Source organism: Sinohyriopsis cumingii, chromosome 18, assembly GCF_028554795.1.
Source record: "Sinohyriopsis cumingii isolate HCF-2022 chromosome 18, ASM2855479v2, whole genome shotgun sequence".
In the NCBI taxonomy this organism is placed as follows: domain Eukaryota; kingdom Metazoa; phylum Mollusca; class Bivalvia; order Unionida; family Unionidae; genus Sinohyriopsis; species Sinohyriopsis cumingii.
This window is the reverse complement of record NC_142978.1, coordinates 95,300,879-95,445,057: the sequence shown is the minus strand read 5'-3', so window position 1 is coordinate 95,445,057 and position 144,179 is coordinate 95,300,879.

Sequence of the window (144,179 nt, the reverse complement as noted above, 5' to 3'; positions counted from 1 at the left end):
AATTTAATTTAAACAAACTCATCAATGTGAATGTGTTCCTTATATCTCTTAATCAAATTTAGCAACAGCATTTTCATTGTCGTTAATACAATATTCGCTTACCTGGTTTAATATTGTCCCAGTTAATTCGAATATACGAGTCCCTATTTGGATTGTTCTGTTCATGGACTAGTCCTAACATGTGTCCCATTTCGTGTGCAGCAGCAGCCTTAATAATAATAATAATAAAAATAAATGACTACTCTTAAAAGTTATATAAAGAACAACAACAGCAGAAATAATACTATTTGATAATCGAAGTTAACCAAATCTTTTAATGGTCAGTCACATTTCGAAAACATGAGCTTGTTTGCAATCAGTATTTCACTAGAATACATTGTCATTTCAGTAAATATTCAAACACCTTCATATTTCAGACAGCCATATGCATTTACGCACTTATTGCGCACTTCATTTGTTTAAATTTAAATGCCGTGCATTCTCTTCTAATCTCTTTCACCCACTTCTCCTTTATTGTATGTAACTTGTTTTAAGGGACATTATTATGTTTCTGTACCGCATACATTTCAGACTCTATGAAATTGAATAATATATGTAGTTTATGTGAAACAATGTTGGTGTGTCTTTAAAACTGATATTTCAAACACATGCAATATTCTGCAGTGCGACAGTATATAGTGATGTATATAGCACTGGGGAATTATACCTAGACATGTAGCATGATATCCCACCCAGTCATTTAGCCTGTCACCAGGACGACCAGTCCTAACACTAACCTCTTAATCCTGAGCACCAAGCGAGGCAGCCGATAGTACAAATTTCGTAAATTTCCCACTTCCGGGGCGGACGCTCTAACAACTAGGCCACCGGAGCGGTACAATAAACCGTGTAGAGAATGGAATAGTACATGTTGGTTATAAAACAACATGGGTGTTTAGTCTTAACAATTGACGTTTCAAACACTGTACAACACTGTAATTTTATAAATCATTCGTATTTTGCCTTTAAAACTGATATCTAAACCCTTCGATAATTGATTATTAAATTTAGTTTATGTAAATATTCGTATTTTGTTATTAAAACCGACATATCAGACGGTAAAAAATTGATTAATAAGTAACATTTATATAAAATATCGGTATTTTGTTTTCAAAGATGACATTCCAAATCTTCTACAAAATTGACAAATAAATGTAGTTTATGTCAAACATTGGTATTTTGTCTTAAAAACTGACATACCAAACCCTGTAGAGAATGGACTATACAAACATGGATAACGTGACGTAAAAAGTGACATTTCAAACCATATATGGAACTGATTAATAACCATTTTTACATTGAACATTGGATGTATTTTTCTTTAAAACTGTCATTTAAAAAACCACAGTGACTTAACTCTGAAATGAAGGTTATGTAAAACATTTGAAGTTTGTTTTAAAAACTGATATTTCGGACAGTAATGAATTGAATATTTAATGGAATTTATAATAAAATATTCGTATTTTATGTTTTAAACTGAAATGTCATATTGTTCAGCATTGGCCAATACATGTGTCTTACTGTGTCCTTAAAATTGAAATTTCATACTTTGCGTAGAATTGGCTAAAATTGTAGCATATATGGAACATCGTTATTTTGTCCTCAAAATGAAAATTTCATACATTGTGTAGAATTGGCTAATGTAGTTTATATAAAGTGTTGGTATTTAGAATACTATCCTGAGATCCATAATTGAATACCTTCAGGTATACATACAGTATGTACCTACATAATGTGCATACAAAACATACAGTCTGTACAAATATATGTATACTTATGTACAGAAAGAGTATATATATATATATATATATATATATATATATATATATATATATATATATATATATATATATATATATATATATATATATATATATATATATAATCGGAACTGAGGAAAGATACATACTCCACCGCAGGGTGATAAATTCTGAATGTTAGCATTCATCCTTCCCACGAAGCTCCAGCATCCACCTCCACTGTGAGAGAACATGGTAATATAAACATCAAGTACCAGCAAGTAAACGCACATTCAGCTACATAAGATGCGCTGACTCAAGCAATACGATGATAGGTGCTAGGATTATGGAATGATTAGGTCAATAATTTCAGAATTTCACTGAATATATCTAAGTGCAGATTATATCACGGATATTTCATTGATATAGAAGCAATAGGTTATTAAGCAAATTTAGAGAATTATTTAAAAGAAAATGTGTCTGCTGCAGAAGATAATTTTATTTGTGCATGGTTGTCTTTTTCTAGTCTTCTTGGTTTAAACCGCTAGGTGTCAATGTTCTAAGGCGACGTATCCAGTAAGATTCCTTTCCTTTCCCGGTTTGGGGACTCCAGTTTGGGCTGTGAGCAATTGCAATAAGTGTTATATCACTGAATATGTGGCCACAGGAGGAGAAGTGTTCTGCGACTGGACGTCTGCACAGCTTCTTTGTCATCCAAGTAGGTCTATGAAGGTTGATCCTTTTGTGTAGCTTTTCAGTTTCTCCGACAAACGGAAGGCTACAGATCTTACATGTGATGAGATAAATTACATTCTCTGTTTTGCACGTTTTGTTTGGACCATGTATATTTAAGTTGTTTCTTGTCACTGTTCTAGAAAATTTCCTGGTCGCTATCATATTTTGACTGTTTTTGCACGTTTTATCGCCACAGGGGCTATGTTGTCTTTGACGTGTTTTGGTCTCCGGTAGGCGACTCTAGGTTTGTTAATAAGGATAACCTTTAGTGCGTCCGACTATTCCACGATGGGCCAGTGTTTCCCGATGATTTTACCTACATTGGGTTTGTCTGAATGGGAGCTTGGGATAAATGGTATCCTATCAGTCTTTTCCTTCTTTCCAGATTTTAGTAGGTAATCGCGGTTTGTTTGTTTGTTCTTATGTATGGTTTTGATACCTTATTTATTCCTGTCGTAGTATATGTCAACTGGAAACACCTTTCGTTCTTTTCAGATATGATTTGAGAAGAAATAATAAAGTGATCATTGACTGGATTGACACTATTTTCTAATTTTTGTGAATTCGTTCAGAGACATACTGGATATTATTATGATACCGCAGGACAAATAGTACATAAGACCATTCAAGATTATTGGAATTCATTTTGAGCACCCTATCCATTTGGACTTGTGAAATAATGTTTACGATTAGTTGGAGCTTAATTCATTATATTGTAAATTCCAGTTAAAATTTCTTCTCATAACTTAGATAATTAAAGTATTTGTTGATTTTACAAAACTCTTTGGTTTTCTTTCCTTTCTTAATTTATTTAAGATCATTGAGACGTAATAATATAGACAAAGGCAGCTTCCATCTTGCTTGCCTAAAAATGTCTCGGAGCAGCACTTGTGTTTACTGATCAGTTTAAATTTCCTTATGTATGGAATGATTGCCTTAATGTTAGTTTTCAATACCATTGTAAACTTCCGCGGGTTACTTCCTATACGTATTTAGCTAATCCCTCTGTATATTTGTATACGTTTATCGTTCAAAATATAAAAGCAAACATTATTTTGTTTTTTCTACAAAAGCAATATTAACTTTGCCTTCTTCGCCTGCATATTCCTACGATTCATAAGCTTCAGAAGAACATTCAACATATTATCCACTTGCACCGAACAATCAATTTTGACAGTCTTCAGCACGCTAATTTATTATTAACATAGTCTTTATCACGAAAATAGACGCTCGAAATTCTATGTAAAATATGTATTCCTGGACAATTGCAAATGTACATATAGTCTTTCACTATTTGACATATCCAAGATATTTATTTTTTCATTTTTCATTTATCAGAATGAAGAGAAAGCGGACATTTAATAAATCTCAATAAAACGTAACTTGACACATAATGCGTAGAGCTTGATTGCACATTGAGCATGTCTCCATATCATCTATCGCATTGATGGCTCACATATATTGGCTTCAATTTAACTCTCCTATAAATAATAGGGACTTTTCTTGCTTTTTGCACGTTTGTTTTATAAATACAAAATTACGTGTGTGTGCTGTTTGTATCAGATAATATTATCTTCTTCTTTATCTTTAAGACAGTAGCATGCGTTTAGTAGTTTTCAAGTGTATAATTATACTGATGTTATATAAACAATCTTCTTCGGAATACATTTGTTATCAATAATACGGACGCTCAACAAATAATGGCAAGATTAGCAGCAAGAGATCAAAAAGATGATTCATTTAGAATATCGTGGTACAATAGAGCTGTTGTGTACTGTTTACCTTTCTTATTGTTATAAAATGATTTGTAATGGAGAACATTTATGTCTTTGAAGACGTGTGAAAATATATGAACGCCTTATTTTACATAGTTAGTATTATTATTATTATTATTATTATTATTATTGTTCTTATTGTTGCTTTCTTCCACAGCCTTTTGATTGTTATTTCAGGTCGGGATTTGTCCTCTTCCCATGGATTTAGTGCTCAAAGACCTCTCGCAATGTTCTGTTCCGAATACATTGTCCCTTATGTAAATGGTCTGTCTAGAGTGCTTTGACAACAGCTGCTCATTTCATCACTAAGATGGATTTCATTGACGCTCATTGTTCTACGTAGCGCAGTAACACATTGGGATACAGGCAATGAACACTTTGTTAGACCTTTTCATGAAATGCCTTTCCGATACAATGAAAACTAATTTGTGTCGTTACGTATCTAAATCAAATAATTTTATTTAAGAACATCGGTAGTGGAGTCAAATAAAAATATTTTCGACACAAACATTTCTTTCCTTATGCTTTACAATACAAATAACATAATTTGCGATGTATTTACATGCAAAAAGTAAATCTCAGTAAATATAAAAGATCAAAAGAAACATCCTTACTATACTTTGGAATTTGACTTGTAACAAACTTGTCCAATTCGTTCCGGACTGATATAGAAATTAACCGTTTTTCCTCTTGTTCAACTGAATGATTTAAAGGCAGCCGACTTCGTGCAAAACAATGGAAATAACACGAGAATACTTTTGTAATTGTCATATATCTCAAACACGATAGTTTATTAAAAATACAAATGGTATGTATGTATGTATATATGTATTTATGTATTTATGTATGTATGTATGTCTACATGCACGTCAGAGAAATAATCGCTGTATGGTACCCATTGCAGGGAAGGTTATACAAGATTAAATATAATGAATTGCACAAAAAATCTTTACAAATTTAGAAGCTTGAACCTTCCAAATAAACCTAAATATGAATAGCAAGTTAAAAGATGAAAGATAGAAAGAAAAAGATTTTGTATTGCACAATGTTTCTGTATTTACGTAAAGTTGTGTACAACAATAGGAACTTACATGATGTATGTTAGAGTGGTGTTATGGCCCAGACCGTATACAGCATGAACTGTTGGGGTATATGGTACAAAGCGATAGGCTGTCACCGCCTCCCATTCTTTCATATACCGTATTGCCGCCGCTTTCCATGAGTCTGCTGCAGTTGGTTTAATAATAATAATAATAATAATAATAACGCCTGAATTGTTATAAAGAAAGCTTGAATATATTGCAGATATGTAATATGTACCAACACCAGCTGTTATATTTCAACTATTGTTCATTTTATTTCGGAGAATGCACCTGCGGCAAGACAGAGAGAGAGAGAGAGAGAGACGAGGCGGGGGGGGTTGGTTGCTTAACACATGTATCATCAAAATGAACTGCGTATGTCGTTATCCCTCTCCGGTGTGTATAAACCTTGATGCATGAGTAATAAGACGCATCTGATACTAAGCCGGTTAAGACGAAGTCTCAGAACAATGTGTTACGACTAAGCAGGTTTTGTAAGTGTGCAAAATCATTTTAGAAGTGCGATCAGTTCCTTATGGTCGAGGTCATATAAGTAAGAAACCGGTGTGTTGGATACCAGACTCATTGGTCGGAAGGAATTTTTAATTAAATCTCATATATTTCTGTCATGCTCCTGGGCCATAACTTTGAATTATACACGATAACCACCAGTTCTCATGGTTCCTTTTTAATATCTAAGGACATGCCAATATGTTAAAAAAAGCACTTAGTGGATTTTAAACAAGTGCAGGTACCATGACCCGCTCGATCCGGCTTTGCCCTTAGGGACAGTGCCAAATAATTCATTCTTAGCATGGGGATTGAAAGCAAGAAGGGTAGGGATATGTGTTTAGCAAAAATATAATTATGGTATTAATATATATATATATATATATATATATATATATATATATATATATATATATATATATATATATATATATATATATATATATATATATCGCGATTAGACGTTTTATTTCCTATGACAACAACAAATGACTGACATTGACATCACTATCAAAACAAGAAATTGTAACTAAATAAATTAAATGCATGTAATTGTAGAGAATTTTTCCCTTTGATTCGCAAGGTTCTTCAGTATTGAGTATTATTATCTTCAATTGTAGCTGTAGTAGTAGCAATAGTAGTAGTATTGCTCACGGAAGATACCTAGTACATATTTTGGAGCAAAATGTACAAAGAATCCCCGAAGGAGTAGATATATTGGAACAAAGGATTAATACGTTTTGTAACGTCCGCGCATGTAGAAATAATACATGTATAGCATAAAGAGGGATGTGGGCAAATAAACATACAGTTCTTGATATAACGAAATATGCTGACCTAAATCGCCAACATAATGGTTGTTGATCTTGTTGTAATGGGGTTTAACGCCATTTTTCAGCACTAGATAGGTTATACGTGGCGGCTAGTATTAATGGTGGAGGACGAAACCGGGAAAACCCTGTAAAGACCCACCGACCCACGAGAAGCTTCCGTCAAGGTTTCTCGCATACCCACCTTAGCCAAGCCTGAGACTCGACCCCACACAGACACGAGTGAGATTGCAGTGATCCGTAACGGTGAGCGCTTCAGACCACACAGCAACTCGGCTACAACCCCCAACATAATGGAACACAACGTTCACGACTGAATAGAATATGAGCCCATAAAATAACAAACATTACAGAACAATAAAAAAGTAATATACATTCCGAAGAAAAAACGTTGCTGAAAGAATAGAACGTGCGAAAGGTTTGGAGCAGAAAACTGTGGACTTAATGGTGCAGTTGGTCGAGTATGGACATAATAGAACATGCAGTCATTATGGACTGTAGCAAGAATGCTAATAGTATAGGTAGTCAGTATAAAAGAACTTAGCATTAGTTTGTCAACATATATATGTGATCTGAATATATTTTGAAGTCCTTATATCATTTTTATAAAGTCTGACACATTTATTAAAATTTTAATTTGTATCATTTATCTTCTCTTTTCTCAAGAGTAGATCTATTCTAATTTTAGTACGATTTGTTTTCACCGTTATCAATGTTGACATCAGCCTGACAATTGAGGATAACTAACAAAAATGTAGTCCCATCATCGTGTTAAGCTAATTGCTTAGATTTGTCTATCCATATTACCTATGATGCCTTTCGAATTCCCGATAAGGCCCATTGTCTACACGGTATCGCGAAGATGGCTTACCAAGGTTAAGGTAATGTACCACATTTAAGGCCATCAGATACATATCCGTTTATATTCCCATGCTTCAATTATGATCGTATAAACATTCTTATTCGCGACTGTGTTATATAGTTATATTAAAGGATGGTTATTCGACATGAACAGCTTATTTGTACACATGGTTAAACGCCCACATTGGAAACTGAAACAAATATTAGTAATAAACCGCTTGAATTTCATGTCCACCCAGCCATTAATCAAACGTTCGGACCAACCAAGCAATTATGCACGTATGCAATCATACGGAAATATATCTCAAATATCGATGCTTTCTATATTATAACTGGCATATTATATACTTACGTAGATCGTTTGCAAATTGGTATGGGATGATTCCTTTTGTCCACACATGTCCTTCCTGCAATGTAACCGTCCTTTTCTTCCTGATTTCGTTTCCCTCGATCCTTTCGGCATTGTCAGTAAAGTTGGCAAGTGGAGATCCAGTTTCTATCTGCAATCATTAGCAACGATTACAAATGTAAGAAGATATTCTCGCAGACGTACACATTATATATTTCTTAATCAAGGATTTTAGAAGATTCAATACAATTATGCTATAATAACATCTTGCAATGATTGATTTCTAAAAATTCAGATAAACATACATGAGTTGTGTCGGACGGGTCTTGGTTAAAAATGTAATTTAAAACTAATTAATGTCGATATATTCCTAGCATAAACTCGTCCTATTTTGCAAATACAATTCTGAATTAAAACGGTCAAAATATATTATACAATTCTTAATCAAAATTTCAATCATCCAGATATCTACATCATTTGATCATTTTTGTTTCAATTTTAGGCTGCAAGGAAGAAATAGAATTTAGAAACTCACTTTGAGGCACTCAGACAGACTAAACTATTACATGACTTAATATTGCAAGATAAAGACAAAATAATTGACTTGGATTGCAATCTGACCGACTTTTATTATTATTTTTTATTTGCCAGCTGTGACCCCAAATACGTAGTCAAAAAATTTCCGTTCGTTTTATGTTTTTTGACAAAGCCTACTAGCATAAGACTTGAAGAAATCAAACGGTACTTAAAATAGCGCATGAAAGAAAAAGGCCGATGCAGACTCATTTGGTACGATACTTCGACGCAACTACCATATTTCCTTAGTAACTCAAGCTGTCCCGATGATTCAAACAGCTCAGATTATTCATAGACACAACCTGTTAATTAGGTCTCCTTCTATCAAAGTACCAAAAAAAATTAACTTACCGACATCTGGTTCCAAACTACAAACAACGACTTCTAAACGTGTTCCTGACATAACACTGCATAAGACTAATCCAAAACAAATTATCCATGTTTATAAAAAATAACTCTCATCAAACAATTAACACGGAATCAAATTAGAGTCACACTATTTTCACAACCGATGGGCACAGATAAATCAGCGCGACTTCTGTATTGCACTGACACATTGTCTTAACCCAACTAAACCTAACATTCACGGGGTACAACTGTTACCCTCCCATAGTTATCATACCACCGCTTTTGTCTGCTAAGGCGACTGAGCCCGACCTCAAGTATCGGGTTTTTGTCCTCTTCCCAGTAAAATGGCGTTTCTCTCAATCGCAAATATATACCAGCGGAACATGTCTTTTGTGTAATTTCTCAAATTTGAGCAGAGTTTCGCCTCTTTCTTTATAGTCACGTAACTAACATTTACAGGCAATGCACCGAGAGGAATTTTGTCAAAATGGGCACTCTCACTCTCGCCAAGTACAAGTCATAAGGGACTAAACATTATTATCCATTTCAGAGACTTTTCGATGTAATAAATGTTATGGAGTCAGTGTTTTCCTCTAACAGCTAGTGATACTGATGTACCCAGTGCTCTCTAAGTTATCACAACCCCAACCTCCAATAGTCTTTATAATAACCGGACGATAAATTTACAATACTTCCCTGGAGTACTTTCTACATGGCCGTCTCAGCATAAACTGACTGTTACGGTGCAATAATATTGTACATCTGTCCTCTGTTGCCAAATATGTTGCTGTGATTTAGTATATTTGATAATTCTAGCAACAAGCGATCAGTGAATGTTGCCTAATAAAGTTTGATTATCAATGGTCTCTATTGAAGAATATATAAGCCGAAGTAGAAATCTCATTCTTTTTCAAAACAACAATTATGTAATTTTAATAGTTACGTTATCAAGGTTTCATAGTGTGTGTGTGTGTGTGTGTGTGTGTGTGTGTGTGTGTGTGTGTGTGTGTGTGCGTGCCTGTGTGTGTGTGTGTGCGGGAGAAAGCATTATTTCTCTAATAAAATTTGAATGCTAACGATCGCTATTCAGGAATATGCAGACCAATGTATGAAGTTTTCAACTTGCTGAGAACGAAGCAGGTCAGTGAAAACTGTAATTATGGAATTTTAATTGATAGTATATTAAGATTCATGGTTTATTCAAAATTGATTGGGGGGGGGGCAAAACTGTAGTGATGAATTTTTAATGGATTTGATATCATGCTATCGCTTATTCAAAGCAGAATGGGTGTAAGTAAAAACGGTAGTTATAAGATTTTAATAGCTATAATATCAATATATTAGCTTTAAATTACCAGAGCTGGGGAAAAGGTGATCTTTTCTCACGTTTGTGTTTAAAGAATCTTAAAATAAGTAGAGCTGTGGGGGAGGGGGGAAGGTAGATGACCAATGAAATTTCCAAACGGTTCTTGACTGGTTAAGCAAACGTTAAAGCACAAAGTCTTTATCCTGGCATACAGCTGATTTCATCGCCAAATTGTTCTGATTATTTCATTTAATTTGATATTACATTGCTAAGGAAATTTTGATTTGTTTTGCTCTGTTGCGACCTACAAGGTGTAAAGACGAACGCACTTTTCACTGACCAGTTCCTGGCGAACCCAAGCGCCCTACAAACCATATTTTTTCACCGCCATATTAGCATGTCTCACCAGTATACAATTCGCAACCAAATGAAATTGTTTCAAAAGAAATAAAATATATCTACTGTGCACAATAAGTTATGCGAGACCAAACTGAAATTGTTAAGGGCGCTCTGTTATTTTTAAAACGTTTGATGAAGCGTTTTTCTTCTCATTTTGAGATAGAATGGTCCTTACTCAACACAACTAAACCAAATAAAATATAACTATTACATAGCTATTCAAATATATCCCAATCATCTGCCACCAGAAATGTTTCTTTCTTGTAATAAAACAAATTAAACCCTGGCGTGAAAAACGCTCCAAGTCACTTGTTTTTCCCTTATTTACAGTGACTTCTAGGCCAAAATGGTTGTTTACTGGAAATTCCAACACGCATAATCTAAACATCAATTTCCTCTAATCAATTCATGACCACAAATCACAACTACAAATGTATATCACAACCTCACAATTTTTATAACACCAGATACAGAGAAGATGTTTTTCAATTCTATCCTTACGTCAGTCAACTCATGATTTTAAGCCTTGTTTTTCCTATAACTTTACGCCATATTTAAATCATGGCAACAGTAAAAGGCTCTTCATATAATGGAATAATCTCTTCTCACTTATTTCACTGTACAAATTTTCAGCCTCTTTCACAAATACTTTGCATGGAGATATATAATCAATCAACTTGATTAGATTTTAATAGGAACTACTTGGCTCATGCCCATCTATGCAATTCTGACCTAAACGCACAACGAAACTAAACTATGCCATCATGACTTCTCATCAACACAGCACTCTATGACGTTTGCCCCTTGGAACTGACTAATTACTCGAGCTGTGGAATAATTTACAAACACCAGCTTCCCATAATCAAACAAGTAATCACGAACATCTAATAAATCTTTAAAATTGAGTGGTGTATACAAAATGGAACATATACCAAATGAATGTCATTATATTTCGACTCCCAAACTTTCTCAAACAATCATTTTCACTAGGCCCTTCAGCAGGGCCGAAACTCACATACTATTCACCTAGGCCGATGTCCGATGTCGTAAGATATGCAACATACGGAGCAATCGCCAGTCATAATTCATGGTTGTGTCATAATATGCCATCGACAATTACATTTTACTACATAGTATTATTCAATGCATTTTCGATATATTTGAATGCAAAATATTGCATGCTCGTACTTGCATGAAACAATATCGAATGAAGCGTTTTAGATGTTGACATATTCACTGCTGTTTTCCTTTATACGGCTTGAGTTTTGGAGTTCATTCATATTGTATGATATGTATTAGGACACCAAAAGGAATCGGCATATATTCTTCCAACTTAGAAAAGTCTTTCCCATCAAAAGAGAAATATATAGTATGTCACGTATCGTGCAAAACATAGAAGGAAACGTGAAGTAATATTTGAAAGCGTGTAATAACTGTAATTATCTACAGCAAACATTGTTTAAATTGCGGTGTCTGAAATGAATAAAGAAAGGAAATGTCCTGCTCTAAAATAAAGCACACACAGTTTGTATATACCAATACATAACATGTAGATTGTTCTTATATTATTCATCCTTTTAGAGCCATTAATCGACGAATAAATTTTAATCTTATTAGAATTTTGAAATTATGCCTTCAGATAAATGTAAAGATATATGCATCCACACGTACGCACATATAGACGTACGTATAGTCATATGCATATGCAAACACTGATACATGTATATATGCAATACATGGATGTACATTGATTAGCATATATCCCCACATATATTCGCATTCATCAATACACAAACACATACACACCAACATAATGATGCAGACTTAACAAATCTTTATATTTTGCTAGTCAAATGAAGATCGAGGAAGTATTAATAATAATAATAATAATAATAATAATTATAATTATAATGACAGTCCTTGTGATGGTTGTTACTATGAATATAGCAAAAACAACAGGTCTTGTCAATCTTGACATCTTATATCACGAACATGCAGAATACTTCAAATTCTTACCAGTATATTTACGTTTGGAAAAATTGAAAACATTGGCTGAATTCCATACAAAAGCAGAGTTGTTCAGACACGAAACCCAGCTAATGCAAGTGCACCTAGCTACCATCTCGGTACGGTCGGGCATTATAAATATTTTAAAAAAAACAAATTATTGGATAATTAATGTGTAAAGTTACTTCTTCATAAACAAGCCTAGATAAAGATAGGCTGCGTTCCCTTGCATCCACATTTACAAAGCTGATGGACAATCCGAACGAATTTAATTGCCTTTCACGTTGCATGTAAGATCGGATATGCGACAATGCAACTCAACCTATATAACTACCAAGTGTAAGATTTATCTTGATGCTAATAACTACATTCTACGTGAGTCTCCACACTGACTCTAATATATTTAAATTGTTGTAACAATTGAACAAAGAGAACAAATATATTCTCATTCATATCCTAGAATATACGTTTTGGAATTTGAATAATCACAAAATGTCAGTGTTATGAACGTCAAAGAGGATGCTTGGTTTGAAACATATTTTGTAATTTTCTATACCTGTTATTCGTAAATTCATTATTAATTATTCTCATACGTTCCCATAGCTCCGTTTACGAATACCTATCTTTATTAGTATGAATCTTATCGATCTTAGCTGAAGAATTACCTGCCCCTGAATTTCAGATTGAAAGGATAATTTGCCTGATGTGAACAGTGACTTATCTGCAGGCGTTTTTCTCCCTAATAAAAACTCATTTTAAGTTTTAATAGACCCAAATTTTAACATCGTGCCCCTGTACTTTGTGATAAATAGTACGATTGTAGATCCGAACTAACGTTGGGGAAGCTAAATCGAACTCACCCAGAAACTCTTTGCATTGTTGACTGCTTAAACCTAAACTAGCCACCTATATCCAACAACCGAACTCCAAGTTGAAAAATATTTGGATCTGCCAATGGAATGATACCCTTCATCTAACATTATTCAGGAATTAATTATGAACCGCTTGTGAGAAACTGAAGTTATGAATAATTCAATAAACTTTTTCTAAAAGCACATCCGATACACCTGATTTTGTCCATCACACCAAGATATTTAATGCTGCATGCTTACTTACCAGGAATTTCCTCAGTTTCTCAGACACGTGAAACTTTCTAACTTTCTCTCTGCCAGTTTGCTGTGTAACTCTCTTTTCCAATTCATTATATTCTTGCTCTATCTCCATCAGCTTAGCTTCCAAATTGCCCTGATGCCCAGTCTCTCCATACAGCGTTTCTAAGCGGTGCTAAATGGAATACATAAATAAGTGATCTTCGTGTTCAACACTCCAATTGAGTAATATAGATATTAACATTTATTTTCCTAATATGGATATTTATATTTTTACAAGCGATTTATTTTGCTTTTCCTTGCTAGTTATCGTGTTTCTACTACTAGATACATATACTGACTGACAAATAAATAAAATCGTAAAGCCGTCTTTCACTTTTTCTCATTTATTGTATACAAAATGAAAAATACAAATTACAATTTACCAGATAGAATTCAAAATTATTTTCGAAAACACATTTACTCTTCAAATACATAATAAGATGATACAGTAAAATAACTTCTACGGACATATTCGATGTTGATACGTATCGATACAGCTGCTTTTGTATAAACGTATATGTTAGAAAGTGATAAATATATATTATTGGTACAAAGAACAATGATAGTATATAACTTAATTTTGAGAAGACAGAAGCTATTCATTTCACTCATTTTTATCCTAACAGTAGTAATTTGCGTCTAGCTCTCCATGTTTATTCTGTTTAGTCATTATTCACAGCCTCCTTTCCAGGAAGAAGCATATCATATCTTTTTCGATTTCGTAATCGTCTTCATTTCCTAGTATATAGTGCGCATGGTGTTTTAAATTACTGTATTGTATTCTCTGTATCTTTTGTTATAAAGTATTCACTGTGTATTATAATTATGTATGCGTATGTGACATTGGGTACTACACAAGTGTCATTTATGTTTTAGTTTTTTAAATGAAGCCTGGTCATGTTCATTTCATTTAACACCATTGCGAGTCTGTAAGTGAATATGGCAGTACATTTCTATCATTATCAAAAGTAAAATAAAGTTATTATCTTCTTTGACACCCAAACACAAATCAAACCGTTGTAGACACTAACGTACAAACAGCTTAGGTTGCCTCTGGACAAATTTATAGTTGCAATGTGTTTGTGCGCGTGTGTGTCTGTGTGTGTGTGTTATTTGATTTCCTTACTTCCATTTTTTCTAATCGTTCTTTATTCGTTGGAATTGGCATCCCCTTGTTCATCACGACCCCGAAATCGACTTCATAGACCTGAATCACGTCATCATCTTCCAAGTTAACTTGAACTAGAGGTTGCACCAGAGACAGTATCTTTAAATGAAAGAACAGTATATATATATATATATATATATATATATATATATATATATATATATATATATATATATATATATATATATATATATATATGTATATATATATATATATATATATATATATATATATATATATATATATATATATATATATATATAGATACCTGATGGCCACAAGCAAAGTATCAACGAGACGTGTATAACCAACCAAGTTTATTAATGCTATGTAACCTTTGCAAGTTTGTTCTCAGTTTATATTTCCTATTTATCTTTTCGATGTAAGTGTATTATTTGTTCATATTACTTATGAAAGTGATCAAGTTATATATTTTAATCATATTGGTGGAACAAACGTTACGTAAGATACAGCTATCATATTTAATTATATATATTTATAAAAGTTCTCGTCTTGCTTTGGATTTTGTGAACAAATAATTTCAATATGGTATCCATTTGCATATAATTCAGCGTATATCGTTAAAAGTATCAATCTCCTAAACATAAATCTACACGATAACTGACAACTAAACAAAAGATTATTAAATAACCGTTTTCAGAAATAAACTATACAATGTTTTCACTTACTTCCTCCTCTTGCCTCTGACTTATTATCCCAACGTCTGCATCACATAATAGAGGTATTACGTTAACCAAAGTGATAATGACCAGCCTCTTGCCGATGGTACTCACTTCAGCTAGAGAATTGCAAAATATGAAATATATGTTAAAAATATATCTTGACTCTTAATATTAGACGCCGATACGCTTGCATTGACCTTTGCTGTTATTATTCCTGTAACATGCTTTACATTGTTCCAATAGGTGTTCTACACTATGTCATCGGTGACATTATATTCATGCATCCAAAATAGTTAAACCTTTTTCAACATAATTTAATCATTATGAGACCAATAAATGGATGGACATAAAGTCATCTCCTAAAAATAATTACCTTTTTTAACATAAGTTAATACAGTAAATGTCTTGCAAACTAAGAACCGATTAGTACAAAATAATAAAATCTAGACAAGCATTACCTTCTTCATTATAATTGTACCCTATACATCAAATGGATTGTTTTTGTGCCTAATTCCCAGCAACCAGTCACATAATCAAATAAGTTGGCTCCCTACATTTAATTAGAGTCGAACCTTCCAGGTTCATGCACAAAACATTTATTAAAAACATCAGGTATAAAGGCAATATCCACATTTTCATTTTTGACTAAATTTATAGCTATTTATATGATCTGTTTTGATTCATTATTTGGTATTGGTAAAATAGTATTGTATCATTCTAAACCTTTGAACACTTTCTCAATCGTCAGAATCTTAAACATTGTATACTTACCCATTTTTGTCTGTGCAACTACAAGCTATGAAGATCTATATTCTTCGCGGAGTGACAAGATAAACCTATGCGTTGGACCTTTCGGAAACTCTCACAGAATCCTGCTCAGCGCGCTCGTATTTAAATACCAATATAATAGGTCAATTAAATGTTGTGTAACACTTTTTCATGGTACATACACCTGCTTAGCTAAAGGGCTGGCTATTTTGTCAATTTGCCTCAACTTTTTAATGAGAAATCAATATCCTATGTATGTATGCCATCATTATTCAGAGATGAGGAAATGAAATACAAAGAGACTACAAATATGATACAGCGGACCAACATAATCTTGCCGTTTTAGTAATTATTGTGCCCTTTTCAACTCTACAAGTAGGTACACGGGTCTGCTTGATGTGCGGATGAGATAACTCATCCACACCGGACACGCAAGAGGAATAAAGGCAGCACGAAATGTTGACAAATTCTGCTAAAATATTTAATTACCACGTTAATGTAATCGAACTATTATTAAATGTAAATAGAAAAAGCTAGAGATTAAAATACAAAAGGGAGATATAAAATAAAAGGAAATGAAGATTTATAATCGTCATAGTAGAAAACAAAATACGAATATATCGTTTGTTTGAATACCGTGTCCTTTCTGTGATCATATTGTTTTCTTTATTCATTTGCATTTTGAGAGGTTGTTCTTAGCTTATGTGTTACAGTTATTGTTGTTTTAGAGACGGAAGAGTAATTGTCATTCTCTTTCTGGTATTACATTTCACGTTAGTCAGTTTCTCATGAAACGTTTCTAAGAAATGATTTTGTTTGAATTATTTAATAACAATCTGACATTGAAAAATCACGCCTCTTTGTGTCACTGTTTAACTTTTTATATACCAATTAATACGATATTACCTGGTTTTGTATGCTGATTATATTGAGATGGGGGTCTTTTTTTAACCCAACAGAGAGGCATGTTATTCGACGCTAATTTCACCGAATGTTTGATAGAAGTTGTGTTTCTCTGTAAATTATAACAGGCTATTAACTGTTTAAATTGTATCCTGTCTATAGTTTAAACAAACCATAATAATGAAAATCAAAGGAAAATAAACTATATAATATTTAGTAGTGAATATAATAGGTAAGAATGCTGAATGTCTATTGTGTGAGTTAGCAATGATCTTTTCTAATGAATTCTTCAACTCAGGTTCAATTCAAAAAGTCTGTCACTCCAGTATCAAGTTAAATTTTATAATACAAAAGAAGAAACAAAGAAAGAAGAAAGTAAAAAAATAGTAGGAATTATGTATGTTGAAAGGAACCAAAATACAGCGCTACAATCTAGACTCGTCCCTTCAGTTGCATCTATCCCCGTCCCTCTTACCTCTCTGCCATTATCCCTTTCTTTCCCAGTTCATTGGAGGTCAATGTGTTTGTGTGTGTGTGTGTGTGTGTGTGTGTGTGTGTGGAATGTTTTCCGCTGGAGTTTGTCACTGGTTATGTTATATGTATTTTAATTTGTATTGTCGGACTGACTTTTAATAGATGGCTGGAGTTGGGCCTACATATCTAATATCATGCAGAGTAAACATGTTTACTAAGTCGGAGTTCTAGAGACGGCCATGATTTTGACCTTAACGGTTTCTAGCAACGAATCCCGTTTTTGGCACGATTGAAAATTATATTAAAATTACGAATAGTTGTAATATATATATACAAATATAATTTGTCTTGTGTGTACATTTTTCTTGTACAAGGCAAGAGCATCTTTAATCAATTACTATATTTACCATTATTCTCTTAGCAAGGAGATAAGTTAAATTTGGCGTAATGCCATTTACCAAGAGCGCTTTTACGTTCACTAGTAGTTATTCTTTACTTAAATACATCATATTTTCACCATTACGCATCGATTGCCCTTACAAGTCACTTGGCCCCTATTGATGCTTAGACGTGTGGGGATTTCAAGTTTATTTATACATATTGTGACTAGTAAGTATTGGAATTCATGTAGGTAATCATTGTTTTGTGGCATAAGTAAAAATATTTATATTTGGTAAAATTTATCCACAGTTAGATTTCAAATGGAAATCGTAAGATTAAATCTCTCTCTCTCTCTCTTTCTCTCTCATGTTGTGTTTGTAGTATTCTACTAGTTTCAATTTAACAATCTTTTATGCATGATTCTAGGCTTTCAGTAAAGACAAGAAGCAACGTATCAATTTGAAAAGATGATTGTGAATTGTCGAAATCAATACAGAACTGTATTTGTAGCGTACGAAGTGGGCAGGGATGTGAAAAGTTGATTCTCTCTCTCTCTCTCTCTGCCAAGTCAAAGTTCCATAAAGTCAATCTTACCTAAGTTAAAAATGCAAAATATTTGCGTTTGTAAATGATATAAATACAATATATGTTCAGTGTGTACGCTATTTCTTTGATAAATATATTTGTTTTATACATTTTACATTAAGGGACATTAAGGAATGACCGCAAGCATCGTGGTAGATAATGATACAACATACAGTTTCATTCATATGTAAAACAAATTATGAAAGATCGAAAGGTTACTAGAGAAGTGTTTCTATATACAGATTGAAAGTTGAATCAAAGTTTTAATTCTTTCGAATATCAAGCGATTAACGAGAATCCCCGGAAATAGAGCACTCTCTAGGGTCCAAATTTCTTCCATAATTTCGATACACGTACCTGTTTATTCAATGAAAGTACAGAGTAAATATTTGTGTCATGGCGTACTTTTGCGCTTGATTTATTGTTGTTCTGGTTTAGTGATGTTTATCATGCACCATTTGACTGAAATATGTTATTAAGGTTGGCGGTGTTAATGGTCTTTTCATAGGTAAACATTGTTACGTCAACATGAACACATATTTACCCGTTTATTATTTCCCTCACAGCTATCAGGTAATCATCTACCATTTTTAGAGAATCTGCTTATTCGCATGAGACCATAATCTCTTTATATTGTTTATATAGGATTTCAGATCTTGTCGGTGTTTTCCTATCCTTTTATTTCACAATCAACTGTCCTTAAGAGTTGATTGTGAAATAAAGGGATAGTTAACTGTTTCAACAAGTCATAGGTTCAGATGTAATAAGAGGTTACCTACATTTGCAGACATTTGCGAAACTGAATAAGCATCAGCAAGTAAGGGCAATTTACAAATAAAACCTGTCACTATCCGTCCGTAAACAATACCGTATTTGAAAGTGCAAATTGCACATGGGTTGAATTTCATAGAGCCCACATAAATATAACAAAAGAAGGATATGTCAGTAAATAAGATATTTCTGCAGCTGGATATTATTGTTGAAATCTGATATACTTTCCACAATGCAGCAGGCCTTACATCTCTTAAGAGTGTCAAATGTTTCATAGATCCTTCGTTGATATTATCATTTTCTTTCGTGTGCTGATACTACGGATATTTAAATTTTATACAAGTTTCATTATCGTTTTCATAATTTAATAAAAGTCAGAAGTCGCAAATACAGTTTTTGTCAAAGTCTCTTTGATTTAAGAGCATAACAATGGTCATTGCTTAAATGTTGCGTCATTTCGATTGATCCATAACGTATAATTACGTTATTCAATTATTCAAGTTAAGCGATGTTTTCTTTTGAAAGTGGAATACCTGAAGAAAGAAACACAGTCTGTCAATTGAGTCCAAATATATTTTTTCCTGGCCTTCTGCGTCACATGCTTCGAAAAACACCTCATATATAACTAATAACCATTGTGAAGTACTCTCTATTACGTCATAATAATCTTATTAACATCACAACAAATTGGAGACTTGCCATCACCATAGAACGGAAGGATTAGTATGAGGATATTGGAAAATGTACGATTTCTTGATATTTTATTTTCATTGTAAGTTTAAAGAAAAACACTGCAAATTAAACGTGCAGGCATTTTTTTGATAGTTGACACATTTTGTCGAATATTTTTCAACGAATGTGTTTCATTGTGTTATCTTATTCTTTATATATGTGATGTATATTTATTCGCTAAAATCGTACCTATTTGGGAAGCATCATTACGACTGAGTGAGAATATCTTTCAAATAGTCAAGTTATACTTGTATTACTCCTGTCAGAATCTCAGGAGGATGTCCTGATGACATTGCTACTACTCTTTCTGCATGCAGCTTCATTTCTACCTGCTTAACTCAATATGCCCACACAAACTTCTTTGCAAATATGCAGTTATTTCCCATGAACCAAGCGAGAATTTTGCGAAGGTAAAAGAACACGAGTAGTTCAATTATGTATTTGCTCTTAACACACCAAGGCGGGTGTTATCTTTCGATGGATACGCAATATTCACATATGAGCCGACTGGCGATGGGAAAAAAATTGGAACGTTCTCGGCTATTTTCGTGAGACCATGATGTTGTGAAAAGGCGCAAAACCATGCTTTATGATGTCGTTGGTAAGTAAACAAATTTGGTTTAATGTAAAAGGTATATTTGTCAAATGAAATAATAAGTAAATGCGATAGATGTTCGAGCATAATTTGCTTTATTGTTCAAATAATATAGCTAGCTCTTATACATAATATTGAGGAAAACAGCAGGTATCTTGTACAATACTATACTTCAAAGTCATCATGTTTCTGCAATGTTTATAGGTTACTATAACCGGTTAATGGGCCCAGGGTGTCAGGGTGCAAATTAGTCACACGTCATCTAGTCTATGTAAAAGATCTACTCTCTGCTCAATTAAAGTAGCTCAAGAGAAAGCTTGTCGGACACGTCCATTGGGTCGTTGCGTCTTGCCAGAATATGCCACATCCGATTGTGCTGCCCATGATTTATAGCCTATCACGTGATGAAGAACGACCTTAAAAATAACAACAATAATTTCAATGGTTAACACTTGTTGCATGTAAAACTTGCGGCTGAAGGGAGTTACAAATCTGCCCAACTCTATTTTAAAGTGTTTTATTATGATGTCGTACATAGGCGTTCTTGCAACAGCTTTAAGCTGCACCTAATCGATGTAAAGTATATATGCAGATACCATGGGCAGTCGGTAATGTTACTTTGGCTCAATCTTCATTTATTTTAAACTCGTCTGCAGTCAAAGTCAAAGTCATCGTATTTTAAAATGTCTCATTCGTTTACAGTTCGAGATCACTGTAATATCAAACAATATGAAACAATGCCAACATCACAAAGGGTTACGATCATTACTTAGGCTTATGGTCATTGGTCATTTAAAATTAATTGAGTCCTACATTAAATTGTAACCTCCAAATCAACAATAGGAATAGTCTGAGGGCTCATGAATGCATCCACATTTAAATAAAGAGTAAAAACTTCGAATTATGTGTATTTATGGGTATATCACTATCGATCTATCTATATATCAACCTATCTATCTATCTATCTATCTATCTATCTATTTTTATATATATATATATATATATATATATATATATATATATATATATATATATATATATATATATATATATATATATATATATATGACTATCTATCTATCTACCTATCTATCTAACTATCCGTTGCGGATCACTGCCATATCACCTCTGTCTGCGTGGGTTCGAGTCTGAAGGTATGTGAGAAAGCTTGCCAGTAGTGGGTCAGTGGTCCTCTTCTTAGTTTGCCCAGGTTCTTCCTCCAACATTAATACTGACCGTCATGTATAGCCTATCGTGTGCTGAAAGCTGGTACCCTACAACAACAACAACAACAACATATATGTGAGTTCTCACTCCTCTCGCAAAGAAATAAGTACTCTTGTTGTCGATTGTGGGATTTATGACAGTTGGTATGAGGTACAATAAAAAAACAGACTCGAAGAGTATTACTTTCTCGAAATATATTAACGTATTCACTCCCTTTGTCTTTCACTTGCGTGAAAGACAAATCTCCGCACTGCTCGAGGTGTTGTATGACTCTCTCTCTAGTCTTTTATTAGTATCGCGGAGAGGTGGTTTTCATACACGTGACGCACGGGAATCATGCACCGCGAACGATCGCTCACTCGTTCGCTCACTCACAACAACCACGCACATTAGCACATACTCCCTCCCTACAAGTAAATGTCTCCCGACATTTAGCAAGAGTGTGCTTAAAAAACTACAATAACTACAACTACCATTTCGAACCATCCTTCAAGTCTGGAAAGAGTAACAAAAAAACTATCATACATACGAAATGATTAAAAATACGGAGCTTTAATTAATAATTTAAAATTATAATTGAATCGTCGTCGTCAAATGCCTTGCGGTATTTAATTTACACGAAAGGGACTCTACTGTGTTGTTTCAGCTATCCACTGCCACAAGCAGGCCTGAAATCTATAGATCTCAGTAATTCACACGTAGTAAACCGTTTGCGAACACACCCAACACACCCACTGGCCTAACCGGTCGGGTGGTTTTCGGTCTCTGGTTGAACGCCTCAGCGGTTGCTGCCCTGTGTCGTCCTGTTGTGACCCCTGTGGCGCCGGTGGGCTTAGGATCAACCTCACAGACTGGCGGTTTGGGTCTCCCTCTAATGTAGTCGGGCTTTGAACTGACCTTTCGGCAGATATCTCTGGGGAACTGAACTGAGTACACTGAGTTCAAAATCAGATACAAACGGCATCCTAATGGGGCACTCATTGTGTCCCAGATAACTCAAAAAAGAGCCGTCTGCAATAGTTACCCTGAGACCCAGTGATTCCAGAGAGTGAAGCACCGGCTTATCACCTAGCGACAAATAAAAACTATTTGATACGGTAGTCACCCTGGATCCACTGTCAATAAGGGTAGTAACTGGAACATTGTTTAGATAAACAATACTAGTGTTGGAAGAACCAACCAAGCGCTGAAATAGCGTATTCTGGCCTTTAGGTTTGTCACCAGCCCCCGTATGGCCATCTACAGAGGCGGTCACTCTTTTAAATTCTGCTCTTCCCCACCATAAAAACACCCTCGGTTACCGTTAACTCTGTAACCGTTCCCCCGACTTCCTCGGTAATGGTGGCCCCTATTGCCATAGTGGCGTCGGCTGTCATCGCTGTAGTTTTGGGCTTGTCTGTTACTGTCATCACTCTTGAAGAGTTCATTCCTCAGTGAAGACCAACACTTCTGTCTGAGGAGGCCATCCTTATCCTCTTCTCTCATGTGGCCCGCTTCGATCGCAGTTTGGAGAAGGGTCTCCAGCCTGCAACCAAAGGAAGTCACATATTCCCCTTCAAGTCTGGAAAGAGTAAAAAAAGCTATCATACATACGAAATGATTAAAAATATGGAGCTTTAATTAATAATTTAAAATTATAATTGAATCGTCGTCGTCAAATGCCTTGCGGTATTTAATTTACACGAAAGGGACTCTACTGCGTTGTTTCAGCTATCCACTGCTACAAGCAGGCCTGAAATCTATAGATCAGTAATTCACACGTAGTAAACCGTTTGCGAACACACCCACTGGCCTATCTATCTGTATGTGTATATATATATATATATATATATATATATATATATATATATATATATATATATATATATATATATATATATATATATATATATATATATATATATATATATATATATATATATATATATATATATATATATATATATATATATATATATATATATACTATCTACCTATCTATCTATGTATATATACTATCTATCTATATATCCATCTATATATATATATATCGGTTGTCCAAAAATCATTTCCATCCTTGTAACAATGATGATGCATAGTTGGGTTTAACAATATATTTATATGCATCTTTTAGGTATAGGTATACAGAGGAATAATAAAAGAGTAAATGCTTGAAAAGGATCGTATGTCAGCACTGAAGTATATATTCATGATTGACAGATTCCATGTGCAAAATTATGGTTGTAGAGGAAACTTTTATGTCACATGTATAGCTATAAAATGTCCAAACAATCAATACCTGTACTGTCAAGCACTGTTGCATAATGTCCACGGATATAAAAATGCATGAATCATAATGGTTTATAAGTAATGCCTAGTATATTTACAACTTTAAGAAACGTGCAGTTGAAATGTAATATAAAAACGAAGATCATGAAAGCTTGTTGGCACATGCGTCCTAAATATATTTATCCAAAGTATATGTATTTATTATTTAGTTTTCTACAAACCACTTCCATCTTTTGTTTTCAATACCCTTGCAGTGTATATATCTGTCACTATAAATGCAGATGCATGATTGACAGCTTCTATGTCTAGTAGTGGTTCTCGACAAAAATGTATGCACTGCATGTATGCAATTCCACACACGTTTAACCAGCATCAGCCCAAACAAACAATACATGGACTGTCAAACAATGATCATGGATATTTGGAATCATGAATATGTTTATAGGCATGTTCCAAGTATGTGTACCTATAATGATGATTAAAGATTATAATCTTGAAAGAAGTAATCAAACAGAAGTACGTATTAATGATCAGAAATATCCGAGGATATAAAAACTCACGAATCACAATATTGAATCAGTAATACATAAATCATTTACAGCTCTAAAAGACCTCCTGTTGTAATGTAACATACAAACGACGACAGGTAATGGTTTGTCGGCACCTGGATGGTAAAAGCATTTATCCAAAATATATATTTACTACGTAGGTGCCCAGAATGTATTCCCATGTTTAGTGTATTCTGATGTTAATATCTAAGTTTGACCTTTCTGAAACCCTCTTCAAAATACTACTGAGTATGCTGGAATATAAATATGCTCCGTCAATACCAATTAAACGTTGTGCAACAGGTTTTCGTTTAACAGACACCTGCTTAGCTCAAGGGCAGGTTCATTTGTTAATTAGATTCACCCTTTTAATTAGACAAGAAATATCCCTTAGTTGTGCATCGGCATTATCCAGAGATGAGGAAAACAAATACAAACAGACTGACAATACGTTACAGCTACCCAATATAAACTTGGAGTTTGTTCTTTCATTAATATAATTACTGTGCCGTTTTCAACTCAAAAAAAGGCATATGGGTGTGCGTGATATGCGCAAGTAGCTGTGAATGAAAAAAGAAAGAATATAAGAAAGAAAAGAGGAGTTATCTATGAACGGCATAAACCTAATATCATTGACATAATAGAAAATAGACAAAAAGCTTTTTGTATATAGCGTGCTCATTTTGCAATTATATGTTTCCTTTCTAGCTTGTTTCTGGTATTCTTGCGTACTGCTGTTGATGTTACTTTATTTGCTGATTGTATTTGTGTTGCGTTTTAGACGGAATCGTGGAAGTCACATTTATTAGACAGAATTATACTGTAGTCTGTCTTCTGGTCTTTAAGATATCACTTTTCATGTGAAGGATCCCTTGAATAGAATATTATTATTAAATAATCTTATGTGAAAATCTGAAACTGAAATATTACCCCTCTTTGTGTCTCACTTTAAAGTCATTTTATACCAAGTCATACACATTTTTCGGCTTGTTTACGATGATCAAATTGTAGCAGGATTTCTCCCTTTCCGACCGTCAGAAAGACGATGAATTCCAACATTAGTGTGACCATGTTTCACAGACTCTCTTTCATTGTACATGAGAATACTATGTTGACTATTTTTTAATCTCGTACTGTTTATAGTTTAAGCGAACGAGCATATGTCAAAATAATAAATGTTCCATACGTTTAACGACAACACAGTACTAATTTGTATATATAATAGGTGAATATGCTAAAATATCTATAGTTAGAGTGTGCAGTGATCTTTCAAATACCCCACCGGAAATTTTAAAAACGCGCATTAATTCGATGGGGCTATCAGTAAATTTTGATAGTAGTAAGTAAATTCGTATCAATTAAAAGACGAACGAACCAAAGCAGAAAGAAAGATTGATACTAGGAGTGATGAAATAATGAAAGGAAACAACTAAAGCACTGGAACGATTGGTCGCAATTTCAAGGCTAATGAGAATTTGGATTCGTCTCGTCGAGCTGCATCTATGCTCCTACCTCTTACTTCTCTGCTTGGTTTGGCTGCTGCCCCGGTCCAGTATAGGGTAACCCTCGTCTCTAACCGCTCTTACAGGCTTGCTAATTGTCCATGCTCACTGAAGTGCAAATCACTTTTCTCTTACCTCTCTGTGAGAATAGGTTTTTGTCTCGGTTCATTGGAGGGCAACCCACATTTCTCTTACCGCTCTGCCAAGCTAGGTTTTTGACCCGTCTCAATGAACGTTAAACCCCTTTTTTGGACGCCGTCGCCGGCTCAACGGCAGATATAGGCGGCCCTTTGGCACCATAAGTTAAAACGCAGCTAAATATGCAATACCATGATATATCGGACAACACATTTTAAACAAAATGACCTATGATGCACATTCTTTATTATATTTTATATTAGTATAGTTTGTTCTCATTTGTATTAGTGTTGTTATTAAGATTCTCGCAGTTGTTGCTTGCTGGACCGCATAGCACCTGACATATATAAAATAAAAAGAATTTGTCTTTATCTTTATCGATGAAACCTTTGACGCTAAGCATACGTAGAAGCAAACTTATTATTAAGTAGTGTTAGATAAATACCCCATAAAAATATTAAAGTGAAACTTTATATTTGTTTTGCTGACACTGTCCACATTCGTATGCTTTGACGTCACTTCACGGTGTTTTCCAGTCGAGAGAAAAGGTCACGGTTGGGGCAGATCATCTGAGTCGGAAATAGGTCATGGATGGGGTAAATTACGTAAGTGTCAAAAGATCCTAGGGTTGAAAAGTAATCTATTCAATCAATTCATAGGCGCTTCGTCTAGTCCAGCGTACTATTCGAACACCTGCTTCAGATGTCTGACTATATATTGGTTTGAAAAATGTTCGTCCTATCGCGGCGATTGGTGATATAAAATGACATTAGATTTAACAGACCAAATATATGTTTCAAGATTAGCCATCGATTTATTCGATACATAATAATCCTATTTGATGTAAACCTAGGAAGGCACGCTCGTGATATATAAAATACAATGAATTGAAAGTGATGATGCTAAATTTGATTGTTAATTTAATATAAGAAATTAATATTCCTACTCTCTCACTAATAATAATAATAACAATTATAAAATTAATAATAATAATAATAATAATAATAATAATAATCTGGGATAATGTAACAGAAATGAAATATATGTAGCATTAAAGTGCGAAACAATAAATGCGTTTAAAACCTGACGTAAGCCTTCGCCAGAACATGTGGCGAATTTATTTGTGATGTGGAAGTTTTTAGATGCATTGTTCATGTATAACATATACGTGTCATTCATTATGTTTATAACATTGATTATATTTTGAACAAGTCAGATATGTTTCTTCCACGTTGCACTGTTGAAATCATGCCCTGAGACTAAGTTTATTCTGATCGTGAATTATATAGCTTTTGAAAAATGGAATTTTTTACCCCACATAAAAGAAAATATTATTTTCCAGTATGCAGGCGATGGAGCAATAGCATTGGTACTTTGCATGTTCAATAAAAACATAGGAAGTCTGCCATGAAGACTCCTCTAAAGATGGTATACCCTGTAATAATTTATTTTTACTAATTGAATAATATATTCTTACAAACATATGGTGTTAATATTACATATATGTATTGTGTACATATCACCATTTCCTTAAAATGACTATTTGCATGCATATTGCCTCTAAATTGACATAAACATAAAGTTTCCTTGTTTCCCTCTAAGTTTTTTAAAACTCTACTGCTCCTTTGAACCGTTTATCGCATGTAGCTTGAAATGCAAGAAACACCGGATCAAAAATCATTTAAAGATCATGTTTATTTCAGCACGAAAGTCTAAAGCGCGTTCATGAGTTTTCTCGTAAGTGAAGGTTTGCAATGAGCGAAAGTATGCTTGGACTATATTCCCTTTGCAACTAAAGTCACGTGACCGAGAATACATTGCCTAAAAGAATATTTTTAATGAGATTGTATACCTTTCTTCGTTGGAATGACCGCATAAAACAAATAGGATTTATTCCTTATGTGTGTGTGTGTGTGTGTGTGTATATATATATATATATATATATATATATATATATATATATATATATATATATATATATATATATATATATATACACACAATTCCTTACAAATAAATCTGGATAGACTTTATTTATAATTTTGCACTAAGTAAGACATCCAGATAATGAAGGAATGGAAGTACATTGTGTGGAACAACATATGAATGACCCGGAATTATACAGAAATTGTATGATGTCATCTGCTGTACTTTCTGCAAGAAGCCTAAGTGATTTCTTAACTAACAGAAATGTTTTAGTAGCTTGTTACACTGTATGGCTAACTAACGAAAAACAACACATGAATGACATACTCAAAATTATACCGTTGGGTTACCACACATATAAACTGACTGCACAGCTTTGTTTACATCGCTATATAATTACTCAGATTATTTAATGTAGCATCTCTACTAAGTCTCAAATTTGATAATCGTGTACCTAATATATTATGTTGAGGATGATGCCATAGAAAATTTATATATGTATGAGTATGTAATTTATATGTGTCTTAATGATTATAAGTACGAGTTTGGGATTTATGAAATTGTACATCTTGTCCTTGTCACTCTCGTATCTGTTCCAATTCTCTATGTTATTAATCTCCGAAAGGAGGAAATAAAGATGGAATGAATGAACAAGTACCTATTGCCTGTTATACGCATCATCCGAACCTGACGTATAGTAGAATATGTCATCCTTGATAACATTATGAGAAGTGAGTTATAATTTAAATCAGGAACAAACAGAACGTCAAACACATATGAACTAATGCAAAGTCGGCGAAGCTGTGTTTCGTCCATGGGACTGCCGTAGAAATCCAGCGTCTAGGACTCGTCAATACTTTGGCTGAGTTTGATATGTATGACTACGCCAAACTGATCGTATATCTACATGTTGAAGTGATTTAGTAAACTAATGGCCTCATATCACACAGATAATCATACAATGACCTGGTTTTAAGACATACATATACGCTATGAAAGCTATTTTAATCTTGCAATTATTCATTGCAGTTTAAAAAAACACAGGAAATAACTTCAGTATGAATAGGTGATATCCAGATGAATCGTACTTATTCTTTCTTCCCGATCCAACTCTTCATGACTTTCTTTGTTACGTACAAATATTTGTTTGAGGTGCATGATGAAGCCATTCAGAGCATGCGTTTAAAGGTAACTGCTATAACAGCATGTACACATACACTATGATCGCTCTCAGTTGCCGACTCACACAGCAAATAACGCCCGAAGGGCGTTATGTAAGCTATGTGAGTCGGCAACTGACAGTTTATACCACGATAAACTAAGAAAAAACAGCATTAAACTCTTATAATTGAAATTTCAATTATTCGTTATGTTATTTTGTTTGCATCATTCAAAAACAGAAATCTTAATTCAGCGTATTGATACATGTTTGGGGTTTTCTGTTACGTAGCTATTCATAGCACTTTGGATTTTCCTGCTTTATCGTAATAAGGTCATCATAATATCAGTTTTTCAAGCAATGAAAACCAAATTTATTTAATTATTTTGTTTAAAATTCTTAGAATGTTCTTTTCCTTTAATGCTTACTTTGTGTCTGCCTTCATTGGCAGTGTTTATTTTATGCTGTACACGTGACTATTTATAGAAGTTGGTATTCTTAAAAAAAAGTAGTTCTCCTTACAGTTCATACAGAAATACACGCAATTCATTTTGATCATGTGGTAACATTCTGACCAATGGAAATGTTAATATCCTTTACCAGCTACTGGCATTGCAATTATAGGCATAATATTAACACTGAACATGACAAATTCTTTGTCTATATATGGGTTGACGTTATCATGAGTGTCACTGGCATATATCCATTAAGTAGTATATGCGGACTATAACACAAACAACTATACAACCGACTAAAACAAATTTTAGGCAAGAAAGCATATCTTTTCTAGGCATATGAGCGGCCCTGAAAAGGGCCTTTGTCTTCTTCTTCCATTTTCTCCAGTTGTTCCACAGTTTCCTTACTTTCTCAATATTTCCTTTCTTCTCTGTTTTCTCTTTCTCTGGCATCCTGTCAGGATGGCCCATCGATCTAAATTTCTCCTGCACCTTTATCCAGTTGTTATTCATTCTTTCCAACTCCTTTTTTCATTTTATTTCTTTGTCTTTTGTGGGTTTTTTTTCTTTTCTCTCCTTTGCCCATGTATCTTTTATCTTTGTCACCTCTACTTAAAACACCGCTCTTATCATTTATTCTGCATTCTTTAGCTGGCCTATTCCCCACTTCACAAAAGACCACTCGGTCCAATACATCGTGTCTTCTAGAAAGCACCTGGCTTTGATTACATTATCCAGTGCTTCCTTCAAGCTATCCACTCTCACATATTTTGGTCTAATTAAACTTATTAATTTCGTCACTTCTTCACGTATTATACCTTCTACCTAATCTCTCGCTGATTTCAAATTGGCCACGAACTCTAGACTACCTGGATTCCTCCATTCATGTTCTAGCCTTTCCACCACATAGGAGGCATCCACCATCCAGTACCAACTGTCCTTCAATTTGCTAAACAATTCGATTGTCATCTTCCTTTATTCAATATTGAATGGCGCGAAAGACTGAATGACTAAGGTCGTTTATCGCCCTTTCCGGCATGTACTAAAAGTTTATTTCCCATTTGGGAATGATTGATTTCTTAGAGGGAAAAGGAATGGTGCCACTTCCCTCAACGCATTAATGCACTTAAAATGTGCTATTCGATTGGTCAGGTTTCGAGACATTTATATCACACGGGACTAGTGGTGAGTGGGAATGGTCCACACGCACTCACCAAGATGGTACATGTCGGGAGGCGGCAAAGGATGATCGGGCTTAGTGGAAGGAATGCACCCTGTATCCGGTATCAATTTATGTCCCCAAATTCCGAATAGTAAATGGCGTCGTTTGCAGTATTTATAATTTTGGAAAATCATTTGTGCTTTTTGTAGAGAAGATAAATATAAAGAAAGCAAGATGACTCTCCTAATCTATTTTAGGGGAAAATATATTTAATCGAATGATATTTGGTGTTTCTATTCTAAAAATTAAATGTTTCCGTTTTGTGCGGGGTGTCTGATGACTGGGTTTTTAGTCACCTTTAGATCAGTATTTTAAGGATATAATTCCTAATTATATAATTTGGTGCCACTTTGTGTGGCTGGTCCTGATGGATTTGGGTTTTAGCCACCTTAGATATCTAGTTTTGGGTTGTTACTCTAATTATCTACTTAGTTTATGGTCAATTGGTTGCCGCATTCTACAGCGGGCCCTGATGGATGGGATGTAAGCCACCTTATAATTTTTAATTGTGTTGGCCAGTCCTAATTAGCATTTTTTTTATATGTCGATTCATCATGCTTTAAATAATGGTAGAAGATAGATGTTAGTATATATGATGTTTCCCTAATTCCCCATTACTTGTTACATTGCCTGACTGACTATACATTTGGGCAGCTCATGGAGCCGAAGTGGGTGATAGGTGCAAGTGTAGTATCAGCCCGCTCACTGGTGGTACTCGTTCCATCTCGGGCTGTAAACCGTATGATACTACCACCCCTACTTTCCCACCCAGCCGCACTAAGAGGGGTGTCCGCTAGTGTACAGTCTGATGATATATGGGTGTTTATTAATTTGTCCTATTTCAAAAATTATACCTTAGTAAATATTGCTGATGTAATCTCCCTAGATGTCCGGTCGGTCTGGGTATGGATTTGGTTGGCTTATAGTTTATGGACTTGACGATTTCATTTAGGAAAATCAACATAGCATCAATTGTTTGATTGGGGTGTGGGTTAGTTCGTTAAAGAAGTTCGGGGTAGGTATATGACGAATTCATTGTTCTTAGTGTATTGACCAATTCTTTCCTTTGTTCGTCATATACCGTACATTTATGGAAAACATGCCGGAAATCTTCATCATCAACGCAATTGGGTTACTTTGATCCAAATCCACGATTAGCCAGAACATATTTCCCCATACTGATTGCAAGTAAGTTTTTCCTGTGTTGATTCGGTAAATGATCCATTGATGATGCTTGATATCAGTTTTCGGTGCTTTGGTATTGCGACTAATTGTTTTTTAATCGAGTACTTCCTACGTCCTTTAAGGGTGTATCCAACTGAGTTTGCCATTTAGAGACAACTTTTATGGTTATCATGCTGCATACTTCTAGGACGCTGTAATCGATGTGGGTTTGTTCAATTTCGCTGCGTGCGTTCTTTGCTGTTTGATCGGTCTTCTCGTTTCCTGGGATGTTTATATGTGATTGAATCCACATGAAATCTACAATTTGGCCTTGTTTTTCCATGTTGTTAATTAGCAAGTAGATTTCTTTGAGGAGATTTTCACGCACCATTTGAGTTGCTTTTTTCCAGTGTTTTATGTACACTAAGTGAGTCGCTTACTATTAATATTTTCTGAAGTTCCTGTTGGTATATCTTCACCGTTCGAATATAGCTCAGAATTCTGCCATGAATACTGAGTATGTGTCGGGAGTCGGCATCCTATTTCGTTGTTCAATTCCGGTATGGTGAGTGCTTCAGCAGTTCTGTCTGGGTTATTTGATGTGGACCCGTCTGTATATATTTTGAAAAAGTCTTTGTAGGAGTTATCTAATATAGTGAGGATCTTTGATCTTATTTCCAAGGGATGTTCTTCTTTTGATCCGACGGTTGTTGCTAGGGTGTAGATAGTTGGTTTTTTCCTTGACTGTGGGGTAGGGTCTGGATATCGTATTGATTCTGCACGAAGGCAGTTGAGTTGTAGTTCATTACATAATGTGTGGATTATTTTCCCAGATGGGCGGAATGGGACGAGTCTCTTTCTTGGGTGGTTGGATTTTGTATTGAAATTCTGGCTGCATATCTTAATATCAATTCTTCGCTCCTTAGTGTTAAAACGTTTTCGCCTGTTAGGATTTGTAATTCTTCTTTAGAGGTATTTCGGAGTGTGCCTCTGCATATACGTAAAGCTTTTGCTTGGATTATGTCAAGGCGTTTGAGTAGTTATGGTCTAGCAGATGCATAAATATGGCCTCCATAATCCATTTTGGATCTAATTAAGGACCTGTAGAGTGTCACCCAATGTATTTCGGTCTGCACCCCATTGTGAGCCTTTGATTTTTTTCTTCAGAATATCAATGTCTCCGCTACATTTCCGCATTAATTCGGTGATGTGATGGTTCCATGTGAGATTTTGATCGCAATACATGCCTAAGAATTGTGCCACTCTTTCAAATTTGATTAGTTCGCCTTGAATATATAGGATTGTTGGCTCTATATAGTATCTTTTATGGGGGGGGGAGACTATTATTCCTTTTGATAGTTTGAACCCCAGTGTGTCGATCCATTTGCCGATGTTAGTTAGGCTGACTTGCAGTTCTCTTAGTAGTTGGCTGCGTGGGTTGTCAGCTTTGCAGAAGCCGCTGTCGTCAGCACATTACAATAGGTCTATTTTGCTGAAATCGACAGAGCGTTCTAGATCGTTTATTATGATGTTAAATAGGGTCGGTCTCAAGACATTTAGTTGTGGGTTGCCGTTCTCTAGCACATATTCTTCTGAATATTGCGCTCATATTCTGTGCCTGATGTGTATGTCTTTTAAAAAAGGTTTAATCCATTTATGCACGTTGCCATTGATTCCATAATGGTTCAATTCGGCACTACGACCATCAGTACATAGTAGATTGATGACTTTCTCAAGGTCTAAGAAAATGGCTATGAGGTGTCTATCGCATTTTCTGTTAGCATTGAAAGCTAGTTTGATGTGATATTCGAGCCCTATTAGTTGATCTAGGGTAGATCGTTGTTTGCGGAACCACTTTGGTTTTGTGAGAGAAGATTTTTACTTTCAAGGTGATGTTTGATTCTGTTGTTTGTCATCGTCTCCATCACCTTGCATTTGGTATCAGTAAATGTGATCGGTCTGTATGAGAATATTTATGTGATGTCTTTGCCAGCTTTAGGGATCGGATGAATATAGCCTGTTTCCACTTATGGGGAATTTGTCCTGTCTGTCATAATTGGTTTACCATGTCTAGTATGATTTCTTCCATATTAGGTGGTATTTTCTTCCATTGGGTCGGTGGTTGTCTTATGTTTATGTGCTGTTTTCCATTCGTCTAGGCTGAATAGTTCGTTTAATGGAGAAGTCCTTTGATGTAAGTCAGTAAAAAAGTATGGATATTTATACTCTACTATTGTTCTGTGTACTTGGAAAGTAGCTGTATGATTGTCATTTTTTGCTCGTTCCTGCAAAGTGTATTGCTAATTGTACTGCTTTATCCTTATCAGTTGTTGCACACTTGATGTTTGGAATACTTATACTATTTGCGCCTCGCATTGCTTTAAGTTTATTCTAAACTTCTTTTGAATTGCATTGGTTAATTTCAAGGGTGCAGCAATATTTTCGCCAAGATTTTTGCCTTTGCTCTTTAAATGATATTCTTTGCTTGTTTTACTTTTTATTTTATAATTTGTGTAATTTCTTGAGGGCTTTTTTTATCCCCTTGATTATATTTTTGCAGTCGTCGTTCCACCACGGGATTGGTTGTTTAACATTAGCGGTGTTTTAGGTTCCAGTAGTGGGGATACTTTCAGTGGCCTCCATTGATAGTTTTGATAGGTATTCCGTTATATTTGTTGATGTCATCGTCCCGTAGGTTGGCTATAGTCACTCAGGTGAGCAAGGAATTTAATGTGTGCCAGTTGGCTTTGTTTAGTCTCCATTTGGAGACTTTGGAGGAAGTAGCAACAAAACTGGTAAAAATGTATGGTAATAATAATGGGGAAAAGGTCGCTCCCTAACGTGGTATCTATATCTACTTCCCAGTTAGATATAGATGCTAACCTGGGTGTACAAATTATTAGGTCAATTGCAGATAAGGATCCATCATCTGGTGAAATTCTGATTCTAGTACCATCATTAAGTATAACGAACGCTTTGACTTTATATTTGTCAGGCACGGACGTGAATGAAAACTTCCCTTACACTCACTTCACATATCATCTACTATCCACACACGGGAATGAGAAAAAACAAACCCTTACTATCCACAAAATCAAAATATAATATCCACACACGGGAAGGAGAAAAAACAAACACCTTCTATATTATCCACAAAACCTAAATATACTATCCACACACATGAAGGAGAATATAACACACCCTTACTATCCACTAACCACAAATATACTATCAACACAAAGGTGAGAAGCAAAAACAAACCTAAAATATACTATCAGAAACCACAATATCTACCATCCACACACGGGAAGGATACAAAAAAAATCAAGCCATTGCTATACTATTCACAAAACCAAAATATACTATCCACACACGGGAAGGAGACAAAATAAACCCAAATATACCATCCACACGGAAGGGAAGGGAAAACACACACACTCTACTATCCACACAAACTTACGCGAACCCTTACAAACCTCAGATATATACTATCTACACAAGCATATGCTCACTTATGCAAACACACACTCTACTATCCACAGAAACGTATGCGCACTTATGCCACCACACACTACACTATTCACACATACGTAAGTGAGCTCATGTAAACACTCACACACACACACGCACACACAATAACATCAGTAAAAGAGTTAGTGTTTAAAATCGCACTAAGCCACATTCACACATATTGGCAACTTTAATAGTGTCTCTTTTCTAACGCTTACGTTAGCCATGAAAAGGGCTGTTTTTTAAACTCAAGATGCACCTGGCTAATGGTGACATCTCCCAGGCCTGGCACTACAGATACAACGACGACTCCAATCGTTCTGACAATTCACCGTTGTGGTAGGGAGCGCAGAGGAGGGTTGATTAGCTTCCCTCTCCCAGTCTTCACTCTCACGGATAGTGAAGACTTCCCTCTGTCTTCTCCTATTCCACACTCTTTGATGTTGTGGCCTCCTTATATCGTGAGCACGCACCGTACTTGTACTGGCTGTGGTGCTGGTATAGGATGAGGTGCTTGTAGTGGATGTGGTGTTTGTTTCTGCGGAGGCGTCCTCGCTTCAGACTTCACCTCACACACATCATCATGTGAGGTAGGATAAGTTTTACTTGTCCTCCTCTTTTTATTTTTTCTCTCCTCCTCCTCCTTCTCTATCCTGGCCTCTTAGGCTATGGCCTCAATAGCCAGCTCATCCAGGAGTCGTCTGGCATATTCCAGGTGCATCTGGAGTTCCATCAGTTTTGCGAGTCTGCTGCTCATTCTTCACAGTTGATGAATCAACAATGATAGCAAGACTGACGAGAGTTCCTTTTATATCATTACCCCAAGAAACATGGATCGTGCGGACTTAAAAGAAACACTCACTCACTTTATACTTACAAACACTAATTACGATAAAAAAACACACTGACTATTTGACAAGCTACGGAAATGAAGTGCTGCTAGACAAACTTCTGTTTAACTTTCTAACATACCATTGGCAATTGAATTAATATCTCTTTTCTAGAGTATTTGGTAGCCCTGGAAAGGGCTGTTATTTTGTTGATAGGGAGTTATGGCAATCTTTTATTGTCTAAGATTGCGTCCCCGTCTGGCGGCATGCTTTCCCACCGGATAGGGTCTGCTTCTTCGGAAACAGAACGAGAACTCTTTTGTGTCTACACGGCTGGCGACAAAACCTTTTTCGGGTTCCTGCTGCTGCTATTTCTGCCGCTGCTGCTGCTCTCTCTCTCTGCTTCTGAAGTATGTACTTCTCCGCCCATTCTTCTTTCTTTTTCTTCATTTCCTCTCTGAAGCGCTCTTCTATCAGGTCTTTGGTCACTTACAAAATTATGACAATCTCTATCTCTGCAGGTGTGCGTATCAGGCTTTACCTGACACGATGTAAATTCACGTAAGCTTTGTTCAGTTTGGCTAGTCTTGAGTACATCTTCATTGGAGGACGAGTCAACAATGGATGGTCAGACTGGAGACTAACACGATTCATACGGTTCATTAAGTCGATGATATCGTCTTCCAAAGCTAGCAATCCATACGAATCAAAATACTCCACACAACCTTCTTTAGGAAAGTAGACGGCTACCCAGTGGGTTCCTGGGAGATGACTGTCGTCCATTTGATGACATAAGATTGATGGTCTTGAGGTTTGCGATGAGGCAGATCATTTTTACCACACACGACAGGATTCTAAGAAGCAGTGTAAGAACTGTTGTTCATAAGGTAATAAAGTTCTCAGGAATGCATTTTTGTGTTGTGTTTTCTTTTTCTTCACAGGTAATGATAAGTCATCAACTCAATCCTGACATTTTGGTTTGAAAATGTCTGCCAAGTAACCGTTTCTTCTTTTGGAATAGATACTCTGAATCAAGAGAGCTTCGATGTGATGGACCTATAGAGTCATCAATGGAGGAGAGGAATGATCACGCAAGTCTTTATAACACTGATGCAACACGGCTTCTTCCGAGATGGGACTCTAATCTTCGTCCAGATGCTCGTCCAATGTTTCTTCTTGACTCAGCATCTGACATTTATAGTGTTGAATTTGACTGGGATGATCGTTTTGACATCCATAGCAATCTTTCTTTATAAATTCCGTAATTTTTTCTGCCAAATGTTTGGCAAAACAAGAGACCAAATGTTGTTCTTGTTCTGGCCATCTGGACTTCATGACATTGTCCTTTTCATCTTTGTCTTGCGTTTTTGCTTCCACGGTATCCTCCGATTCAAACGATTCGCCAGTTTTCAAAGAGGGATAACAGTCTTCCATAGCTTCTCATAGTCTAAAATGACTTCTCTCAAACTGTTGATTTATATGGTATATCTAATTCACTTTCAATTACAAAGCAACTGCTATTCAGATCGATGTAATCTTCGGGCTGTTTTTTATTTCAAACTCTATTGGAGCTGACCCTGAGTCCTTGACAGAGAAGATGGGATACAATTCGACCCATTGGGATTCTTGCATTGTCATCATAGTTGGCGGCATGGCAAACAGATCTAGTTCCGACTTCGTACAGGCTCAAGACTCTCGGTGCATTATTTTCGTGTCTGTGATTTAGTAATCAGAAACTTCTAAGTCTCGAGCGGTTCTTGTTTTCTTATTCTTTCTAGTTTATGAGTGTGAGGTCTTCTGAATGTTTTATTTTTCGTCGTCTCTTTCTTCCTTGTCCTTGCTGTGGCGTCAGGGTAGCGGGATTTTCTTACTCAGTAGCGATCAGGGCAATTATAGGAGTTTCTCGTAGGCCCAAAATGTCTTTGGCTGTTTGAAGCAAGACATTTTTGCTTGCTCTCAAGAAAGCTTCTTTGGGGTTTGTTTGTCGATGAAGACATTTTGGAGAAATTCTTTACCGTGCCTTAGTGCGGCATCTTTCAAGGCTTGCAATCCTCGTATCACCATCGATTTCAACACTTGAGCCACCGAACGAAAAGCCGATTTTCATATATCACATAAACCGTGTCCTAGTTGTCGAGCAACTCCTCGACACACTGATTACATGACTTACAATTCGTTAGAGAATCGTTTTCGAAAATGGAGTTTCACCGTGATTTGTCCTTTGGAGAATGGAATATTTTGTATGAGATATCCTTTTATAGTACCGTTGACAGTGTCGAAATACGACTTACTCGCGAGTAAATATTGAAAATGTACAAATCACGGTGAACGTGATAGATATTTCCACCAGTTTGATAATTGGCCGTGGTCGAATCCATCTAGAAGGGAATGACACAGCAACGGTACCTCGTACTCCACCTCATCGAAGTATACAAAGATTAAATTAAGTATTTCTTTCAGTTCTACCGGGAATCTAAAAGCCCTGTAAAAATCCCTATTACTGTTGATCTTTGGGCTTAGATTGTGTGCTGCCATATGTGAATGTCCACCCAAAATTTCAAACAAACTATCATTAAACCTGAGGGACAACGTGTAGGTATCTTGAAATGTTATCAGTAGTCGACGAGCCACATTATGATGCTCAATATAAACCCTACTTTTGGCTCTTTTCAGGACTTCGCCAAATGCTGACTCGAACCTCTTAGCAATTGCGTCCACCAAATGTTCATCAATTAAATAATTGCCTAACGAAATTTACAACCTGTAGATGCTGAATAATGGGTTGCTTGCTGACTTTGTGTCACCTGGCAACCCGATTTTATTCTTTTCTTCTTGCAATTGGGCGTTCAGGATTTCGACCAGGAAAGTGTTTGCTTTTCAGTGATGTTTTTGATTTGTTATGGGTACATCATTTCCACCAAAGCCACTTCCCAATGGGCTTCGTGATCTAACTGGATGGCCTGAAATAATGTGGCCATGTAACTGTTATTAGTAAACACCTCCATGGAACTGTCGCTTTGTAAGGTTGAGTAAAATTGGTTGCTGTTGTTCATAATGCCAGAATTATGCTGCCCGGGGGGTCAGTGGAAGTCAGAGGAGTGTCTCCGCCCAAAATGTTGTTGCTATTGGAGTCGTGTCTGACGTTGGACGCAAGATTCCCGTTGTTTCCGTTCGTTTAGTATTTCATGGAAGCATTGGGAAGAATTTAACCGATGCAACTGCTCAATAAAATGGTCCAAAATTGTTTGTCTCTTTGTTGCAAACTTAAATTGGCAATGGCCGCATCGATGACACAATATGACACAAAGATTTGGCAGAAAAAGACGAGTTGTGGTTTAGGCACACGTTCTCTACACCACACCCACAAGGGTTGATTTGGTAGATCTTGCAGAGAAGAACTCGGTGAAGGAGTGGTCACTGCTGTGGTAGCGGTAGCTGAGGCTGTGTGAAAGGGCATGATGGTAACTTCTTTTTATAGTCGATGAGTTGCGAAGCGTTGATCCAAGAAACAAAATTTACGAGTTCTTCGTTCAAGAATGCTTTCGATGTTGTACACTTCGTTTTCGTTTTTGGTCACAAATTGTAACTCAGGCAAGTAAAACGTTCCCTTTAACACTTTCCCGTTCATGTCTTCCAATTTATGGACGACAGGATGACGGACGACCACGCATTCATCCAGTGACAAGAAACAATTCGGTGGTCTAGTTCGGTAAGTAACCTTTGTCGAAAGTGCCTTTGCTTTGCCAATGCGCACCCAATCTCCTGCTTCCAACACTCCACTGTTCTTGTGGACATTCACCGTCGGTGTCGTACCAAACAGGTGCACAAAACCGTCACTTCGTTGTCGGGAGGCATTTTTTGGGAGGCTTCGATGGTAAGATTGGTTGTTCGCTTGAACCAAGTGTGGTAAGACGTCGATGTACTTGAGAGTGTGTTGATGCGTAACATATTTCCACATGCATTATTTCAAGGTGGGATGAAAACTTTCAACGCCGATTCCTTTGGTTTCGGGATTCTCGTTGGTGAAAGAATGAATGTCACGTTTCTTTAATTCTTTTTGGAAAGCTTTGACCACAAATTCGGTGCCTTTGTCAATTTGCCATCGAAGAGGGTGACGACCACTTTGTTTCAACACCAGTTGGAGGGCTTGCACTAACTCACCGCTCGATTTGGAATCCAATGGCACGACCCATGCAAATTTGGAAAAGACGTCGATGACGCAAAACAAATATTTTAGCTACGATTGTAGGTGGCCAAATGAGAGACATCGGCTATATCGGGTTGCCATTGATGATCGATGCCCTCCACCTGAGGGCGACGTCTGTCAAATTTTCGTCGAATGGGTTTATGTAAAGTGTACGTAGCTTGTTCTTGTAACCATCGTTGCACTTGAGCTAAAAGAAGATTTTTCAGACGGGTTTCGTCAGCACGATACAATTTATGAACTCCTCCGTATCACGCAGGATGGGATGGAACGTAGTAAATGCTGCCTAACAGCTTTTCCAGTGGTGTTAATAAGTCATCCACTCTTCGCTGATGCTACTCTTTTTATCGTGTGGTATTCTTTCGGTTTGTAAATCTTTGCGTGTCCGGCGGGCGATAGGTGTCGAGGAGGAGAAGTTTGTCTGAACAGGTGTAATTGTTTCTTGTTTAAATTGTGTCTTCACCTTCCTTTTCTCTTCTGCTGAAGAAGGCGTGGTCGTCATCTTTTAAATCCATCCAATTCTGGATTTAGTTGGTGTTTTAAACCTGCGCACATTCTCTGCTGGTGTTGTTAACTTGCGTACTTTTTCAAGCGGAATTTGAAACTCTTCTTCTTCTTCTTTTTCCGTCTTGGACAATGGGGGTAGTGGTGGTGGTGGTGGACTTTTCATAAGGGTCTTGAAATAGTTCAGAGTGGGCAGAGCTAATTCGTCTAAAGCTTTCTGGTGGAAGAGTTGTAGTCCTTGCAAGAGTTGACCGTACTTTTTCGAATTTTCTGTTTCGAAATAATCGTTGCTATCAATCAACATCTACAATTTGTGTTGTAACTGAGACATCTCGGTTAAATGAGGACTGGGAGGCAAATGCGGAGTCCGTTGTTCTTGCCAACGATGGTATTCCATCCACCGTTTGTAAGTCACTAGAGCCAGTTTTCGTCCTTCCATCGGATTTCAACGGTCACGTTTGAAGTATTTGTCTCCAGAGGTCCCTTTTATCTTCTTGGTCCCTTTTTATCTTGCTCACACAAGTCCTCCCAGCATTGTTCCCAATACTCCTTTCAGCAAGTGTTCTAACAACAGGGCCAAAATTCTACCGCATTGTATCAGTATCTTCTTCTTTTGACGAATGGGTTTTTTCTTTTGAACCATTTGGCGAGGAACATGACGATATTTGGCTAAGCATTTGTTCTAGTGTTTAGACAAAGGTATCATGCCTTTCAAGACGTTCAAACAACATTCGCACACGGTACCATTACATCTTTGGAGGCGGTTTGAATGAGTTTTTCTCGCATGGGTGGAGAGGCTTTGGACAGGACGGACAACGTATCTCCATGTTTGACTAAACCAGGAGGCAGTCCTCTCCTTTTCTTCTCTTTCAGTTTAGAAGAGAGATGGCTTCTGGTGGGTGACATCTTTTGGTGTTCAGGAGCACAAAAACACTGATTCCCATTCTATTACTCAGGCCTTTTCTATACTGGAACGCGTCGCCACTGATTGTCTTTACGTCGTATCAACTTAATGACAGGCATCACGCGTCGTGGAGGGGTTCGCAACGGACTAAATTGGACTGTTCTTGCTTGGACAAATCCAATTAAACTCTGTATCATGCCCGATTTCTCTTGGACTTAGATTTCAGGAGCAGGTACTTTGTGAGCAGCTGCCACTGCAGCTAAAGAGGAAGGTGTCACCACTGAAGGAGAAGTTCTTGGAGACGTGGGTTCCCATAGTTTCATCAACTGAAGAAGAACGGGTGTCAAATTGGGTCTGGCACGCATCCCCAATAACCGAGAAGCGGCAGAACCTGAGGCTACTGCAGACCTGGTCACCATCGCTGCAGGTCGTGGTTTACGGATGTAAGAATGCTTCCTGGTCAAAGTACCTCTCTTTGGGTAGAAGCTGTTTTCTAAGGGCTTTTCTTTTCTGTGGGCATTTCTTTTTCTGGGGCTGTGACTGGTCTTGAAGACATTTCTCTTTTTCTTCTTTGGGCTTCGTTTGGCATTTTTGGGAGTAGTTTTTCTTCTTGGGGAGGGCTTTGGGGCATTAGGATCCCATTTTAAGAGGGAACGAATGATGACACCTCCTAGACAACCGCTCCCTCCAGGTTTCAAAATGATTTGCCTTTTGGTTTGATTGTCGATGCGGGGATCAACCAGTAGCGTCAAGTCACAAAAGCGTTTGGTTTGATGAGGAATGGGAATGATGCCTTGCAGTAAATGACATGCTGTCAGCGTAAACCATCGTAAGACTTCATTGGGACTGAATTCTTAGAGACGAGCACTTATTTGTGGCTTTTTGTCGCGACTGATGCCGTACAAGGCACGACTCAATTTGACGGGAAGATGAGACTCAATGGACGCCATGTTGACGCTGTGTGAGACAGACCCAATGTGTCAGGGCATCCGTCTTAACACCAGTGGTGAAACAAATGGGTGGGAAATCGCAAATAATCGAGGGTGGTGGGTTTTAAATCGAAGAGTAGATTGGCATGTAGGGGTTTGTGTGGCGTCGTGGTACGCATGATTCAGCCAAGGCGTTCCTAACTTTTAGTCTAAGACTTGTACTTGCGATTAATCTCTAGGGCTTTTAAACAAGATCACGTAATGAGCATTGAGACTGGTGGTGCGATGGGATTTACTTTGTTGAAACAAATTTTGAGTAACGTAAATAACACTGGCATTACGATGATGCCCTTTGCGCGTAAACCACATTTTAATTTCTTCTTCGTCTTCTCCTAACATGTCGTCCAAAATGACTAGATGGGTTTGACTGTGGTCAGACACGATTCCGTCGTCCTCGTTTGGAATGCCTTCCACAAACACGATGGAATCGCCTTGGCTTTCTCGCAAGAGTCTGTGCGCCGATTGATACTCTTTGTAACACCAAACGATTCGTTGAGGTGGACGATCGATCAAATGATGTTTATGTTCGATCAAATGTTTGACAAATTCAGTTTTGCCTGAACCGCTAGTTGCAGCAATTAACATATTAAAGGGATGGCGAAGATACAAAGCTTCCCAACTGGCAAGATCTAAGTGTTAGGCAATGATTTCGAAAGTGGAGGAAGAGGGAACAGAGAGAGCAGAGGTATACATAGTGCAGTTAATGTCACTTTTGATACTAAAACAGAAAAGACAAGAGTTTTTATACTTTTTCAGGACACGTTTATTGCAAGTTAAAATGGAACAACACGAAAGACAAAAATACATAAAAGCTAAATAGTTAAATACAGCAATAAAAAAAACACATCAAAACGATCAAAGTGGAATATAAACAAGTCACTGTACAACACGTTTTTGGTAACCAAGGTGTCATAGGGACAGTGCGTAATGTTCTTAAAGTTTCTACATTGGGTAATGTCACACAAGTGTCCTCCCGGAATGATCTTTCGGGGATATCTGTGAAAGTCCTGTCCTGGATGGAATGGTTGTCCTTGGTGACGGGTTCGTCTTCTAGCACTGTCACTAACACAGGTTGAAAAGTTACTTTTTTCCATGGACGTTTGAATTGAGGATCACAACTCTTGGGCATAATTGGCCACTTCTTTGGTCCAAACCTCAAAACCCTAATTGTTCCAGTCACATACACCACAGGACGACCCAAATTCAATGTATATAGCTCCTGCAATACGTGTTGGTGATCATCCACCGTCTGATAAAGGTTGTGGCATGGTAGTCCGTTTGTATACTTCTTTTTGTCGGAGGCAATACATGTACTTTCTGCACAGAGATGATCATATGATCGGAGATGATTGTGTGACGGATATAAGTGATTTAGTCACTATCTTGCACGCCACACTACGTTCAGAAGTTTCTTCTTGAACTAAATTAATTTCTGGACATAAAAGTTCTACAATCACCCATTGAGATTTTGCTCTGGCAAGTCCCTGCCAAACTTCCTTGTAGATCTTCTCTGGCAGTTTGTTTGGTAATCATTGGATATTTTTTTAATGGGGTTGAAATACTTGTTTAGGTGTTTCCAACGTTTGAATTATAGCAAAGCTGGATTCTTAAACAACATGGTATGTCACTTCAATGACTCGGTCCCACTAAAGTTAGGCAGTGGCAAGTCGGATACCAACGAGCATGTTCAAAGTAAGCCGAAACGCTCTGACCCCACTGGTGTAGTGACACACCACAACTGAACAACTTGACTTTATCCCCTTCGCCCAAGTAGAAAAATCCGGCTCTGGGTACTTCTTTGGCTAATTTTTCGGGGTTAAATCCTCCCAAATATTTAGGGCATCTTCCTTGGAAGGTTTGGAATCGACTTTCAAATTTGCAAACGCACAGGGAACGAATATTCGTCTTTCATAGATTCATTTCGATGAGGGTACGGTAAAAATCAGCAGGAGTTTGCTCAGTTTTGGATGACATCCGTAGGGTGGTAGCTGAATGGTGTCACGGGAAGGTTGACATCCACAATGAAAACCAGTAAAGAGTTCACGATAACGAGTGGCATCTCTTTCGCATCCGTTAGGTTTGACACACAGCATCACTTTCCATCGTAGGCATGGTAGTAGTTCTTAGGTTCCGTCATTTTTGAAAACTCTGTAGCATGGATTAACTGCGCACAGACGCTAGCGCACCTATAGAGCAAATGTGACATCACAGGCCGCTCTCTTCGGATTGGAAGACAGGCTCCGCCCTGTGACTGAATTTTGTAACGCATGTTTGGATTGGTGAAAAAAAAACTAAATCCGTTTCGATCCGTTCTTCCACCTAAATAACCCCGTTCAATTCATTCCTTCAACTGTTCTCGTCAGAAAATATGGACAAATGTTGAATCGACGACTCTAGTATCCTCGATGCTGTTCCGTACGGACTTACTCAAATATGTGAAATCATCATCCACAATTATCCGGATCACGGATACGTGTGTTTGTAAAAGAAGAATTTACGTGGAGAGACAAGGCTGTTTGAAACGAGTATCTATGTAAGGACCAGAAGTCAGGAGAAGTATGAGGAAGAGAAGAAGACCTATGCCTCGCCCTCTATGTTAACGGAATGATGTTAACAAGCAAAACAAAGGCCCTTTTCAGGGCCACTCATATGCCTCTAACAGATTTGATTTCTTGCCTAATTTATTTAGTAGGATGTATAGTAGTTTGTGTTATATATGTTGTATGTTGTATGTGTTATCTCTGTCTCTGTCCCGCCAGTCCCGTTCCCGCCAAGCGTTCTAGATAGTTTTTGTCCCGCTGTTTGGTCGATTGAGTTCAGCTCCTTGCTACAGTCTTGCTAAAAGTCCGTACCGTGACGTTACCTACCCTGTTACATTCCAATTCTCCCCAGACAGTCCCAATACTTTTTCGTCCCTATATAGTCTCATGTTAAAATTATCCATGTTAAATTCCCATTGTCCCTATATCGTCCCACGACCTTTTTAACAGGGTTTTTCATTGTCCCTATATCGTCCCCATATAATACTTATTTATAATTCTGATCTGTAAATAAATTAGTCTCTTTTTATGGGCACCGCATATTGTTTTGTATATCTTTCATTATTTGTATATACCTGAGTTGTTTTTATTTTTGCTTTACCAGAAATTACTCTTTGTAGTTTAGTTATGTTTTATTCTTTAATTATTTTATTATTTATCATTCAAGGGAACGAAATAAAGATAACGATGGCGACGACAGATGACATCGAGTGAAAGCCAAGTAAATATTGTATTTCTGCTATAACGGAAATATAACCTAACAGTGTCGAAGTCATTTGTACAGAATGTGCATTTAGAGCAGATGACTCAAAAGCAAAATGAAGAAAGGAACTTCTAAATCGGTCCAGATGAACTATTGCTGGTAGCAATTACTCTCATTGTGTAAATGTTCTGTGTCACTGCAACACTGTATCTTCTTGTTCTATTGTAAGGTATTTCCTTCATTAAATATTACTGCCTTCTTAAAAAGAAAAGATGCTGGAAAAATAACGTGTTACAATACGTCTTATCTGTCTTTGCATTTTCTGCAACACTCGTAAAAAGGCATGAATAAGATTGTATTGCATGCAATGGGTTGTTGTTGTAGGGCTTAACGCCATTTTTCAGCACGCGATTGGCTATACATGGCGGCCAGTATTAATGGTGGAGGAAGAACCCGGGAAAACCCCGAAAAGAACCACCGACCCACGAGAAGCTACTGGCAGGCTTTCTCACATACCCACATGAGCCGAATCCGAGACTCGAACACACGCAGACAGAGGTGAGATGGCAGTGATCCGTAACGGAGAGCGCTTTAGACCACTCGGCCACTTGCATGCAATGGGGATATGAGTCATTGTCATATAATATGCAAGACGAAGGCACTCGTTTCAACAGCGGTAGAGCGTAACGTTAATTTGATAATTCAAATTTTTGTTAATGATTAAATATCCAAAAGGTCCGGATAGATAGCTGTCACGCTTACAAGTTTCAATCAGTACACATTGCCCTATAAGTCCCTGATCAAAAAATCAATCTCTATGACAGAAGGTCAAGATCATTTAAAGAAATTAAAGGTTTTCTTATATGCTCATTTTCTTTCCTGTACATTAATAAGTACCAAAACTGTGCATGGATTTTAGACTGAGTGTTTATATAATTACCTCGGCACTAGATGATATATTTCTTTCGATGTACCATTCAAAAGAAATTATCCAAATGAAACGAAGCCAGAAGCGTTAAAATATTTAGAATAATGTTAATTATTGTATTCTTGCCATAATTATATTCTTTCAACATTACAAAAGCATATTTCTGTGGGAGGAAACTTAACGTTTATATGAAGTCTTATTGGGTAAAATACAGAAAATGGGAGGGGGTAGGGTCAAAATTTTCAAAAGGCAATTAGTGTACTTGAGGATATATGATTTGATGAAAAACTGGCGAAATCTTTAGCATTGGAGAGATTTCCGGAAATGAAGAGGTTCAATTGACGTAGACTGTGTAATGTGTTTGTTTAGCCTTCGATTTCTTCTTTACCAGCCTAATTCTAATCAGTGTGGGTTGACTTAAGATTGCATGTCTAATTGTTGTATAATGAAATTCATTATAATATAGTAGTCTCAACATATTGATGCAAACTTTAGCATACAGTTTTTTATCAGTGAGATCTTGAATATTTTAAAACTTTCAGCAATATGGGTAATTCTTTAGAGGAGCGGTGACTTCTGAATGACGTCTCCAATAGACCACTCTTACTTCACAGCATCATTTTCAGTATGCCGCTAATTGGCTTCTTTTCCGTTATTGGTGCGGTCCATCACAGTTTCAGTCATAGAAAGGACTCCCTATTGCCGAAATATTAAATCTCTTTATATATGTATGTTATGCCATTATTTGTGATATTGTGCATTGTAAAAAATCAAATAGAATTTTGATAAAATTTAATGGAATTTTTATTCGGGTTTATGTACTTTCCTAAACTATTGTTTGTATAGAATCATTTTTGTAAACCCATGATGTTTCATTGAGCCTTTCTTTAATCATTGATCTTTGCCAATGATCATTATTGTTATTGTTTGTTATATGTGTCTTTCTATAATGTTTCGTATGTTATCCATGTGTTATTGTTTTGACGGCGTTGCTAAGGATCAAATCGTTATTTAAGTTGTCTTTATTCATATGGCCATCTAAAAAATGAAAATAAAATAGTCTGCTAGGGCACAGGACTCCTCGCAAAGGAAAATATATTTTCCCTTGCCGAGTTCTTTTTATTTCTTGATTTTATATAGAGATTATGAAAGAAACATATAAATCAGTGCAAAAAGTAAAATATGAATTGGCTGAGTGTATACTGGGTGTGTGGTTTACCATCTCGGAGATGTTAGTAATGTTTTATATGTTCCCCCAGTGTTATTATATTAGTAATGTTCTTATTTATTGACAGGCCCTTTGACAAGATCAGATGTGACCCGTACTACTTCGCATAAGAAACGTAGCGTTGGTATCATACCATCAAGCGCTCCTTACTCAGTTCGGTCAATACCCTGTCCGTAATGTGTTTGCGTTGGTATACCTGTCATCGTTAGAGATATAAAAATTCTAGGAGATAGTACTGTTAATAATTAGTATTTTTTATTGTTACCTTAATTTTAAAATGGTCAGCTTCCTTATTTCGAAAAGAATATACTTGGATTAGGAAAGAAGAAAGGGACAAAAAAAGAACATCCACTCTCAATCAAAACGAAAATATGTTCTGTATATAGTAAAATCTTCTATTCCAAAAATGAATAGGTACCTTCTTACCATGATCTTCTCTTCTGTTACGGAACTGTGTATACTGATGTAACAGTATGAACCGAGTTTTGGTCAGATTACCGTGAAGACACTAATAATTATAACATAAACAATATGTTTATTTATATGTGATTAATGATAGAATATCCTACACCAAACAAGTGCACATACATTACATTTATTTTTACATAACTGATATAACAAAGTATGATATTGTTCCTTACTGGAATGAATCGTAACATGTAACTTCAAACAAATAATTGCCACGAATATATTTCTAGAACTTGAACAATATAATTAATTGATAGATCACTCACACAGATGATCATTGGATAAATCAGAAATTAAACATCAAAATAATCTGTGTTAGATCACTCGGATAATGTTATGATTTTCATTGATCCAATGATAATACTGATAATTAAACAAATAATGATGAATGATTTTGCGCAAGCAGTGAACATGTTTTGTCCTCAAATAGTTGCAATGTTTTCTACCAAATAATGATGGTGATTTTCACACCCTTAATGAGAAAGTTTGTTTTCACACAATGAGTGGTAATGAGTTTCACTCAAATATTTGCAATGAGTTTCGAAAGATGGGGACGATGGTCAATGAGCCAACACGAATTTTCCGCACAACCCGGAATGCCTTAGGATCATTATACCCCATTTGTTCTCTGCAAAGCGTTGATCCTTCAGCACGAGATAACTACTATCTTCCTCCGAGCCAAAGTCAGCAGCAAACCGCGTATCTACCAACCCACAGACTACAAAAATTCTTGATATAAACTAGCATCACGGTTATGACTACACCTCCACATAGGACATATACAGCAGGCACAGAGCGCATCTGCAACATACATCACAGCTCACACATCATTACAGCTCTACGGCTGTCACTGAAAGAAATTATACTGCTGGAGAAATAGCGTTGTCAAGTTCACCGCTCGTCGACACTGACTCTATTGCAATGCACGGCCCGTTAACTGAAGGTCTGTCCGTCTTCTCATTGTAAACACTTTGCTGGTACAGCATTGAGATGACAACGCTCACACGACAAATCTGCTTGCTTTCGACTCAGTTCTTTTTTTTTACAAGCACATTTGTTTTGAATTACAGCTGCAATGTCAATGGACAAGACAATGTTATCCCTTAGCTTTGATGGAATTTGATCGCTTACCGGTACGAAGTTTTTTAAAAATATTCTCCATGACTCTATTCTGTTTTTGTTTCTTTCATTTTTATTTTTATTTAAATAAAATGTATTGATGACACTAATCCTAGGGCTTTACACGTCACGATTATTTTTTTCCTAAGATTTATAACTTTTACTTTTGGGTCTCAGTTGTGCTCTTTATATGTTATTACAAAGATACCAGAAACCTCATATACAACAACAAATGTCGTAAATAAAAAACAAAAATAATTTCAGCTGGATATTTTTGAAATAGGACAACAACTATAAGCTCAACATGTATTTATTTTTACTCATTTTTGCAACACATTCATACGATTTCATTAGGACATATTGGGAATGATAGTTCTCGTACCTCAAATCTCTTTCAAAATAGATTATACAGCACATGAAAACTGCTTACATCGCACCTTACTCGAATTTCTAAGTTAAATCTTTGTCGAAACGGCAGAACAAATAACTAATTTATGAATACAATATGATTCAACAACACCAGATTGCTCAATTTTATTTTCCTCTTCCCGTTAAATTAGTTGATTTATATCGAATTCAAATATGCTTGTATTTGATCATATTCGAAATTTACGTTCTAGTTTCACATGTAATTTCGCCCAACGGGATCGATCATATAAAATGGACTCAAAACCTCCCTGGCGCTTAAACGAGACAGGAGCCGCAGTGGATCAGCTGAGACCAGTACGGGTTCGAATCCTAACATACGATCAGTCTGGGGCTGCCACCGTAGTATGTCATTTTGGCAAGTTGCTGTACTTAAATCGCCTAGGCCTTAAATATGGTGCTTGTGTTGATGTTCTTTAAAGCATGTAACAGTCTTATGTGACATATGTTACACAGGTAGATAGCAAACTTTGGTTTGTTTAATACAGCCAGTAATTAACAGATTTGGCACTTTCAAGACACCACTTCTTGAAGACATACACAGATTTGTATAATTGTTCATGGGAAGTTATCAGGAGCGTATTCGGCTGAGATTGATAAAACTAAATCGTGTCAATGTACGGAGCAATTTGACTAATTGCTGTAGTATCTGAGTATAAATGTAGAAAGCTAAAAGGTCGATGAAGACATTGATCGATTAAATCCGGTGCTGATTGGGTTTCTTCTTATCCTCATTCGATCTCGCTTATACATATAAAGATAAAGTTTAACAATTGTAATACATACGATTATAAAGACCTCTAAACCACCATAGAAACAAGGAGATACAATTCCCTTTCTCTCTTACATTCAGGATAATCGTGTGACTAGGCCACAGGAGTGATTTCACATCAACTGGTCCAGAGCCCACATCAGGATACCTTGGAATTACCACGCCTAGCAATACGCAGGACCGCATATATCAAAAGGGCCCTAGAACCCCCATTTTACCATTCAGGATTCAAAACATCCATTTTTTGGATAAAAAGTGGTGAAGAACCCCCATTTTTCTCAATAAGCTCTCAAAAAACCATTGTTTCTGCATAAGAAAAAATGGTTCAGAAACCCCATCTACTACATAAAATTCACGTTCAAGAGAATATCGTCAAGAACCCCAATGTTTTATACTACTAGTATATAAATATGATTTTATGATATAATAGGAAGATATACATGATTCAGGCAATATGAAAGAGAGATGTTAATACGCTAATCAATTAATGACATATTAATGCTCGTGGCAGAAGCGCGATATTAGTACATATTCCAAAATTGAAATCAATAGCTAAAATTTCGAAAACTCATGTTTGCTGATTAAAACTAAATTGTGTATGTGTGTGTGATTTGAATTTTTAACTTGTTTCACAAAACTTCAGTCATATCGCTAAGATATCTGCATTGTCGCAGTTTATAGTGATGTCTAGCATTTGATCATCATGCCGCAGACATGTAGCATGATGTCCAAACCAGTCACATTTTTCCTGACACCAGACCGACCAGTCCTAACATTAAGCTCTTAATGCTGAGCGCCTAGCGATGCAGATGTTAGTACCATTTTAATAAATCTTTGGTATGACTCGACCAAGGTTCGGACCCGAGACCTCCCACATTAGAGGCGGATGTTTTTACCACTAGGTCACCGTAGATGTCTAACTTAATTAGCTGTAATTAATAAAGTAGATACATCGAACTGCAAAAACTCAGCGTTGCATGTCTTTAATATATGTTACGCTCAAATCAAATAAAGTATTATTAACGCTCGCTGTAAGTCAGAATATCCGGATAACAAATTATAAGTAGTTCCTGATACACAGAAATGACTTAGATTCTGAATCAATTTCCTACGCAGCTCAGCACAGTATTTGCAAATAAACATGTGATGGTATCAATTTTTTCTATCAAGACCACAAGCACATAGTGGACTATCTCACAAATAATTAGAATATAAATCATTATGTGAGTCACTACAATTATTTCTAATTCGCATATGCGGAATCGATAATTCCTGTTTCCAGGGAAAACGTAGGTAGTTTGGTATTCTTTTACTTCCGAAGGTTGAATAGTTAACTTTTTCTTTATAATGAATCTGGAAGTGAGTTCCAAAAATGGGTTTCTCGTTGTGGTCATTATATCTGCAACTTGTGATTCGAAATTTGGTTGACCATTAGTTGTCTTTGAATACCATAGGAATATGCATCATTTATTTTAATATCTAAATTCATGTATAAAGGATGAACTGGTAATTATTTACCTTAATGTATAAGGTTCCAATTTTAATGGATTGTCACTCATACAGTGTCATCCTTAAAAGAAAATGTTAAGACAAACTAGACAAGTTACTGTTTCAGTCTCGCCATCCCATGTTTTTCCATCTGCAATTCTTCGTTTGTCATTTTTTGACATATATATATATATATATATATATATATATATATATATATATATATATATATATATATATATATATATATATATATATATATATATATGGATATGTGTGTGTGTGTGTGCACGCGAATAAGTTATGTAACTATTTTTGTAACAACTGGTAATACTAAGTTTTTGCACAATGCATTTAATTCACGCTGATGTTATATGTTCTTCTCGCTAAATCTTACAATATAATCCTAACATGTTATCATTTTGGTATTACCATGGTGCTCTACATTATCAAAAAAATGTTGTGTAACCTTGCTAGTTTCGGTCGATATCGATAGTGTAATGAACCAACCATTAAGCAACTGTCTTTGATATGTAGACCAACCTTATCTTGGAACGTCCTGACTCAGTACTTACATAACGATTACAATCCTTAGTTTATGGAGATAACCAAGATGTGTATTAAAATAGGCACAGGTTTGATCCTTAAGGCAAATATTATATTACTCTATCGGAAGCAAATCAAATACGCTAATTATCAATAAAATGTACATGCGAAGAATCAATTGGCTGTACATAAAAGAGAACAAGAAGAGATATATTCTTTTAAAAAATCATTGATATCATTCGTGTTCTATACCATTAATAATACTAGATTGATAGAACACAACATTCTCTTCTTTCAGCTGGATTTCTTTATACCTGGTGCAAGCATCATACATACCTACTTCCCGTGAACCTAAATTATCGTTCCCCACAGAAAACTGTATATTATCTGAATGCTTATGAATGTGGCCGGAGGGGCCATATGCATCTTAGATAAACTATGATTTTTTTGTACGTAATGACAACACAAGATAATTGGTAGGTACTTCGCAATTAAAACTAGCTGATGTAATTACTGATGTCTTAATACATTAATCAATGCTGACCGTGCAGACGAAAATTCTGATATGAATCGTTCAAATCAAAAGAAAGTTCGTAAATACTTTGCTTTCAATATTGTGTAAACAGACAATGGAGATAAAGACGAGTACACTTGCAAAAGAATTTGTACATTTCAAGTAATTGTCTGTTTCGATAGGAGCTACTAAACAATTTCTCCTAGAGTATAAATAAAATCTTATGACAACTTGAGCTGAGTTCTTGATGTTTCACTTTCATGTATTTGCATGGTCTTTTCGGATCTATAATTTGATCCATGGATCCAGGTGTGCCTCTTTGATTTTTAGCTATTCAGCCCACAATGCCAAAATGAAGCATGTACTTAACTATAGATTGATTTGCTCTTACAAGTATAGAAAATAATTTTTTAACGGAACCACTGTAAATGTTCGTCACCATCTTGATTGCAACATTCGATGTCTTGGTCAGACATTAAATCAAATTAAACGGTGTAGATGTGAAATTCAGAGAAAATCTTGAAGCATATTGGAGAGGACAATTGGGTAAGATTGTAAAGAATAGGTGAATTAGACGAGGAAATATAGTATAAACGCGGTGCCCATTAGCACTATATATGTAGAATATTATTATTTATAGAAGAACACACAACATAATTCGAAGTTACTCTTTATTTATGTACTGATTATTAAGAACAAGATTTCATAAAGCTGCAATAAAGTAAATTCATCTAATCTACATAACGCATTTAAAGGAAATCAAATATCTGATGAAGGATTAAAGAGGTTTCAACTCATGTCCGTTTACCGAATCTTCATTTCTCGACCCGTCTAAATCCCTAGAATGTATTAATTTATTTTATAGCTTCGGTCCGACGACTGCATTGAGTGAAAATACTCTGCAGGAAGTTTCGGCTTTAAATGTAATTGTTTGATTGACCGAAAACGAGGAAACGTCGGGATATTTGGAAGATGAAGAGAACAGGTTCATTCCCTCCGGTTCTACATTTTCGTAACAGCCGTCAAAGGTTACTCCTCCTTGAGAAACTCCGACATAATAAAACCCTATCAGGTCATTCGGTTTAACTGCTATCCGACTTCCTGGTGGAATGATAATACGTCTAAGTCTGTCGTCTCGAGCTTGGGCCACTATGTTCTGCCCAACCAACGTGAAACTGGAAAAATGAGAAACAATGTTACTTTAGTAAAATACTACTACTACTTATACTACTATAATGGCTACTACTACTAATATGCATGCTACTGAAATGGCTACTAGTTCTACGTATTTTAATAGAATGCTACTAGTACTGCATATTCTACTAGAATATCTACTACTACTATTTATAATGCTATAATGGCTACTACTAATAATATGCATGCTACTGAAATGGCTACTAGTTCTACGTATTCTACTAGAATGCTACTAGTACTGCATATTCTACAAGAATATCTACTACTACTATTTATACTACTAGGATGGTTAATACTACTTATACTTTTAGTTAGTTGTAGTTGTAGTTGTTGTAGGGTTTAACGCCATTTTTCAGCACACGATAGGCTATACATGGCGGCCAGTATTAATGGTGGAGGAAGAACCCGGGAAATCCCCGGAAAGAACCACCGACCCTCGAGAAGCTACTGGCAAGCTTCCTCACATACCCACATTGGCCGAATCCGTGACTCGAACCCATGCAGACAGAGGTGAAATGCAGTGATCCGTAACGGTGAGCGCTTTAGACCACTCGGCCACTCGGGGCCCCTTTACTTTTAGAATGACTACTTATACGTGTACTGTTAGAATGACTACCACTGTTATTTATGCTGCTAGTATGGCTGTTACTACTATTTATACCACTAGATAGGTTACTACTACTTATACTATTAGAATGGCAACTACTACTACTTATACTACTAGAATTGCTACTACTACGTATGCTATTATAATGACAACTACTATTTATGCTACTAGAAAAACTACTACTACTACTTATATTACCAGAATGGTTACTACTACTCCTAATATTGGAATTGTTACTGCTACTTAGTCCATAATGGCTATTGCTGCTACTCATGCTACTAGGGTGGCTACTAGTACTTACACTACTATAATGTTCTCTACTAATACTACAAATACTACTTCTACTAGTTCATATGCTACTAAATTGGCTACTAATGCTACCGATGCTATTATAATGGCGCCTACTACAACTTATACTACCAGAATGAATGCTATTAAGTATGCTTCTTGAATGTTTACTACTACTAATAAGGCTACCTATGCTACTAGAATGGCTAATACTAATACTGCCACTTTTCCTGTTCTATTACTGTCGATATTATTATCAATAGTTTTCCCATCTTACGATAACAGAAAGAAAATGAAGATGCAGTAAGGGAAGACGACCTTTTATTTTAATTGCCATTAGCATTATTAATTTCCCATTAGTAGTTCCGTCTGTTTTATCAAAGAAGCTGCTACTGTTACTGTCACGGAACAATAAAACACTAACATCGGCAATTGCTATTACATTTATGGCTACTACTATTACTGCAGTACAATCTTAAAAATGGCGAATACTATTTTTTCAAAGAAATATGTGCACTCATTTAGTTCATCCGTAGTGAGAAGCAATTTGAGACAGTATATCCGGATACGACATTCTATATAAAATATCTGATTAAAAGCAATCACCCAAGTGGACATATATATATATACATATATATACACACACTAAGGTTGACATTGTCCGGGGTGGGAGTGGGAGACAAGCGCCCCAATCCTCCAAAATGCCCCATACGGCCTGCGTCTCTTACTGCCTCTGTCAACTAAAATCCAGCTCCTGGCCTTCACGAGTGGCTTAGATTTGAAGCCCGGCAGACCATGTTTTCTACTAACAGGAGAAGGGGTGAAGGCGGCCCACTGGCGCCTTAAAACCAGTTGCTTCGGGTAGATGGGACTCGTAAACCTTGGATGGTAGCTCATCTAGGAGAAGGAAAACTACGATTCCAAACCTCTGCTGCCTTGTGGCTATACCCACTCATGGGAAAGGCTAAGGGAGTAAACCCCGACAGAAAATCCGGAGATGGAGTCCCTAAGGCGGTATGACATTGACTTCAACGTCATTCAGGCAACTCCTGCGACGCCGTTGGTGCCAAGCTGTATCGGCATTCGTCGTTCCCTTGGGCACACCAGCTGCGTGGAGAGGGGGGATCTGCTGCATGGGCAACAGCTGATTCTCCATACCACCCTGCCCAGGCTTCATAGCTCCACTGAAGAGGACACTCCAGCGTCGTCGTACGGCGTCGGCACAACACGAGAAGTAGCAGTTTACCGGTTCTAAGTCAAAGCTCGATTGGCGTAGAGCTTGGCGCCAGGGGTTACTTCTGACGGTGGGAGAGATCATCAGGTCTCACTGGACAGCTACCGCCCGCCTCAAGCTGGGCAGCCCCCAGTCAATAAGGTGCTGCCCGCCATGGCCTGCCTGCTTCACTGGGTGCGTGGAGCTTAGAGAACCATCTCGACAAGTGGGCCACAAAATTCTGCACCAGGAAAGACTAAAAGAAGAAATCAAAAGACTCCAACTCTTCGTTTTGCAACCTGGAACATCAGGACCATGTGTCCTGGATTGACCACTGACCTACAGCAGATCGACGATGCACGGAAGACTGCCGTCATTGACAGAGAACTCTCCCGACTGAACATCGACATTGCCTGCCTCCAGGAGACCCGACTGGCTGACAGCGGCACCATCAGGGAAGCCAATTACACATTCTTTTGGCAGGGGAAGCCCTTGGATGAACCTAGGCAGCATTGTGTAGGCTTTGCCGTCAAGAACACGCTAATCGCCTTCATTGAACCTGCATCATCAGGTACTGAGAGAATCCTTGCCCTCCGGCTGTCAACATCCTTAGGCCCGGTCAACATCTTCAGTGTGTACGCTCCAACCCTCTACTCCACCTACGAGGAGAAAGACAAGTTTTATGAGGCTCTGAATCAGGCAATATCCAGTATCCCCAACAATGAAAGCCTTTACTTACTAGGAGACTTCAATGCTAGAGTGGGAGCTGACCATGAGGCCTGGTCCACCTGTCTCGGCTTTTACGGAAGGGGCAAGATCAACGAGAATGGTCAGCGACTGCTGGAGATGTGCTGCTCCCACAGCCTATGTGTGACAAACACTTTCTTCAAATGCAAGGAGATCCACCAGGTGTCGTGGAGACACCCACGTTCACGCCACTGGCACCAGCTTGACCTCGTCATCACCAGGCGTGCAGAACTGGCCAGTGTCCTTCTTACCCGCAGCTACCACAGTGCCGATTGTAACACGGACCATTCCCTCGTGGCCAGCAAGGTGCGAATATTACCCAAGAAGTTGCACCACGCCAAGAAGAAGGGTCACCCACGTATCAACACCTGCTGTGCAAGCAACCCAGAGAAAACACAGCAGTTCATCAGCAAACTGAAGGAAGCCCTCACCAAAGTGACACCTGATGACACCATTGATTCCAAGTGGTCCCATATCCGTGACTCTGTGTACAATTCAGCCATCACAGCTTACGGGAAGAGGGAGCGAAAGAATGTCGACTGGTATGAGGCAAACTGGGAGGAGATGGAGCCCGTGACTGAGGCAAAGAGGAAAGCCCTCCTGGCATACAAGGCTGCACCTAGCCCCAGAACACTACAAGCCTCAGGATTGCAAGGAATAACGCCCAGAAGACCGCCCGCCGCTGTGCCAACACCTACTGGCTGAACCTTTGCAACAGTATGCAGACAGCTGCTGACACCGGGGATACAAGAGGAATGTATGAGGGTATCAAACAAGCGACAGGCCCCCCCAGCTACAGGACCGCCCCCCTCAAGTCCAAGACGGGCGAAGTCATCACAGACCAGGGGAAACAACTGCAGCGATGGGTTGAGCACTATCTCGAGCTATATGCAACCCAAAACAATGTCACTGGAACTGCCCTGGACGCCATTCCAGACCTGCCTGTCATGGAGGAGCTAGACACACAGCCCACCCTGGAAGAGCTCGGAAAAGCCATCGATTGCCTTGCCTGTGGGAAGGCTCCCGGAAGCGACGGCATTCCGCCTGAAGTCCTCAAGAGCGGAAAACCAGCACTGCTCCAGCCCCTACACACACTCCTCTGCCTTTGCTGGGATCAGGGATACATCCCACAGGACATGCGTGACGCCAACATCGTCACTTTGTACAAAAACAAAGGAGACCGTAGCGACTGCAACAACTATCGGGGCATCTCCCTCCTCAGCATCGTCGGAAAGGCCTTCGCCCGTGTTGCCTTGGCACGCTTGCAGATCCTAGCCTCCCGCGTCTACCCAGAATCCCAGTGTGGATTTCGAGCCGGCAGGTCAACTGTAGACATGATCTTCTCACTACGTCAGCTGCAGAAGAAGTGTCGCGAGCAGCGGATGCCCCTCTACGTTGCCATCATAGACCTGACGAAGGCGTTTGACATGGTTAGTCGGAGTGGACTCTTCAGACTTCTGCAGAAGATCGGCTGCCCCCCACGTCTGCTTGCTGTCATTATGTCGTTCCACGAGAACATGCACAGCACAGTGTGCTTCAATGGCGCAACATCTGAAGCATTCCCAGTCGTTAGCGGAGTCAAACAAGGCTGTGTCCTTGCACCGACGCTCTTTGCCATCTTCTTCTCCATGCTTCTCCAGTACGCATTCAAGGACACCAGCGAGGGAGTGTACATCCATACCAGGGCTGACGGCAAGCTGTTCAACATCGCCCGTCTCCGTGCTAAGACTAAAGTCATAGAGGTACTCATCCGTGAATTGCTCTTTGCCGACGATGCAGCCTTGGCATCAAACACGGAAGATGGACTTCAGCAGCTGGTATGCTGCCTCTCCCATGCATGTAAGGAATTTGGACTGACCATCAGTTTGAAGAAAACAAATGTCATGGCACAGGACACAGACTCCACTCCCTCTGCCTCCATCGATGGGTACAATTTGGAAGTTGTCGAGAACTTCACATACCTCGGGTCTAACATCTCCAGCTCACTCTCCATTGATTCTGAGGTGGGCGGCAGCTGCAACGTCAATGGACAAGACAATGTTATCCCTTAGCTTTGATGGAATTTGATCGCTTACCGGTACGAAGTTTTTTAAAAATATTCTCCATGACTCTATTCTGTTTTTGTTTCTTTCATTTTTATTTTTATTTAAATAAAATGTATTGATGACACTAATCCTAGGGCTTTACACGTCACGCTTATTTTTTTCCTAAGATTTATAACTTTTACTTTTGGGTCTCAGTTGTGCTCTTTATATGTTATTACAAAGATACCAGAAACCTCATATACAACAACAAATGCCGTAAATAAAAAACAAAAATAATTTCAGCTGGATATTTTTGAAATAGGACAACAACTATAAGCTCAACATGTATTTATTTTTACTCATTTTTGCAACACATTCATACGATTTGATTAGGACATATTGGGAATGATAGTTCTCGTACCTCAAATCTCTTTCAAAATAGATTGTACAGCACATGAAAACTGCTTACATCGCACCTTAGTAGAATTTCTAAGTTAAATCTTTGTCGAAACGGCAGAACAAATAACTAATTTATGAATACAATATGATTCAACAACACCAGATTGCTCAATTTTATTTTCCTCTTCCCGTTAAATTAGTTGATTTATATCGAATTCAAATATGCTTGTATTTGATCATATTCGAAATTTACGTTCTAGTTTCACATGTAATTTCGCCCAACGGGATCGATCATATAAAATGGACTCAAAACCTCCCTGGCGCTTAAACGAGACAGGAGCCGCAGTGGATCAGCTTAGACCAGTACGGGTTCGAATCCTAACATACGATCAGTCTGGGGCTGCCACCGTAGTATGTCATTTTGGCAAGTTGCTGTACTTAAATCGCCTAGGCCTTAAATATGGTGCTTGTGTTGATGTTCTTTAAAACATGTAACAGTCTTATGTGACATACGTTACACAGGTAGATAGCAAACTTTGGTTTGTTTAATACAGCCAGTAATTAACAGATTTGGCACTTTCAAGACACCACTTCTTGAAGACATAAGCAGATTTGTATAATTGTTCATGGGAAGTTATCAGGAGCGTATTCGGCTGAGATTGGTAAAACTAAATCGTGTCAATGTACGGAGCAATTTGACTAATTGCTGTAGTATCTGAGTATAAATGTAAAAAGCTAAAAGGTCGATGAAGACATTGATCGATTAAATCCGGTGCTGATTGGGTTTCTTCTTATCCTCATTCGATCTCGCTTATACATATAAAGATAAAGTTTAACAATTGTAATACATACGATTATAAAGACCTCTAAACCACCATAGAAACAAGGAGATACAATTCCCTTTCTCTCTTACATTCAGGATAATCGTGTGACTAGGCCACAGGAGCGGTTTCACATCAACTGGTCCAGAGCCCACATCAGGATACCTTGGAATTACCACGCCTAGCAATACGCAGGACCGCATATATCAAAAGGGCCCTAGAACCCCCATTTTACCATACAGGATTCAAAACATCCATTTTTTGGATAAAAAGTGGTGAAGAATCCCCATTTTTCTCAATAAGCTCTCAAAAACCCATTGTTTCTGCATAAGAAAAAATGGTTCAGAAACCCCATTTACTACATAAAATTCACGTTCAAGAAAATATCGTCAAGAACCCCAATGTTTTATACTACTAGTATATAAATATGATTTTATGATATAATAGGAAGATATACATGATTCAGGCAATATGAAAGAGAGATGTTAATACGCTAATCAATTAATGACATATTAATGCTCGTGGCAGAAGCGCGATATTAGTACATATTCCAAAATTGAAATCAATAGCTAAAATTTCGAAAACTCATGTTTGCTGATTAAAACTAAATTGTGTATGTGTGTGTGATTTGAATTTTTAACTTGTTTCACAAAACTTCAGTCATATCGCTAAGATATCTGCATTGTCGCAGTTTATAGTGATGTCTAGCATTTGATCATCATGCCGCAGACATGTAGCATGATGTCCAAACCAGTCACATTTTTCCTGACACCAGACCGACCAGTCCTAACATTAAGCTCTTAATGCTGAGCGCCTAGCGATGCAGATGTTAATACCATTTTAATAAATCTTTGGTATGACTCAACCAAGGTTCGGACCCGAGACCTCCCACATTAGAGGCGGATGTTTTTACCACTAGGTCACCGTAGATGTCTAACTTAATTAGCTGTAATTAATAAAGTAGATACATCGAACTGCGAAAACTCAGCGTTGCATGTCTTTAATATATGTTACGCTCAAATCAAATAAAGTATTATTAACGCTCGCTGTAAGTCAGAATATCCGGATAACAAATTATAAGTAGTTCCTGATACATAGAAATGACTTAGATTCTGAATCAATTTCCTACGCAGCTCAGCACAGTATTTGCAAATAAACATGTGATGGTATCAACTTTTTCTATCAAGACCACAAGCACATAGTGGACTATCTCACAAATAATTAGAATATGAATCATTATGTGAGTCACTACAATTATTTCTAATTCGCATATGCGGAATCGATAATTCCTGTTTCCAGGGAAAACGTAGGTAGTTGGGTATTCTTTTACTTCCGAAGGTTGAATAGTTAACTTTTTCTTTATAATGAATCTGGAAGTGAGTTCCAAAAATGGGTTTCTCGTTGTGGTCATTATATCTGCAACTTGTGGTTCGAAATTTGGTTGACCATTAGTTGTCTTTGAATACCATAGGAATATGCATCATTTATTTTAATATCTAAATTCATGTATAAAGGATGAACTGGTAATTATTTGCCTTAATGTATAAGGTTCCAATTTTAATGGATTGTCACCCATACAGTGTCATCCTTAAAGGAAAATGTTAAGACAAACTAGAGAAGTTACTGTTTCAGTCTCGCCATCCCATGTTTTTCCATCTGCAATTCATCGTTTGTCATTTTTTGATATATATACATACATATATATATATATATATATATATATATATATATATATATATATATATATATATATATATATATATATATATATATATATATATATATATATATATGTGTGTGTGTGTGTGTGTGTGCACGCGAATAAGTTATGTAACTATTTTTGTAACAACTGGTAATACTAAGTTTTTGCACAATGCATTTAATTCACGCTGATGTTATATGTTCTTCTCGCTAAATCTTACAATATAATCCTAACATGATATCATTTTGGTATTACCATGGTGCTCTACATTATCAAAAAAATGTTGTGTAACCTTGCTAGTTTCGGTCGATATCTATAGTGTAATGAAACAACCATTAAGCAACTGTCTTTGATATGTAGACCAACCTTATCTTGGAACGTCCTGACTCAGTACTTACATAACGATTACAATCGTTAGTTTATGGACATAAACAAGATGTGTATTAAAATAGGCACAGGTTTGATCCTTAAGGCAAATATTATATTACTCTATCGGAAGCAAATCAAATACGCTAATATCAATAAAATGTACATGCGAAGAATCAATTGGCTGTACATAAAAGAGAACAAGAAGAAATATATTCTTTTAAAAAATCATTGATATCATTCGTGTTCTATACCATTAATAATACTAGATTGATAGAACACAACATTCTCTTCTTTCAGCTGGATTTCTTTATACCTGGTGCAAGCATCATACATACCTACTTCCCGTGAACCTAAATTATCGTTCCCCACAGAAAACTGTATATTATCTGAATGCTTATGAATGTGGCCGGAGGGGCCATATGCATCTTAGATAAACTATGATTTTTTTGTACGTAATGACAACACAAGATAATTGGTAGGTACTTCGCAATTAAAAGTAGCTGATGTAATTACTGATGTCTTAATACATTAATCAATGCTGACCGTGCAGACGAAAATTCTGATATGAATCGTTCAAATCAAAAGAAAGTTCGTAAATACTTTGCTTTCAATATTGTGTAAACAGACAATGGAGATAAAGACGAGTACACTTGCAAAAGAATTTGTACATTTCAAGTAATTGTCTGTTTCGATAGGAGCTACTAAACAATTTCTCCTAGAGTATAAATAAAATCTTATGACAACTTGAGCTGAGTTCTTGATGTTTCACTTTCATGTATTTGCATGGTCTTTTCGGATCTATAATTTGATCCATGGATCCAGGTGTGCCTCTTTGATTTTTAGCTATTCAGCCCACAATGCCAAAATGAAGCATGTACTTAACTATAGACTGATTTGCTCTTACAAGTATAGAAAATAATTTTTTAACGGAACCACTGTAAATGTTCGTCACCATCTTGATTGCAACATTCGATGTCTTGGTCAGACATTAAATCAAATTAAACGGTGTAGATGTGAAATTCAGAGAAAATCTTGAAGCATATTGGAGAGGACAATTGGATAAGATTGTAAAGAATAGGTGAATTAGACGAGGAAATATAGTATAAACGCGGTGCCCATTAGCACTATATATGTGGAATATTATTATTTATAGAAGAACACATAACATAATTCGAAGTTACTCTTTATTTATGTACTGATTATTAAGAACAAGATTTCATAAAGCTGCAATAAAGTAAATTCATCTAATCTACATAACGCATTTAAAGGAAATCAAATATCTGATGAAGGATTAAAGAGGTTTCAACTCATGTCCGTTTACCGAATCTTCATTTCTCGACCCGTCTAAATCCCTAGAATGTATTAATTTATTTTATAGCTTCGGTCCGACGACTGCATTGAGTGAAAATACTCTGCAGGAAGTTTCGGCTTTAAATGTAATTGTTTGATTGACCGAAAACGAGGAAACGTCGGGATATTTGGAGGATGAAGAGAACAGGTTCATTCCCTCCGGTTCTACATTTTCGTAACAGCCGTCAAAGGTTACTCCTCCTTGAGAAACTCCGACATAATAAAACCCTATCAGGTCATTCGGTTTAACTGCTATCCGACTTCCTGGTGGAATGATAATACGTCTAAGTCTGTCGTCTCGAGCTTGGGCCACTATGTTCTGCCCAACCAACGTGAAACTGGAAAAATGAGAAACAATGTTACTTTAGTAAAATACTACTACTACTTATACTACTATAATGGCTACTACTACTAATATGCATGCTACTGAAATGGCTACTAGTTCTACGTATTTTAATAGAATGCTACTAGTACTGCATATTCTACTAGAATATCTACTACTACTACTTATAATGCTATAATGGCTACTACTAATAATATGCATGCTACTGAAATGGCTACTAGTTCTACGTATTCTACTAGAATGCTACTAGTACTGCATATTCTACTAGAATATCTACTACTACTATTTATACTACTAGGATGGTTAATACTACTTATACTTTTAGTTAGTTGTAGTTGTAGTTGTTGTAGGGTTTAACGCCATTTCTCAGCACACGATAGGCTATACATGGCGGCCAGTATTAATGGTGGAGGAAGAACCCGGGAAATCCCCGGAAAGAACCACCGAAGCTACTGGCAAGCTTTCTCACATACCCACATTGGCCGAATCCGTGACTCGAACCCATGCAGACAGAGGTGAAAAGGCAGTGATCCGTAACGGTGAGCGCTTTAGACCACTCGGCCACTCGGGGCCCCTATACTTTTAGAATTACTACTACGTGCACTGTTAGAATGACTACCACTGTTATTTATGCTGCTAGTATGGCTGTTACTACTATTTATACCACTAGATTGGTTACTACTACTTATACTATTAGAATGGCAACTACTACTACTTATACTACTAGAATTGCTACTACTACGTATGCTATTATAATGACAACTACTATTTATGCTACTAGAAAGACTACTACTACTACTTATATTACCAGAATGGTTACTACTACTCCTAATATTAGAATTGTTACTGCTACTTAGTCCATAATGGCTATTGCTGCTACTCATGCTACTAGGGTGGCTACTAGTACTTACACTGCTATAATGTTCTCTACTAATACTACAAATACTACTTCTACTAGTTCATATGCTACTAAATTGGCTACTAATGCTACCGATGCTATTATAATGGCGAATACTACAACTTATACTACCAGAATGAATGCTATTAAGTATGCTTCTTGAATGTCTACTACTACTAATAAGGCTACCAATGCTACTAGAATGGCTAATACTAATACTGCCACTTTTCCTGTTCTATTACTGTCGATATTATTATCAATAGTTTTCCCATCTTACGATAACAGAAAGAAAATGAAGATGCAGTAAGGAAAGACGACCTTTTATTTTAATTGCCATTAGCATTATTAATTTCCCATTAGTAGTTCCGTCTGTTTTATCAAAGAAGCTGCTACTGTTACTGTCACGGAACAATAAAACACTAACATCGGCAATTGCTATTACATTTATGGCTACTACTATTACTGCAGTACAATCTTAAAAATGGCGAATACTATTTTTTCAAAGAAATATGTGCACTCATTTAGTTCATCCGTAGTGAGAAGCAATTTGAGACAGTATATCCGGATACGACATTCTATATAAAATATCTGATTAAAAGCAATCACCCAAGTGGACATATATATATATATATATATATATATATATATATATATATATATATATATATATATATATATATATATATATATATATATATACACACACACACATATATATATATATATATATATGTATCTTGAAAAGAATGTTTTTCAGGGGTTGGAATTGTGTGTGCACTTTTGTTGTTTTTGTTGGGGACGGGTACGTAAAAGTGCGTCAAGGTAGCTCTCAGCGTTGAAAACAGGATGAAATTAAAAAGGAGGTATGTAATAAATAAAGAAACGAAGCGATGAGATGAATGATAACGTCATAAATTACATTCAAGTCATAAAGGACACATAAAAGCATGTTAGAATATATTTGCATTACTTGTCTATTGAAAGCAAGCATTTTCAATCCAAACTGAAGCCGTTTTAAAGAAAATGAAAAAGTAAATAACAATCGACTATATAAATGTAACGATATACGCTAGCTGGTGCAAATGTTGTAGATGTAAGTTCATAGCAAAAGTTATCCTTTGTTAATCACACCTAGGTATTGCTCAAAAACCTCTGGGATAATATTGGTTGGAGTCATCTACACCAGTGAATTTCTCCACACCTGAACGTTGTAGTAAATACACATTCATGTGGTTTCCTGACTCGATATATTAATCAGTGCTACGTTTTAAATGAAAAACTCGGGTGGTATCAGGTTTCTTGATCAAGACGACATAAGGCTTATTCATTTAGCAAAGTGTAATAATAATGAATATTTTTTACCTCATTTCCTTCCTTCTCCAAACCTGGAGGGCAATTTTCCCATTCACATGACTGTAAAATTCCCATTCGTAAATTTCCCCAGATTTTGTGATTCTGTGGTAAGCGTTGTCGCCAATGTAAACATGATTCTGAGACATCACGCTGCCTCGTTTTCTTGTGCTTACGTTGTTCACCTTGGTAGGGACGAGTTTTATATCTGCCAGAATAATTCTATATTTTATAGTATATTATACTGTGTTTAATTTAAAGCGAAATTACCATATTGGTTAAGTCACTCAAAAAATACATTGTATGAACACCCATTAAAGCACTCGTCGGTTATTATTGTAAAATTTTCATCACTTTTTAATTTAAAATGCTAGAATAATTTTCTTTCTTTGTAAATATTATGACAAGCTATTGCCCAATCGGAATAATTTCAGTAATACGATTAATTGCAAATACAAATGCTCCTTTAAGGCAAACTTTAATACGAAACACACTTCATATTGCTATTACAACATATATCAAAATCCTCAATTACAGCGCGCGATATACCTACCTCGACAAACGGGAGTTTGGCCTGTCAGCAACCTCGATGGAAGACAAGCACGTTTAAGATTCCCTTCTACTAGTGTATATCCGTCATCGCATCTGTACTCAAAAAACTCACCGACGGTTATTTTATCATCTTTTTTCACTTTTGTGGCATGGGCTACAGCGCCAGGATCTAAACAAACTGCACCTGAACAGAAATAGCATAAATTAAATAGTAAACCACCGTCCGTAATGTAGTAATTTTAATTTTAAATTCGATGAGAGCTACTCTCACAGTTCTATTGAAACAGAAATATGTTAATAATGACATCAGAGAAATGCGAGTTACTTTTTGCCATGACATGGAAAGGAATTTGCTATGGCACATTTTCACATTATATGTATGTTATGTATATTAAATTTAATTATTTGTCTGCTATTTTTAATTTTTTATTTCATTACATGTTATTGTAATGTAACATTGTTTGCTGAACTTGACCTTGTCCAAAATTGAGTTCCTTATTGCTTGACCTAATTTTTTTATTTTTTGTTTTTGTGGTTTTGTTTTGCGTATATAAAAAACTATCAACAGCTTCATTATTCTCTATGTGTATGAGCTTATTAACATAATTGTTATTCAGGTAAACAATAAGTAAGTGATAAATATGTTGATCAGGGTTAGAGTTTTAGAGGTTCCTATGTTATTTGTGTAAGATATTGAGTTATAAATAAACAAGGCTAATTAGATTATTTCAGAAGGTTAGTTTTCACTAAGCAACGGTTGATTTTTGAAAATGCTAACTGGTCTCCTTACGTGAAGCAGAGAATCATATTATCTTGTGACTGTGATGATTTTATCAGTCGTGCTTCAACATCTAGCATTTTAAGCTGTTTTATGGTGTGACCAGTTCCGTCTGAAATTTTTTTCATTCAGATTATTGTACTTGGTAGTCTATAACAGACACGTCATCGCCTTCAATTTAGGATCCTTTTGGGACTTGAACTGACTTTCATTCAGGACTTTTTATTACTAGGACTTGTGTCGTTAATTCTTGAATTATTTTCGTATTTATTTCGCAATACCGTAAGATCTATTTTCTCAAGTTTCACTTTGTATTCTAGGCAAATAAATTACTTGTTGAATTTTACAAAGCTTGCTGTCTTTACTATTTTCTGTCACCTATTTTAACACCATAGACTCGTAACATTGTTCATCCACAAACTTGTCAACCAGAAACAAAAATGGGTTTGTAAAGCTAGCAAAAACTGCTGAGACCTCATATCTAGAAGTATACCAATCAGCCTGAAAAATGAACACACTCATCTTAGTGTTTTATCTATGCATGCAGAAATAATAAGAGAAGTGGGGCTATAAATGTATTATGTACATTTAATTGTGTGCGTAACATTTGTTCATGATTAGAAGCTGTTATTAGAAATATCACATAACTAACATTTGTCCATGATTATAAGTTTAAAATAGAATGGATTCCCCCATACTAGCCAAAAACAGGAATACTTTTATAGCGCACCATTTCCTATTTTTACACATGTTCACTAAACCTAGATGTAAATCATTCCAACAGATATATTCATTGCAGTTTCTAAAGTGCTCATGGACTTTTGAATTAATACATTGCTTCAGAGTTTTGCAAACTTATTCAAAGACATTCTTAATTCCATCATTGTCGTACATCATGACATGCAAGACTATTGGAATTCATTCCGAGCAATGTTTAATTTTGGAATTGTGATAAGACAGTTAAGACTATTTGGGATTTAATTAACAATACTGTAAGAGTCTCTTGACTTAGCATGTGATCAGAACTATTCACGATGAATGTATTAAAATTTCTCACGATAGATCAATCAGCTCCATTAAGAACACGAACACCTCCATTTCAGCAATAATTGCATCAAAAACAAAGTCAGTTGCAAAGCCAACGTTGAAAGCTAGTTTTTATTTATTATCCATACTTCTTAGAGGACGCAAAATAAGTCGTTTCTTGACAATGAGAGAGCTTACATACAAGTCTGTCAGTTAGACAATTCGGCTGACTGAGCAAATTATGGATGCATGAAAATCTCTTTACGTTGATCGAAAAGTCTAAACAGACTGTATATCTCAACTATAGACGCTGTAACCCAACACATGCAAGTAAAAGAACAATATGAAAACTAAACAGATGTTTGAAATAATAATAATAATAATAATAATAATAATAATAATAATAACAGCATTCTAACTGAAATAGGTCATCTGTATTAAAGCGCACAAACATTAATGCGTAAGTAATTCGTTTTTCTGATATGGTAACTGATAAATATTGTTTAAAACTCCTTTTAATTAAGGAATTCGTATCCCGAAATATTCAAGTACTTGTTAAACTTGAGCAATTGTTGTTATGCATTGAAAATATAACCAGGCCATTAATTAGATATCTGGATGATATAAATCTAAAATCGTTAAATCTTGACAAAGTGCAGACAATCGGGTGCAAGATCTTTTGGATAGTATCCGTTGATCTCGGTCATAATGGTACTCATCAGAGAGCAAGATAATTTAACATTCTGTTATTTAAATTGAACTGGGTTCAGAAAGTCAGTATCTAGAATAGAAACATTGTATCCAATCAGATAAAACTATCATCTATCAATAAATACAAATCTCGCTAATAATCGAACGCATACTAGACCTTGATGATATAGGGTTACATTCTAAGTTCGATCACAACTTATCGAATATCATTACAAAAAGGCTTCAAAGGGGAACAAACGCAGAACAGCAGCTTTAGAAACAGTGCACTACCGTGCGTGCATTTAGTACTTAATCAGTTTCATTATGAGAGAGATTTATGCTTATTAATCAGGTGAACTTGCATCTGACTGGTTTAGTCACGTACCGCTAGACTGGTGGTATTTCTGACTTTATAGATAGGCTAATATCAAGAAGATAACAAGTATTTTTCGCAAAAGCAAGTCCTGTGCGTATTAAAAATGCGATATTATGTATGACTGCTTGAGATTTTACCTCTCCAAAACAAGATTTTTGCAGGATTTATATAAAGCTTTGTAAAGATACTTATAACAAGATCTCGGACGAACATCATTTTCCACATGTATTAAAGACATTACCTTGCCTCTGTTTGAACGGTTGCCAATACTCTAGCAGCTATATTTAAGCTCATATTTTGAATAAATATTTTGAACAGTTATATACCACCAAGAAGTTGAGCAACATTGGTTATGAAGTAGCTCAATGATTATTTCTGACGCAATTTTGTATTGGATGCCTGATGTACTCAAAGTTTCAATCAGATTCTATCTTAACTTGATCAATAATCTTCCATAATCATTGGTATTTTAAATGGGTCCTACAATAAGATCAATCTGCTTATATTTATGAGATGATATTCCATCTGATTTGCGAAGAACATTGCCTATTCTGATGCAAACCTTGGTAAATAGATTTGTCATAAAAATCTAGAAGGATGTCGTTTATGCGCATTATGATCATTATTCATCGATTATCCCCGGAAATTCTTTTTATCAGTCTAGAGTAAAGTGTTGCCTGTGTATACAAAATGAAATGGTCAGCTGGAAACTATTTCAACACGATGAGTGATGTCTGGTCTATGTGGGTTTCTATTTGCTTATAGGTGTGGAAACGTTTTGTCGAAATGTAGAAACGTGTGTTACCTTTGAACACCCGCTTAAATGGTACATAAATATAATTAGATTATCTATAGATAGTCAGTATAAGGTGTGTACAATTACTATATATATATAATAATGTATGTAATGTCTCACAAACCTGGTTAGTGCTGAGTATTGTTACATGTTTAGGATCGAATAAACAGTAACACAGAAAGAGTGAAAACCACAAGCTTTTAAAAATTTAACAAATAATTTTTTCCCTGAAACAAAGCTGTAATGCACTTTCAACTTTTCATCAAATACAAGAGCGTATACATAAAATGAAGACTAAGAAGAAAAATGTGGTGTCTACTTACAGGCAGCCGTTGGAGTACTTGAATTACATGCCTTCTGGCCTGCTTAAAAAGAGCAAAAAGCCCGAAGTTAATTTTGTACTGCAATACTCATGAAGACATAAATGATGTGTGACGTTTGCGATACATTTGTAAACGATAATTCTTGAGACACTAAGTAATTAGCCTGCATGTTGGTGATAAATACCACAATATAAAGTTGAAATACAGTGTTACCATTTATATTTGGATAACAAATTACATTTGTTTATTGATATAAACAAATTAAAAAAGTTTTCGGTCTCATCCAAAATTGCGATGAAGCTCGAATCAGAAAACGTGATTAAAACAATATCATAAAAGTTAAAATTTAAATTAAAATTGCTGAGTGTGCAATCGTTTAAATTTAATTCGTATAGTTATGTATGAAGACATTTTTCTGAGGTTACGAAAGTGAAAATTGTGACCTGTAACGTCTGAATCTGTGCATAGCCCAGTGGATTTAGGACATCTTTCCCAAGCGAAACTTGGATATTTAAATCGCATATCAGGGAACTTTGCTATCAGGTTCTCGCAACCGTTTTCCTGGTCTGCACAAACCGTCCGTTCTGAAACAGTTATGTAACACTGAAAATTATATTGCACACATGTTAACATATTGTTCTAACGCATTAGAGTAAGAAAAACGTTTTGATCCAAATTTGTAGGACATAAAACATTGAGCATTCGTGTTTCATCGCCATTATGGCGACATCACTTCTGGAACTACTTTTATACCATTGAGCAAATATATCTGCCCTTTTCGATAGTATTGTTACAAAGTATGGTCTTACACTAAACAAAAGAAAAAAGCAAAGGAAAACATTTGTACAACGTAGAAAATAAATGAAGTCTCTAGGCAATACACGAAAAATTAAGTGGGACCTGCAATATTGCAAACTAAATCCCAAAATAACCCTAAACGTTCTTGACAAATCGAAAAGAATAGTGTTCTTAATGAATTCAATGTCTTGAATGTGTTGATATACCAATATCATTGATTATGCTCAATTGCCAACAATATATGTTTCGCTAATGTTCCAACAGTTGCGATTATGCTGCTGTGCCAACAGTCTTGACATATCTTTGAATGAATTAAAAATAATCCTAGAATGGCAATTTAGTCCAGACCGTCATATGAGCACAATCAACTTCCAATAAATAATTTATATAAATGATTCCTGTCAATTTAAATTTAAGAACAACATTAAATTCGTATGCAGACTGATATTAGTACAAATATTATACTAGGAATTTGGAATGAATTATTTGTTCTGTTGTTTCTCTTTCTTTACATTCCGACAATTATATTATGATTAAATGTCGCAATATATGTTGCGGGTCTTATGTAGCAACACAGCCTACCTGATTCAATTAAGTGAGAAATCAATCAAAACTGTAAATAGTTTCATTATATAGTGATTATAAATCAGGCCAATGACTTATCTATAGTTCTATTTCAAGTAGAATCTACAGCTATACAGCAGAAGTTAGAAACAAAATAAATACATCCCATTAGACTTCGAGTAGCTTTCTGCAGGAATCATGGAAACTGTCAGGGAATGTCGACGTAATCTAACATGGCTGGGAAGTGTATAACCAACTGATTGTTCTCACCAAAAAATATGATAAAAAATATGATAAACTTATTAATTGACCTAGATGGATCTAATTTGTTTAATTTGATACTGATAAAATCTCATGAAAGAATATTGTTTTAAATTTGAGATTTAATTCTTAATGTGAGATGAGTAAGAGTCTACGGCCTCTAGCAAAGTCTCTAGTTTGTATATAAGATCAAGAACACTTCGGGAGAGAATTCTTGTCATGGTTTGTTTAATTTGCAGCGTCATTATTTGGAAACTTACAGTGTCAACATTTCTTAAAAAATAATAGAATGATGTTGCTACAGAGCATATAATCCGGCGCTAGAGCTGTAATAGGTTTTCTTGCATATATAATATGCTTAAACTTACACAATGAAAGTATATACGAACTAGTATCTACCTGGCCTGAGCGCTTTCGACTCTATAAGGAGTCTTTTTCAAAGGCAAATAGAAAGCATAGACAAGATAAACAAATAAAACAGAACAACGGTTATGTTTGCGAAACATTACATGGCAGTTTATACAGGAATTCAACCTCTTAATTCTATTATGTTTCAACTAGTCCACTTCAGCATGTTGCTGATACTGGAAAATATTTGTAATGGTCAATGTGTGTGTGTGTGTGTGTGTGTGTGTGTGTGTGTGTGTGTCTGTGTGTGTGTGTCTGTGTGTGTGACCGTAGTTTCCACAAGTATAATAAGATCAATATGCAAAGAAGGACAAAGTACTAAATATCCATACTTACTATCAAACTGTCGTTTACACACAAATGGATATTTATAAGTGTTCTTCACATCATTCCATGTGTTATCAAAATATTGCAAAACTGCATGATCTTCATTCGTCCAGTTATCGGGCTGACCTGTACGTAATGAATTTATAATAATAATAATAATAATAATAATAATAATCAGCTGAAGAAGCAGCAGCAGCAGAAGCGTAATCGGCATCATGAACTGTAAATAACAGCTTAATATATTACATCAGTGAATCAGGCCTAATATTGTAATTTTGACACAAGAAAGCATTCCATGTATTACATCACAATGTTGCAGAATATATAATGTGCAAGGTGTGTATAAAATTTACATGAATGGGATGTGTTATTGGCATACTATGTAAATCACATCATGTGCGAGTACGATAAAATGAGGAACCTAGTACATGATTTTAATAGAAATAAGAATATTAGATTCGATATGTATCATATTTGTAATGATACTACTACTGATAACAGTGTTGATAATATCAACATAATATACGTGTGCAAATATTTCCGTCTTGATTCATACTAGCTTCATCAGCTGAGTCTGTGTGTCCTTAGGCAGCGGATATATTACTATTTTTCTTCCCTGTAATTCATATGATGCTTCTGGACTATTCCAGTCATAAAATGTCATTTAGTGTGTGCCAAGGAGGCACAGATCTTCCGCCAAATTGTTTTGGCCAGATTTTACAGGTTAATTGTTTTAGTTAGTCTATCCGCTTATCCAACATTCCAAAGAGAACATACCCTACATGTTATAAAATGGATCCTATTTTAATTCCATGTAATAAGTTTGATATAAATATTCAAGATTTGTACCTAACTGTGCTGGAAAATATTCTAGTATGTTCACTCTCATACGTTTGTTATAACCTGACTTTCGTACGCTTTTTCAGTGTCTCGATGTACGGGATCTTTTGAATACAAAATATATACAATACGAACAGATAATGTTGTTTATCAGTTGTTTAGAGTATATAACTGTATATAGTCTATTGTAGATAATGTTTCTTTCTGTGTTCAGAAATGTAGTATATATATGTTGGACATTTCAAGATGTAAGCTTAATGGAGAGTTTGGCAGTAACAACTAGTTTATAAAAGATTTTCTTTCTTTGTTGAAATCTCTTGTGCATGTTATCCACAACACGTACCCATATGCATGAAGTGCACCCAACGGTAACGAAATGTTGATAATCGAAATTTTCCATAGATATAATGGCATACGAAAGTGATACATTTGTGTTCATGATTGACTTATTAATCTCTTGAGTCATTTCTTTCCACTGAACTCAGAAGTGTTAATTTGCAGAAGCAGCATTGGTTGTTTCACCGGGAAGAATGTAGGTCACTTCAGAATTCCTGCTTCGTAACCTTCGTTGACGACATGAGTGGAAAGATGAAATATTGAGTGCAATAAGGAGGATGTAATTGCACTTATATTCGAAATTACAGTACAATTTCGAAATCTGTAATCAAGATTGAGAAACTATGACATGGCTCGTGTAATTCGGATCTGCAGAACTAAAAAAATACATTTTCAGGAAAATCAGGATGTAAACCTGTAAGTATATTGTTTGTCATTCTTATTTCCGGCTAAAGAAGACACGTTTATGCCTTGTCACTTGCATGTTATTTGTATGGACACTGTCTGGCGTCTACTGTAGAGCTAGCCTACATCCAAAACATTGTATCAAACAGTTAACGAGGAATGTGTCAAAGCAGCTGGTATGTGGCAGTCCACGAAACATCTGTTTTAGTTCATTCAGAAACAAATTTCATCAACCAAACCGTAAAGCACCAAATTCGCGAGTGTATATGATTTGTTTACAAATCAAAAGTGCTGCCGTCTGAGTCCATTGTTTGTTTACAATAGAAAGTAGTTCCTTTCTGGACATGAATGCAATATGAATGTGTGCAATATCGTAAAATACTGAATGATACTGAAAATGTAAACTTGTCGGAGAAAAACAAATGAGCATATAATTCTATATATTATTAAATTAACACGGCAAGGATAAAATAAATAAAGGTTGTACTTCATGTGCATCATAGATGGCGCAACATCGTGACACCATATTTATGATTGTTTCCCTTTATCAAGGTAAAAACAATCGCATCGCAAAGAAATGACATTCCTTTCATACAATATAGGATTTTAACCTGCATATAATTGATCAAAGCGCAATATTTAAGTTTTCATTATTCTTGTAGTATTTATGTGGTTTTATTTGTGTTTCGTTTCCCTTTATTAACTGTTCGACTTTGAGAAACACTCATGTATCCAAAATGCACATTCACGTGATATATATATATATATATATATATATATATATATATATATATATATATATATATAGAGAGAGAGAGAGAGAGAGAGAGAGAGAGAGAGAGAGAGAGAGAGAGAGAGATAGATAGATAGATAGAAAATAGATAGATATATCTTGCCCGTGACATATTGCATCCAAGTTTGTTATAACCTCTCGTCTGTATTTCTCAAGAGAGATAACATGGCAATATTAATAATAAAAATGTTAAAGAGTTTATATTAAGTCCTATGAATGATTTGAAATAATAGTGTGTCCGACATGTGCAACTTATTCCAGAGAACGGCCGCCCAGCGACTTTTAATGTACTCTAATGATGTAAATATAACCAGATAAAACCAGATCCCAATCTGAATTTGGGAGAGAGTTGTAGGTCGCCAAAGCTTGTATTTGATCTTGTTTAGAAGAGTACTACATTGTTTTATTGCTTTCTTGAATACAAAATATTTTGAAACAAAGGCAATCTATTACGTTGGTATTGACTTATTAAAATCTTGCCTGCAATATATTTACACATGATATATGTTAGTGATTATTTAAGGTACGGTGAATTATGTGAAAGACAGACATGGGAACCGATAAGAGAAACATAATATTGCAAGAAAGATCTGTTAACCAGGTGTCCAGTTGTTCCACGAGACAAGCGTTCCATCGTTCCATTTCCAGACGCCCTCCTTCGCAGCATCAGTTGTTCCTAACCAGATACTCTTTCCCCAAGGTCTATATGAATGGATTGACAATAGCATGAACTTGATTAATCAAATCAGTTATTCAGTTAGTCATACGAAAATGATCGAAATGGTCATTTCATACACTATATATATATATATATATATATATATATATATATATATATATATATATATATATATATATATATACATATATATATATATATATATATATATATATATATATATATATATATATATATATATATATATATATATAAATTCGGAAGCGTCGGGATATTATAACTTGTACTCAAAGAACTATGAGCTTGAACTAATTTTTTACAAAATTTAAATAGTTGGAAAAATCTGCTTTGTGTGGTATTAAATCCAACAGCTCTTATAGCTATTATAACAATATTTAATGAATTTATCTTCAATTGATAGTGTTGCTATCAAACATAATGCCTACTTCAGTGATAACGTACAAGAAAATAAAAGTTCTAATTTGTTGATTTCAAACATTTGTAATATTAGTATGTATTGCTTTACCAACGATATTGATTTAAATATTGCAAATAATGATGATAGCATTACAATAGGTAGCATCTACTATGAGAGTAAGGTGGTTAATGCAGGGCAATATGAAAGATGAATAAATTATGAATGTAATGTTGGTTAACAGGCAACGGTATATTTAACGAAAATGATGATCTCGTAAAGTGTGCGACATCAATGTACAATGATTCAACAAAACTACAATCGTCGTGGAGGACAACGTAAATTTATTTCAAGTTTTATTTGAAGAACCATCTATTGGATTTGAAAATTGGACATGCATGTGAAACTATTCATCAGTTTGAAAGAATTGATGAAATTTATTAACTTGTTGAAAATATTTCTTTCTGTTTAATAGTGCTTCCAATTTATCTAGTTCGTATCTTGTACAAGTAATTAAATATACATAACTTGTTTTCCGCTTGTTTCTCTACTGCTTAAAATCATTGACAAAGGATAGAAGTATAGTTATCTATTGTATGATTTTGAACGTCTAGTCGATTATACAAATATTCCATCAAACTTAGAATTTAAAAAATCCTTTAAAAATAAGAGACAATGAATTTAAATAATGGTGACCCCAATAATTTAAATACATAATGCACAAGCAGGGAATTAAAATATATACCAGAGAAAGATTTTAGCTTAATCAGATGGATGTCCATTATGAGACAGACATTGTTGACATTCACACATATCAAATAGTTAACGCGGATACACACATTAAGAAAAATATACTTTGCTGACGAAAAGTCTTAGGATGAAATCTTGGGAATTACCATCAAGGTAAAACATGGAAAATATATCAATTTAATCTGTCAGATGCACGTATATGGTGAAAATGTTTACAAAGAACCCTACCTTCTAGAATCTGATAGATTTTCACCCAAATGTAAGCCGAAAAAGCGCCGATGTCATAGCAAGTAACGATGAAAACTTATCAAACGGACACCTCTTGTATCTTGAGGATTCACTGTTCTCAGTTTTCTCAAAGCGTTAAATTCACATGTAATACGAATTTCAATTAAGCTAAAATAAATTCTGGATTTATTTCTAACGATATTACAAATGCAAAGGAAAACATGATACACGATATAAGCAAATGTAAACAAAAATGCAAGAATTTAAAATGTGTACAAAATCAAGGACATTACAATGGTATTACAGAGGAGCAAGTGAAAATATGAGAGTGAGAGTGGTAAACGTACAATTCTTAAATTTGAACGTGGAAAGTTATAAACAGAATATTGATGCATTTGCATAAGAAAAGCCAGTTTCACCTTAATCTTTTATGGCAAAATGAACTTACCAGCAAGGCGCCTTATCGTTGTCCTCTAACTTCATTTAATACTTTGGTTGTACTACACACAGACTTTGCATTTGAAACAGCTATCTACACATCCTCCCAAATTCTTTAAAAGTACCCATCGTATGAAATATGCATATTTTCTCTTGTATAGTGCAGTAAAAATTGCTGTACTCATTTAAATCATTTACTTTCACACACACACACACGCATATATATATATATATATATATATATATATATATATATATATATATATATATATATATATATATATATATATATATATATATATATATATATTGTGTATGATATTCAGTTTCATGCTTTATCTTATTGGTCTTTAACTTCCAGATGTATTTGACACTTCTACGTATTCCAGATTCGACTGAAAAAGTTTTCATTCAATCAAATATTTCTTTGCATATGTTTCAGTTTATGCCATAGCCATTCATATATTTAGTCCTTTTTTCCACGGCTACAATACACAGCTTTTATACTGGTACATGTACGTTATGCAACATGTTTTAGGTGTGCATTTCTAGTTTATGTCATTTTGTTATTTGTACTCCAATCTCACTGGTCTAGCACTTCTTAAATTTATGTTCTAAAATACTCCAGTCACACTGTTACAGTAATCTGTTTTAAAAATTCCAGACGTTAAATTAACTGAAATTTGAACTTTTATATCTTGCTCACACAAGTAAATTAATGTAAATAGATAGACCCTACAAGCCATGTTTGGTTGCAAACAGCACACTGTGCTTCTTGAGGTGTGGATTACACGCCTAAAAAACGAAAACCATAGTCCCAAATAAGGCATAGTGTTACGGTTTGTTTATGATAATACCGACTGCTCTATAACCTCATATGTTCCGTCCCGGATTTTATCAATAAAATTAATCAATGTGTTCCACACTGCTGAGATATTGTCATGAAAATGTTTGAAAACGTTACAACTTGTTAGATCAATTTCCTTTAACTTGTTGTTCAAGTCAGTAAATAATAAAAATTAATTTCTTCATCGCGTTGAAATTGACACGTAAGGTATGGTTTTCGTGTTTTATAATGAAACCATTGCATAGCCTTGGCTTATATGCTGAATGTGTCTGTATAGAGATATGGCAAACCATGTATGCGGAGATTCGTTGGGGATATTTCTATATCTTCCTCAAGGTTGACAAAAATAACACCTAATTTTCTAGCATGCAATAAAATGCTCAGAACACGCACTAATTTGAGGAGATGTGTCTCGCTGTCAGCACCACTCCGAGAATGTGTTCTTTCTCGCCCTAAGTAAATCATCCCTAAAATAGTGAAACAAACTTTGTATAATTTGGGAGGATATGTGGAATTATTAAGTTTGTGTAGACATCGCATTTTAGAGATAACAGATAGTAATAGTAGTAGCATCAATAATAGCAAGAATTATGACAGTTTTAACACTACCATCTTACGAGAGTGCGCCTATATATTCGTTCTCTTCTTTTGTTTTCGCTGTCGATACAGATGCCTTCAAAGAATAGCAATATGCCTCCGCCTCCTCGAATGTTTTTCCAAGGTCAAAGAATTGATAGTAATGTTCCTGGAAAATTGTCCATCCATCACCCTTTTCTCTTGGCACTAAAATAGTCGTAGTAGTAATGCTAGTAACAGTGGCAGCAACAGCAGTTTGAGTGACTGAAGTTGTAATAGCATCATTAGCATTGGTAGATATAGTAATAGCAGTAGTCAGAATAGTAAAGTTATATTTAGTTTATTTGTGAGTAGTATTATTGGCTGATTCAGTCCAGTAGTGTCAGTAGTAGTACTAATAGTAGTAATAGCAGTAGTCAGCAGTAGTTTTCGTTGTTATAGTCAACATATATAAAACTTCTGTTGGATCTAGATTTCTTGATATGATCAATTTAATATTTATTCTAAATCACCAAATTAACAATTTTGTAAGACAGAACAAATGTCAGAGAAATGTAACTTTATCCCACGTTTGCTTTATAACATCGGCAAACGGTATATATATATATATATATATATATATATATATATATATATATATATATATATATATATATATATATATGCATGTACGTACGTACGTATGTATGTATGTATGTATGCGAGAGAAGTGGAGCCCATAACATATGGGACTTGTGAAAAGGACAAAGTTTCTTCAGCTTATGAAAAGAGGGGTCTACTTAGCGTGTAGAAAGAACTGAATAAAGAAAAAAGAGGATTTTTGTGCCACTCTACTTGGAATGAAACGTGCAATTCAGTCGTATTAATCAAACTATTTTACATAAAGATATAAATACCAATACTAAATCTGTGACGAATTGTGTTACGCAATAAAAAATTAGATTTGCGATTTGTAGGTCGGTAGTTCACTTTCCCATCATATGTCAAATATATATATATATATATATATATATATATATATATATATATATATATATATATATAGAGAGAGAGAGAGAGAGAGAGAGAGAGAGAGAGAGAGAGAGAGAGAGAGAGAGAGAGAGAGAGAGAGAGAGGAGAGAGAGAGAATAGTGAGAGAGATAGGTAGAATTTAATGTATTGAATTATATATTTACCTCCACATACAAAGGATACTTTTGGAATCCAGCTTCCTTCAGAAGTACAAGTTATCGTAATTTGGTCATTGCCGTTTGTGCACGTATAGTTGACTGTATCACCAACCTTGTAAGAAGACTGTTTAGGAATAAAATCACCATCTCTAAGTTGATTGGGCGGCCGGCAAGTTACCGATGAAGCTTAACAAAACAATAATAATAATAATAATAATAATAATAATAATAATGATAATATGGAGAAGAAGAAGATGATGATGATGATGAAGAAGAAGAAAAAGAAGAAGTGTTATGAAAACCGCCGATAGAAGATATCAGGTTCTGTAACTGCAATTATGGTATCGGCACTTTGTACTTATAGAGGGTATTTCAAAGACACCAATACGTATGTATTATTAAGTAATATAATCAATGAATGACGGTTAGAGGAAACACACAAAAATAAAACGCAAGATGAAAAAATAGAAGAAAAACAGATGAAATACATTATACAATAATTCAGTGTAAAGTATATATTTTAACATTAGAGTAAACTGCAAGACAATTTTATGCTCAGAGATAATTCAAATAAAGCAAAATGAAAAAGAAGCTTGGTACCATTATCTACGTTGTATCGTTAGTTAAGATTGTGTATATGACCATGACTTCAATCTGAGATCGATGTCAAAACGCATTGGGTAGTATCTCATTATACGTGTAGTTCAAAATCATTTGTATTCCAAAGGTGGTAAATTATTTTAATTATGTAGGAAGAAATAACATTGTTTGCAGATTTCATAGCCCTCGATTGCTCAAGTCTATATTCAGTTAATTTTCGAGATTTATAATAAACCAGATGGACAGTTTGTCCGCAGTGTCACTTATAAAACCTGACCCAGAACGACAGGAACGAGTGTCTTGCATTTTCCACATGTCTTAGCGCACTTCCAGGCATCGCCTTTTGAGTATCTGGTACAGAAATCAGATTCAAGGGAAAGCAGCTCTGCGCAATCCGTCCATTCATCTATGCATCTCTCTTTGAAAAGATCATTAAAAGTCTTTAATGTATAATTGTCATTGGCTTGAATCTGAGCAATTATGCCTCGCTTAATTAGAAAATAGGATTTGAAAACAACATGTATGCATTAATATATATATATATATATATATATATATATATATATATATATATATATATATATATATATATATATATATTATTTAACCACGTCCATGCATGTATGCATCCATCCATCCAGAGATATAACCACACATACATACATACATGCATGCATACATACATACATACATACATAAATACATACATACATACGACCTATTTAAATTCATACATGATTTATAGATATCCCTTCAAATGTAATTTGGATAGTATAGACTTTAAACGTAGATATATGCAAGAGATACACTTTACGATACTGGCATCTATCTTGTTATCCTATAATATGTTCGCTTGACAGGACACAGATGATTTCTAATAAAATTGAAATGACTTTCTTCAACTTTTCTTTAATAATGGTCTATACAATTGTTTTAGTTATATTATTACGTCTAAAATATAACATTACACGAGTTGTCAATGCTAACCAACTGATGATAAACGCTATTATATAAGCGTATTCCAATATGATCGCAAACTTCTTTTCTGCTTAGTTAGCTGTGTGTAGATACATAAAGGAATAACGCGCGATCTAGACATGAAATATAACATAACACTTGGGTAATACTACATTAAAGATTCATATATATATATATATATATATATATATATATATATATATATATATATATATATATATATATATATATATATATATATACTCTCACCAAGAAAGCTAACATCACAATAGTCTCTGAAGCATTGATCAACAGTCGTGTAGCACCAGGGTCTTGTACCCGTTCCGGGATTTCTGCAGTAATTCTCTTCAAGATTGCCAGGGATATCACTAAATATCAAGAATGTAAACGATTTAGAGTAAGACCTCCAATGAGATTAAAGTGTGACCTCCAGTGAGATGAAAGTTTTAATTTATCTTATTTAACATCAAATGTACAAGTAGGTTGTCGTGCCGCAGCTTTTCAGAATATCTGTCTTGAATCCAGGATATTTGTAGCAATCAGGTAGTTCAATTAATAGTCAATTTACCCTTTATTATGCTGTTCAATCTAATGTAGATGTAGTCCAAATGGTATTTGCCACATATTCACGTTTTATTTATTTAAAAAAGCTCACAATCAGTTCTGGCGTACGTTTTGCCATGACTCTCTGGATGCTATTCTAATACCAAAAGAAGGTATGGCATTTGGTTTATGCTCGTATAATGCTTAGTATTTGGGTTGAAAAACAGCCGAAAAAGCTGGGTTCAGAGGGTTTGATCTTAATTTGATTTCATACTGTGCGGAAAGCATTTCACTACGACTTGATTTAGTGGTTCGTTAACTTCAGCGAGGAGGCTTTCACACGGGAGTGTCTCAACTGCTCTCAGAGCGAGTCCTATACGTTAATGATGAATCGGATCAAGCATTTTCAAATATGACTTTCTAGGTGAACCATAAACAACGCAACCATAGTCCAGTTTGGAGCGAATAAACGTTCTATATAGACTGAGGATGACTTTTCTATCAGCACCCCAGTCAGTGTGCGCTACTACTTTAAAAAGATCTACAGATTTTAAACATTTAGTTTTCAAGTTCTTTAGGTGTAGAATAAAAGTCAATTTTATGTCGAAAATAATACCTAAAAACATTGTTTCCTCAACAACTGGAATGGGTGTTCCGTCCAGCTTGAGTTTAGGTTCATCGTGATGTCTTCATAACTGACAGAAATGCATACATACCGTGCTTGATTTCGAGAATTTGAATCCTTTAGTACTAGCCCGATTTTGAATCTTGTTTATATTTAGCTGTAGTTATCTTTCAGTTATATGCATATGCTTTGATCGATAACATATTAGAAAATCATCAACGTAAAGGTCTGATATGTGTTTCATGAATATATTCAACGTGTTAGAAACATATAAAGTGTATTTGCATATCTTACTGTTGCATGGCTCTTAGAGGTTGTGAAATAAAGTTCTTACTGATTGAATTGCACATAAATGTATAACTCACCTAATTTGCATTGGATGATGCGGACACTTGCCGACAACATCAGCCCATGGGATACAAACATCAAAGTTACGCGTGACGCTCACTTTTCCACTGTATGCCCCCTCTCGTCCTTCATTCACATAGTTCAGCATATTGTCTGTGTAGGGTAAAACGTGTGGCATATAGAAGTCTTTCAAAAAGACGTAACCAGTGATTTTCAGCAGAACCTAGACAATCGAAATCACAATCTCGCTCCTTAAAACTCTGATTTCATACCTTTGAAAATCGCCTTTTGTTTCATTAACTTGAAACTTATGTCGAAACGCGAAGCCAGATTCTGTAATCATTTGAACTTTGCTATTATAGTTGATCTTTATCCATGATCAATATCAAATAAGTGACAAACTACCAGCAAACTACCTGCAACACACATGTTTTAATTACAAAACCTATAAGCTGTGTGCACGTTCAAGTTGAATGTCTCAAACAGATATTGGGAGATCTTGTGTAGCGGAAGTTGTTCAGAGAGGAGCTGTTTTAAACTCACCAAGAATACGAACTTATTAATTTCTCAAACTTAGTTAACCGCTCATTTATGTTTATTTTGACAATTCAAATGATGTATGTGTAATGTTTAAATTTGAAAACAGATAGGTATAGTTTGCAATATTTTGTTACATTGATTTTACTTACTACTAGTATTATCTATTGATGACTGATTTTACTAACTATTCTAGCATCTTCTATTGTACTTAAAATAGTCATATGATACTGATGTTACATGCTATTTACAGGTTCTAATGTTTCATTGAAGCCTGTCTGATGACACTGATGTTACATACTACTTACACAGGTTCTAATGTTTCATTGAAGCCTGTAACATGACACTGATGTTACATACTACTTACAGGTTCTATTTCGTCTATTGTTTCATTGAAACCTGTCCGATGACACTGATGATACTTAATCCATATATCATCAACTCGTCCACTGATTTTACTTAGTAATTACATACTCAAATATTGAACTGAAACATGATTTTTGACATCTACTTTACGTACAATTAACATCGCTCTGTTAGAGTGTCCGCCGCGGATGCGGGAGGTCATAGGTTCGATCCCCGGCCGAGTCATAGCAAAGACGTATACAAATGGTACTAACACCTGCCTCGCTTGGCTCTCAGCATTAAGAGGCTAGTGTCAGGAATGGTCGGCCTGGTGTCAGGATAATGTGACTGGGTGGGACATCATGCTACATGTCTACGGCATGATGCCCAGTGCTAGACATCACTATAATTTGCCAAACTGCAGACATCGTAGCTATATGACTGAAAAATTGCTAAAGCTACATTAAAAATCCAAATCACACGCACACGTACTATTTACAACATCTACATCAACATATTACACCCTTCCTATTACACTTACAACATCTACATCAACATGTTACACCCTTCCTATTATACTTAAAACATCTACATCAACATATTACACCCTTCCTATTACACTTACAACATCTACATCAACACATTACACCCTTCCTATTACACTTACAACATTTACATCAACATATTACACCCTTCCTATTACACTTACAACATCTACATCAACGTATTACACCCTTCCTATTACACTTACAACATCTGCATCAACACATTACACCCTTCCTATTACACGTACATCATCTACATCAACATATTACACCCTTCCTATTCAACTTACAACATCTACATCAACATATTAAACCCTTCCTTTTACACTTACAACATCTATATCAACACATTACACCCTTCCTATTACACTTACAACATCTACATCAACATAATACACACTTCATATTACACTTACAACATCTACAGCAACATATCAAACCCTTCCTATTACACTTACAAAATCTACATCAACATATTACACTCTTCCTATTGCACTTACATCATCTACTCTTCCACTGATCATACTGACTACTTTCGACATTTCCTGCAACACTCAAATGTGTCGTACTACACTGATTGTACGTATTACTTACAACATCTGCTGTTGAGACAATGAAGTTACATACTGCTTACAACAGCTCCTGTTGCACTGAACACTGTCTAATGACGATGATGTTGCTACTTAAAACATCCATGATTGCACTGATTTTATTCACTACTGATATGTGCTTACAAAACTGTCTTATTACACTGATTTTACTTTCTACTTACATCATCTACTGTTTGTTCCAATTACATTACTTACTACTTACATCATCTTCTGTTTGTTCCAATTACATTACTTACTACTTACGTCATCTACTATTTGTTGCAATTACATTACTTACTACAAACATCATCTACAGTTTGTTACAATTACATTACTTACTACTTACATCATTTACTGGTTGTTGCAATTACATTACATACTACTTACATCATCTACTGTTTGTTGCAATTACATTACTTACTACATACATCATCTACAGTTTGTTGCAATTACATTACATACTACTTACATCATCTACTGTTTGTTGCAATTACATTACATACTACTTACATCATCTACTATTTGTTGCAATTACATTACTTACTACATACATCATCTACAGTTTGTTGCAATTACATTACATACTACTTACATCATCTACTATTTGTTGCAATTACATTACTTACTACATACATCATCTACAGTTTGTTGCAATTACATTACATACTACTTACATCATCTACTGTTTGTTGCAATTACATTACTTACTACTTACATCATCTTCTGTTTGTTCCAATTACATTACTTACTACTTACACCATCTACTATTTGTTGCAATTACATTACTTACTACATACATCATCTACAGTTTGTTACAATTACATTACTTACTACTTACATCATTTACTGGTTGTTGCAATTACATTACATACTACTTACATCATCTACTGTTTGTTGCAATTACATTACTTACTACTTACGTCATCTACTGTTTTTTGCAATTACAGTACTTACTACTTACATCATCTACTGTTTGTTGCAGTTACATGACTTACTATTTATATCATCTACTGTTTTTTGCAATTACATTACTTACTAATTACGTCATCTACTGTTTTCTTTGCAATTACATGACTTACTATTTATATCATCTACTGTTTTTTGCAATTACATTACTTACTATTTGTATCATCTACTGTTTGTTGCAATTACATTACTTACTATTTATATCATTTACTGTTTGTTGCAATTACATTACTTAGTATTTATATCATCTACTGTTTGTTGCAATTACATTACTTACTACTTGCATCATCTACTGCTGCAATTAAGCCTCTCTGTCAAGAAAGAGTTTACTTACTACTTATAACATCTACTGTCGCATTAAAACCTGTCGCCGCATTGACAAAATCGGTAAATAACGTCAAGAAAAGATAGTTATATTCTGTGATGATAGTTTCTCGGTAGCCGTTGCCACATATTCTGAAATGGGAAAGAGCATTATCGTGACATAATCTTTAATGACGCAGATACTAGGAACATTATTTCTGATTGGAGATTGTGCTTCTGATTTCTAGTTTTGTTAACTGACGGAATTGTGTCATCAGCAGGTCTATAATATGTATATATAAACCATTTCGTATACTTTAAAAACTCCATTACCATCAATTTTAATTTGTCTTTCTGGAAAGCACAATACACAAAACCAAAATAGTAGTTTCTTAGATAAAAAATTGTTTAACAAGGTCGACACGTTGTCGATGAAATCGCAAATAAGTTCCGCAAACACAAGAAAGATAGAAGAGGGTAACCGTTGACACATCAATAAACCTTATATAGGTGATTTGCGCAAACATTAGTATGAAGTTCCAGATATAGAGAATTATACATTCCCCAAGAATAGGCTTTGCTATGATGTAGCCAAGAAATCAAATAAATTTAAAGATGAATGGTTCTAAACTACGATTATTAACGATATGATACGCCTTATATGGATTTAGGTTTTAGATATATATTGGATAATCTAAACTAAAAATATATCAATGAATTATTTTAGGTTTCTAAACGAATGGTGTTATTGAATGACCACTTTCAGAATAACACCTAAGAGTAAAACTGCAAAAACTGCTATGTTAATTTAAATAGGGTCAAACTTAAAGTATACAAACTCAAGAACGCTCCCAGCCATAAAGTTTGTAAAGTCAATTTGATCCACATCCCCATCTTTAGCTACATATCAATGCAAAGGACGAAGTAAAAAGGATAGAAGAAACATCGGAATTTCCAATTCTAAAAGAAGACTTGAAATCATACTTAAATCCTCTATGACCGGGCAATGAATGTCGTATCTCCAGCAAATCTTCACATGACCCGCCCGATATAGTTTTGATATCCAAGTTATCGAAATTAAGACGCAGCTTGGTTCCCTCGGGGCTCTATAAAATATAAATTCAACACAATATCATATATCAGTAACGTGATATTATTTTCTATATTTTAACCAGTTTCATTCTTTCTGCTTTATTATTATTGCATAATAGTGTTATCATTAAATATAGTATCTCGTATCTAAAATACTCAGAACCATATTGCTGCCGATAGTTTTTACATAATGTTGCCAATGATCGAAAAGATTGCTTCCAGAGACAAAGTTATGTAATAACAATTGTGATATTCACATTCTTAGGGAACTGTTCAGTGCGTTGACAGTATTTGTTCTATGGTCTCCAATGCGGATAAATAGGTGAAACGTTTGGTACAGTATGATTCATCGCTTTTATTTTAATTTCGTGACAAGAATATGACATCGTAATAGGTAGAATTGCTGCTTGAATGGACAGACACATGCTTGTAAACTTTGGGCATATTTTATATAAAATTCCAGGCATCCGCTACACGAAATTAAATCAATATGCTCCGTAAAGTTAATGTCTGGATACTTAAAGAAACTTTGTTTTTATTGTCCACGCTGGATAGAATTTTAGTACTTAATCATCACGAGCGATTTGGTTGGAGATTTCAGTATTACAGTATAAAACAGGCAGGATCTTAGGGAGAGAGAGACAAAACAAGAAAAAGAAGACCTGATCAATATGTACTTGTATATTGTACTGTCCATATTGGAAAGAATTTGCGTATTTATTACAAGAAAACATGCCTTCTTCAAGCTGAACTAGTCATGCTACATTCGCAATGTTTTTCACTTCCAAGTGATATATTATAATGCTGTTATGGTACTAACCTGTGCCACTGACGGACAAGATAATTTGTAAAGTAATAATTTATAAAGTGTACAAATATTATCCGATCAACTAAATCAATCTAAAGAATTCCTGCATCATTCATCTCATGCATACTTATAAAGCAACATATTTAACTGCATCATTTATTATTGTGAGTATATATAAATCCATATCTACATAAAGACATATATGCACAGAACGTACCATAAACATCCAAGTACATCTCTTTGAATTGTCATAATTTCTTGGATAGTTTGGCGACTGTACAATACGTGAATTGCCAGCGGACATCTTGTAAATTCCTCCACATCCTGAAAAAAGTTATTGATTTTTTTAATTCTAATTTTGATATATTTATGATGTCTTAGTGTGTTATAAAGAAGGCTTCTATAATGTGCTAAAAGATCTTCTGCTAAGCAAATTTCATTCTGATTTGAAACCTTTACGACAGACAGACTGGTAGACACAGCAATAGCACATGGGATATACATGGTAGTCGTTTGTGCAGTTGTAATACACAATCCTCAGCCAGGGCAATGTATGCCGTAAACGAACAAATCTGAGAAATTTCTGAGAACACAACTTTCAAGAACGGTTAATTTATACCTTATTTTCTCTTTTACGAAATCCTTTCATATCACTGTGTTCGATACGAATTTGGAAGCGTCAGTCATCGTGTCAATAATCTATTGGATGTACTGATCATCCTTAATAGCTATGAATATTGGCTGTATTAAAAAAAACATTGTGCAATTCCAACAAAAGATATTGAACACATTAATCGAATTTGTGTCTGTTCAATCAATAACTTAATAGTTTCGACGCTGTTGACAATTAACATCTCATGAAAAATTAATTCCACGATGGTGCAACATATTTTTTAATATTTGAATTATAAATTATATGATCTAAACAATTCATCAAAGTAGAACTAACATATACCAAAGGTAGGTGAATGCACTTTCACTTTTAATACATGCTAACAGTGAAGCGCTTTTACAAACGAATCCAGACAAGTAATGCTGCCCTGCAGAGATCTGAAGAATAATGGAAGGTATTACCTGAATTTTTGTTCATTCTAATTCTTGCTTTTCTACTTAGAACGTAAACTAAAGAGGAAAACGAGTAATGGGGATGCAAAGATAATGATAAGATGAAGGAGTTACAAGAAACAGAATGATATCACTTGGAGAAAGAAAAAGAAAGGTATACAGTACATGACTAGAATATATCGAATAAGTCAATTACGTGTAGGAGATGGAAAAGGAACAAAAGACAAACGTTCAAGACGAAATCAGTAACCAGATGATACATTTCAGATGAAGGATTGTGCTACTAGGTATGCTAACACAGCTGAAGTAGTGGAACGAATAAGTCAAATTATCTGCAAAACGAGGAATGCAAAAGTGTAGTATCAGTTGCTAAACAGAAGAAGAAGGGAACGTTGTGGATCGGATGCATGGATTTATAGGCTGCGTATAAGGAATCACAAGTATGCAAGAAGGTGTCTCGCATTACCGTAATCTACTGGATAATAGAAACAAAAGAAGATGATCCACAAGCTTGGCGACCTTCTTTCAATATAAGGGGTCGAGTTCACTATGCTAGTGATCTTGGAATTCGCTGTATTGTAAAAATTGTAACTTTCTCTGTAAAAACGCATTCCTGCAAAAGAAAAAAGAAAACACAATTTTAGCTTCTTCTTTCAATTACAAAATATGACGTTGTGGTATATTTTAGGCACTTAAAATAGAATCGGTCCGCCCTTTTCTTATGATTTTAAAGTAATAAAGCCAATTCCAAAATGCTGCAGCTTGTTAGGAAATAATACACAATTTTCGAAATGAAACGGAATACTATAATTATCCCGTGTAGTAGATAAACATAACCTAGCAATGTTATTAAATTTGTGTGCTCTAATAGCTGACAAAGTGTTTGAAAAACACTAACAAGGTAGCTCGTGTTGCTGTATAGTTTTGGCCGATATAACTTCCATTAAAAACAATCGTTAGCTGTATTATTATTCAAGTCTCTTCTTGTATGTATGTATCTTTATAGGAATGTCTAATTGCCTATATTCACCTTTTATCTCTTGACATGAACCACTGCTTCCTACATACAATGTGAACGGTACTGACTTTGGAAGTTCGATTGGCCTGGTAGGAAAACCGTCGTTTCGGCAACAGAATTCCAACTTTGTTCCATTTACGTACATTCCATCCGGAAGGTCACCAAAAGTAGTCGTATTTCCATGTGCTTCGTGATCATCAAATTGAACTGATCCCGCTTCAAAATCTGGTTCAAAAGAAACATTGAAAATTTACATTTTATGCAGTGGTTGCTTTGGCAATGGTCCATTTGTAAATCTCCCTGGTTAGTTTACACCAAGCTGCCCAGACTCTTGACTTACTGTTTTCACGCCAATGCTCCTGGATATTGTGTGATAAAAACTGAAATCACCCAGAAAATAATAAGTGCTCTCATCTGAATGTGGATAAAGATTGTGGTGGTGTCCTAACATGTATGTACTATTAGCCAGAGCTGTTTCCTAACCTTGTTCAAAACATTATATAGGTAAATTGGGTATATGAACCAAATTGTGCTCATGACAACGACAGTGCCATTGGCAGTCAACAAAATTATATAATGTTAATTTCGAATCATTTGTCTTTCATATATTATTTTGCCTGCATGCATCAATGTAATGTCTCTAACCTTCAATTTATAACTAAAGTCTTTAAAAAAGGAATGCAATTATTTTACAAATAACTCATTTTGAATTTATTTTCCAGACTTTCAAATTCATGACCCTTATAAGCACTGCATCCATAATTTGGAAAGCAGGATTAACAATGAAATGTATAATGTTGATTGAATCGCGTTGACATTGCTGAACTATACTTTTAGTAATACAATGGATCATTACTTATGGATTACTGATCTTTGTCTTGGTTGAGTACATTCTCCTTAGCATCTGATTTAACATGTACATACTAAACCGAGCATTAGATTGATACCTTGTGGACACCTCCCTCCTTTTCGTAGGATACAGTAGTTCCCCGGACTCCATTTAGCTAGGTTTGATTGACTGTCTTTGTATGTTGTGTCCTTGACACAAAATTCCTCCTTAACAAAGACAAGATCTGTATATTCTCCTGCAGCATGAAAATTACTCGTCACGGTACTGACGAAGCCCTTGTGATCTTTATAGCGCTTTACTGACCCAGTCGTAAATCCTTTTGGACATCCTTGGATCGGCTTCAGGAAAGCAAACGAATCCTTGGGCCAGGATAAATCTTGACCTGAAAGTGTATGTTAATTCTAAGTGTCTTTCACATTTATCAATGAATTACTGAAGCACAAACATAATAATGTTCAGGGAAAACTTATTCATAAAAAACTATGTAGTAAATCATTCTTCACTTTCAGTATAAACGTTGAGACAGGAAGCAAGATAAAAGTTTGCTGCCCTCGGAATTATTTGCTATTTTAATATCAGCACATCATAATGCAAAATAAATTTAAATGAAAAGGATATTCTAATTGGTTTTGAAACTTCATAGACCAAAAGCAATTATAATTAAATACAAGTCATGTTTACTAAACCTTATCATATGTGACTAAATGCTAACCTCAAAGGAGGTTATTGTTTTCGGCTGAGCAGAAGTCACGCTAATACCAAACTTATATAGGTCATAAAAAGGCAAACAAAATGCTTTGAAATCGTTTTCATTATTACCGGTACTTGCTGGAAATAAATAACAAGACTAAACAAGCGAGACAAAACATGTGCTTAGTGTATTGTGTAGAATTTAATTACACTCTCGTCACGTTGATGCGAAATAGCTAATTTCTTTGCAAAACCAATCAAACTCATTAGATAGTAGCATTTTAGGATATTTCTTTGTTTCAAGATTTTACTGAAGAGGAAATATTCATATCTGTAGACAAGTATGACTCCGCTGAATCTTTTCGTGTAGATTTTAGTTTAGGAAATAACTAACTTTTACATTATCTATCAAAATTGTTTCCACACAAATTGCTGATGAGTATCTTACTTTTAGATTCCAGAGTCTGGCAACCATCTGCAGGATTCAACGCAAACGGACAGCGGCACTGACATTTTCCGTCTACGTAACTCAGGTACCCACCATTATGGCATTTTAATGTGAAATTCTTGCAAATGGTTTCTGAGCAAAAACAATGTAAAAGACGAAAACTTTAAGCAGGTGGACAATATAAAATGTTTTGCTGAAAAGAAAAGTTCTACTTTTCTATCAATGGAGAGACATGAAGAAAGTTCCTTGTTTGCTTTCTAAGATACTAGCTTGTGTCCATAAATTACGAGTGCGGAAAATGTGTCATTGTTATTATGCTAATCATGAATAATTTTGTGATGAAGTAGGTGTGAATCCTGTAAAAGACTATATAACTAATGACATATAGCATTAACCCGACGACGTACGTTTTAATGCATTATGATACAAGAAAAGTTAACTTTGGCGTTCCAATAATACAGCTCAGAATCAAATGCATATGCTATAAAGAAACTACCGAACAAAATACATAGAATACTAGAAGCCTCCACTATGCTAGTTCTTGCTCCCAAATGTGATTAAAATAAAAGTTTATACTTTGAGTGCACATATACACTCGACTAACTTTAGCAAAGGACGAGAAGTTGATTAATGGTTTGCCATCGAATCTTAAGGTCTCTACTATTAAGGTCTCTAATATACTCCATCAAGGACAGAAAGGGGTATTTTCAATGTATTTCATCAAATAGAGTCTAGAAATTGTTTTACAAATATGTCAGACCGTGAATTAAGTTACATGTATCGCTATTTTTCCACTAAATAATTTCTTTAGAAATATTCATATTTTTACTTAAAACATTTATGTGTATTTCTGTAAAGAAACACATACTATACAAATGAAATTTACTAAAACTGATAGCGTATATGAGAAGCACGGGATTATTGGATCGGTATTACATACCATCGTTATATACCACTTACCGTTGAGCTTCAAAGCCAACTGAACTTCATAGGCTGCATAGAAGAAGTCAGTGTCATATTTTTCGCTAACCATGTACTCCAATCTGTTGTCAAGTAATGTCATGACTGGTAGTCCATTAGAATTAAAGTCCTTAGGAGAGACAAATGCAAGCGTTATAAATGTAGTGGAACTTGTGTGTTATTCTGTCATCAAAAGGATCATAAACTAACGTTTGAATTTACACAATGTCTCAGAGTAAACAGCAAGATACCTTTTGGAAAAGCTAGAGTTTATAGCTGCAATTGGCTTCAGTCGAGAACAATCTTGAGAGATGACCCTAGCATGTCACGCGACATATTTCGCTTATATTCGTTTCATAGTTTTGATAAAAATATAATTACGAATTCGCTCAAGTAAATATAAGCTTCTATTTGTAATATGTTTCTACTGTACCAAGAAAAAAGCATAAATTATAAACAAAAAAGGTAAATAATCTGTACAAACTTATTTGGTTTTGTTTTCAACTCAGTAAGCAAGCCGCTGACAAGCTCAGATGCAACTACTACGTTTGTCGTTATATACTTGAAGGTATCTAAACGTTTAGTTCATCATAGCAACGTGTCTCTACCGGCACACATATGTTTTGTTCTATAAAGACTTTTAGATATAAAGCATATGTATCTAACTGACATGGTGATGGTAAGATATGGATACTGTACACAATTGTATTGTAAAAACGCATTCATCCTTAACATACACTCTTAGTATATGTAATTTGAATAATGTCATGGCTTACCCAAAGTCCATAATGCATAATTGAATTATAGTCATAGCCAAAGGAGAACGTGTCTTTTCCCGATGATTTTGCAAACTGGCTTCTATAATCTGAAAAAAGATAGATAGATAGACAGATAGATAGATAGATAGATATGCAGATTACTAAAGAAATTTTAATTTCAAATAAAGTTAAAATGCTTCAAATTTTAATAATTTAATTTAAACATACTCATCAATGTGAATGTGTTCCTTATATCTCTTAATCAAATTTAGCAACAGCATTTTCATTGTCGTTAATACAATATTCGCTTACCTGGATTAATATTGTCCCAGTTAATTCGAATATACGAGTCCCTATTTGGATTGTTCTGTTCATGGACTAGTCCTAACATGTGTCCCATTTCGTGTGCAGCAGCAGCCTTAATAATAATAATAATAAAAATAAATGACTACTCTTAAAAGTTATATAAAGAACAACAACAGTAGAAATAATACTATTTGATAATCGAAGTTAACCAAATCTTTTAATGGTCAGTCACATTTCGAAAACATGAGCTTGTTTGCAATCAGTATTTCACTAGAGTACATTGTCATTTCAGTAAATATTCAAACACCTTCATATTTCAGACAGCCATATGCATTTACGCACTTATTGCGCACTTCATTTGTTTAAATTTAAATGCCGTGTATTCTCTTCTAATCTCTTTCACCCACTTCTCCTGTATTGTATGTAACTTGTTTTAAGGGACATTTTTATGTTTCTGTACCGCATACATTTCAGACTCTATGAAATTGAATAATATATGTAGTTTATGTGAAACAATGTTGGTGTGTCTTTAAAACTGATATTTCAAACACATGCAATATTCTGCAGTGCGACAGTATATAGTGATGTATATAGCACTGGGGAATTATACCTAGACATGTAGCATGATATCCCACCCAGTCATTTAGCCTGTCACCAGGACGACCAGTCCTAACACTAACCTCTTAATGCTGAGCACCAAGCCAGGCAGCCGATACACTGTACAACACTGTAATTTTATAAATCATTCGTATTTTGCCTTTAAAACTGATATCTAAACCCTTCGATAATTGATTATTAAATTTAGTTTATGTAAATATTCGTATTTTGTTATTAAAACCGACATATCAGACGGTAAAAAATTGATTAATAAGTAACATTTATATAAAATATCGGTATTTTGTTTTCAAAGATGACATTCCAAATCTTCTACAAAATTGACAAATAAATGTAGTTTATGTCAAACATTGGTATTTTGCCTTAAAAACTGACATACCAAACCCTGTAGAGAATGGACTATACAAACATGGATAATGTGACGTTAAAAGTGACATTTCAAACCATATATGGAACTGATTAATGACCATTTTTACATTGAACATTGGATGTATTTTTCTTTAAAACTGTCATTTAACAAACTACAGTAACTTAACTCTGAAATGAAGGTTATGTAAAACATTTGAAGCTTGTTTTAAAAACTGATATTTCGGACAGTAATGAATTGAATATTTAATGGAATTTATAATAAAATATTCGTATTTTATGTTTTAAACTGAAATGTCATATTGTTCGGCATTGGCCAATACATGTGTCTTACTGTGTCCTTAAAATTGAAATTTCATACTTTGCGTAGAATTGGCTAAAATTGTAGTATATATGGAACATCGTTATTTTGTCCTCAAAATGAAAATTTCATACATTGTGTAGAATTGGCTAATGTAGTTTATATAAAGTGTTGGTATTTAGAATACTATCCTGAGATCCATAATTTAATACCTTCAGGTATACATACAGTATGTACCTACATAATGTGCATACAAAACATACAGTCTGTACAAATATATGTATACTTATGTACAGAAAGAGTATATATATATATATATATATATATATATATATATATATATATATATATATATATATATATATATATATATATATATATATATATATATATAATCGGAACTGAGGAAAGATACATACTCCACCGCAGGGTGATAAATTCTGAATGTTAGCATTCATCCTTCCCACGAAGCTCCAGCATCCACCTCCACTGTGAGAGAACATGATAATATAAACATCAAGTACTAGCAAGTAAACGCACATTCAGCTACATAAGATGCGCTGACTCAAGCAATACGATGATAGGTGCTAGGATTATGGAATGATTAGGTCAATAATTTCAGAATTTCACTGAATATATCTAAGTGCAGATTATATCACAGATATTTCATTGATATAGAAGCAATAGGTTATTAAGCAAATTTAGAGAATTATTTAAAAGAAAATGTGTCTGCTGCAGAAGATAATTTTATTTGTGCATGGTTGTCTTTTTCTAGTCTTCTTGGTTTAAACCGCTAGGTGTCAATGTTCTAAGGCGACGTATCCAGTAAGATTCCTTTCCTTTCCCGGTTTGGGGACTCCAGTTTGGGTTGTGAGCAATTGCAATAAGTGTTATATCACTGAATATGTGGCCATAGGAGGAGAAGTGTTCTAAGACTGGACGTCTGCACAGCTTCTTTGTCATCCAAGTAGGTCTATGAAGGTTGATCCTTTTGTGTAGCTTTTCAGTTTCTCCGACAAACGGAAGGCTACAGATCTTACATGTGATGAGATAAATTACATTCTTTGTTTTGCACGTTTTGTTTGGACCATGTATATTTAAGTTGTTTCTTGTCACTGTTCTAGAAACTTTCCTGGTCGCTATCATATTTTGACTGTTTTTGCACGTTTTATCGCCACAGGGGCTATGTTGTCTTTGACGTGTTTTGGTCTCCGGTAGGCGACTCTAGGTTTGTTAATAAGGATAACCATTAGTGCGTCCGACTATTCCACGATGGGTCAGTGTTTCCCGATGATTTTACCTACATTGGGTTTGTCTGAATGGGAGCTTGGGATAAATGGTATCCTATCAGTCTTTTCCTTCTTTCCAGATTTTAGTAGGTAATCGCGGTTTGTTTGTTTGTTCTTATGTATGGTTTTGATACCTTATTTATTCCTGTCGTAGTATATGTCAACTGGAAACACCTTTCGTTCTTTTCAGATATGATTTGAGAAGAAATAATAAAGTGATCATTGACTGGATTGACACTATTTTCTGATTTTTGTGAATTCGTTCAGAGACATACTGGATATTATTATGATACCGCAGGACAAATAGTACATAAGACCATTCAAGATTATTGGAATTCATTTTGAGCACCCTATCCATTTGGACTTGTGAAATAATGTTTACGATTAGTTGGAGCTTAATTCATTATATTGTAAATTCCAGTTAAAATTTCTTCTCATAACTTAGATAATTAAAGTATTTGTTGATTTTACAAAACTCTTTGGTTTTCTTTCCTTTCTTAATTTATTTAAGATCATTGAGACGTAATAATATAGACAAAGGCAGCTTCCATCTTGCTTGCCTAAAAATGTCTCGGAGCAGCACTTGTGTTTACTGATCAGTTTAAATTTCCTTATGTATGGAATGATTGCCTTAATGTTAGTTTTCAATACCATTGTAAACTTCCGCGGGTTACTTCCTATACGTATTTAGCTAATCCCTCTGTATATTTGTATACGTTTATCGTTCAAAATATAAAAGCAAACATTATTTTGTTTTTTCTACAAAAGCAATATTAACTTTGCCTTCTTCGCCTGCATATTCCTACGATTCATAAGCTTCAGAAGAACATTCAGCATATTATCCACTTGCACCGAACAATCAGTTTTGACAGTCTTCAGCACGCTAATTTATTATTAACATAGTCTTTATCACGAAAATAGACGCTCGAAATTCTATGTAAAATATGTATTCCTGGACAATTGCAAATGTACATATAGTCTTTCACTATTTGACATATCCAAGATATTTATTTTTTCATTTTTCATTTATCAGAATGAAGAGAAAGCGGACATTTAATAAATCTCAATAAAACGTAACTTGACACATAATGCGTAGAGCTTGATTGCACATTGAGCATGTCTCCATATCATCTATCGCATTGATGGCTCACATATATTGGCTTCAATTTAACTCTCCTATAAATAATAGGGACTTTTCTTGCTTTTTGCACGTTTGTTTTATAAATACAAAATTACGTGTGTGTGCTGTTTGTATCAGATAATATTATCTTCTTCTTTATCTTTAAGACAGTAGCATGCGTTTAGTAGTTTTCATGTGTATAATTATACTGATGTTATATAAACAATCTTCTTCGGAATACATTTGTTATCAATAATACGGACGCTCAACAAATAATGGCAAGATTAGCAGCAAGAGATCAAAAAGATGATTCATTTAGAATATCGTGGTACAATAGAGCTGTTGTGTACTGTTTACCTTTCTTATTGTTATAAAATGATTTGTAATGGAGAACATTTATGTCTTTGAAGACGTGTGAAAATATATAAACGCCTTATTTTACATAGTTAGTATTATTATTATTATTATTATTATTGTTCTTATTGTTGCTTTCTTCCACAGCCTTTTGATTGTTATTTCAGGTCGGGATTTGTCCTCTTCCCATGGATTTAGTGTTCAAAGACCTCTCGCAATGTTCTGTTCCGAATACATTGTCCCTTATGTAAATGGTCTGTCTAGAGTGCTTTGACAACAGCTGCTCATTTCATCACTAAGATGGATTTCATTGACGCTCATTGTCCTACGTAGCGCAGTAACACATTGGGATACAGGCAATGAACACTTTGTTAGACCTTTTCATGAAATGCCTTTCCGATACAATGAAAACTAATTTGTGTCGTTACGTATCTAAATCAAATAATTTTATTTAAGAACATCGGTAGTGGAGTCAAATAAAAATATTTTCGACACAAACATTTCTTTCCTTATGCTTTACAATACAAATAACATAATTTGCGATGTATTTACATGCAAAAAGTAAATCTCAGTAAATATAAAAGATCAAGAGAAACATCCTTACTATACTTTGGAATTTGACTTGTAACAAACTTGTCCAATTCGTTCCGGACTGATATAGAAATTAACCGTTTTTCCTCTTGTTCAACTGAATGATTTAAAGGCAGCCGATTTCGTGCAAAACAATGGAAATAACACGAGAATACTTTTGTAATTGTCATATATCTCAAACACGATAGTTTATTAAAAATACAAATGGTATGTATGTATGTATATATGTATTTATGTATTTATGTATGTATGTATGTCTACATGCACGTCAGAGAAATAATCGCTGTATGGTACCCATTGCAGGGAAGGTTATACAAGATTAAATATAATGAATTGCACAAAAAATCTTTACAAATTTAGAAGCTTGAACCTTCCAAATAAACCTAAATATGAATAGCAAGTTAAAAGATGAAAGATAGAAAGAAAAAGATTTTGTATTGCACAATGTTTATGTATTTACGTATAGTTGTGTACAACAATAAGAACTTACATGATGTATGTTAGAGTGGTGTTATGGCCCAGACCGAATACAGCATGAACTGTTGGGGTATATGGTACAAAGCGATAGGCTGTCACCGCCTCCCATTCTTTCATATACCGTATTGCCGCCGCTTTCCATGAGTCTGCTGCAGTTGGTTTAATAATAATAATAATAATAATAACGCCTGAATTGTTATAAAGAAAGCTTGAATATATTGCAGATATGTAATATGTACCAACACCAGCTGTTATATTTCAACTATTGTTCATTTTATTTCGGAGAATGCACCTGCGGCAAGACAGACAGACAGAGAGAGAGAGAGAGAGAGAGAGACGAGGCGGGGGTGGGTGGGTTGGTTGCTTAACACATGTATCATCAAAATGAACTGCGTATGTCGTTATCCCTCTCTGGTGTGTATAAACCTTGATGCATGAGTAATAAGACGCATCTGATACTAAGCCGGTTAAGACGAAGTCTCAGAACAATGTGTTACGACTAAGCAGGTTTTGTAAGTGTGCAAAATCATTTTAGAAGTGCGATCAGTTCCTTATGGTCGAGGTCATATAAGTAAGAAACCGGTGTGTTGGATACCAGACTCATTGGTCGGAAGGAATTTTTAATTAAATCTCATATATTTCTGTCATGCTCCTGGGCCATAACTTTGAATTATACACGACAACGACCAGTTCTCATGGTTCCTTTTTAATATCTAAGGACATGCCAATATGTTAAAAAAAAGCACTTAGTGGATTTTAAACAAGTGCAGGTACCATGAGCCGCTCGATCCGGCTTTGCCCTTAGGGACAGTGCCAAATAATTCATTCTTAGCATGGGGATTGAAAGCAAGAAGGGTAGGGATATGTGTTTAGCAAAAATATAATTATGGTATTAATATATATATATATATATATATATATATATATATATATATATATATATATATATATATATATATATCGCGATTAGACGTTTTATTTCCTATGACAACAACAAATGACTGACATTGACATCACTATCAAAACAAGAAATTGTAACTAAATAAATTAAATGCATGTAATTGTAGAGAATTTTTCCCTTTGATTCGCAAGGTTCTTCAGTATTGAGTATTATTATCTTCAGTTGTAGCTGTAGTAGTAGCAATAGTAGTAGTATTGCTCACGGAAGATACCTAGTACATATTTTGGAGCAAAATGTACAAAGAATCCCCGAAGGAGTAGATATACTGGAACAAAGGATGAATACGTTTTTGTAACGTCCGCACATGTAGAAATAATACATGTATAGCATAAAGAGGGATGTGGGCAAATAAACATACAGTTCTTGATATAACGAAATATGCTGACCTAAACCGCCAATATAATGGTTGTTGATCTTGTTGTAATGGGGTTTAACGCCATTTTTCAGCACTAGATAGGTTATACATGGCGGCTAGTATTAATGGTGGAGGACGAAACCGGGAAAACCCTGTAAAGACCCACCGACCCACGAGAAGCTTCCGCCAAGGTTTCTCACATACCCACCTTAGCCAAGCCTGAGACTCGACCCCACACAGACACGAGTGAGATTACAGTGATCCGTAACGGTGAGCGCTTCAGACCACACAGCAACTCGGCTACAACCCCCAACATAATGGAACACAACGTTCACGACTGAATAGAATATGAGCCCATAAAATAACAAACATTGCGGAACAATAAAAAAGTAATACACATTCCGGAAAAAAACGTTGCTGAAAGAATAGAACGTGCGAAAGGTTTGGAGCAGAAAACTGTGGACTTAATGGTGCAGTTGGTCGAGTATGGACATAATAGAACATGCAGTCATTATGGACTGTAGCAAGAATGCTAATAGTATAGGTAGTCAGTATAAATGAACTTGGCATGAGTTTGTCAACATATATATATGTGATCTGAATATATTTTGAAGTCCTTATATCATTTTTATAAAGTCTGACACATTTGTTAAAATTTTAATTTGTATTGTTTATCTTCTCTTTTCTCAAGAGTAGATCTATTCTAATTTTAGTACGATTTGTTTTCACCGTTATCAATGTTGACATCAACCTGACAATTGAGGATAACTAACAAAAATGTAGTCCCATCATCGTGTTAAGCTAATTGCTTAGATTTGTCTATGTTACCTATGATGCCTTTCGAATTCCCAATGAGGCCCATTGTCTACACGGTATCGCGCAGATGGATTACCAAGGTTAAGGTAATGTACCACATTTAAGGCCATCAGACACATATCCGTTTATATTCCCATGCTTCAATTATGATCGTATAAACATTCTTATTCGCGACTGTGTTATTTAGTTATATTAAAGGATGGTTATTCGACATGAACAGCTTATTTATACACATGGTTAAACGCCCACATTGGAAACTGAAACAACTAATAGTGATAAACCGCTTGAATTTCATGTCCACCCAGCCATTAATCAAACGTTCGGAACAACCAAGCAATTATGCACAATCATACGGAAATATACGTCAAATATCGATGCTTTCTATATTATAACTGGCATATTATATACTTACGTAGATCGTTTGCAAATTGGTATGGGATGATTCCTTTTGTCCACACATGTCCTTCCTGCAATGTAACCGTCCTTTTCTTCCTGATTTCGTTTCCCTCGATCCTTTCGGCATTGTCAGTAAAGTTGGCAAGTGGAGATACAGTTTCTATCTGCAATCATTAGCAACGATTACAAATGTAAGAAGATATTCTCGCAGACGTACACATTATATACTTCTTAATCAAGGATTTTAGAAGATTCAATACAATTAAGCTATAATAACATCTTACAATGATTGATTTCTAAAAATTCAGATAAACATACATGAGTTGTGTCGGACGGGTCTTGATTAAAAATGTAATTTAAAACTAATTAATGTCGATATATTCCTAGCATAAACTCGTCATATTTTGCAAATACAATTCTGAATTAAAACGGTCAAGATATATTATACAATTCTTAATCAAAATTTCAATCATCCAGATATCTACATCATTTGATCATTTTTATTTCAATTTTAGGCTGCAAGGAAGAAATGGAATTTAGAACCTCACTTTGAGGCACTCAGAGAGACTAAACTATTACATGACTTAATATTGCAAGATGAAGACAAAATAATTGACTTGGATTGCAATCCGACCGACTCTTATTATTATTTTTTATTTGCCAGCTGTGACACCAAATACCTAGTCAAAAACTACTAGCATAAGACTTGGAGAAATCAAACGGTACTTAAAATAGCGCATGAAAGAAAAAGGCCGATGCAGACTCATTTGGTACGATACTTCGACGCAACTACCATATTTCCTTAGTAACTCAAGCTGTCCCGATGATTCAAACAGCTCAGATTATTCATAGACACAATCTGTTAATTAGGTCTCCTTCTATCAAAGTACCAAAAAAAATTAACTTACGGACATCTGGTTCCAAACTACAAACAACGACTTCTAAACATGTTCCTGACATAACACTGCATATGACTAATCCAAAACAAATTATCCATGTTTATAAAAAATAACTCTCATCAAACAATTAACACGGAATCAAATTAGAGTCACACTATTTTCACAACCGATAGGCACAGATAAATCAGCGCGAATTCTGAATTTCACTGACACATTGTCTTAACCCAACTAAACCTAACATTCACGGGGTACAACTGTTACCCTCAAAGTTATCATACCACCGCTTTTGTCTGCTAAGGCGACTGAGCACGACCTCAAGTATCGGGTTTTTGTCCTCTTCCCAGTAAAATGGCGTTTCTCTCAATCGCAAATATATATCAGCGAAACATGTCTTTTGTATAATTTCTCAAATTTGAGCAGAGTTTCGCCTCTTTCTTTATAGTCACGTAACTAACATTTACAGGCAATGCACCGAGAGGAATTTTGTCAAAATGGGCACTCTCACTCCCGCCAAGTACAAGTCATAAGGGACTAAACATTATTATCCATTTCAGAGACTTTTCGATGTAATAAATGTTATGGCATCAGTGTTCTCCTCTAACAGCTAGTGATACTGATGTACCCAGTGCTCTCTAAGTTATCACAACCCCACCCTTCAATAGTCTTTATAATAACCGGATGATAAATTTACAATACTTCCCTGGAGTACTTTCTACATGGCCGTCTCAGCATAAACTGACTGTTACGGTGTAATAATATTGTACATCTGTCCTCTGTTGCCAAATATGTTGCTGTGATTTAGTACATTTGATAATTCTAGTAACAAGAGATCAGTGAATGTTGGCAAATAAAGTTTGATTATCAATGGTCTCTATTGAAGAATATATAAGCCGAAGTAGAAATCTCATTCTTTTTCAAAACAATAATTATGTAAATTTAATAGTTACGTTATCAAGGTTTCATAGTGTGTGCGTGTCTGTGTGTCTGTGTGTGTGTGTGTGTGTGTGTGTGTGTGTGTGTGTGTGCGTGCCTGTGTGTGTGTGCGGGAGAAAGCAGTATTTCTTTAATAAAATTTGATTGCTAATGATCGCTCGCTATTCAGGAATATGCAGACCAATGTATGAAGTTTTCAACTTGCTGAGAACGAAGCAGGTCAGTGAAAACTGTAATTATGGAATTTTAATTGATAGTATATTAAGATTCATGGTTTATTCAAAATTGTTTGGGGGGGGGGGCAAAACTGTAGTGATATATTTTTAATGGATTTGATATCATGCTATCGCTTATTCAAAGCAGAATGGGTGTGAGTAAAAACGGTTGTTATAAGATTTTAATAGCTACAATATAAATATATTAGCTTTAAATTACCAGAGCTGGGGAAAAGGTAATCTTTTCTCACGTTTGTGTTTAAAGAATCTTAAAATAAGTAGAGCTGTGGGGAGGGGGGAAGATATATGACCAATGAAATTTACAAACGGTTCTTGACTGGTTAAGCAAACGCTAAAGCACGAATTCTTTATCCTGGCATACAGTTGATTTCATCGCCAAATTGTTCTGATTATTTCATTCACTTTGATATTACATCGCTAAGGAAGTTTTTATTTGTTTTGCTCTGCTGCGACCTACAAGGTGTAAAGACGAACGCACTTTTTACTGACCACATCCTGGCGAACCCAAGCGCCCTACAAACCATATTTTTTCACCGCCATACTAACATGTCTCACCAGTATACAATTTGCAACAAAATGAAATTTGTTCAAAAGAAATTAAATATATCTACTGTGCACAATAAGTTATGCGAGACCAAACTGAAATTGTTAAGGGCGCTCTGTTATTTTTAAAACGTTTGATGAAGCGTTTTTCTTCTCATTTTGAGATAGAATGGTCCTTACTCAACCAAACTAAACCAAATAAAATATAACTATTACATAGCTATTCAAATATATCCCAATCATCTGCCACCAGAAATGTTTCTTTCTTGTAATAAAATAAATTAAACCCTGGCGTGAATAACGCTCCAAGTCACTTGTTTTTCCCTTATTTACAGTGACATCTCGGCCAAAATGGTTGTTTACTGGAAATTTCAATGCGCATAATCTAAACATCAATTTCTTCTAATCAATTCATGACCACAAATCACAACTACAAATTTACATCACAACTTCACAGTTTTCATAACACCAGATACAGAGAAGATGTTTTTCAATTCTATCGTTAGGTCAGTCAACTCATGATTTTAAGCCTTGTTTTTCCTATAACTTTAAGCCCTATTTAAATCATGGCAACAGTAAAAGGCGTCTTCATATAATGGAATAATCTCTTCTCACTTATTCCACTGTACAAAGTTTCAGCCTCTTTCACAAATACTTTGCATGGAGATATATAATCAATCAACATGATTATATTTTAATAGGAACTACTTGGCTCATGCCCATCTATGCAGTTCTGACTTAAACGCACAACGAAACTAAACTATGCTATCATAACGTCTCATCAAAACTGTACTCTATGACGTTTGCCCCTGGGAACTGACTAATTACTCGCGCTGTGGAATAATTCCCAAACACCAGCTTCCCATAATCAAACAAGTAATCACGAAAATATAATAAATCATTAAAATTCAGTGGTGCATACAAAATGGAACATACACCAAATGTATGTCATTACGTACAAAAATAAATTATATTTCGACTCCCTAAATTTCTCAAACAATCATTTTCACTAGGCCCTTCAGCAGGGCCGAAACTCACCTACTATTCACCTAGGCCGATTTCGTAAGATAGGCAACATACGGAGCAGTCGCCAGTCTTAATTCATGGTTGTGTCATAATATGCCATCGACAATTACATTTTACTACATAGTATTATTCAATGCATTTTCGATATATTTGAATGCAAAATATTGCATGTTCGTACTTGCATGAAACAATATCGAATGAAGCGTTTTAGATGTTGACATATTCACTGCTGTTTTCCTTTATACGGCTTGAGTTTTGGAGTTCATTCATATTGTATTATATGTATTAGGACACCAAAAGGAATCGGCATATATTCTTCCAACTTAGAAAAGCCTTTCTCCATCAAAAAAGAAATATATAGTATGTCACGTATCGTGCAAAACATAAAGGAAAAGTGAAGTAATATTTGAAAGCGTGTAATAACTGTAATTATCTACAGCAAACATTGTTTAAATTGCGGTGTCTGAAATGAATAAAGAAAGGAAATGCCCTGCCCTAAAATATGGCACACACAGTTTGTATATACCAATATATAAAATGTAGATTGTCCTTATATTATTCAACCTTTTAGAGCCATTAATCGACGAATAAATTTTGATCTTATTAAAATTGTGAAATAATGTCTTCATATAAATGTAAAGATATATGCATCCACACGTACGCACATATAGATGTACGTATAGTTATATGCATATGCAAACATTGATACATGTATATATGCAATACATGGATGTACATTGATGAGCATATATCCCCACATATATTCGCATTCACCCATACACAAACACATACACACCTACATAATGATGCAGACTTAACAAATCTTTATATTTTGCTAGTCTAATGATGATCGAGGGAGTATTAATAATAATAGTAATTATAATTATAATGACAATCCTTGTGATGGTTGTTACTATGAATATAGCAAAAACAACAGGTCTTGTCAATCTTGACATCTTATGTCACGAATATGCGGAATACTTCAAATTGTTACCAGTATATTTACGTTTGGAAAAATTGAATACATTGGTTGAACTCCATACAAAAGCAGAGTTGTTCAGACACGAAACCAAGCTGATACGAGTGCACCTAGGTACCATCTCGGTACCGTCGGGCATTATAAATAATTTTGGAAAACAAATTATTCGATAATTAATGTTTAAAGTTACTTCTTCATAAACAAGCCTAGATAAAGATAGGTTGCGTTCCCTTGCATCCACATTTACAACGCTGATGGACAATCCTAACGAATTTCATTGCCATTGACGTTGTATGTGAGATCGGATATGCGACAATAGAATTCAACCTATATAACTGCCAACTGTAAGATTTTTCTTGATGTTAATAACTGCATTCTACGTGAGTCTCCACACCGACTCTAATATATTCAAATTGTTGTAAAAATTGAATAAGGAGAACAAATATATTCTCTTTCATATCCTAGAATATACGTTTTGGAATTTGAATAATCACAAAATCTCAGTGTTATGAACGTCAAAGAGGATGTTTAGTTTGAAACATATTTTGTAATTTTCTATACCTGTAAGTCGCATATTCACTATTCATTATTCTGATACGTTTCCATAGCACCGTTTACGAATACCTATCTTTATTAGCATGAATCCTATCGATGTTAGCTCAAGAATTATCTGACCCTGAATTTCCGATTGAAAGGATAATTTGCCTGTTGTGAACAGTGACTTATCTGCAGGTGCTTTTCTCCCTAACAAAAACTAATTGTAAGTTTTATTAGACCCAAATTTTAACATCGTGCCCCTGTACTTTGTGATAAATAGTACGATTGTAGATCCGAAATAACCTTGGAGAAGCTAAATCAAACTCGCCCAGAAACTCTTTGCATTGTTGACTGCTTAAACCTAAACTATCCGACTATATCTAACAACCGAACTCCAAGTTGAAGAATATTTGGACCTGCCAATGGAATGATACTCATGATCTGAAATTATTCAGGAATTAATTATGAACCGCTTCTGAGAAACTGAAGTTATCGATAATTCAATACACGTTTTCTAAAAGCACATCCGATACACCTGATATTGTCCATCACACCAAAAAATTTAATGCTGCATGCCTACTTACCAGGAATTTCCTCAGTTTCTCAGACACGTGATACTTTGTCCCTTTCTCTCTGCCAGTTTGCTGTGTAACTCTCTTTTCCAATTCATTATATTCTTTCTCTATCTCCATCAGGTTAGCTTCCATGTTGCCCTGATGTTCAATCTTTCCATATAGCGTTTCTAAGCGTTGCTAAATTGAATACATAAATAAGTCAGCTTTGTGTTCAACACTCGAATTCAGTAATATAGATATTAAAATTTATTTTCCTGATATGAATATTTATATTTTTACAAGCGATTTATTTTGATTTTCCTTGCTATTAATCGTGTTTCTACTAATAGATACATCGACAGACTGACAAATAGATAAACCTGTAAAACCGTCCTTCACTTTTTCTCATTTATTGTATACAAAATTAAAAATTAAAAATTATAATTTTCCAGATAGAATTCAAAATCATTTTCGATAGCCTATTTACTATTCAAATACATAATAAGATGATAAAGACAAATTAGTTCTACGGACAAATTCGATGTTGGTATGTATGGATATAATTGAATTTGTATAAATTTATATCAGAAAGTGATACATATATACTATTGGTACAAAGAACAATGATAATATATATAATTAAATTTTGAGAAGACAGAAACTATTCATTTCACTCATTTTTATCCTAACAGTAGTAATTTGCGTCTAGCTCTACGTTTGTATTCTGCTAAGTCATTATTCACAGCCTCCTTTCCAGGACGAAGAATATCATATCTTATTCGATTTCGTAATCGCCTTCATTTCCTAATATACAGTGCGCATATTGTTTTAAATTACTGTATTGTATTCTCTGTTTCTTTTGTAATAAAGTATGCACTGTGTATTATAATTATGTATGTGTATGTGACATTGGGTATTAGACACGTGTCATTTCTGTTTGAGTTTTCTAAATGAGGCCTGGCCATTTTCATTTCTTTTAACTGCTGGTCTGTAAGTCAATATGGCAGTACGTTTCCATCATTAACAAAAGTAAAATAAAGTTATTATCTTCTTTGACACCAAAACACAAATCAAACCGTTGTAGACACATGCGTATAAAAGGTTGCCTCTGAACAAATTTATAGTTGCAATGTGTGTGTGTGTAATATTTGATTTCCTTACTTCCATTTTGTCTAATCGTTCTTTATTCGTTGGAAGTGGCATCCCCTTGTTCATCACGACCCCGAGGTCAACTTCGTTGACCTGAATGACGTCATCATCTTCCAAGTTAACTTGAACTAGAGGTTGCAGCAGAGACTGAATCTTTAAATGAAAGAACAATATATATTGTCAAAGAGACGTGTATAAGCAACCAAGTTTGTTAATGCTATGTAACCTTTGAAAGTTTGTTCTCAGTTTATATTACCTATATATCTTTTCGATGTAAGTATATTATTCGTTCATATTACTTTTGAAACTGATCAAGTTATATAGTTTAATCTTATTGGTGGAACAAACGTTACGTAAGATACGGCTATCACATTTATATATGTTTATTTATACGTGTTTTCATCTTGCTCTGCATTCAATGATGTATCCATTTGCATAAAATTCAGCGTATATCATTAAAAGTGTCAATCTCCTAAACATATATCTACACGATTACTGACAACTAAACAATAGATTATTAAAAGATCGTTTTGAGAAATAAACAATACAATGTGTTCACTTACTTCCTCGTCTTGCCTCTGACTTATTCTCCCAAATTCTGCACCACATAATGGATATATTACATTCATCAATATGATACAGACCAGCCTCTTGCCGATGGTACTCACTTCAACTAGAGATTTGAAAAATATGAAATATCAGTTAAAAATATATCTTGACTCTTAAATATTAGACTCAGACACGTTTACATTGATCTTTGCTGTTATTATTCCTGTAACATGCTTTGCATTGTTCCAATAGGTGTTCTACACCATGGCTTTGGTGAAATTACATTGATACATACAAAATATTTAAACCTTTTTCAACATAATTTAATCATTATGAGACCAATAAAGGGATGGACATAGAAAAATAACTCTTTCTTCAGAGACATACCAATAAGCACAGACAACTGCCAAAAATTCATCTCCTAAAAATAATTACCTTTTTAACATAAGTTAACACAGAAAATCTCTTGCAAACTAAGAACCGATTAGTACAAAACTAAAATCTAGACAAGCATTACCAACTTCATTTTACTTTTACCCTATACAGCAGATGAATTGTTTTGTGCCTGATTCCCAGCAACGAGTCACACAATCAAATAATTTGGCTCCCTACCTTTAATTAGAGTCGAACCTTGCAGGCTCATGCACAACACTTTTATTAAACACATCAGGTATAAAGCTAATATCCACATATTCATTTTTGACTTGATTTATAGCTATTTATATGATATGTTTTGATTTATTTTCTGGTATTGGTAAAATAGTATTGTATCATTCTAATCCTTTGAACACTTTCTCAATCGTCGGAATCTTAAACATTTTATACTTACCCATTTTTGTCTGTGAAACTACAAGCTATGAAGATCTATATTCTTCGCGGAGTGAAAAGATGAACCAATGCGTTGGACCTTTCCGAAACTCTTAAAGAATCCTGCTCAGCGCGCTCGTATTTTAATACCAATAAAATAGGTCAATACCAATTAAATGTTGTGTAACAATTTTTCATGGTACATACACCTGCTTAGCTGAAGGGCTGGCTATTTTGTCAATTTGCTTCAAATTTTTAATGAGAAATTAATATCCTATGCATGTATGCCATCATTATTCAGAGATGAGGAAATGAAATACAAATAGACTACAAATATGATACAGCTGACCAACATAACCTTGCCGTTTTAATAGGTATTGTGCCCTTTTCAACTCAGCAGGTAGGTATTCGGGTCTGCGGGATGTGCGGATGACATAATTAATCCGCACCGGACACGCAAGAGGAATAAAGGCAGCAAGAAATGTTGAAAAAGTCTGCTAAAATATTTAATTGCCACGTTAATGTAATCGAACTATTATTAAATGTAAATGGTAACAGCAGGAAAGCTAGAGATGATTAAAATACAAAAGGAAGATATAAAATAAAAGGAAATGAAGATTTATAATCGTCATAGTAGAAAACAAATTACGAATATATCGTTTGTATTAATATGGTGTCCTTTCTGTGATCATATTGTTTTCTTTATTCATTTGCATTTTGAGCGGTTGGCATTAGCTTATGTGTTACAGTTATTCTTCTTTTAGAGACGGAATAGTAATTATAATTATTTTTCCTAGTATTACGTTTCAATTTACGAAAGCTTCTAATGGAACTTTTCTAAGAAATGAATTTGTTTGAATAATTTAATAACAATCTGACATTGAAAAATCACGCCTCTTTGTGTCACCGTTTAACTTTTCATATAGCAATTAATACGATATTACCTTGTTTTGTATGCTGACCATATTGTGATGGGGGTCTCTTTTTTTAACCAACAGAGAGGCGTGTAATTTGACCGGATGTTTGACCTAAGGTGTGTTTCTATGTAAATTAAAACAGTCTATTAGCTGTTTTAAATTTTATTCTGTCTATAATTTAAGCCAACCATGAGAATGAAAATCAAAGGAAAATAAACAAAATAATATTTAGTCGTCAATAAAATATGTCAGCATGCTAAAAGGTCTATTGTATGAGTTAGCAATGATCTTTTCTAATTGATTAATGAATTCTTCAACTCAGGTTCAATTCAATAAGTCTGTCACTCCAGTATCAAGTTAAATTTTAAAAACCAAGAAAAGAAACAAAGAAAGAAGAAAGTAAAAATGAAATGTAGGAAGGATGCATGTAGAAAGGACAGGAACCAAAATACAGCGATGCAACGGCAGATCTCATTTTGTAAGCAATCTAGACTCGTCCCATCAGCTGCATCTATCCAAATATATATATATATATATATATATATATATATATATATATATATATATATATATATATATATATATATATATATATATATATGATTAGAAGATTATGGAAATGAAGTTTCGATCCTCATACTGGTTCTCAAATTGTAATAGGTTTTTATTTTAAGGGGACTATATTGCAATTACTCACTGCGATCTTAACATCCAAAGACTTATCGTTTTTATTATTGTGTTCAATTTTAATGAGGAAACTTTTTGTATTTATATTATTCACTGGAATTACAAAATACTTAATATTCTCCGACTAAATTCCAATCTTGGGAATATTGTAAATTTGTTTAGAGACATTTTGGAATATATGATTTTGATACAGAAAGACTCTTGGAGCATTGGCAAAGTCGAGGGTACTGACACATAAGCACTTTCAATCGTGGGATTCATTCGGAACATAATTGGAACTCATACGGAACATACAACATTCAGACTTGCGATATAAATTTTATGACTATTTAGAGTTAATTTACAATACTGCAAGTTATTTTTAAATATTCAATTTGTATTCTATGGACATAAATTATTTGTTGAATTTTACAAAACTTATCGGATTTCTTTCTTTCTGTTTATGTTAGTTGAAGACCATGGAGTCGTAACTATATATATATATATATATATATATATATATATATATATATATATATATATATATATATATATATATATATATATCCTCAATAAGATCACGGTCGACAAAATAATCCATCGACATGTGTCTTGTGTGTACAGTTTTCTTGTACAAGGCAAGAGCATCTTTAATCAATTATTATATTTACAATTATTCTCTTAGCAATGAGAGAAGTTAAATTTGGCTTAATGTAATTTACCAAGAGCGCTTTAACATTCACAAGTAGTTATTCTTTACTTAAATACATCATAGTTTAACCATAGCGCATCGATTGCCCTTACAGGTCACTTGGCTCCTATTGATGCTTTGACGTGTGGGGATTTTAAGTTTATTTATCCATATTGTGACTAGTAAATATTGGAATTCCTGTAGGTAATCATGGTTTTGTGGCATAAGTAAAAATAGTTATATTTGGTAAAAATTTATCCACATTTAGATTTCAAATGGAAATCGGTAGATTAAATTTCTCTCTCTCTCTCTCCCTCTCCCTCTCTCTCTCTCTCTCTCTCTCTCTCTCTTGTTGTGTTTGTAGTATTCTACTTGTTTCATTTTAACAATCTTTTATGCATGATTCTATGTTTTCAGTAAAGAAAGGAAGCAACGTATCAATTTCAAAAAATGATTGTGAATAATCACAATCAATAAAGAACTGCATTTGTAGCGGACGGGCAGGGATGTGAAAAGTTGATTCTCTCTCTCTCTCTCTCTCTCTCTGCCAATTCAAAGTTTAATAAAGTCAATCTTACTTAAGTTAAAAATGCAAATATTTGCATTTGTAAATGATATAAATACGATATATGTTCAGTGTGTACGCTATTTCCTTGATAAATATATTTGTTTTATGCATTTTACATTAAGGGACATTAAGGAATGATGGCAAGCATCGTGTTAGATCAATGATACAATATACAGTTTCATTCATATTTAAAATAAATTATGAAATATCCAAAGGTTACCAAAGAAGTGTTTCTATATACATATTGAAAGCTGAATCAAAGTTTTAATTCTTTCGAATATCAAGCGATTAACGAGTATCCCCGGAAATACAGCACTCTCTAGGGTCCAAATTTCTTCCATAATTTCGATATAGGTACCTTTTGATTGAATGAAAGTACAGAGTAAATATCTGTGTCATGGCGTACTTTTGCGCTTGATTTATTGTTGTTCTGGTTTAGGGATGTTTATCATGCACAATTTGACTGAAATATATTATTAAGGTTGGCTGTCTTAATGGTCTTTTCATATATAAACATTGTTACATCAAATGAACACATATTTAACCGTTTATTATTTCCCTCACACCTATTAGCTAATCATCTAACATTTTTAGAGAATCGGCTTCTTCGCACAAGACAAAAATCTCGTTATATTGTTATTACAGGATTTCAGATCTTGTCAGAGTTTTCCTATCCCTTTATTTCACAATCAACTGTCCTTAACAGCTGATGTTGAAATAAAGAGATAGTTAACTTTTTCAACAAGTCATAGGTTCAAATGTAATACGAGGTTACTTACATTTGCAGACATTTCCGAAAGCGAATAATCATCAGCAAGTAAGGGCCATTTATAAATAAAACCTGCAACTATCTGTCCGTAAACAAAAACGTGTTTGAAAGTGCAAATTGCATACAGGTTGAATGTCATAGAATCCATTTAAATATAACAAAAGAAGAATATGTCAGTAGATAAGATATTTCTGCAGCTGGATATTATTATTGAAATCTGATATACTTTCCACAATGCAGCAGGCCTTACATCTCTTAAAAGTGTCAAATGTTTCATAATTCCTTCGTTGATATTATCATTTTCTTTCGTGTGCTGATACTACGGATATTTAAATTTTATACAAGTTTCATTATTGTTTTCATAATTCAATAAATGTCAGACGTCGCAAATACATTATTGTTCAAAGTCTCTTTGATTTAAGAGCATAACAAGGGTCATTGCTTGAATGTTGTTCATTTTGATTGATCCATAACGTAATAATTAAGTTATTCAATTATTCAAGTTAGGCGATGTTTTCTTTTCCAAGTGGAATACCTGAAGAAAGAAACACAATCTGTCAATTGTGGCCAAATTTATTTTTTCAGGCCTTCTCCGTCACGTGCTTTGAAAAACACCTCAGATATAACTAATAAACATTTTGAAGTGCTCTCAATCCCACAGGTGATATTACGCAATAATAATCTTATTAAGATCACGAGAACTTGGAGACTTGCCATATCCACAGAACGGAAGGATTAGTATGATATTGGATGATTTCTTGATCTTTTATTTTCATTGTAAAGTTAAAGAAAAACATTGCAAATTAAACGTGCAGGCATTTTGGTGATAGTTGACAAATTTTGTAGAATATTTTTCAACGAATGTCTCTAATTGTGTTATCTTATTCTTTATATATGTGATGTATATTTGTTCGCTAAAATCGTACCTATTTGTGAAGCATCATTACGACTGAGTGAGAATATCTTTCAAATAGTCAAGTTATACTTGTATTACTCCTGTCAGAATCTCAGGAGGATGTCCTGATGACATTGCTACTACTCTTTCTGCATGCAGCTTCTTCTGTGACTGTGATATATTTCTACCACGCTTAGCTAAATATGCCCACACAAACGTCTTTGCAAATATGTAGTTATCTCCCATGGACCAAGAGAGATTTTTTTTGCGAAGGTCAAAGAACATGAGTAGTTCAATTTCGTCTATGCTCTTAACACAGCAGAGCGAGTGTTATCGTTCGATGGATACGCAATATTCACAGATGAGTCTATTGGCGATGGGGCAATATTTCGAACGTTCTCGGCTATTTTCGCGAGACCTTGATAGGTAAACAAATTTAGTTTAATGTAAAATGTATATTTCTAAACTGACATAGTATGTAAATACGAAAGATGTTCGAATATACTTATTGTTCAAATAATATAGCTAGCTCTTATAAATATCACTGAGGAAAACAGCAGGTATCTTGTACAATACTATACTCCAACGACATCATGTTTCTGCAATGTTTATAGGTTGCTATAACTGGTTCATGGGGCCCCGGGTGTCAGGGTGCAGATTAGTCACACGGCATCTAATCTCTGTGAAAGATCTACTCTCGGCTCAGTTAAAGTGGTTCATGAGAAAGCTTGTCAGACGCATCCATTGGGTCGTTGCGTCTTGCCAGAATATGCCATATCCCAATTTGCTGCCAGTGATGTATAGCCTATCATGTGCAGAGCAACGACCTTAAATATAGCAACAACAGTTTCAATGGTTAAAACTTGTTGCATGTAAAACTTGCCGCTTTAGTGTGTTCCAAGTCTGCCCAACTCTATTTTAAAGTTTTTTTTTTTATTATGATGTCGTATATAGGCGTTCTTTCAACAGCTTTAAACTGCACATAATCGATGTAGAGTGTAGATATCACGGGCAGCCAGTAATGTTACTTTGGCTCAATCTCCATTTATGTTAAACTCTTCTGCAAAAGTTACAGTTTTTTAGCATGTCTCATTCGTTCACAGCTCGAGATCATTGTAATATCCCAAATATGAAACAATGCCAGCATCACAAAGGGTTACGATCATTACTTAGACTTATGGTCATTGGTCATTTAAAATTAATTGAGTTCTGCTTTAAACTCTAACCTCCAGATGAAAACTAGGAATAGCCTGAGAGCACATGAATGCATGCACATTTATATATAAAAAAATAAAAACTTTGAATTAATTGTATTTATGGGTATATCACTATCTATCGAGATACCTCTCTATGTATCTAACTATATATATATATATATATATATATATATATATATATATATATATATATATATATATATATATATATATATATATATATATATAAATAGATAGATAGATAGATAGATATACATATATATCTATCTATCTATCCATCTATCTATCTATCTATCTATCTATTTATCTAACTAATTAGCTATCTAGCTATCTATCAATCTATCTCTCTCTCTCTATCTATCTATCCGTTACGGATCACTGCCATATCACCTCTGTCTGCATGGGTTCGAGTCTGTAGGTATGTGAGAAAGATTGCCAGTAAAATTGCAACAGCAACAACAACAACAACAACATATATCTATCTATCCATCTATATATAGATCGATATACCTTTCTATCTATCTATCTTTCTGTCTATCTATATATCTAGACCGATATACCTCGCTATCTATCCATATATATATCGGTTGTCCAAAAATCATTTCCATCCTTGTATCAATGATGATGCATAGCTGGGTTTAACAATATATTTATATACATCTTTTAGGTATAGGTATACAGAAGAATAATAAAAGAGAAAATGCTTGAAAAGGATCGTATGTCAGCACTGAAGTATATATTCATGATTACAGATTCCATGTGCAGTTCTGGTTGTAGAGGAAACTTTTCTGTCACATGTATAGCTATAAAATGTCCAAACAATCAATACATGTACTGTCAAGCACTGTTGAATATTGTCCACGGATATAAAAATGCATGAATCATAATGGTTTATAAGTAATGCCTAGATTATTTACAACTTTAAGAAACGTGCAGTTGAAATGTAATATAAAAATGAAGATTCGGATGGCTTGTTAGCACCTGGGTCCTAAATATATTTATCCAAAATATATATATTTATTATTTAGTTTTCTACAAACCATTGCCATCTTTTGATTTCAATAATCTTGCAGTATATATATCTATCACTATAAAGGTACATGCATGATTGACAGCTTCTATGTCTAGTACTGGTTCTCTACAAAAATGTCTGCACTGCAAGTATGCAATTCCACACACGTATAACCAGCAACAGCCCAAATAAACAATAAATGGACTGTCAAACAATGATCATGGATATTTGAACTCATAAATATGTTATAGGCATGTTCCAGGTATGTGTACATATAATGATGATTACAGATTATAATCTTGAAAGAAGCAATAAAACAGAAGTACGTATTAATGATCAGTAATATCCGAGGATATAAAAACTCATGAATCACAATATTGAATCAGTAATACATGGGTCATTTACAGCTGTAAAAGACCTCCTGTTGCAATGTATCATCAAACGAGGACTGGTAATAGTTTGCCGGCACCTGGATGCTAAAAGCATTTATCCAAAAGATATTTAGGTGCCCAGAATGTATTCCCATGTTTAGTGTATTCTTGATGTTAATATCTAAATTGGACCTTTCTGAAACCCTCTTCAAAATACTACTGAGTACACTGGAATATAAATACCAATATGCTCATTCAATACCAATTAAACGTTTTGCAACAGGTTTTCGTTTATCAGACACCTGCTTAGCTCAAGGACAGGTTCATTTGTCAATTAGATTCACCCTTTTAATTAGACAAGAAATATCCCTTAGTTGTGCATCAGCATTATCCAGAGATGAGGAAAACAAATACAAACAGACTGAAAATACGTTACAGCTACCCAATATAAACTTGCAGTTCGTTATTTCAATAAAATAATTACTTTGTCATTTTCAACTCAAGAAAGGTATAAGGGTGTGCGTGATGTGCGCAAGCTAGCTGTGAATGAAGGAAGAAAGAATATAAGCGAGAAAGGAGTTATCTATGAACGGCATAAACCTAATAGCATTGACATAATAGAAAATAGAGAAATAGCTTGTTGTATATAGCGTGCCCATTTTGCGATTATGTTTCCTTTCTACGTTGTATCTGGTATTGTTGCATACTGCTTCTGATGTTACATTATTTGCTGATTGTATTGTTGTTGTGTTTTAGACGGAATCGTAGCTGTCAAATTTATTAGAATTATCCTGTAGTCTGTCTTCAGGTCTTTCTGATATCACTTTCCATGTAAAGGATACTTTGAATAGAATATTATTATTAAATAATCATGTTTGACAATCTGAAATTGAAATATTATCCCTCTTTGTGTCTCCTTTTAACGTAATTGTATACCAATTCATACAACGTTTATAAAGCTTTTCAGTTTGTTTACGATGATCAAATTGTAGCAGTTCTCCCTTTCAGGACACACTGTACTAATTCAACTCCAATAGTAAACAAATGGAAACACCATCATATTCAAAATTCAATAACTTAAAATTTCTGGATGCTGATGATGAGACCTATAATTCTCCATGCACATCTAACCTTGGTGCAAGCTTATGTGTAGAGAACACCATATGACCCGCGGCATTTTGTTTACATACATGTGCATGAAACACGTTATTGATTCTGCACCAAATGAATCAGGTGCTACTTTCATTATTGAGTGCTCTTGAGTCAAGCCTGTAAGAATGCTAAAATTGCATCAGTAGAAATTTGTCTATATTTTTTTTAAATTACATATAGGGTAAGCTCTCAAAAGATATTTTTACTAAAATTTTAATTTTCATTATTAACCAATTATGGACCACCAAACCCGTAAATACTCTATTATTTCTTTACCCATTTCTAGACTGGTTCACAGTTCTTCCGTATAATTAGTACCGTGTGTCCATCAGGCCGTCAGAAGGACGGTGAATTCTAGCACTAGTGTGACTGTGTGGCACATACTCTCTTTCATTGTACATGAGAATACTCTATTAACTATTTTTTAATTTCGTACCGTTTATAGTTTAAGAGGACGTATAGATGTCAAAATAATAAATGTACCATACGTGAAACTACAACACAATATTAATTTGTATATATAATATGTGAATATGCTAATATATATATATATATATATATAGTTCGAGTGTGCAGTGATCTTTCAAATACCCCACGGAAATGTTCAAGACACGCATTAATTTGATGGGGCTATCAGTAAATTTTGATAGTAGCAAGTAAATTCGTATCAATTAAAGACGAACGAAACAAAGTAGAAAGTAAGATCGAAACTAGGAAGGAGTGATGAAACAATGAAAGGAAACAATTAAAGCACTGGAACGATTGGTCGCAATTTCAAGGCTAATGACAATATGGATTCGTCTCGTCGAGCTGCATCCATGCTCCTCCCTCTTACTTCTCTGCCAGGCTTGGCTGCTGCTCTGGTCCAGTATAGGGTAACCCTCGTCTCTTACCGCTCTTAAAGGCTTGCTTATTGTCCCGACTCACTAAAGTGCAAACCACTTTTCTCTTAACTCTCTGTGAGAGTAGGTTTTTGTCCCGGTTCATTGGAGGCCAACCCGCATTTCTCTTACCGCTCTGCGAAGCTTGGTTTTTGTCACGTCTCAATGGACGGCAAACCGCTTTCTCGACACAGTCGCCGGTCCAACGACAGACTTAGGCGTCCCTTTGGCATCATAAGTTAAATCTCAGCTAAATATGCAATACCATGAAATATCGGACATCACATTTTAATCAAAGTGACATATGATGCATAATCTTTACTATATTTTGTATTATTATTATTTGTTATCATTTTTATTAGTGTTGTTGTTTAAATTCTCGCAGATGTTGTTTTCTTTGGACCACATAGCAACTAACATATATAAAATAAAAAGAATGTGTCTCTATCTTTATCGTTTAAACTTTCTCGCAGTTGTTTGTTGTTGTGTTGTTTTTTGAAAGCATAGCCCCTGACATATGTAAAATAAAAAGACTTTGTCTCTATCTTTATCGATAAAACTTTCTCGCAGTTGTTTGTTGTTGTTTTTTTTTCTTGGACCGCATAGCACCTGACATATATAAAATAAAAATAATTTGTCTTTCTCGAAAAAATTTGGAAAGCCAAATATACGTAGAAGCAAACTTATTTTTAAGCAGTCTTCCATAAATACCCCATAAAAAATATTAAAGTGAAACTTTATAATTTGTTTTGCTGACACTGTCCACATTCGTATGGTTTGACGTCACTTCACGGTGTTTTCCAATCGAAAGAAAAGGTCACGGTTGGGGCAAATCATCTGAGTCGGATATAGGTCATGGATGGGGTAAATTACGTAAGTGTAAAAAGATCCTCCGGTTGAAAAGTAATCTATTCAATCAATTCATAGGCGCTTCGTCTCGTCCGGTGTACTATTCGAACACCTGCTCCAGATGTCTGTATATGTATTGGTTTGAAAAAATGTTTGTTATATCGCGGCATTAGGTGATATCAAATAATATTAGATTTAACAGATCTAATATATGTTTCAAGATCAGCCTTTGATTTATTTGATAGATAATAATCTTATTTGATGTAAACCTAGGAAGATACACTCGTGATATATAAATTACAATTTGATTGTTAATTTGAGATAAAATTTAATATTCCAACTCTCGCAATGATAATAATAATAATAATAATAATAATAATAATAATAATATGGGATAATGTAACATAAATGAAATATCTGCAGCTTTAAAGTGCGAAGGAACAAAATGCGTTTGAAACCAGAAGTAAGCCTTCACCTGAACATACACATGTATTACACATGCGTGTCACACATTGTGTTCATAACATTGATTATATTTTGAACAAGTCAAATGTGTTTCTTCCACGTTACACTGTTGAAATCATACCCTGAGACTAAGTTTATTCTGATCATGAATTATATAGCTTTTTAAAAATGGAATTTTGTATCACACGTCAAAAAAAATATTTTTTCCAGTATGCAGGCGATGGAGCAATAGCAATGGTACTTTGCATATTCAATAAACAACGCAGGAAGTCCGCCATCAAGACTCCTCTAAAACTGATATACTCTGTAATATAAAAATGTTACTAATTGAAGAATATATTCTTACAAACATATAGTGTTAATATCACATATCTACAATGTGTACATATCATCATTTCCTTACAATGACTCTTTGCATGCATATTGCCTCTAAAGTGATACAAAAATATTGTTTCCCTGTTTCCCTGTAAGTTCTGTAACACTCTTCAGCTCCTTTGAACCGTGTATCGCCTGTAGAGTGAAATGTAAGAAACACTGGATCAAAAGGCATTAAAAGATCAGCACGAAAACATTAAGCACGTTCAATAGTTTCCTCGTATATGAAGGTTTGCAATGAGCGAAAGCATGCTTCGATGACTATATTTCCTTTGCAACTTATATCACGCGACCGAGAATACTTTGCCTAACATAATAGTTTTAATGAGATTGTATACCTTTCTTCCCTGGAATGACCGCATGAAACAAATAGGATTTATTCCCAATATACATACATTTATTCACAAATAAATCTGGAAAGACTTTATTTATAATTTTGCACTAAATAAGACATTCAGGCAATGAAGGAATGGAAGCATGTACGGAACACTACAAATGAATATGAGAATAATCGCTTTAATCGTATGTGCTCTAACGAAACATCCTTTCAAAGATTCAGATATATACATCATTCTCTTAAACCAGCCATTTTTGTAGCAAATATCTATTTCATACAAAGACCTGAAAATGCTCACAGTTTCGTCAGGTTCTTTGTAGAGCATGATACTTCATACTTGCCATCATTACAATACTTCGTATACTGATGTTATTACTCATATGCTTAGTTCAAAATCGCAGAGATCTATTTTGGTCGCATATTATCAATAATTGTGATATTGTATTTGGCGCATATCTTCAAAATATATCTTACAAAAGATTTTTTCAGGACTTAGTAGGAAGGGACTTAATATCCACCTGTGGACTGAATGACCCCGAAGTCTACAGAAATGGTATGATGTGATCTGCTGTACTTTCTGCAAGAAGCCTAAGTGATTTCTTGACTAACAGAAATGTTTGCTTGCTTGTTACATTTTATGGCTAACTAAGGAAAAACAACACATGAATGACATAACTCGAAATTATACCGTTGGGTTACCACACATATAAATTGACTGCACAGCTTTGTTTACATCGCTATATAATTAATCATATTATTTAATGCAACATCTCTACTAAGTCTCAAATTTGATAATCGTGTACCTAATATATTATGTTGAGGTTGATATTATAGAAAATATTCATTTTATTGGTTTTAAAAAAAAAACGCTATCAGGATTCCACATACACGTTTTATTCTTATTTATATATGTATGAGTATGTAATTTCTATGTGTGATTTGATGATTATAAGTACGAGTTTGGGATTTATGAAAGTGTTCATTGTCACTCTCGTACCTGTACCAGTTCTCTATATTATTAATCTCCGAGAGGAGGAAATAAAGATGGAACGAATGAATTCCAATTACCCATGGATGGGTTTACGCATCATCCGACCAGACGTATAGTAGTAGAAGATGTCAGCAGTGATAACATTAAGAGAAGTTATTTACAATTAAAATCAGGAAAAAACAGAAGGACAAACACATATGAACTAATACAAAATAGGCGAAGCTGTGTTTCGTTCATGGGACTGCCGTGGAAAATCCAGCGTCTAGGACTTGTCACTACTTCGACTGAGTTTGATATGTATGACTACACCCAACTGATCGTATATCTATATGTTGAAGTGATTCAGTATACCAATGTCTAACAGATACAATGACCAGGTTTTAAGACCCACAGATACGCTATGAAAGCTAATTTAATCTTGCAATTATTCATTGCAGTTTAAAAAAAAATACAGGAAATAATTTCAGTATGAATAGGTGATATCCAGAGGAATCATACTTATTCTTTCTTCCCAATCCAACTCTTCATGACTTTCTTCGTTACGTACAGATATTTGTTTGAGGTGCATGATGAAGCCATTCAGAGTATATGTTTAAAGGTAACTGCTATAACAGCATGTACACATACACTATGATAGCAAAAGTTTATATCACTACCTTATAGGCATAACATGAACAATTGAACAGGACAAATTCTTGTGTCTATATATCTGTTGACGTGATCATGCGTGTCTCTGGCGGATAACCATGTAAGTAGTATATGGGGACTATAACACAAACACTTATACAACCGTCTAAAACAAATTTTAGGCAAGACAGCAAATCTTTACGAGGCATATGAGTGGCCCTGAAAAGGGCCTTTGTCTTCTTCGTCTTCTTCTTCTTCTTCTTCTTTTTCTTCTTCTTCTATTTTCTCCAGTTTTTCCACCATTTCCTTACTTTCTTAATAATTCCTTTCCTCCTTTTTTGTTCTCTTTCTCTGGCATCCAGTAAGAATGGTCCATCGATCTAAATTTCTCCTGCACCTTCATGCAGTTGTTATTCATTCTTTCAAACTCCTATTTTATCTTTCTATTTTCTTTGTCCTTTGTGTTTTCTTTTTCTTTTCTCTCCTGCGCACAGGTATCTTTAATCTTTTTCACCTCTACTTCCAACACCTTATTTTATAATTTCTTCTGCTTTCTTTAGCTGGTCTATTCCCCACTTCACAAAAGACCACTCGGTCCTAATCAACGTGTCTTCTAGAAAGCACCTGACTTTGATTACATTATTAAGTGCTTCCTTCAAACTGTCCACTCTCACATATTTTGGTCTAATTAATCTTCTTAATTTCTTCACTTCTTCCTCTATCATACCTTCTACCTGATTTCTCGCTAATTTTAAACCTGTCACGAAATCTAGGCTACCTGGATACCTCCATTCATGTTCTATCCTTTCCACAACACATGAGGCATCCAACGTCCAGTACCAACTGTCGTTCAATTTGTTAAACAACTCTGTATTGTCATCTTCCTTTATTCGATGTTGAATGGCGCAAAATACGTGCGCTTTGACTTTATTATTGCCAAGCGCGGACGCGATGGAAAACATACCTTACATCCACTTCACATATTATCTACTATCCACACACGGGAATGAGAAAAACTAACCCCTTCTATACTATCCACAAAACCAAAATATAATATCCACACACGAATAGGAGAAAACACAAGCCCTTATCAGCCGCTAACCACAAATGTACTATCAACACAAAGGTGAAAGCAAACCCAAACCCAAAATATACTATCAAAAACCACAATATATACTATCCACACACGGGAAAGAGAATAAACAAGCCCTTGCTATACTATTCACAAAACCAAAATATACTATCCACACACAGGAAGGATAAAAATCTAACCCTTACTATACTATCCACAAACCTCAAATATAGTATCAACACAAAGGTGAGGAGCAAAAAACAAACCCAAAATATACTATCAGAAACCACAATATCTACTATCTACACACGTGAAGGAGAAAAAAACAAACCCTTACTATACTATCCACAAAACCAAAAATATACTTTCCACACACGGGAAGGAAAAAAACAAACCCAAATATACCATCCACACAGAAGGAACGGGAAAAAACCACACACTCTACTATTCACACAAACGTACGCAAACGCTTACAAAGTCCCAAAATATACTATCCACACAAGCGTATGCTCACGTATGCAAACTTGGACACATTGTTGTGCTGAAACTCAAAAGGATTTTCCTCGAAGGCTCCATTGAAGGCTGTATGTTTGACGATACCAATTATCAAACGTTTTGGTAACTGCACTTGGAACAGATGAACTTCGATCATGGATTGATCTCCAGCGGGAATGGTGAAAGTTTTTACTTCCACCTCGTCGTATCGGATACTTGGCGGTCGTTCTGCTCAAAGATAGATAACACTTCCACACGTAGAATCTGGATTCTTGGACGATGGTTTTGTAATAGAAAGCATCACTTATCAAATGGAAACCGACACTGCTACGATTCAGTCTCAGGCAGACATCCACGCCGTTCCGCAAATATTTATCTTGCAACCACATGTCAAATGCAATCGACTCATCAGTTCTAAATTTTTGTCAGGTCCTTTAATTCTGTTTCGTCGGGCGTTGAATCCCACATTCTCGTTGGGGACTTTACCTGTAATCAAATCGGTATCGTCAAACTTGCCCGCTGTGTCAGGTTTCCATACTACGCATGCATCCAGATGGGTGTTTTTCCCTTCTTTTCCTTACGTTAAGATCTTTTCCAGGTACGCTCTGTACGGGTAAGTGTCCATGCTGCTACTGATCATTTGTTCTATAAATACAAATCTATTCCACTGAACAAGGAATGAAAGAAATTGTTGACGGGGGCTACTTTATCGTCCTTTATATCGGGACCGTCCGTAGGTGTGTTGATCACTTTCACGTTCAAGTACAAGTAACTGATTTTCCAGATCGATGTAATCTTCGGGCTGTTCTTTGATTTCAAACTCAATGGGAGCTGACTCTGAGTCCTTGGTAGAGGAGATGGGATGAAATTCGACCCATTGGGATTCTTGCATTGTCATCATAGTAGGCGGCATTGCAAGCAGATCTAGTTCCGACTTGGAACATTCGCAAGACTCTTGGTGCATCGTTTTTGTTTCTATGGTTTAATGATTAGAAACGTCTAAGTCTCGAGCAGTTCTTGTTTTCTTTGTCTTTCTAGCTTTATGAGTGTGAAGTCTTCTGAAGGGGTGTTTCATCGTCTCTTTCTGCCTTGTCCTTGATGTGGCGTCAGGGAAGAGGAAATTCCTGATTCAGTAGCGTTCAGGGCATTTATAGGAGTTTCTCGTCAGCCCAAAATGTCTTTTCCTGTTTGAAGCAAGACATGTTTGCCTGCTCTCAGGAAAGCTTCTTTGGGGTTTTCTTTGTCGATGATGACATTTTAGAGAAATTCTTTACCGTGCTTCAATGCGGCATCTTTCATGGCGTGCAATCCTCGTGTCACCAAACGGTTTCAACACCGGAGCCACCGAACGAAAGGACGATTGCCATATATCTCCCAAACGATGTCCTCGTTGTCGAGACACTACTCTGTACACTGAATACGTGACTTACAATTCGTTAGAGAATCGTTTTCGAAAATGGAGTTTCACCGTGACTTTTCCTTTGGAAAATGGAATATTTTGTCCCAGATCCCCTTCTATAGTAATGTCGACAGTGTCGAAATACGACTTACTGACAGCTAAATAGTGAGTATGTACAAATTTGCGGTGAAAGTGATAGGTATTTCCACCTTCTTGATCAATGACAAATCCACTTTGAAAGGAATGATACGCAGTAACGGTATGGAGGTATGTCCCACCACATTGTACTCCACCACATAGGAGTACAAAAAGATCAAATAGAGTCCTTCGTTCAGTTATACCGGGCATCCAAAAGCTCTGTAAAAATCCATATTACTGTTGATCTCTGGGCTTAGATTGTGAACTATCATCTGTGGACGTCCACCCAAACAAACTACCATTAAACAACGTGTCGGTATCCTGAAGGTTATCAGTAGGCGACGAGCCATTTTACGATATTCAATCTTAATACTTATTTTTGGCTTTGTTCAGGGCTTTGCCAAATACTACATCGAACGTCTAATTGTGTCCACCAATTATTCACCACTAAAATAATAGCCTGACGAAGTTTTCAACGTTTAAATGCTGAATGATGGATTGCTTGCTGACTTTGTTTCACCTGAATGCCCGGTTTAATTCACTTCTTCTTGCAATTAGGCGTTCAGGATCTCGACCTGGAAAGTGTTTTGATTTTCAGTGATGTTTTTGATTAGTGTAGGGTAAATCATTTCCACCAAATCCACTTCCCAATGAGCGTCATGATCTCATTGAATGGCCTGAAATAATTTGGCCATGTTAAAACAGTGTTTTTGGTAAATACCGCCATGGAACTGTCACTAGGTAAGGATAAGTAAAATTGGTTGTTGTTGTTGTTCATAATTCCAGAATTCTGCTGCCCGAGGGGTCACTGGAAGTCAAAGGAGTGTCTCCGCCCAAAATGTTGTTGTTATTGGTGTGGTGACTGACGCTTGACGCAAGATTTCCGTTGTTTCCGTTCGCGGAGTATTTCAGGGAAGGATTGGGAAGAAGGTAACCGATTAAACTGTTCAATAAAATGGTCCATAATTGTTTGTCTCCTTGTTGCAAACTTTAATTGGCAATGGCCGCACCGATGACACAATACACAACAAAGATTTGGCACAAAAGGACGATTTACGTTTCATGCACACGTTCTCCATACCACGCCCACAATGGTTGATTTTTTAGATCTTGCAAAGAAGAACTCGGTGAAGGGGTGGTCACTGCTGTAGTAGCGGTAGCTGAGGCTGGGTGGAAGGGCATGATGGTCACTTCATTTTACAGTCAATGAGTTGCGAAGCGTCATCCAAGAATAAAAACTGGGATGACATCCTTTCCAGCGCACTTTGACTTCTTTGACACGTCGTTTTCCTACTTTACGGGTTCTTTGTTCGAGAATGATTTCCATATCGTACACTTCGTCTCCTTTTTTGGTTACTCGTTGTAACTCAGGCCAGTACAACCTTCCTTTTAACACTTTCCCTTTCATGTCTTCCAATTTATGGAATTTATTTATCCAGTGACACGAAAGAATTCGGTGGTCCAGTTGGGTAAGTAACCTTTGTCGAAAGTACGTTTGGTTTTGCCAATGCGCACCCAATCTCCGACTGCCAAACTCCACTTTTGTTGGAGACAGTCACCGTCGGTGTCGTACCAAACAGGCGCTCTAAAGATATCACTTCGTTGTCCGGAGTCACTTTTTCTTGGGTGGGGGCACGTCCAATGCCGCGATGATAAGATTGGCTGTACGCTCGAACCAAGTGTGGTACGACATTGATGTAATTGAGAGTGTGTTGATGTTGTTGTTGTTCCTGAACGAATTTTCTAAGGGTCACACCCTCATACCCAATCTGTTTGCCCAACTCCACTATATCTTTGATTGACGACATAATAAATACTGTTGATAAGAACACCAATCCTAAGTGCACTATCATATAACACATACAATTTTTAGGATTACAGGAACCAACCGTACATTCATTCTTCAAACATATGCAATATGTATATCTATGTGAATATGAGTGAGGTATTCACTCACCCGCCTGAATAATCTCTTGTCAGGAAGATCACAATCTGAAACAGATAACTGAAAAATCTTACCGGAGTCAAGACCTATGCAAACTAACGTCCCTGCTCCGCCTAATCCAATAATCCCACTTCTTACACCATTTGTCACAAGATGAAACCAGGTTGGGACTGGATTAGTGAAGACACCCAGAGCAACTGCGTTAATAGGATGTTTATTTATAAACGCAAATTAAATATTAACAAATCTGACACCATTATAAACAAAAAGATAAGGAAAGTTATAAAGTTCCTAACATGGAACTATCAACAACAAGTAACTCTCCGAGAAAACTCAAACTTGAATTTAAAGAATGGAATTTTAAGCAAACGTGAATTACGTCCTATCACCGATCAACAAATAAAAGTATATCTTCTACACCCCAATATAAACAAGGTCTTATTAAACACCAAGGGATATAGGGATATGTATAAATTTATGAATCTATCACTCATATTACGATATTGAAATGGGAATGCACGAAATTATGAATCTATCGCTCATACAACTATATTGAAATGGGAATGCATGTAATTATGAATCTATCTCTCATACAAAGATATTGAAATGGGAATGCAGGTAATTATGAATCTATCGCTAATATAAATATATTGAAATGGGAATGCATGTCAGTTTGCTCAGATAGCAATAGTGGAAATAACAATGACATGGAACTCGCTTTAGTCAATGGTCAAAGAAGCGCCCACGCATGGTCCGCCCCTCTCAGTCTGTGGAAGGATCCCTCGAGAGCCCTCACATTCAACACAGACCCGATGGTCGCGAAGCCTTAGTCCCTCGCATTGAGAACACTAGCACACTCTTCCGAACCAACGTCACCAGATACAGCGTACACGTCACAAGAAACAACACAGAGTTATGTGACTCCACATCACCAAACCATATATAAGGCAGCTCTACAGCTGGAGATTTGCTCCCGTAAAAAGGTAAGCTTCCTGACAAGACTCGTCGTAGTGTAATTTGTTTATAGAGAATTTGCTCTATATGCATACTAGCTGTGACAGATATGCGCAGCAAGATACTTAGGTTTTCGCTGCAGGCAATTTGCACATGCAGCGTGGGTTGAGTTGCGCTCAGTCTTTCGAAATAACTAGATCCGAAAAAATAAACCACCCTCGGGTGACGCTGTACGCGGAAACGAATTCCAAGTACATTTGTGATCACATATACATATTGATATAAATCATACACAATTCCGTGACACTAGGCACGAATCAATTTGACAGGAATATGAGACTGAAGGGACGTCATGTTGATGCTGTCTGGGACAGACCCAAAGGGTCGGAGGTTTTTATAGATTTTGTTGTTAAGTCGACGAAGGGACGTGTACAGGACAACGCCTCCGTCTTGACACCAGTGGTGAAACAAATGAATACGAAATCACAAATAATCGGGGGTGCTGGGTTTTAAATTGACGAATAAATAGGCGTGTGGGGTTTGAGTGGCATCATCGTACTCATGAGTCAACCAAGGCGTTCCTAACTTTTAGTCTAAGACTTGTTCTTGTGATTTATCTCTAGGGCTTTTAAACAAGATCACGTAATGAGCATTGAGACTGATGGTGCGATGGGCTTTATTTGTTGAAACAAACTTTGAGTAATGTAAATGACACTGGCATTACGATGATGCCCTTTGCGTGTAAACCACACTTTAATTTCTTCTTCGTCTTCTCCTAACATGTCGTCCAAAATGACCAAATGGGTTTTATTGGCGTCAGACACGATTCCGTCGTTCTCGCTAGGAATGCCTCCCACAAACACGATGGAATCCCCTTGCCTTTCGCACAAGAGACTGTACTCCGATTACCACTCTTTGTAACACCACACGATTCGTTGAGGTGGACGATCGATCAAATAATGATTATGTTCGATCAATCGTCTGACAAATTCGGTTTTGTCTGAACCGTTAGGTCCAGCAATTAACATGTTAAAGGGATGGCGAAGATACAAGGCTTCCCAACTGGCACGATCTAAGTGTTCGTCGATGATTTTGAAAGTGGAGAAAGTGGGAGCAGAGACAGCAGAGGTAGCCATAGTGCAGGGAATGTCACTTTCGACACAAAAACAGACAAGACAAGAGTTTTCATACTTTTTCAGGTCACGATTTTCGCAAGTTAAAATGGAACAACACGAAAGACAAAAATACATAAAAGCTATATGGTTAAGTACAGCAATAAATAACATCAAATCGATCAAAGTGGAATATAAACAAGTCACTGTACAACATGTTTTTGGTAACCAAGGTGCCCTAGGGACAGTGTGTAATGTTCTTAGAATCTCTACGTTGGGTAATGACACACAGGTGTCCTCCCGGAATAGTCTTTAGGGAATGTCTGTGACAGTCCTGTCCTGAAGGGAGTTGTTGTCCTCGGTGATGGGTTCGTCTTCTACCACTGCCACTAACACGGATTTAAAAGTTACTTTTTTCCCTGGAAGTTTTAAATGAGGATCACAACTCTTGGGCATAATTGGCCACTTCTTTGATCCATACCTCAAAACCCCAATTTTTCCAGTCACGTACACCACACGACGACGCCACTTCAATTGTTACAGCTCTTGTAATACGTGTCTTAATGAATATACTACGAATTAAAACAATGCCAAAATTCCAAATATTGGGCAACAGATAAAAAGTTTATTACCCTTTAAATTGCTATTCTCCATATACGTCTAGTAATGGAGATATAATCTGACAGGGTCGAAGTCATTTGTACAGAATGTGCAATTAGAGCAGATGATTCAAAAGCAAATTTAACAAAGGAGCCTGTAAATTGGTCGAGACGAAATATTGCAGGAAGAAATTTCCCCCGTTGGGAAAATGTTCTGTGTCACTGCAATACTGTATTTTCTTGTTATATTGTAAGGTATTTCCTTCATTAAATATCCCCGCCTTCTTAAAATGAAAAGATGCTGGAAAAATAACGTGTTACAGTGTATCTTCTCTGTCTTTTCTTTTTCTGTAACACTCGTAAAAAGGCATTAATAAGATTATATTGCATGCGATAGGGATATGAGTCGTTGTCATATAATAGGCAAGGCGAAGGCATTAGCTTCAACAGCGGTTGAGCGGAACGTTAGTTTGATAATTCAAATTTTTGTTAATGATTAAATGTCCAAGAGCTCCGGAGAGATAGCAGTCATGCTTACAATTTTCAATCAGTACACATTGCTGATAAGTTCCTGGTCCACAAATCAGTCTCTATGAGGCAAGGTCAAGATCATTTAAAGAAAGTAAAGGTTTCATAAATGCTGATTTTCTTTCCCGTACATTAATAAGTACCAAAATTGTGCATGGATTTTAGACTGAGTGTTTATATAATTACCTCGGCACTAGATGATATATTTCTTTTCGATGTACCATTAAAAAGAAACTATCCAAATGAAACGTAGCCAGAAACGTCAAAATATTTAGAATAATGTCAGTTATTGTATTCTTGCCATAATTATATTATTTCAACATTGCAAAAGCATATTTCTGTGGGAGGAAAGTTATCTTTTATATGTAGTCTTATTGGTGAAAATACACAAAATGGGGGGTGGGGTAGGGTCAAATTTTCAAAGAGAAATTAGTATACTTGAGACCATATGATTTGATGTTCAGCATTGGTGAGATTTCCCGAAATGAAGAGGCATAATTGTTGACCACCTCTTTAGGGAGATCAGGTGTGACCTGTACTACTTCGCATTAGCCACGTAGCATTGGTATCACACCATCATGCGCTCCTTACTCGGTTCGGTCAATACCCTGTCCGTAATGTGTTTGCGTTGGTATACCTGTCATCGTTAGAGATATAAAAATTCTAGATGTTACTGTTAATAATTAGCATTCTTATTGCGATCTTAATTTTAATATGGTCTGCCTCCTTATTTAAAGAAAAATATACTTCGATTAGGAAGGAAAAAAGGAATAAATTTAACACTTAGCAGAGGTGGGGATGTGGTGAGTGGCGTCGGGAGGGCGTGATGGAGTGGATCTGATCCGCACACATGCTGGAACCATCCCTACGTGGCTAATCAGTCAGTTCCATCCCCACCCGTCGCATACCTCTCTCATCATACTGTGTATATGATAATTAGCAATTGATTTAAAGGACAGCCATTATTTCATTAGGAACTCTGTGCCATTCTTAAGTATGTTTCTAGAGTAAGTATTTTAATGTTTATGATATTTGTAATGAGTAGTATTAAAATCATTTGCAAATTAGTTTTATATTTAAAAAAAAATATCAATGCATGAAACTGATGAAGGTGATTGGTAGGGTGTGCGGAGCCGGACCTGGCTGCGCTCATACTGGTACCACCCCATACTTGGGTGATTAACCAAAGCCATCCATCACCCGTCCCCTCTCCCACCTTCACACTTTTTGTCCCTTCAATGGTAATTTAAATCAAATAAGATCTCTTCTCTTAGTTTTTGTAACGTTTATTATATAATTGTTTTAATTGGTATATATCTCGTCATCACAAATTTAATTAGCGTATTGAAAGAAAATCGTTATCTTGTACTCTTGTCTGTTTTTTTATAAAAAAATAATTCTTCTTTTATTCTGTCTCTTGCAGATGCCATTTGGGGGCAGTGGAGTATCAAATGTTTCTTGGAGTTCACAATTTGCCCACATAGATAACACGGAGGGATAAGGTGGATGATTTGTCTATTAAAGGCTTACTCTCCGGTCGTCCAGACGTCGTGCAGGAACAGAAAAAGCATTGTTTGAATGGAAGGTGATTGGATGACCTCCCATCTCTTCCATTATTTGTTCCAATTTAATGTTGGACATATTTTTACTTCTACGGGCAGTCTTAAATATTAAAAGTTCCCATTCTTTAAAAAAGTTTGCGACCACAGACGATTCTTACCTGTAAGGAAAAGACAGAGCTGTTCCGACACGAGGAACAAAAAATTTCTGCGCAAGTCTTCTTCTCTATTTATACACACATTTATTTCTCTCATCAGGACAAGGCGCTCGACCTTTCCCACGGAAACCGTGTGAATCATCTCGTTTAACTCATCCATTATTGATTTAATAATTCGCATGTTCATCAGCTTCCCACCAAATCTAAATTGCTGACCTTTAGATGCAAGAGAAACGCATTTTATGGATTTCTGCACCTGCTCATAAAATGTAATCTTTATAAAATATTACAAAAATAGATAAAATTAATCTCAATATATTTTAGTGGAAAATTACTTTCAAGATATTTAATGAAAACATACTTTTAATACAAGCTAGAGAAAATTTCAATCTCAATATTTTTACTCAAAAATTATGTCCTAATACATAGGTGTGGTGTTCCAATCCACCCTCTCTTTTTGGGCTTATATAATAGCTTTTAGAACTATAATAAATTCTTTTCTTCCATATAAAATAGATAATTTTATCTTCCAAAGTATTTCTCATAGTTTCAGTCAAGTCAGCTGTTTGAATTATATAATTAATTTGACTGTATATGTAAGTCTTAGCGACTTGTATAAGTTCCATTACTTTTAGTGGATCTTTTAACCACGTGTCTATTTGTTCTTCAATTTTGTTTAAAAGGTATTTGTAATTAAGGTCAATTGAGTCTTTTCCTTAAAAGAACCCTAGTGCCTTAACGTATTCTTTAATTAAGTGGTTACCCCTCCAATTACCGATTAAAAGTATCTCGGTTTCTCCTGATAAACGGGGAAACCTGAGGCTTTGCCGAAATTATAAAATTATATTTGTAGATGGTGGAATGAATAATCATTCCGAATAAAATTAGAGCATTTATCCACATGAAGAACGGTTTTAAATTCCTTCTCCATGTTAGGATCAAACCAATACAACCCAAAGCCACATTTTTTTTATAGACTTTTATAATGAAGCCATGCCCCATCCGATCAAAATCCTTCTCATGATTGAACAGTAGCATGGTTCCTCTTTCACCCCTGTGCTCCAACCAACGAGTGATGGAGCCAGTGGAGAGAGAGTTGTTTAGAATGTTACGGCCTTTACCTTCGCAACTTTGATTGGAATCAACTATTGATCCTATTCATGTCTTAATTCGATTAGTCATTATTATTTCCTTTCTAAGCTTTTTATTGCACTTTGGATTTCATCAACAGTGATGAATCAGTCGCACAATTCACGTGCATCACTCGTAATTTTGCTTAAAGTGTATTATTAATATATTGTTCCATAATATTTGGATCAATATTTTGGGAGTAATACAGCTTCTTATAATAGTTTTGTAATTCTTTTAAAATTTCTCTTTGTTAGTTACCACTCTATTATTTACGTTTAATTTGTCTATATTTTTATATTTTCCTATTTTTAATTCTATTCTCCTGTTTACGCCTCTCCCTTTTGTATAAAGATCATCACATTTTCCTGTATTTATCTTTATTCCCTCTATAACGTTCTTTTCTATTTCTTTGGTGTATTTTTGTTATATATTATTTTCGTCTTTCGTTTTAGCCCCGCCATGATTTTGAGATTCCTTATATTCGTTATTAATCCATCCTTTGTGTATTTTCTTGTTAGTATTATGATATTTTGAAATCTTCTTTATTTGTTTTTTGTTTTTTTTTTTCATCTCTCCCATTCTATTTAAATATCTGGCTGCTCGTTTTCCATAAAATCCTTAAGGTAGTGCTGATCCTTATCGTTTAGGTGAGCACCGTTCAGCTTCCATACTCCCTGACACCACTTGGTCAGGTGTTCCATGCATAAATTGATTGTTACAAGTTTATGATCAAAAATGTTTTCAGACAGTATTATACAATTATTGGAATTTATTATACATGTTTCTGAGATATGAAAAGATATGAAATTTATCTAAACGACTTCCTTTTGTTTGGGTATACGTACGTGTGAATTCTACCTTATCCTTATGTAATATATATATATATATATATATATATATATATATATATATATATATATATATATATATATATATATATATATATATATATATATATATATATATATATATATATATATATATATATATGTATATTATAATAATAATGATGATAATAATAATAATAATAATAATACTGAGGACTTTGTATAGCACCTCATCTTTAGAAGCTCTAAGCGCTTTACAATATTAGACGACACATATAACATAAAAACATATTTAATGATATGATTACAAAAACAAACACCATGAAATTAGACGAAACATTAAAAAATAATAAGCATGCTGAGAATATTTCAGGTAGGAAGCATTATAGATCTTTAAGTTTGTTCTTGCAGTCGAAATAAGTGAGTTTTGAGAGCCCTCTTAAATGTGATCACTGTGTCTTTGTGTCTAAGTTCAGTGGGCAATTCATTCCACGTTGCTGGGCCTTGGTATGCAAAAGAACGGTGTCCATATGACTTTGTTTTCATAGTGGGAATAACGAGTATACGATTGTCAGAGGAGGAGCGTAAGTATCTTGCTGGTGTATACACATGGGTGAGATCAGATAGGTATGTTGGACTAGAGTCCGACAGTGAAACGTAGCACAGAGAACAAAGTTTGTGTTTGATTATGGATCGAATGGATAGTCAGTGTAGGGTACAGAGCAGCGGGGAGGTGTGCTCTAAACGTGGTACTCTAAGTATGATCCGAGCAGCTGTGGTTTGAACTTTTTGAGGTTTCTGGAGTAGATATTGAGATGAACCAGACAGAATTGAGTTACAATAGTGCAGTCTTGAAAGTACTAGTGAACACGCAAGTGTTTTAGTGGCATCAACTGAAAGATATTTGCGAATTGAGCTGATGCGTCTCAGCTCAAGATATGCAGCTTTGCATATGTTCATGACATGTTGGTGCAATGTGAGAGCACTGTCCAGAGTAACACCTAGGTTTCGTACTGATTGTGTGAATTTAATGTTGGCGTTGCTGATATTTATTGTTTGAGGTAAAGGATGTGAATGAGAAAGTCTTTGTGTTGTGATCAGAATGGCCTCAGTTTTATCATCATTCATTTGCAGCTTGTTACAAGTCATCAATGATTTCACATCAGAAATGCACCTCTCTACACCTTGGATGGTAGCATCAACTTCAGTTGGGTGGCTAGATTTGTATATTTGGGTGTCATCAGCGCACAATTGGTGAGACACTGAATGATGATCTATGACACTTGAGAGCGGCTGAGTGTACAGAATTAAGAGAACAGGTCCAAGAACAGACCACTGTGGAACACCACAACAGATATCAACTGGGCTGAGTGTATTCCATTTGCAGATACAATTTGTGTCCTGTTGACCAAGTAGGACTTGAACCACAGTAAGGCTTTTTTTGTTGTTGTTGTTGTGGGGTTTAACGCCATTTTTCAGCACACGATAGGCTATACATGGCGGCCAGTAATAATGGTGCAGGAAGAACCCGGGAAAACACCGGAAAGAACCACCGACCCACGAGAAGCTACTGGCAAGCTTTCTCACATACCCACATTGGCTGAATCCTAGACTCGAACCGCCGCAGACAGAGGTGAGATGGCAGTGATCCGTAACGAAGTGCGCTTTAGACCACTCGGCCACTCGGGGCCCCCCACAGTAAGGCTGTATCATGAATGCCAAATACATGCTGGAGACGGTGAAGTAATATATCATGGTCTATTGTATCAAATGCTGCAGACAAATCAAGAAGGGTGAGGACTGTAATCTTTCCGCTATCCAAAGCAGAGAGAATGTCATTAACTACTTTTAGAAGAGTAGTTTCAGTAATGTGGCAAGGGCGATATGCAGATTGTAGATTGCTAAAAAGACTATTGAATTTAGATGAGATACAAGGTGGGATAGAACAACCTTTTCTAAGATTTTTTATATGAATGAGAGATTAGAAACTGGGCGGCAGTTCTTTAAATCGTTATGGTTTAGTGTTGGTTTCATCAGCAGAGGCTTTACAATGGCAGTTTTGAAAAATGATGGGAATTCCCTGGATGAGAGAGGGGTATTAATAACATCAGTTAGTGAAGGCAATACTGGATCTAAGCACTCAAGCAGCAGTGATGTTGGAACTGGATCAAGTTCACATGACTTTGGTGCACTCTTCATCAGGATTGTACAAAATCCATAGAGACAGGTTCAAATGCTGCTAATGGTTGCCGCTCAAATTCTGTATCCCAACTATATGGTGACGACGAGTCAATTGAAATTGTGGTGTCAAGCTTATCTCTAATGGTTTGTACTTAGTCACGGAAGAAATTTGCAAACATGTCCGGAAGGACGACTGGAGAGAAGGTAGTTGAAAGTGGTGTTGATTTGTTCCTTGACATTAGCTTGTTAGTAATCTCGAAGAGCTGTTTGCAGCTGGAACTTTCCATGATCTTAGTAGTGTAGTGGGCTGATTTCGCTGCATGGACTATATTTGTGACATTCTTCTTAGCGACTTCATAGATTTGCTTATGAATAGTGAGTCTAGTGGAAAGCCAGATCCTCTCAGCTTTACGGCGGTCTCTTTTAGCAGTGCGAAGCTGGTCCCTAACACTGCTATACCATGGAGAACACTTTTGAATTGATAATCTGCGCTTGGTAGCTGGGGCATGTTTGTCAAGCAATGAACGCAGACAGTTATCGAGTTGTTCTGCGGTAGGAGGTAAGCAAGTTGTTAGGTGTGCTTGGATGTCGTGCATTAGTTTGGTTCCATTTATCATACGGAGGTTTCTCTTAGTAGCAGATAAAGGTAGCGGGTTAGGGACTGATTCGTCAAGATGGAATATAATGCAGCGGTGGTCTGATGCAAGGTCATGGGATACCAGGGAGGACGGTAGAATGTTATCATCAGGTCTATGAAGAAGCCAGTCTAACATGTGACCATAGTAGTAAGGTGGGCCACTATACGTACAATGGAAATTAGCATTACGGAGACCCCTGGGCCACTATACGTACAATGGAAATTTAACATGGCGAAAAATCGTGGGTCAATATACGTACAAGGGGATTTAACATGGCGAAAAATCGTGGGTAAATATACGTACAAGGGGAATTAACATGGGAAAAAATTGTGGGCCGATATACGTACAAGGGGAATTTAACATGGGGGAATAGAGTTTGGGGATTGTTTAGGGACAAAGGGGAATTGAATATGGGATTTTTTTTTTTAATTTTTTTAAAAAAAAGGGGTAGGCAATGGAAAGGCTATCTCTTTTCGAGAAATATGGCTGGCCCTGAAAAGGGCCTTTGGGTTTATGTTAATGTATTCATTAACATAAATGGTACCGCATTGGTCTTCTTCTTGTCCTTAGGCTACGTCTCACTGTTGGTCCGTAAATCAGCACTCTTTTCAGGCATCCTTGTCTTTCAACGTAGATCCTTCGTATCCACAGGCTGGTGTTTGTCCTGTGGACAACGGTCCACTTGGATCGGACATACATGAGCATGTCCGTCCGGAACATCATGGAAGACACAAGCGTAGAAGATTGCACATCGGTCCACATCTTGAAGCGACGAGAACAAGTGAATCAATGCAGTGAACTGCGCTTATTTATAGGTACAGGAAGGATTGAAACGGATTGAATTCATTCACCAATCCGAACACGCGTTACAAAATTCAGTCAGCTCGCATCCAATCCGAAGAGAGCAGTCTGTGACGTCACGTGGTCTATATAGATTCGTTAGCGCTTGTGTGCAGTCAATCTATGCGACAGTGATTCAACATGACGGAAACTCAGAAAACGATCCATTGGGGTGCACCAGCAGGGGAGACTGCCCAAGGGAACCCGGACTTACTTTCAGAAGAGGTACATTGGGATTTTGTGGATTTTCTTACCTCGCAAGAATTTGTTCCGGAACCTTCGTTACCTTCTTCATTACCGCAAGTGGAGAATTTTAGACAGAGACAGAAAGAAGAATTGGAGAAATTTATGCAACGACAAAAGGAAGCGGAACAAGCTTTTCTCCTACAGCAACAGCAACAGCAACAAGAAGAGGTAAGAAAAAAACAACAGCAACAACAGCAAGAAGAAGTAGCAGCAAAGAAACAAGAGGGTGAAAATCAAACGGCTACGGTACTGTTGGACATTTTAGCGGAGTTAAGAAGTCTGAAACAAATGTATCAGACTTCTTTATCACGACCGAAGAGAATACGACCTTCCCGAGCTAAACACGCCAACCCTGTGACCAAGCCTGTCGTACCACCCTTAGTGATTTCAACCCAATCATCAGAAGTAGGCCTTGGCCGTGGCAAAGGCTTAAGGCAGTTAAAGTTGATTGGTTAAACTCACCCCTACACCAAAATAAAAAGGCCCTTTTCAGGGCCACCCACATTTCTCGAAAAGAAATACAATTTCAATTTGCCAATAACTCAAAAATAAACCCCACCCATTTTACCCTTATAGTACGTGTCTGTGTATGAGTGCGTGAGTGTAGCTTCTTATTTTAAAATCAAAACTCAAAGACACTTACCTTATATCATTCATGTATTCTTTTATGAAATTTTTTTACAATCCAATTCACAATTCACCACAGAACACTTTAATTAAAAGTTCATTGACTTCTTCTTTCTCCTTGTTTAGTCTCTCTGTTTTTTGAATTTCTTCACCGTTTTTTCCTCATTTTCCTCCCTTCTTCTTTTCTTCTCCTGTTTCTTTGCTTCTTTTAAATAGAATTGTCTTCTTTCTTCCTCTTCTTCCTCTGAAGAATCCCTCTCTTCTTCCGAAGAATCCTTCTTTTCTTCTGACTCCTCTTGTTTCTTTTTTGGGCAATCTGGAGACCAATGTCCTTTTTCTTTACAATAATAACAGGTATCTTGACTTTTGTCTCTTTTAGTCCCTGTTTTTGTTCTTTTTTGACGGTCTGGACACTCTGAAGACCAATGCCCTTTCTTCTGACAGATATAGCAAGTATCTTGACTTTTATCTCGAAAGGAAGGAGAGTAGTCCGTCGGCTGGTCTGAAGAGAATTTTCTAATGACCCCTCGCAAAGCTCTGACGAAACGTTCCATCTGGGTAGTCTCTTCCATCGTTGTGCTCGGCTTGAGAGTGAAATGAATAGTGAAAGGACAAGACACACACCCTTTTTATATACGCTGGTTTGCCAAGACTATAAATTAGTCTGTGGTGTTTAAACTTGAGTCATTTGACGTTTTGCACTCAAGATGAAACGATCCCATTCATTCGAGAAGAAAGAAAAAGAAGAAAGTAAGAGGCAGAAACGTGATCTATCGCCTCGTACCAGGGCTGAAATCTTGGCACAAATTCATGCCAGTGATTTTGAAGAGGACATGAGTGAACCAGAATTTGAAACCTCTAAACCAAGTTCGTCACCCTTAGTCAACCCTGAAAAAAACTATTCCATTCGAGAGACGGAAAAGCGCTCCTCTAGAAAATTTAGAACCACGGCTTACACCTACACGGTGAAGTTTAAAGATTTCAAGGCCGACGTACCCTTGGAGAAAGCAGAAGGGTTCATCACCGAGATGTGGGATTCTTTGCTCACCGCACTCAAGCGACAATGTCAACCCAAAGAAGACGATCGCTTGACACTATCCATAGATCACGACGGTTTGAAATCCCCTGTTTGGATCGAGTTTAGCAGACCTGCAGAACTAACCCCTTCCAAAATCATGGACAAGATTCAACACGTACAACAATCTAATGACCAGTTTGACATCACCGATGGTAAAGCCACACTGAAAATGGCCCACGTCTCTCTTCCTCAAGGGACAGGACGCAAAAAGATGTTATTGGTGAACGAGCTTCGCAGCATTAAGCGTAGTCTTGTCCAAATTCACAATCCTCATGACCAGATGTGTTTAGCCCGTGCCATCGTGGTGGGACGAACCTATGCCAACAAGAACGACACGACAGAATGGAAAAGAACCTGGAACACTATTCAACGATCCGATCGAGCCAAACAACGAAACGAAGCAGAACTCCTGTTGCAACAAGCTGGCCTGTCCAAAGACACACCCTGTGGCATTCCTGAGATGCAAAAATTGCAAGATGCCCTTGCTCCACGCTACACCTTGAAAGTGCACCCTCAAGAAATGCGCGGGTCTCTGTTGTTTCGAGGCCAAGACTTTAAGGACGGAAAATACATTCATGTAATTCATCACGATGACCATTTCGATACCATTACCAGTATCACTGGATTCCTGGGATACAGATATTACTGTGAGAAATGTGACTATGGTTATAATAATCGAGAGCAACACAAGCATTGTGGATGGAAATGCCCAGGATGTTTGGCCTCTCCACCCTGTCTGAGCGAAGAACCAGTGCCTTGTTCGACTTGTCTGCGCACGTTTGTCAGCCCTACCTGTTACCAACAACATTTGAAAACACAAGGTTCACAGAAGAAATGTGCTTGTCAACTCCTGTGATTGTGCCCTACGTGTAGACAAGGCATACGTACCAACAATGCCAAGGCACACGTATGTCGAGGAAAGAAAAAATGTCACATTTGTCACCACATCGTGGACTTGGAACACGAATGTTACGTGCAAAAATACCAACCCCCACCAGAGAAAGAGGACGGTCACAAGAAGAAAGGCAATTTCATCTTTTTCGATTTCGAATGCATGCAAGAGACCGGCATTCACATTCCTAATTTCTGCGTGGCTCATCGAGCGTGCGAGAAGTGCATTCAAGAACCTATCTTCAGTCATTGCCCTCACTGCAGCAAGATTCCTGGAGGACGTGAAAAAATCTTTCGGGGACCAAACACGTTAGCCGATTTTGCCCAATGGGTCTTAGACCCCGTCGACAAGACGTGGAGCCAAGAGGACATCGAACGTTACGGAGATTGTCATCGTCATGCCACGGTGATGGCTCACAATTTCTCCGGATACGATGGACAGTTTCTTTTGAGGTACTATGCGGAACAAGGCACCGAACGTCCTAAAGTGACTTTGAACGGAGCCAAAATCATTTTCATGTAAGTGGGACAAGTACAGTTTAAAGATTCGATGAGTTACTTGGCCATGCCTTTGAGCCGAATGCCTAAAACGTTTGGAATGACAGAAATGGCTAAAGGGTACTTTCCACACTTTTTCAATACGGAAGCCAATCAACATGCTGTTCTACCCCATTTGCCTGAGGCTCACTATTACGACCCGGACAACATGCGTACCGAACAACGAGAAGCTTTCTACGCTTGGTACCAAGCTCACGCCTTGGACCCTTTCGACTTTCAGGAAGAAATGCTAAAGTATTGTCGTTCCGACGTGGACATTTTACGACGTTGCTGTGGAAAATTTCGAGAACTGTTCATGGAACACGGAGGGGTCGATCCTTTGAAAGAAGCTTGCACCATTGCCAAAGCGTGTTCCTTAGTGTACCGCCAACGATTCATGCCTGAAAACACCGTGGCTGTCATCAGTCCTCAAACGACCCACTATGTCAAGCGTCAATACTCGGTCAAAGCCCTACGTTGGTTA